Source organism: Magnolia sinica, chromosome 14 (genome assembly GCF_029962835.1).
Source record: "Magnolia sinica isolate HGM2019 chromosome 14, MsV1, whole genome shotgun sequence".
NCBI classification, from domain to species: Eukaryota; Viridiplantae; Streptophyta; class Magnoliopsida; order Magnoliales; family Magnoliaceae; genus Magnolia; species Magnolia sinica.
In genome coordinates, this window is record NC_080586.1 from 1,250,938 (window position 1) to 1,374,494 (window position 123,557).

General features: G+C 39.6%; 3 protein-coding genes across 3 annotated transcripts; 1 reads left to right on the top strand and 2 right to left on the bottom strand.

Annotated features, from left to right (window-relative positions):
• Window positions 1-5,759: 5,759 nt before the first annotated feature.
• Window positions 5,760-107,429, bottom strand: LOC131225932 (transcription factor HY5-like). Its single transcript, XM_058221544.1, has 6 exons — window positions 107,332-107,429; window positions 84,922-85,250; window positions 84,654-84,837; window positions 9,894-10,050; window positions 9,727-9,798; window positions 5,760-6,076 (listed from the first exon to the last, which is right to left on the bottom strand). The coding sequence occupies exons 1-5, from the start codon at window positions 107,427-107,429 to the stop codon at window positions 9,751-9,753; spliced, it is 816 nt and encodes a 271-aa protein (XP_058077527.1). The 3' UTR covers window positions 5,760-6,076; window positions 9,727-9,750.
• LOC131225181 (cyclin-dependent protein kinase inhibitor SMR4-like) lies at window positions 107,040-107,839 on the top strand. The gene has a single exon (XM_058220646.1). The coding sequence runs from the start codon at window positions 107,444-107,446 to the stop codon at window positions 107,753-107,755; it is 312 nt and encodes a 103-aa protein (XP_058076629.1). The 5' UTR covers window positions 107,040-107,443; the 3' UTR covers window positions 107,756-107,839.
• Window positions 107,840-113,667: 5,828 nt separating this feature from the next.
• Window positions 113,668-117,739, bottom strand: LOC131225934 (cytochrome P450 709B1-like). Its single transcript, XM_058221545.1, has 5 exons — window positions 117,433-117,739; window positions 116,434-116,678; window positions 114,931-115,284; window positions 114,419-114,470; window positions 113,668-114,127 (listed from the first exon to the last, which is right to left on the bottom strand). Exons 1-5 carry the CDS (start codon window positions 117,613-117,615, stop codon window positions 113,693-113,695), a joined length of 1,269 nt encoding a protein of 422 aa, XP_058077528.1. The 5' UTR covers window positions 117,616-117,739; the 3' UTR covers window positions 113,668-113,692.
• Window positions 117,740-123,557: the final 5,818 nt, after the last annotated feature.

Consider the following 123,557-nt stretch of genomic DNA (forward strand, 5'->3'; position numbering starts at 1 on the left):
ATGGGCCCACTGTTGATTGACCATGTAACAAAAAAGATGCCATCAATCTGCAGCCAGAAAATAGACGGCTGAGGAAGAAATACATCCACGGTCCACCGCATTCGATCAAAAAGGGCAAACATTTGATGGCCATGATCTTCCCATATCCATTGATGTTAGAAATCTTTGTGAAAATAGAAAATAAGGTTGACTTTGATGTCCTGTGGGACCCAAGACTCGAATCCCAAATCATCCAAATGGGATTCCCGCCCAAATGTCATTTGGCATTGCATTTGGATTGCCACCCGTGGACGGCTGTATATCATTGTAGAACAGGTGGGTCAGATCTTGGTACGGTATTCAATAGGTCTTTCTGACTCAACATGAGTAGCCCAATGTCCAATGACCCAAACCATTGATATTAGGGGGCCCATCTCAAAAATATATAAATAAAAATAAATGGACAACCGACAAATCAATACCAAGAAAATTTCCACTCAAGACCAATAAAAAGCTGAACATTCTCTAGCTAGGAAAAGCTAGCCTTTGACTCCCTCAAATCTTAAAAACGGTTGTGAATTTGTTTCCAAGAAATAGACTCTTGGCAAAAATATTTTATCTATGCTACTTTGGTAGGGGGAAAAGCTATTCTAAGGAATTTAATTTTTGTGTGTGGATATTTAAAAAAAAAAAAAGATAAGTCATTTTATTCTTTTTACAATATGATTGTTGGATGAGAATCTATTTTTCAAACATTTACAATATATCTTAAAGTTGATGATTGATTTTTTATTTATGTTTTTTCTTTTTTATGCATTGGATATAAACATTCTCTATGAAGTTGATTTAAGATTATATAAAAGACATTTTTGTAATTTTTCTTTTATTCTATAAAATTTTAAAGCTATAGGCATTATGTTTTATTTTTATTTATTTATTTATTTATTTTAAAAGATAGTGATTTCAATAGGGTCTCATCAGTAAACTAGGTATAACACATAACCATGTAAATTTATAGTGTTTTCTGTGTTGGTTTTCTTTATTGCATTGGAGTTGTTTTTCTTACAGATTTTTATAAGAATTCATTTCCTACCATTTCTTAGAACCCAAACTCAAATTCAGCCCTTCAATAATGGAACCATTTTCCAAGAGGTTAAACCCCATACTCAAACAACCCTTTTTCCCTTTGGGATTTTATGTGTATGGACCATCCATAGACTGGGACATCATATACATAGATTGATCATTAAACAAAGAGACCCCACTTGAAAATAGTGAAAAACAAACCTGTGTCCAAATAATGGATAATATATACCTCTCTATGGACACTTTCTGATTAGGGTTTTACATCTTGGTTTGATGGAGATCTGAACCTATTTCCTACCATTTTGACCTAGCTGATTAGTAAGTAAATATTATTAGACAATTTAGCATTACCATGCTAATTTTGTCTAAATCAAGGTTCAAAACATCATAATGCATCTAATCATATCCCTGAATGCATTGCCGCAAAATACAATACAAACATAAGTGCACTGCCACAAGGATAGTGTTGAAATGCGTAGTTTATATCAGTTGGCCCCAAATCACATGGATCGCCCACCCCAAGTGTATTCATGCATCCCACGGGCTACCCCCACTCGAACTCGGTATGAAATGCGCATTAAGCACTCTCGGTAAGGAGTTTCGAATACGAGACCTCCCCCGTGGGCCCTAAATCACATGGGTCACCCACCTCGAGTGTGTCCCCGCATTTCACGGGCTACCCCACTCGAGCCCAGTGTGAAAATACCCCTGCATTATAATTGTATGGATCATCCAAATTCATGCTCAAAATATGTTGTGGTGAACTCATATAATGATGTAATACGTCCAAGTGAGGATATCCAAGGAAATCCTCTAACATGATTTCTGTTCAACCTTGTTTTCATTATTAAAAAATGAAATTGCAAGATTTGAGTGGTCCATCACATGGACCCTTATGTGTGGATGCCCTTGTCTAAAAATAAAAAATAAAAAATTGGATCAACCCTCTTACCAGGTGGGCCATTTTATGAATTGAATGAATGTGTAGAGGACATTTCTTCAAGGTCCATTTGTGTTCTACAATGGTTCACAAGATTAGTGGACCAGCCTGATATTTTATGGGGGCATCTACCCAAAAAGGCCCACCTGATGAACAGCTTGGATGTCACCATATCCGACATCATGGCACATGTGCTGGGTTGCTGTAGAGGTTATTGGATATTTCTTTTTGAGAAGACAAATCCATATGTGTGGTCCCAAATTATCAAAGTAATAGAAGAAAGAAAAGAAAAGACACCCATGAATGGGTGTGTAGCATAATAGAGGTGATGGGATATATGTGAGGGAAATTCATGGGGATAAGGATTTTGAAGATTGTAATCAAATGGTTGTTTGAAATGTCAAGACCCATGATCAAACTGTCTTTGAATAAAAAGGTGTATCACTTCGCTATCCTTAACCATCTTTTCCTTAGCTCCATAGCAAGCATCAGCCCCTAAAGACGACAACTAATCGACAACAAATCGTAACAAAGCTCTCGATAATAGAGATTCGATCATGGATATCTTGCTTTATGTTTGAGTCCTCATCAGGGCCGTTAAACATCTCCGTTAATGGGTTCCAACGACTTCCCACTCCCAAGGGTGCCAAAAAGTTCAAACTTACCTCCAACGGAACCATTCTTTTTTGCCTACACGAATTTCGCCTAGGACGCTTAAAAAGTTTCACTCAGAACCTCGGGAATTTTAAGGGGACGAAAAGGGTCATCTTTAAACAATCCATAAAACAAATTTGCTTAGTTTACATCCATACAATTTTAGTACATGGGACTCATAGGACTATCATATTTGAAGCGCCATGACGCTTTCCATCATCTTAGTAGTTATGTAGTGAAATTGTGGCCAGGCCATGATCAGAAAAAAGAAAAAATTAAAAATTAAAAAAAAATTGTCCAAATCGGCGATTAGCTACTATCATGCATTACAATAATATGAAGTTTCTAGATATGATTAATGGGTTTTTTTACCCCTCATGAATTACTCCATACCATACCTTATCTAGCATGTAAAAAAGGGTGTAAGCTTTTGGCCGATGAAAAGTAAAAGCAGGTGTATAATTGCAATTGACTTTAACAAGAAGAAACACAACACTTGAAGAAGGGATTTTTTAGGGGCCTTTAACCTCCCCTCAATCAATAATCAAAAGCCTTGTCTGGTTGAATTGCTCCTTTGTCCCCTCTCTCTCTATGAATAATTACATTTCCCCCTTTTGTTTATAGTGGGAAATGATACTCACCCTTCATCACATATTACATCATTGACTTGATTTGGGGGGGAACTTAAACTCTAATTAAAACCATGTTATTTTTATTACTTAGAGATTCCTATAAAGATCTTTGGTCATGTAGATGAATGATTAAAAACAAAACAGGTGTCAAGCTCTCATTACATTCTCCTAATAAAATAAAAAATCCATAAAGTAAAGGTGTCTAATCAAAGAACAAGGAGAAATACAAGCCACAAAAAATAATTAGCAAAGTAGATTACTTTAATGGAGAAAACCACCTTGTCCCCTAGATTTTTTTAGCATGTATAACCCACTTCCCACTTCCAAAGTAAACTCCCTTCATTTACCTATATGCCTTTGGTTATGCAGTTTTTCTTTTCATTATTATTATTTTTTTTTCTTAACTTGCTGGGTTTATTAACTTGCTGGGTTTATTACTCTACTTGATTGGGTGAAGTTTTAGAAAAATGTTATGCAAGATCCAGGCCATTCATCAGGTGGGGCATGTGATTGATGTAATCTGCCCCAAAAGATGGTGATGGTCCACTCATTAGGTGTGCCAAACATGTACATGGAATATAGACGATTGGGTCATTGCTCTCTTCCTGTCCATTTCTAACATAAGTGTGGCCGAACTGATGAATGGACAGGCTTGATTTTTGGACCAGGAAGTACTCTTGGCATGACCCGCATGATGAATGGCTTGGATCTCAAACGCATGTGCCATGTTGGCCTGTCGGGGACGAATCAAGTCTTTTATCTTTTCGCGCTCAAACCTTCCTAAAATATTACAAGGTGGGTCTTATTTTGAATAAAATACTAATGGCATCATAAGTATGTAGCCGTAAATTTCGCTGTGGGGATCTGTCGGCAAATGCGAAACGCAGGAATTGCTGTGGACGATCACTGCAGGAAGATCTAAAGTTGCTTTTGTGTTATTGAACTGTTCCCAGCTCCAGAGAACTTCACTTCTTCTGGTTGCACACATGCTAGTAATTTAAGCATCCCAAAATGAAAATTTTGAGATTCTTTGGATTTTAGAAAAAAATTGTGAAAACGGTGTTTCTGAAAAATACCATGTCTGGCAAACAGTAAGAAAAGAAAAGTCTTTCCCTGACTGTTTTAAACAAGCCTCGTGAAAATTTTGGATTGTGGAAAATTTTGAGAAAATGGCATTTCTTGGAAAATACCATGTCTGGCAAACTGTAAGAGATGGAAAGTATATCCCCGTATTGTTTTAAACAAGACTCTTGAGATTTTTGGATTGTAGAAAATTTTGAGAAAATGGCATTTCTTGGAAAATACCATGTCTGGCAAACAGTGACTGTTTTAAACAAGACACTTGAAATTTTTGAAATGTGGAAAATTTTGAGAAACGGTGTTTCTGGGAAAATACTCTGGAAAACAGTAAAGAAATGAAAGCCTTTTCTCTTACTGTTTTAAACAAGACAAAACTTCTCTATATACAAGTCTGTTAGGAAAAAATAAAAGTTTTAAATTTTTTATACTGAAAGATAGAAAACAACACTTACATACATTAAAAAAGCATTAGTGCAAGCAGACTGCTTGAAGATGAATGACAATGCATGTTGCGCTTATAATATATATAGGCACATGTGATGCATGTGAAGTGCTTAAAGATGGATGATGGCACATATGGCACTAAGCTCAACATGACATGATATATGAGCATCAGGGGTGCTTGAAGAAGAGGGTGACGCATGCTATACACACATGGCACTGTCCATTGACACGTGGGCACGGCTGCAGCAAGTGGCACAGGGTGCACATGTGTGATTAGCACATGTATGGCACTTTTAGATTGATGATGGCATATTCACATGTGGGGCACTTAAAGATGGGCAGTGGCAAGTGGCACGTCATGCATATATAATTGGCACATGTATGCTGCTTTAAGATGGATGATCGCATGTGCACTTGAAGATGAACATTTGCACATAGGGCACTTTAAGGTCCTTGGCACCATGTCGCTCATTCGCACATGCGGTGTGCATGTAATGTTCTTAAAGATAGAGAGCAACCATGCAACACATGTGGCTCATGGCACACGACATAAAGACACATGCAGGGCGGCACATGGTGCATGCGACACATTGAAGTTTGTTGCACATTGATACCAGAGGGCACAAAAAGATGACATTTACACACGTGGCAAGTTAACACGACTATAGTGTTTTAAGATGGATGGTGGCAGGGTAAAGAAAATGAAAAAGGAGCATTCTTCATAAAATGAGAGGAACATGGAAATAGGTTTTTAGAAAATTTACAAAAACAAACATCAAAAATGTCATTCTCATGAAATGGGAAAAATAAACAAAACAATTGTTTTATCTTGGTAAATCTTTGTTGAAACCTATAATTTAAGTGCAGCAAACGATCCAGAAATAGCAAACTCTTTCTTGTAAGAAATAGACACTTACAATTATCTACGCAATGAAAGAGATAGAAATCCATAAAATATACACCATTTACGAGTCGAAGATGTGCAAAATAGACCAGGAGATGACACATCGACCATTCATAATCCAAAATTCACAAATGGTAAATGTGCTTCACATTTTTTTAATCATCAATTCGATAACCATTAATTGGATCATTTGCTCGATCAGTGTGGTTTTTGAGCTATGCCCCATCTGCAAGTTCCCCATTATTTGGATGGTCTGGATTGCACCAAATGTAAAGAGAATAAATCACCACCATCTATAAAATGGTGCAAACTGCCGCTAGAGTCCTTGCTTTCTGTAAAAAGACTATCAGCCCTGAACTGGACGATACAAAATTTTAATCAGTGCTTGTGCAACTATACTGTAAATACAAATTTGCAAAATATTTAAATTTAAAAAAAAAAAAAAAAAAAAAACAAAACAAAACAAAACAAAAGAAGAAGAAGAAGCAAATATGTAAAGGCTTTCAGAATGATAAAAAAAAACAAAATATATCAAATCAAATTTCATTCGGACATTTCTTGAGAGTTCTAACAGTTCAGCAACAGAAAAAGTAGAATTTTAAAAACAGTTCAGCAACAGAAAAAGATGACACTTAAATATAGTTCAGCAACAGAAAAAGGAAGACCCTTTGACAGGATCTGCGACAACAATCTCGGTAACCGATAACTAAAACAACTCGTTACGTAACCACATCGTGGCCAGTAATCACCATTCGCAAAAGATAGATCAATATAATACTTCTGCTTCATCGCATCATTCAAGTCCACTCAGAAAAACTCAATGCAGGCTAATCATAACCCTAAACTTCTCCTGTACCATAACAAGGAGTGCTAACCCGAGCCATGTGACAATGAAAACCTCCCCTAGTTGAACCACAACTAGTAAAACACCCACCTGTTGGGGTTCTCTCGAAATAAGGGAAAGTCGGGAATGGATCCCATGTGCGGGTACATGAGTCGGAGAGATTTAATTTTTTCAGCCGCCCCACCCAGCTTTGCATTCATCTTTCTTCGACATCTCGAAAACAGACTAGAAACAATAAACAAAGCGAAGAAAGATTCCCCTAAGCATCATAGTATAATTCTTTGAAATATTTTTAGGGCCATGTTATGAGCGCAATTCGCTTGTCCGTACTACAGGTGAGAGTATTATCATGAAGATCCGCGAAGAAAACAGCTCCTTCTTCAAGTACTCTAATTTTATAAGAAGATAAAATGATAGAATTCAAGCATTTGGGCAACATGAAAGGCGGCTTTAGCAGGATAAGGCTATCAAACCATCTCCACTCATGAATATATTCTATTTCAACTTGGGTGAAAAGGCAATGTGAAAATGAGAGGTGCGATTAAGACGGTTCACTATAATAACATACGATATCAATCTATCTACTTATTAACAGGCATGAGTGGTCCATTAATTATCTAACAGTTTCTCTGAGCAGTTCATCCCCAGTATTCATCTCAAACGCATAACCATATTACCATAATACTAATATCTAGGCCCGAGAAATATTGGTAATGGGATGGGTGTCCGCACATACCTGAGTTTTCTGGGTCCATGTGGCGATATTGGATCTGCGACCCCACAGTTGCAATCAGTCCCAATTGAGCTATGGGCTCAGCATGCTTTAAAACGCTAAGCTACTGGCTGGACATATTTTAAAGCACTAGTTCTTCGCTGGCACAATTGACAACATGGGACCTGGACCAGAACTAGCTCAAAATCTCAGACAGATGGCTATAATAAGCCCAAACCACTCAAGCATCATGGCTTGCTAGAGAGAGACACAAATCACAGCCTTAGCTTCTCGGCCACGATCAATTCATTTAAGATACACCTCCACATGCATACCCTAATTAAGACGAGTGACTTATCATTCAATCTCTAAAGCCAATCTATCAATGTGAGTGGCCTAAATTTGCATGCTTATCAAGGTAAACAAAGAAGACAAATCTTATGAAATGAGGTGACTTTGTGGTATGGAAGTCTTAAGGGAATTAGAAGCTAGAAATGACAAAGCATCAGTTGAACTCCATTCTAGGACCAGGAAAAACTAAAAACTCAATTTGGGGACCCCAAGAGAAGCCCTTTCATGTAAATAGGTAGCTACACATGAAACCATAACTATTATAAGAAACCGAGAGCGCATTTTGATGCACTATTGAATTGCATTGAACCGAAAGAGCATTACTCTAACAAAGTGGTAATAATCACATTGTAATTTCCTTGCAATCGGATTGAGTTCCAATAATGAGCTTGCTATCAAGCTGGACTGGTAAGAAATGAACCGCAATTTTAGTTCTACTTCCTCATTACGGATGCTAAAATATATTCACTTTGTCATCCTGCTTGATTATACTTGACATTCGCAATCCAACAAGGTGCCTCTAAGCAGCCACAGCTGATCTACCAAAGCCTCACATAGAACAAGGATGCAAGAACAGGAAATGGTAAAAGGCAATATATCATTTCCATATTGCTCATCAAGGAAGCCAAATAATAGAAAATACACACCCTCAGGAATAGATAGGCTACATATTTAAGGAACTCTCAAAGCTTTAAAAAGAGAGTTCTGAGCAAATGGGCAATCAAAGTCCTACAAAGATAGATCTAAGCAATGGGTATTCTAAAGGCTTTTGCAGTAGATGAAGGTCCGCATAATTCATACCTTGTGGTAACAGACTCATTCGTTAAGATTTTAGTTACACACATTGACATGCATTGCATTGATTTCTTTAAGCAGAACGGGGAAAAAAAAAAGTACAAAAGATGTAGATGTTATGGCTTTTTGGTGTTAGCACCAAGTGTCTTTACAAGGATATGGATCCTGTTTCAGGTGTCTCAAACTTCAATGTAAAAGAGGTTGATATACTCATATCCCATTAATGTTTTGTGCTTAAGGCCATCTTCGACATAATCCATTAATGGCACACTGACAATAGGGGTTTTGCTTGGCAGCCTATAATGAGATATAACCATGGAAAGCAGAAGGTTATCAAATAAGAAAAGGGTATATGAGGTAAATTTAGCACTTAAGGTAATGACACAGAATGAATGAATCTCTTCTTCATTGCCTGGACCATGCTGCACGGAGGGAACTGAGAATGCGCCTTTCCGAAAATAAAAAACAAAAGAAAAGCGAGGGAACTGAGAATGCAAAACATCCTATCTACATAATACATGTAGAATTCATGGCCAGAACATCCTCTGCAGTTCAATAATAGGCCTTATGCCAACCACGAAACAAAGAATCAAATAGATGCCCGCAACTCGATATCAAAAGGCTTGGCTGTTCCAGTAACAAGAATCACAAGACAATTGTGAGCAGGCGTTTGGGAAAGGTAGAAGAATCCCAAAGCTCATCAAATATCTGCCGACCTAAGAGAAAAACCATTCTCTGAGTACAACAAAGCCATCTCATGATATTTCCAGTTCTTGAGAATTTTCTCATTGAACCTAGGGCCTTAACATGACCAAATGAATACTTAGCTAGTATTCCAGAATCAACAGCTAATTATATGAAACTTTAACTTGGCATTGTATTGCAGGATCAGTTGATTCTTGAAAAGGAAATCACTGGCTGTGCAGAGGGCAGGTGATGGTTGTGACACTGGATTCTGCAGCAGGAAGCATAATACTTGCAGGATAAGAAATTACAAGAAAAACTCAAGCCTTGAGTTTAAGGGAACAGCTATTCGATTAAATTATTAACATATTTTCATTCCAACAGAACGGGGTCGTGAATACAACAGATATATAAGGCTCGAGTACAAACACATGGAACCTTAAAACATAAGCTCTCAAAGCAGCTTCACAGTGGCTTTTCTCTCAAATTGGTATAGATCTTCCATGATACCAGGGTAGAGACAGCAAAGAACTCAAAACACTGGAAGGCAATCTGCTATAAACATTTTCAAATGGTTCCCCGAGGGAGACCGTGCACAATAATCGGAACCATATTTCTTACTTGTCAGGTTTTGCCCAACTGATATCATGTCTCAGTACTTTCATCCACTTTAGGCCTTGTGTTCATAAGGACCTGTCAACCATGAGAAAATTTACTGAGTTCTCAAATCAAGTTTATAAACTATAACCAGCAATGGTCATGCAGAGGAAAGTACATCCATTACTAACCTTCCGAAGCATGGCATTTTCGTTGATCAAAGTAGAAATTTTCTCCTCTAATTTGGCATTCTTATCTTGCAGTTCTCGGGTTTTTGATTCAAGATCATTCACATAAACCTTCTTTCTTTCACGGGCTTGTTGTGCGGAGACTCTGTTTCTCAGCAACCTATTTATAGATGGAAACTTGATGAGGTAACAGTCACAGATTATTATTTGAAGGGGAATTGGGAATCACAATTTAAGCTTTTCAAGCCATCATACCAACTTGACATAAGGGAACTAGTACATTCACAATCATAGAGATATAAAAAAATAAAATACTTAAAAAGCATTGCAAGGGCCAGCTTGACATTCGAAATTCATTTCTTTGGGAAAACTGTCTCTCAAAACACGACCAAGGAGCAAAACAGGGTCCACAAGTTTGGAAGATGATGAAGTTATAGACCCTGCAGTAGTCAAAACTCATAAAGGCTTGGGAATTTGCCTCCAAGCTCCATCAACAATAAACTAAATTGGAAATCTCCTAGTTGAATGATATTTTAAAAAATCATACAGATACGATACTTTTTTCTTCCTAAAGATAGTTGGATATTCGTTTCTTAAATGTAAACCTCTACCAACAAAGATCTTTCCAGAAACCCTCTCTTATGTTCTTCCTTAAATATAAGTTCGTGAATATGAGATTTTCCTTAAATCAAAAATCTCTTTTTGGGATGGTGGAACAGGATTTGTGTAGCCGACCCCGAATAGTTGGGATAAGGCTTAGATGATGATGACGATGATGATGAAAGATGAGATTTTCCTTAAACTAATATTTCTAGTAATAACCTTTTTTTCCCTTTTGACGTCAAATCTTTTACAGCACATCCTAGAATCTCTCTTTTTGTCCAGACACTCATTGGGTCTATTAAAATATGGGGAGTTATATGATAATGTAGCAAAGTATGACACTTGATACGCAGGAACTCAGAAGTTGTATATCTGGCACATATTAACTCAAATTAAACCAAATAAATTATGAAACCTACTTCTGCTAAGTCACGTTCACAAAATCAGATCGGTTGAACAATCTGAACCTTTGATTTCTGCACACCTGTTTGGTGAAATAGGACTGCAGGATATTTTTTACTTTTAACCATGCAATAAGTGTCCAACATTCCAATAGTCAGATCATCAGATAAGCATATTATTTGGCCTGTGATACATCTAAACTGGGACCTATAATTTGGACATTTTAATTTGAATTTCTTGCATGCCCTGTCTGCAATTTTTAAGTGCCTGTGTATCATCCGCCATGATCTGCCAGAGCATCAAAAAGTTCCTCTTAAAATATTGGCAAGTAGATAGGTTTATTAAGAAATTGCCAAAAGGAGATCATTAGTCAACAATTTGGAGCATTGCCAAAAAAACCAGTCAATACAGTGAGTGACAAATCCAATTTCCAATTTGGGGAATAGGGTAGTAGCATAAGGCTTAGTCAACAGCTTGTCAATTATCACAAGGATTTTTTGGTTCGGTATCAAAGTTCCAAACTTTCCATTAACCATCACAAGTTTCTTAAGATCAGGAACTTCAAATCTGTGTGAGTTATCACAGTGCACTATGGTGATGGTATGCCTATCATACTTATACATACGTGGATGCAGACTTCCAAGGACGGAGTACAGATTTCCATAAAGTACAAAGGGGGCATATGGATCTGTGCCAGTCATAGGAATCCGCCAATGGTTTCGTAAGGGAAGAATAGACAGACAGGACAACTAGCACAGTTGTAGACTAAGAAAACTAAAATCTTCGGGCTTGTGGAGGTAGAGAGGTCTCCTCATCATCAATTTGCCCAAATACCAACAGATGAGTCAATACATCTCATAAGACAGTCAGCACATATTTGCATTGGCAAGTAAAGATATTCAGTTTAATCATGCACCTTCAGCGCCTACAAGTAATCAGCAGTCAAAACTGTATTGTCATAAGGAAGATTTTTGGTAATAGAGCTTTATTTCATTACATCATTTCAATCACCAATAAAACATTCATTGAAACAAGAGAGGATACTATCACCATTGATTCTGATACAGAGGGTTGCGAAGAGCAACAGGCAACCAGGGTCTGTATTAGAAGAAAGAAGTAGATCCAAGCTCCAGAGAAAATCTCTGTAGGAGTGGGGGAGGTGTTAGTGCGGGTGGTGAAGAAAGAGAGAGGAAGAGAGCAACATTAGCTGGAAGCCAGCAGGGGGTCTGAAGGTGCTCGGTGCTCCAGTGGAGGACAAGGCGGAGGTGTGGTGGAGAAGATGACAGAGCACAGATTCAATGCTCCAACGATCTACAAAGAAATGATTGGGTAACATGTAAAGAGGAGAGGGATGAGCAGGGATAGGTGGCAAGAAAATGGTGGAAAATCTGCCACGTATTCTGACAGCTGCCCAGCTTGACTTGGAAGCGATAGATCTCCTTACAAGTGTCCAGCCTTCTGTCAGGTGTATGTCATTGTGGAGGAAAGGCCGAGACACATACTGCTTGGTGTCAGGCCCGGCACAGTTTCAAAGACAGCTTGGAACCCCTGTGCTTAGGCATATGTCATTGCAGAGGAAAGGCTGATATGCATACTGCCTGTTGTCAGCTCCGGCACAGTTTTCAAAGACAGATTGGAATGCATGTGAAGTGATAAATGGTGAGCAGAATGTAGGTTGAGAGGCGCCGAAAGGAGACAGCCATGTGTCCGATTTGGGGAGGATGTGAAGGAGGTGCGGGATATGTGGAGCTGAGGGATAGGTGGAACACCAGTCTGAGTGGGGTGGAGCTAAGGGGGAAGGCGAACGCCAGTCCAAGAGGGGCTGCCACGTGCCTCTGATGGTGACCATTCTGAACACCTTGCATGTGTCTACATTCGCAGGTATGGGGTGCCCGAGTCACTGTGCTCCTGTGCCGCTTTCATCTCATGTGGAGGATCTCAGCTATGAAGCACTCGTGCCCGGGTTTTTTGAGTTGTGGCACATGCGAGATATCTCATATACTTGAAGGTAATGCTCCCTCTCCTCATTTCAAGGCCGCAGGGGCAGAGAAAAGCTCGAGGGAGGCTGAGGGATTGGCACTGGCCCTGTGACTGAGGAAAGCTGTAGGGAGTTTGAGGGAAGATCGGAGTAGGCCCTGGCGACAGTGTCTCCACAATCTCCTTCGGAAAATCCTCGAGGCAACCGACAACATGTGAAGGCTACAGGGAGGCAAGTGGATCGTGCAATGATACAAGATGGAGCTAAGGAAGAGCTGGCCTTGATTCCAGTGGTCCAAGAAGGTGAGACCTCCATTAAGGTAAAGAGGAGTGATGACATGTCCTTATGGGAAGAGCTTTCCTGTGATGGGCTGATGACAGAGGCTTTGGATATAATGCTGCTACAATCGGCTGCCAACATCAGTGCAGAGACTGGGGAAGGAAGAAGGATTCCTGCTCATGAGATCTACCCATCAGCTCAGGAAGAAGGGGGCCACATGTCAACGGCTCAAGGTATGTGATCGATAAAGGAGGTAATCAAGCATGTAGGAAAGATGGTCGAAGTGTCCTTTGGCGATTGCAATAAGGATTTTATTACTTTATTTCAGTTTGTGGAAGAGAATAGGAGCTCAGAAATCTCAGGCTAGTTGACAGACAGATTCAGAAATCTCCTAAGGTGCAGAAAATTGGCATGACTTGGGTTTTCTATCAAGTATGGAGCAGGAGCATCTTCCAAAGGTTATAAAAGATATAGGGGCAAGGATGGTACAACAATGAACTTAATTAGTTGGCATGTGCAGGGGTTGGGATCCATGCAGAAGTGATATTAGATCAGGAATTTTTGCAAATTTATAAGGCTCAGTTGGTCTTTTTTCAAGAAACCAAACTTTAGTCAATTGATCAAATAACTAGAGATTCCTTATGGGGAGGTAGGAACAAGGATTGGGTGGCCCATAGAAGCAGCAGAAGCTGTAGGAGGAATAGTAGTTATTTGTGTAGGTGTATGTGTGTGTGGGCCTCCTTATGGGGAGGTAGGAACAAGGATTGGGTGGCCCATAGAAGCAGCAGAAGCTGTAGGAGGAATAGTAGTTATTTGTGTAGGTGTATGTGTGTGTGGGCCTATGATTTTTTTTTTTGAGAGAGAACTAAAGCTTTATTAGAAAAAGAAGAAAGAGAACAAAAGGAGCAAGGATAGCTAATCCACTGAGAGAGCGGATCAACTAGTACCCAAAAAACAAAAATTATAACTCTGGAGATGAGCAGTGGAAGAACTCCAATCTGCTATGAAAGAAATCACCCTAAGCACAATATTCTCCATCGGATTGGAGATACCATTAAAACATCTTGCATTCCTTTCTTCCCACACTGCCCACCAAACTGCCAAGAGGGAAGTTCTCCAGAGAATAGATCTTTGCTTACCGCACCTAAGGCCATACCAAGCTTGAAGGAAGCTGCGGGTTGTGCTTGGAGATACCCAGGGGATGTTAAACTAGGAGAGGATGTGATTCCAGATCTGATTGGAAAGGGAGCAGTGGATAAAAAGATGATCCACTGTTTCTTCATCAACCATACAGTAGAGACAAGTTGATGCGGACACCAAGCCATTCAAAGTATATCAACGCAGGAGGCATGCGTTACCCGTGTCAATGTGGTTAGATGACGGATATGGGTCGGGTATATAGAGGTTGAAGGCCTTACACATGTGTTCGTGACATGTGTAAGTTGCTTAGAGGAGACAATGGGACCGTTGGATTGCGAGGATGGTATGATCGGACCGTTTGATCGTCATGGCCCACCTTCATTATGCCACCTTCACGGCACTATCATCGAGGCCCATTGGGCATCTTAAATTTGCATTTAGTCTATGAATATTTGATTTATTTAAGTTTTGAGACAGTTTGCGCACAATTTTGTACTAATTTCTTTTTTTTGTTGAAACTTTTTTCTTAGTAAGGGTATTTTGGTAATTGCATGTAATTACGAATTTATAAGGGTTGCCCTAAACCTATAGCATGTTATGTTATATTTATGAAAGAAAAAAAGAAAGCTTTTTGCTTCTAACGATTTCTTCTTCGACTTCCAGTGATTGGAAGAGGGCGTGAGGCCAAAGTAAACGATTTCTCATCCCCTACTTCTTTCTCCTTCTCTCTTTTCTCAAGGTACTCTTTTCTTTAACCTCATTCTCTTCCTTGTGTCCTAGAATCTTTAGATCTAGAAGCCAAATCTTGTTTCTTTTTATCTAAATCATTAGATCTCAAAAGATTTTCATCCCCACATAAAACCCATCACCTAAATCTAAATTTGAAGAATCACCAATTCTTTTCTGAATTTTGCAGATTTCCCAATCCAAGAAATTCCTATTTTTCTGGATTAGAAAATCTACTTGGATTGTTAGACGGACCTATTGCAAGACAAAAGTTCTATCTTTCGTCGAATCCAACTAACTTCAAATTTTAAGATTCAATACTTCGTGTTTGTGATGGATGGCCGTAATCAATGCTATATTAACCTTATTTCTTTCTTGTGCTTATGATGTATAAGGCCGGCTGATATTTTATTTGTTTGTTAAGATTGCATGAATCTGCCCCTTTCATATATCATGCTCATTTAAGGTTGGATTAGGCCATCCTACATCAATTTTTGGTATCATAGCCAGATTCTTGCATTGGGTCGTCTTAGATCGAGTTATCAAGAGTCTAGATTTTTATTTTTATTTATTATTATAATTATTCTAGGGTTTCATGCATAGCATATAGAGTTTAGATCTGAAATTTTCATATTTGCATAAAAAATAAAAATAAAATAAAAAAAGTATAGATCTGAGTTTTTCCACATTTGCATCATTCTAAAGGTTAGGATCATCGGTGTCCATAGTCTTGTGTCAAAACAATCTCCTAGAGTCGTGTTTTAGGAAACTTAAGTTGAGTCTTATTGTGTATGCCCACTCGGACTGGTAGAGGATTTGGTATACGCCCAATTTTCAATATGGAACAGTTGACTGAGATGATGAACACGATCAACCAACGTTTGGCCGCCATTGAGGCGCAATCTAGGAACACGAATACCCGTATGGATCAGATAGAAGCGTCCCTAAGAGAAATCTCCAACATTGGAGGGGATGAACAGTCTCACGTAAGGGGAGTAGTTGAGGAACGGGTATAAAATCGTAATAGAGGCTGTGGAGCATGTGGCCGAGGGGTAAGACGTGGAAGGGCACGAAATCCGCAGCCCGCTGTCGAGTATCAAGACCGTTATGGTGTCGATGAGAATGTCTTAAAGATTGTTAAAGTAGATGCTCCTAGTTTTGATGGGCGTCTTGACCCAAAATCATTCCTTGATTGGTTAGCGGACATGGACCATTATTTCGAATGGTATGAGATGTCTGAGAACCGACAGGTGTGGTTTGCGAAAATGAAACTTGTGAGTCAAGCTAAATTATTTTGGACAAATACAAAGCATAGGATCGAGAGATCAGGAGGTGTCCCAGTCGCGCATTGGGTAGAGATGAAGGAATTATTAAAGGAAAAATATTTTCCTCTCTTACCGTCAAAAGCTCCTAAATCAGTGGCAAGCATTACACCAAGGATCTATGTCGATTGCAGATTACATCGCAAAATTTGAGTATATGATGCGGTGTGATATTCAGGAGGATCCCTTAGTGACGCTGGTGCGTTTCAAGGTGGGTCTTCGCATGGATCTGCAGCGTGAGCTTATGGCCCATGCAGTGAGTGATTTGGATCAGGCTTACCAAATTGTACAGGAGTTAGAGCTTTACCTAAAGTCTCATGTCACAAGGCGCTTTAAGTCCCGAGACTCTACTGTTAAATCTGGTTTTCAGGGAACCAAACCTAACATTGGAAGTCAGCCTAGGGCGCAGGCTAGTGCGCACCACCTAAGCCTAAGGATGATAAGGGCAAAGGTGTCCTTGGTGCCAATCCTGGCAGTGGTAGTCACTTGAGATGTTATGAGTGCGGAGGTACAGGTCATTTCACATACTAGTGCACGGCAAAAACTCGTGGAAAAGCCTTAGTCATAAACGAGTCAAATGAAAATGCGAATGACATGGGTGATCATGAAGTTGAGGAATATCACCTAGAGATAGGTGCTAGTGATTATGAAGAAGAAAAACCAAAGACAGCACCACTAGCTGTAATTAGATGTGCTTTAACGCAGGCCAAAGAGAGTGATGATTGGCGCAAAAGCACAAATTTCTACACGTTTATCAAGAGCAGTGACACAAATTGCAAAGTCATCGTGGACAGTGGTAGTTGCACCAACGTGGTCTCAGCTAACACAATCACTCGTTTGGGTTTGAAGCCCATCTCTCACCCTCAACCCTACAAGGTTTCTTGGGTTGACACGTCTTCTATGCCTGTGTCCCAGCAGTGTTTAGTCCCCATCCAAATTGGTTCATATAAAGACATGTTGTAGTGTGATGTTTTACCTATGGATGCAAGTCACATCATTCTAGGGAGGCCGTAGTTATACGACAGAGATGTCACAATTTTTGGTCGCTTAAACATGTATACATTCATGCATGAGGGCAAGAAAATCAAGATTAATCCGTTGCCACCCAAGAGCCACATGGACAAGGCTAGGGATGTAAAAACAAGTGAGTCAAGGAAGGATGTGAGGAAATCTATTCCGAAGTCTCTACATATCATAAATGCAAAAGAATTTGAGAAAGAGACAGGATGATTCGACGGTGTACGCCTTAATGGCTAGGGAAGTTACACCCGAGGTTCATGTAGCGTTACCCCCTGAGGTGACTTCAGTTCTTGAGGAGTACAGTGATGTATTCCCTGAGGATTTATTGAATGAGCTTCCACTTATGCGGGACATCCAGCATGCCATTGATCTCGTCCCAGGGTCTACTTTACCAAACCTTCCTCATTACAGGACGAATCCTGCAGAGTATGCAGAGTTGCATAGACGGGTAAATGAGCTCCTGCAAAAAGGTTTCATCCATGACAGCATGAGTCCATGTGTCGTACCAGCACTATTGACGCATAAGAAAGATGGTACGTGGCGGATGTCTGTGGACAGTAAGGCCATTAATAAGATCACGATCAAGTATCGGTTTCCGGTACCGAGGCTTGATGATATGTTAGACATTATGGCCATTAATAAGATAGACCTCAAGAGTGGGTATCACCAGATACGCATACGCCCTGAAGATGAGTGAAAGACAGCCTTCAGGACGAATGATGGATTGTACGAGTAGTTGGTCATGCCCTTTGGCTTGACTAATGCTCCCAGTACTTTTATGCATGTGATGACCCAGGTTTTGAGACCCTTTATGGGGAAGTTCTTACTGGCTTATTTTGATGACATACTCATATATAGTACCACTAAAGAACTGCATCTCAACCACTTGAGGCGAGTTAGTGTCCTGAGGGCAGAGAAGTTATATGCGAACCTTACAAAATGTTCATTCCTGTCTGATAAGGTTGTCTTCTTAGGGTTCATCGTCTCGTCTGTAGGGATGCGAGCAGATCCAGAAAAAGTCAAGGCCTTAGTTGATTGGCCTGAACCGTGGAACATACATGAGGTGAGAAGCTTTTATGGCTTAGCCACATTTTATCGTCGGTTTATTCGAGGATTTAGCACTATTATGGCTCCTATTACTAATTGCATTAAAAATGGGGAGTTCATATGGTATAAGGCCGCAGCTAAGGCATTCAATGATATTAAGGGCAAGATGATAAAGGCTCCCGTCATGCATCTTCCAGATTTTTCTAAAGTCTTTGAAGTAGCGTGTAATGCTTCAGGCGTAGGTATAGGAGTACTAAGCCAATAGGGTCATCCAGTTGCCTATTTCAGTGAGAAACTGAATAAGGCAAAGCAAAAGTATTCCACCTATGACAAAGAATTTTATGCGGTTGTGCAGTCGCTACGTCATTGGCGTCATTATCTTCTACCGCAAGAATTTGTCTTGTTTTCTGATCATGAGGCTTTGAGGTATTTGAATTCCCAAAAGAAGCTTAACCCAAGGCATGCCAAGTGGGCAGCGTTTCTTCAGGAATATTCATTTGTCTTGAAACATAAAGCCGGGATCGAGAACAAACCAGCCGATGCCCTTAGTAGGAGAGTGACATTGCTCAACTCCTTGAGTGTAGAAGTTGTTGGGTTTGAGCAATTGAAATACGAGTATCCCATGTGTCCAGATTTTGAGGGAACATATGTGTCACTCTTAGGTGCCTAGCATAGTTCGGGTGAGTTCGTGCTGATAGATGGTTTCCTTTTCAGAGGAGACCGACTTTGTATTCCCCGCACTTCCCTCCGAGATTTCCTTGTTTGAGAGCTTCATGCTGGAGGTATTGCTGGCCATTTTGGTCGAGATAAGACCATTGCCCTAGTAGAGGATCAATTTTATTGGCCAAGTCTTAAGCGAGACGTAACTAAAATTTTAGGGCAATGTCAAACATGTCAACTAGCAAAACAGAAGAAGCAGAATACTGGATTTCGTATGGATTTCGTGCTTGGACTTCCTAAGACAATTAAAAAGCACGATTCCATTTTTGTGGTCGTGGACCGTTTCTCAAAAATGGCCCACTTTCTCCCTTGTTCTAAAACCTCAGATGCGTCCAACATAGCTAAGATTTTCTTTGAAAGAGTGGTTCGATCACATGGTTTGCCTAAGACCATAGTGTCTGACAGGGGTTTACTAGTTATTTTTGGAAGATATTATGGCATATGATGAGTACGAGACTCCAGTTCTCGTCTGCAAACCATCCTCAAATTGATGGCCAAACTGAGGTTATGAATCGAAGTCTCGGAAATCTACTACGATGTTTGGTGGGTGAACACATTAAAACTTGGGACTTAGTCCTGCCAGTCGCCGAGTTTGCATAAAACAGTTCAGTTAATAGGTCTACGGGTGTGAGTCCATTCGAGATTGTTAGTAGTTACAAACCTAGAATACCCATAGATTTGTTACCTATGTCAGTCACCTAGAGGACCTCAGAGTCAGCCGATGCATTTTCCCATCACATTCATGAGTTGCATGCAGAGATTAGGAGGCAGATAAATGTTAGTAATGAACAATACAAAATTTCAACTGACTTACATCGTCGAATTCAAGAATTTAATGAGGGTGATTATGTAATGGTTAGGATGAAGCCAGAACGGTTCCCACAAGGTACCGTTAAGAAGTTACAAGCACGCAGTGCTGGACCATTTAAGATTCTGAAAAAGATTGGGTCCAATGTGTATGTGATAGATCTTCCACCTCACATGGGGATTAGCTCAACATTCAATGTGCAGGATCTAATGCCTTGTTCAAGCCATCCCATAGACCCTAATTTTGTTCCAAACCATTGGCCAATTTTTAAATTTTCTTCCTAACCCACACCACCTATGCCTACTATACCTGAGAAAAGAGAAAAAATTGAAAGAATTGTGGATGAGCAAATTGTTTCAACTCGAGACGGTGGATTTCAGAGGTACTTGGTGAAGTGGAAGAATAGACCATCATCCAACTATACATGGTTGACAGAAGCGGAGTTGCAGTGACTAGATCTATATTTGTTAGAAAAGCACAAGAGTTTTATCTCGCCGGAGTCGAGACCTTCTCAGCCGAGGGGAGTTGATGCGGACACCAGGCCATTCAAAGTATATCAACGCAGGAGGCGTGTGTTACCCGTGTCATTGTAGTTAGATGACGGATACGAGTCGGGTCTCTAAAGGTTGAAGACCTTACACGTGTTCATGACATGTGTAAGTTGCTTAGAGGAGACATTTGGACCGTTGGATCGCGAGGATGGTGTGATCGGACCGTTGGATCGTCACAGCCCACCTTCATTACACCACCTTCACGGCGCTATCATCAAGGCCCCTTGGGCATCTTAAATTTGCATTTAGTTTATGAACATTTGATTTATTTAAGTTTTGAGACAGTTTACGCATAATTTTGTGCAGATTTCTTTTTTTTTTTAATCTTTTTTTTTAGTAAGGTTATTTTGGTAATTACATGTAATTACGAATTTATAAGGGTTGCCCTAAACCTATAGCATGTTATGTTATGTTTATGAAAGAAAAAAAGAGAGTTTTTTGCTTCTGACGATTTCTTCTTCGACTTCCAGTGATTGGAAGAGGGCGTGAGGCCCAAGTAAACGATTTCTCATCCCCTACTTCTTTCTCCTTCTCTCTTTTCTCAAGGTACTCTTTTCTTTAACCTCATTCTCTTCCTTTTCTCCTAGAATCTTTAGATCTAGAAGCCAAATCTTGTTTCTTTTTATCAAAATCATTAGATCTCAAAAGATTTTCGTCCCCACATAAAACTCATCACCCAAATCTAAATTTGAAGAACCACCAATTCTTTTCTGAATTTTCTAGATTTCCCAATCCAGGAAATTCCTATTTTTCTGGATTAGAAAATCCACTTGGATCGTTAGACAGACCTATTGCAAGGCGAAATTTCTATCTTTCGCCGGATCCAACTAACTTAAGATTTTAAGATTCAATACTTCATGTTTGTGATGGATGGCCCTAATCAATGCTATATTAACCTTATTTCTTTCTTGTGTTTATGATGTATAAGGCAGGCTGATATTTTATTTGTTTGTTAAGATTGCATGAATCTACCCCTTTCATTTATCATGCTCATTTAAGGTTAGATTAGGCTGTCCTACATCACAAATATCCGTGAGGTACATTCCCAGACAAATATTCGTGAGGTACATTCCCCTTTTCTTGAGGTTGTCAACTTTGAGAACCTTCTGTTTACCCACCAACCAACCGAAAGCAGCTATCTTGGGAGGGACTTGAATCTTCCAAACTTGCTCCGACGAGTCATATTCCGCTGTCTGCATATCGCTGGAGAGGATGTTGTATAACGATTTAACCGAAAATATACCTGTTTTTTCTGCCTACCAAAGAATCCTATCATCACTAAGAAGGTCCAATTTGCTGTTTTGAATACGATTGAGAAAAGCAACAAACTCTCCAATCTCCCCGTCTCGAAGATTTCTTCTACAATCCGAATTCCACACTTCTCCCCCAATGACTAAATAGCACCCCTCCACTGTGATGGCTTTGTTAACGGCAAGACTATAGATTTGCGGAAAAGCATTTCTAAGGGGCTCGTCCACCATCCAAATATCGTCCCAAAAGCGAGTGCGGTTGCCTTTACCAATTGCAAAGCGAATACTTTTTAGAACTTCTTCTTTCATCGATAAAATATCTTTCCAAAGGGCTGCATCTTTATAATTAGAGGAATCCTTTGTTCACAATCCCCCCCTGGAAGCACCGTATTTACTTTTGACAAGATTGTTCCAAAGAGCACCACTCTCCTTTCCAAGTCTCCACGTCCATTTGCCTAGGAAAGCCCAATTCATATTTTTGAGGTCTTTTATACATGCCCCTCCTTTTTCGATAAGAATGCAGAGCTCCTTCCAATTTACCAGATGAAATTTTTTCTTCTATTCCTTTCCATGCCACAAAAAATCCCGTCTAAGTTTTTCTAAAGTTGCCAAAATCGATGCCGGACATTTAAAGAGAGACATAAAGTAGAGGGGAAGATTTAATAGCGCTTCCTTGATGAGAGTTAACCGGCCACCCAAGGAAAGATATCTACACTTCCATCTAGCTAGAGACATTCCAAATTTTTCAATAACCTTATCCCGCATGAACTTTGGGGGCTTTCCTATGCATAAAGGAAGTCCAACAAGAGAAGTTGGTAGACGGCCCGCCGAACACCGAAAAAAATCAGCATAGTTCTTGATTTCTTCTTCCTCCATATTAATACCAAATAATTTAGATTTAGTCATATTCACTCTCAAACCCAAAACTGCTTCAAAGCATCTGATGATGGTCCGCAAATTACTCACTTTGGGTCTGGTTTGCCTCACAAAATGGAAGTGTGTCATCCGCTAACTGAATATGGGAAATCGGATTAACCATCCCTTTCACTTTCAACCCGCTAAATAGACCTTCATTTTGACCCTTAATCAACATCCTTGAAAGGGCCTCCCCAACTATAAGAAACAGAAAAGGGGATAGGGGATCTCCTTGACGTAATCCCCTAGAACTTTTGAAGAAACCTTTTGGGGATCCATTTACAAGGATTGAAAAAAACGCCGATCCTGTGGGCCTATGATTGTGCCCACAGGTACACACACCTGGGCCTTATATATTATGGACCTTAGTTATTGGTGATCTGGCTGAACTATTGCTGAATTTGAAGCCTCTTTGATATACAATCAAAGCCCTTGCTGATTTTTCTATTGTTTGGTTGAAGATTTTCCTCGAAATTCTTATGCAATTCCTTTTTTTGAAGAATTTTTTCCAAAGAATTTGCTATTTTTTGCTAAATGGTTGGAGGTGTTGTTGAACATTCAGGTTTGACAATATCACAGAACCTCAACTGTCTAATCATTCATATGGAGACTGGAAATCAAATAACTTGCTTGCCAGTCTTGACTTCCAAATTCGATAGAAACATAAGTTAGCAAGAGCCTTTTTTTAAATTATCTACTACTCGTGAGATCTGGCAAGCTGCCCAAGAACTGAATGCAAATAAAAATAATATGGCTCGGATTTATAATGTTCACTAGGAGATTCGAAATCTGAGACGGGGGGAGCAATCCATGTCTAGCTATTATGCCACAAAGCATGGTTTGTGGCAAGAATTATCCTTTTTGAATGATCTTCATTTATTGATGATGCATCTTGTATGACGGATTTATTTGATGAAATCTAGAGATGAGGTTAGCTCTATTTTCAAAGTATTTCATAGTTAGGTTAAAATCAATTTAATGTAAGTATTGGTAGTCTTTGTACAGATAATACAAATGAATACATTTCCCATACTATGACATGACATCTTATCTTCAGGAGCATATTACTAACTCTCAAACCACTTGTGTACATACCCTATAACAAAATGGCATGGCTAAAAGGAAGAATATGCATCTTTTAGAAGTCACTCAAGCTCTTCTAGTTGGAATGATTGTTCCTGAATCTTTTTTGTCAGATGTTCTTCTTACAGCCTGCTATCTAATCAATCGTCTTCCATTAAAGTTCTTGCCGGAAAGTCTCCCATTCGATATTTTCGGACTTTTATCCAATATCTGACATTCCCTTGCATGTCTTTGGGTGTATATGTTGTCTATAACACTGATCCTCCTAGACACAAATTGTCAAATAGAGTTTACAAATACATTTTCTTAGGATATTCGTCTTCATAAAAAGGGTATAGGTGTCTTGATTCTCTTGCCAAAAAACGTTGTCTTTATGGATGTTAAATTTGCAAAAGATACTCCATAATTCTTTGATAGACAAGGGGAGACACATTATATGGTTCTTCCTATTCTTGTTCTAAGTCTGATCAGATAATGCATGTCTTCTAAACCTAACAGTGCTAGAAATAAGGTTGTTACTGATTACACCAAGTCAAACTTGAAAGTATAGGAATTTTCGTAGCCCATTATTTCTCGAGACACCATGAAGCATGCTCCTTCAACAACAAGCACCGATAGTGTTCCTACTCGATTACCTATTTACGACAATCCTTATTCAGAACATGCCTTAAAATTACTGATTGCTGTCAAAAAAACAAAAAGGTTGTACTTCTCATCATATTCAGAGGTTTTCTCCTATCGTTCCTTGTCCCCTCAGGATCAATCCTTTGTTTTGACTAGTGAGTGTTCTTCTCTCACCATTCATAAAAATCTGAAGAAGGCCCTTATTTCTACTTTGTGGCGTCGAGCTATGGAGGAGATGATGGTTCTTGAAAAGATCATACATGGGAGATGACTGAGTTACCAGCTGGGAAAAATCTCGTTTGGCATACTTTCAAATATAATCCTAATGGAAGTATAGCTCACCATAAAGCCCGCGTTGTAGTGAAAGGTTTTACACAAACCTTTGTTCTTATTGCTAAAATGAACTCCATACAGATTATTTCTCTTGCTGTCAAATTGAATTGGCCATTGCATTAGTTAGATGTTAAGAATGCTTTTTTTAGATTTGACCAAGGAGATCTATATGCTTCCTCCTCCTGGATTTACTCAAAAGGGGGAAGAGAGCAAGGCATGTCATCTTAAAAAGGCAATATATGAGCTGAAGCATGCTCCTCACGCCTTGTTTGAAAAGTTTAGTGGGGCCTTGATTAGTATTTGGTTCACTCATATCTATTCTTATCATTCTGTGTTTGTAAGGTAGCATACAAAGAGAATTATTATTGTGAGTGTTTATGTGAATGGTATTCTTATTATAAGTGATGATGTTAATGGCATATCAAAATTGAAATTGTATATGAGCAAGTTTTTCTTTTCTTTTTTCTTTTTTTTTGAGAGAGAGAGAGATATCAAATAATATATTAAGAAATTCACGAAAGCGAGAAAAGAATACATACAGCTCTAAAGGGAAAAAAAAAAACATCAAGGACAGCCTTCTTGATTGCTTTACATATGGAGCCCATTCGAAAAGAAAGCCCTTGATATTTACAACCACCCTATGAACCGAAGCTACCTCATTCCTGAAGCACTGCCCATTCCGTTCTTTCCAAATTGCCCAGAAGATGGCCATCATGAGAAGTCTCCCAATTGCTTTCTCCTTTTTACTCCCAAGTCCCAACTACACCATCCCACATATCAAACGCAACACCATGACGGAAAAGATGTTCAATTGCCACTATTGCCTTCCACACAGCCGAGGCGCGATACAAAGAAGATGGCTTGACCGACCATCCTCGCTCCTACAAGCCATACTTGGAAACAATAATGTCTTTTCAAAGCCGCCTAAAGAGGATCCCATTTTCTAAAGCCATTTTCCCAAAAGAGTGATATTAGTAAGACCCAGATTCTTAATCCCCTCACCCCTTTTTGAAACTAGCTGACAAACCTTTCCCCATTTTAGAAGGTGGAAATTATTCATGTCCTTATCACCTTTCCAAAAGAAGTCTCTCCTCATTTTGTCAATTCCATCCAATACTGATTTAGGGCATTTGAAAAGGGAGAGGAAATAAACCACCATGTTGGAGAATGTTGTCTTAATGAGCAACAATCTACACCCCGTAAGAAAGACATTGACACTTCCACCTAGAGAGCTTCCTCTCAATTCTTTCGATGACCTTATCCCAGAGATGCTTCGCAAGTTTCCTTATGCAAAGAGGGAGACCCAAGTACGAGGGGAAGGAACCTGTTTTACAACTGAAAACTTCCGCAAGCTACATTAACTCTTCATCAGGAACGTAGATGCCTAGCAACTCACTTTTAGACCCATTAATCTTGAGCCCGGAAGTAGCTTCAAAACAAACCAATATTTTGCGCAAATTGTCCACAAAACCTGGGTCCACATCACAAAAGAGCAATGACATCTGCATATTGGAGATTACTGACTTGAATAACTAAACCTACCTAGATCGTCGTCATCATTTAATTCCTCCTCTTTCGATCGCTTGGCATATTTAACGTAGAGATCCACCCTTTTGTCTCTCTCCTCGGGATTCGACTCACCCTCTTCTTCTAACAGGTCCAAATCAAGAATTTCCATAGCCATAGAATCAAACTCCGCCTCCTAGAATCCGATAACTTCATTTTTCCACACCTTGATTTTCTCTTTTAACATTTTGAAATTAAAGCTCAGCCTGTATCCTGCATATCTTGAAACCTACAGCGAATTCCACCACTCGGAAATAAGCTCCTCGAAGCCTTCAATTTCTAGCCATGCCAACTAGAATCTCAATGGTTTGGGGCCCTAGTTCTCATTAGGAATCTCTAGAATTATTGGCCTGTGATCAGATACAGCACTGGACATTCCCCGTTGCCGCACCAACGGAAACTTCTCTAGCCAAGTTGTTGAAACTAGAAATCTATCCAACCTCGAAAGAATGGTCTCTGCTGACCATTAGACCATGTATATTTGGCACCTTCAAGAGGCAAATCCAGCATGTCGTGTTTAACAACCCAATCAGCAAACTTCAACATGATGCTGGTTATTCTGCCCCCATTCGATTTCTCATGCAAAAATCTAATGACATTGAAGTCTCACCCCACACACCAAGGGAAGTCTCATTTCTGTTGGGCAAGATCTAGCTCTGCCCATAGCTGCTCCCAATTGCTACTGGAGCAAGGACTGTATACAGCGGTGAACAACCACTGATGTCCTGAAGAAATTTTTCACCGAAGAATAGATAAGGAGAACGAGCCTAGAAAAGAAACAACACATTTCCACAAATCTACATTCCAAGGTATGAAAACCCCCCATAGTTGCTCCCAATTTCTATTGGAGCAACGACTATATACCGCAGTGAACAACCACTGATGTCCTGAGGAAATGTTTTGCAGAAGAATAGACAAGGAGAGAGCCTGAAAAAGAATTGATGCATTTCCACAAATCCACATTCCACAGGGGAAGGTGTGTTTGCCTTATAGGGAAGGGGGAGCAGGTATAAGGATGCTGGAGCGTATGAATTCCCCATGGCTTGGTAAGTGGTTGTATCGATTTGGCACAAAGTGATAGCTAGTAATTATGGAGAGGTTCAGGAAGGGGGTGGTGTATAAGAGATTCCCCATTGTATAGGGCCACAGCATTATAGAAGACAGATTTTTATTTATTATTATTATTTTTTTTAAGTTACTGATTAAATTGAAAGAAAAAGGAAAAACAGTACAGAGAATGGGAGGCTGATCCGCCGAGAGAGCGACTCAGCCTACGAGATACTAAGAAACAGCAAATTACAATTCCTTAATTTGTCAACATTGATCGCCCACTCAATAACTAAAAACCTGGCTCTAGAAGCGACACAATCCGACGAATTTGAAGTCCCCTTGAAGCATCTGCCATTTCTTTCTTCCCACACTGCCCACCACACAGCAAGAAGGCTCATTCTCCAGAGTTGAGTTCTTTTCTTCCCCAAAGATATACTATGCCAAGCCTTTAGGAAGCTTCCGGTCGAGTTAGGGATGGTCCAAGTCATACCAAAAGAACATAATATGTGAGACCAAATGCGGGAAATCGCAGTGGATGAATAGGTGATCCACCAATTCCTCGCTAGACATGCAGCATAAGCAAACATTAGTGATGATCATCCCTCTTTTTCTCAAGTTATGTATCGTGAGAACTCTTCTCTTGCCCACCAGCCAACCGAATCCTACAATCTTTGGGGGGGGAGGGGGGCTTGATACTTCCAAACCTTGTTGGTGAAGATCTCTTCTCCCTTTTCAGATGCATTGTCAGTATATCTGTGGAAAGATTTTACCGAGAATTGCTTTGATTTATGGTATTTCCACACAAGTTTGTCAGTGCTTTTCTGGTCTAATTTGACTTCTTGAATGCGATTCAGCAAGGCCAGAAATTCTTCAACCTCGTGGTCTAGCATTATAGAAGACAGTTACTAGGCTGGGGTCTAAGTGTAAGGAGGGAATTGGGTTCTCATTGGGAGATGGGAAGGAGGATGTCTGAATTGGAGAGAGGGCAATTAAAGATGAGCTCTTGAGATTAGTTAGGTTATCTCCAGATGTGAATATTAGTGAATATTAGCATAGCTCGGGTTTTGTTTTTTTGTCCAATGGTCTAGTGGTTCGAACCCCTCCATGTTGAAGAAACTTGTCGAATGAGAAGGTGGCCAACTTCATTCGACTTTTAGAGCGACTTCGATGCTATCATCCTTCCACTGGTGAGGGAGATCAAATGGTTTGGAACAAAAAGAGATTAGGCCAGTTTTTGTTCGTTTGTTCTGCAAACTGATGCATGGGTCTTTCTCCAAGGAGCATAGAGGGTACACTTCTTTTGTTTGGCACTACGGTACCCCACTAAGGTAGCAGCATTTGCTTGGTGTGAAGAAACAAAGTGCTAACAATCAACGATCTTCAGAAGAGAAAGATGGTGATTCCCAATATCTATGTTGAGAATGCAATCACTTGTGTAATCATTACCCCTTTGCTAGAGATATGGGAGATTTTTTTATTAGCGTGGCATGGGGGCAGAGTATGCATGAAAGGGAAGGTGATCTTGAGGTTAGATCTTTTAGCGGGTTAAATGGGCACTATGAGGGGAAAGAATAAATGATGTTTCCGAAATCGAAGTGGGTCGGTATTGGAGGTATTTAGAATGGCTAAACTAAATGTTAAAGGGTGAGCCTCATGTCTTAATCTTTCCCATTCGAATTGGGCTTTGCTATTGTAATTCACCTTAGATTTTTTCCTTAAAAGATCGTTACCTTTCAAAAAGAAAAATATTTGCAAGTCTAGAAACCCCCTCCTTGGCTGAAGTCTACAAGGAATTGGACTCCCTCAATAGTTGCTAAAATAAACTAGACAAGTGGAAATTCTAGCCTTTATTTTATCAGCAACAAACAAGAGTTTCTACCGTGCTTTATACTTATTGGCAGCCTAAACAATAGCATTCTTTGCCTTCGCACCTAAACAAATCCCAAAAGACTCTGCAATTCTCCTCACAAAATCCAAGAAGACTTGAGCAAATTCGTCGTCTTTTTCCATGCCACCTTCTCCAAAATTACTTGGGTTCCACATTGAATATTGAACTATCATCACTTCTCAAAAAAAGCATTGAACTACCATCTACATATAACTTCCACCAACCAAAGCAAGCCTGATGGGGACATCACACGCACTCACCCCCCCCCCCCCCCCTACGCACGTGCGCCAGAAAGAGGGCCCCACCGTCGATCTGGATCGATGACGACGTCCGGGGAGGGCCTCCTACCTAGAAGACGAAGTTTTGATTCAAAAGAGTGGGCCCATTAGTCAAGAAAAGCCCATCATGGGATCTCATGATCGTGGCCCACTGGTCAGATTGATTTCATATTTTAGGTTTTGCTTATTAATGTTATTTAGAACATCATGGACACTAGATTTCTTTGATTAGTTTTTATTTGGTTTTACTTCATCGCCAAGTAATAGATTGCGCACATGGCGCGAGTTTTGGGGTATAGGGTTTTCTTATAAATAGGCACCCCTTATAGCTTTTTTTTAATTGATTGAAGATTAATAAAAATTATGTGTTTTCCTACTCTCTGAGTTGTGAAGCCTAATTGGGTGCGAAGCCCTCCCTTCATCGAAGGGTTAACTACCGTGGTGCAAAGCCACATCTATCCCGATTCGCTCCCATCCATCGCCATCTCTACTACCCATCTTCTACCATCCCTTCTTTTCATCTCACCCCATCATCTACACTTCGAATCAATCATCTATTGCAGCAATTCTCCTCCCCACATCAGAATTTTAGAATCTAGCCTTACAGGAGGGCTGAAACTTCGGCGGAGCACCACGCACAAACCGTACATCGGATCGAGCTGAGATTTTGGGTTTTTGGAGTCCATCCCTGTCCAACCAGGGCCAAGGTGGCCTTTTTCCGAATAGTGGGCCCCACACACGTGCGGCCGGGATCATACGCACTTACGTTTGGGCCATTGTTGTTGTCCACGCGTGCGGTACTTCTCTGGTTCGTTTCTCTCCTCTCTTTCACTCCGCTTTCACCCAAAATCCTTAAACCTAACCCTAAATTACACAGATCTCTAATTTTATGCCCCCTTTTCTTACCCTAGGGTTCCCCGAATTGGAATTTCTGAATCCCTTGGATTAGGGACTGATTACTATGCATGTGTGAATGATTATTTCTTAACTTTGAGTATCGTTTGGTTCATAATTTTTATTGATCCAGCCCTATCATGTGTAGGCCTGGACCCGCATAAATTCCCCTTAATTGAATGTTTGGACTTTCATGTGAGATATGGAATTTGTGTAATTGTTTCTGAACTAACGTGATCTTAAACCTGAAATCTCACATATCATATTTAATTTTCATGTCCTGCATCAAATTTGGTATCAAAGCCTAGGGTTCTTGTAGGGGAATTCATTACATGTTTGGGGTTTGATTGTTTATGTCCATTACGCATCAATTCTCATCATATATGGCTATTTAAAGGTCCATAAACCCTGACATAAGCTGTTGAAATTTTTTGTTATCCCTTTATTTGAATTATTTTAGAAATTAACTTAGTTTTCTATTTCTAGGTTTAGAAACTTTCAGAAACTAATTTTTTAGAAACTTTCTTAATCTATTTTTAGAAACTAATTTCCTTTCCTTTTTCTTTTTTAGAAACTAACTTACTTTCTATTTTTAGAAACTTTCCTTTTTCTTTTTCTTTAGAAACTAGGTTGTTTTTTTTTTTAAACTTTTCTAATTTGTTTTTTTTTGTAGAAGCTTTCCTAATTTGTTTCTTTAAAAACTTTCCTAATTTGTTTTTAGAAACTTTCCTTTTTCGTTTTTAGAAACTAGGTTGCTTTTCTTTAGAAACTTCCCTAATTTATTTTTTTTAGAAACTTTCCTAATTTGTTTTTCTTAGAAACTTTCCTTTTTCGTTTTTAGAAACTAGGCTGCTTTTTTTTAGAAACTTTCCTAACTTGTTTTAAAAACTTTCCTTTTCCGTTTTTAGAAACTAGGTTGTTTCTTTTAAAAATTAAAATTTAAAAAAAAAAAAAAAAAATTCTTATATTTTAACAACTATATTGCTGAATTTTGGTTGGCACCCTACACTAAACATGAAACAATTGCAAGAGTCACTAAACAAGCTGTCCTAAAAGTTGGAGTTTATGATTAAGCGCTTGGATATGGACCAATACTTAGAACAACTTGATGTGCGCATTACCCGACTAAAGACCATCGCCAGGATAAACCCCACCATTGGGGTAGATGTCCTATCTCAAGCAGGTGGCCTGGTGGATAGACCAATGAATGGAGTTGGTGAAGAAATCAATTATGAGTGTGCACCCGTGCACCCACCCCATAAGAGACATCAAGACCACTATTTTGAGGGGTACGACATGTGTGGCCTTGTGGCTGGAGAGAGTGCACCAAACGCTAATGTAGAGTTACCCACTGAGGTCATTCCGATAATGGATGAGTTACGTGATGTCTTTCCTGATGATCTACCGGATGAGTCTCCCCCTAAGAGGGATATAGAGCACACCAGAACATGGGACACCGTAATACCTATAGCTGAGTTTGCGTTTAATAGCTTTGTCGATAGGTCCACAGGTCTCAGTCCTTGTGAAGTCGTTACTGTTTATAAACCTGGGAAACCTATTAATCTTGTCCCTATGTCACTGTCCCATAGGGTGTCAGAGCCTGCGGAGTCTTTTGCGCATCACATTCATTCATGGCATCAAGAAATCAGGCAGAAGATCACTAATAGTAATAAACATTACAAATTTTCTGCAAACCAACATAAAAGTTTCAAAGAATTCAATATTGGGGACTCTATGATAGTCCGCATCTGGCCCGAACGGTACCCTCTAGGGGCTGTTCGTAAGTTACACGCGCGTAACGCTAGACCCTTCAAAATTATAAAACGAAACGGTCTCAATGCGTATGAGGTAGATCTTTCACCTTCTATGGGAATTAGTTCTACATTCAACGTGGAGGATCTAGTTACTTTTCAGGGGACCACTAATACTCTGTCTGGCCCTTCGCCTACCCGTCCTCATTCCCCATATTTATCCCTTGAACAATGGCCCATTCCCGACCCATTTTCCAGTCTCTACCTCCCATACCTAACCTTCACACACCCAAAAAGGAAATAGGGGATATCCTAAACTATCAGATAGTTTCAACGTCGGACGGCGGGTTTCAGAAGTACCTGATTAAATGGAAGTCATGCCCAGCTTCAGACAGCACGTGGCTCACTGAGGAGGAACTTCAGAGACTTAATCCTGACATCCTGGAGCGGTTTAGGAGTTTTATTTCGCCAGTGGCGAAATCTTAACAGCCGGGGAGAATTGATGGGGAAATCACGCGCACTCACACCGCCCCCCTACGTACGTACCCCAGAAGGAGGGCCCCACCGTCGATCTGGATCGATGACGACGTCCAAGGAGGGCCTCCTACCTAGAAAACGAAGTTTTGATTCAAAAGAGTGGGCTCGTTAGTCAAGAAAAGCCCATCATGCGATCTCATGATCATGGCCCACTAGTCAAATTGATTTCATATTTTAGGTTTTGCTTATTAATGTTATTTAAAACATCATGGACGCTTTAAATTTCTTTGATTAATTTTTATTTTGGTCTACTTCATTGCCAAGTAATAGGTTGCGCACATGGCACGAGTTTTGGGGTATAGGATTTTCTTATAAATAGGAACCCCTTGTAGCTTTTTTTTAATTGATTGAAGATTAATAAAAATTCTGCGTTTTCCTACTCTCTGAGTTGTGAAGCCTAATTGGGTGCGAAGCCTTCCCTTTATCGAAGGGTAAACTACCGTGGTGCGAAGCCACATCTATCCCGATTCACCCCCACCATCGCCATCTCTGCTACCCATCTTCTACCATCCCTTCTTCTCATCTCACCCCATCATCTACAATTCGAATCAATCATCTATTGCAGCAATTCTCCTCCCCACAGCAGAATTTCAGAATCTGGCCCTACAGGAGGGCTAAAACTTCGGCGGAGCACCACGCACAAACCGTACATTGGATTGAGCTGAGATTTGGGGGTTTTGGAGTCCATCCCTGGCCGACCAGGGCCAAGGTGGCCTTTTTCTGGATAGTGGGCCCCACACACGTGCGGCCAAGATCACACACATGTGCGTCCGTGCCATTGTTGTTGTCCATGCGTGCGGTACTTCTCTGGTTCATCTCTCCTCTCTTTTACTCCGTTTTCACCCAAAATCCCTAGACCTAACCCTAAATTACTCAAATCTCCAATTTTATGCCCTTTTTTCTTACCCTAGGGTTCCTTGATTTGAAATTGGTGAATCCCTTAGATTAGGAACTGATTACTATGCATGTGTGGAAGATTATTTCTTATCTTTGAGTATCGTTTGGTTCACAATTTTTATTGATCCAGCCCTATCATGTGTAGGCCTGGACCCGCATAGATTCCCCTTAATTGAATGTTTGGACTTTCATGTGGGATATGAAATTTGTGTAATTGTTTCTGAAATAATGTGATCTTAAGCCTGAAATCTCGCATATCATATTTAATTTTCATGTCCTGCATCAAAGCCATTCCTAAACAAAAATTTTCTTGAGGATGTTCTTGGTAGTTGTTAGCAAATAACTAAACCCCAGTTTCTGTCCAAACCCAATGCCTTCACACCTTTGAACTCTTCACAGCAAACACCCAACTCATTATGAGCCACTGAATCATACCTTTGAGCTCTTCAGAGCGAGCACCCAACTCATTATCGGCTAGTTAACCATCTCCTCCACTCCTATCATGGGAGAGGTGAGATTATGCATGTTGGAGCATATCCAAAAGAATTTTACCTCTAGTTTTGGCAGGGGAAGTCGAGTGAGGTGACGAAGCTGCTATTGCTACTGCTCCTGCTCCTCCTGCTGCTACAAGTACTTCTACTACTGCTGCTACTTTTTTTTTTGGGAAGGATTGCTACTTTTTTAAAATGATTTCTTAAGGATTACTACTGCTACTATTACTACTGAGGTATTCAAAAACATTTACGTAACAGAAAAAATGGCCTGCAACGGCCATGTTCTTTTTTTTTTTTTTATCTTTTTACAAGATGAAAAAAGTAATTTACATGAATCACATCCGTTAAGGCCCATATGGTAATGGTAACAGTGGTGACCGTTACTGCCACCGTTACCATTATTGAATACGTTGATTACCACTACTACTATTACTAATCCTGCCGCTGCTACTGTAGTAGAAGCTCCTACTCCCACTACTAGTATTGTTGCTGCTGCAGTACTCCTATTTCTGCAGCATGTGGGCACACACACAATCTATTTAGAGCTTTTGAGCCTTTTTTAGGTGGGATCTGTAACAAAGAAAGATAACAAGTAGTAAAATCAGCCAACACTTATTTGATGAAGGTTGTGCACCCCCTTGAGAAAGAGGAGACCTTTTCCACATAGCGAGTGGATAGGACTCTTGGATCGGTACCCAACAGAGGACCAATATATCTCATTGGAAGAGACTTTGATTAGTAACTCATGACAACCCTAACTTCACCACTATCACCTCCATTGCTAAAACTACTAAACCATGACAACCACTTACACACTAATCCTCCTGAACCAAGTCATGGTGATTGTTGAAGACTTGAAGCACCTAAATGGCTCTGTCCATCTGCATAATTATCATTTTTTCTTATGAATGTAGAAACTGACAAGATTGGATGAAGAAACACATTTTTCATGACTAACTGGGCCAACTACCAAGACCTGCTAGCTGCAATAAATTAATTGATATGTTCATCTTAGAATAACAAATTTCAATACTGGTGCGAAGGTTCTAAATAATCTATCCCATAGATCAAATTTGAACTGCTTTCATACTAGCTTTCCTTAGACCTTGCGATAGTTTTATCCTCCTAGTGTATCAATTTATACACCATTTGAACAGACAACAACCGCTTTTTCATATTCCACCATGCATACTTGGATGTGTCAATTTTCTAGTAATTTCGTACCTTCAAAAGACTAAGGGTGTGTTTGGGCAGTGGGATTAGAAGGGATTAGGTGGGATGGGATTCATCTGATCCTGTGCCAATTCCACTCCATGTTTGGGAAGAATGGAAAAGCTTGGAATTAGAATAGATGGAATTGCATTGGGTCCTGTGCCAATTTCACTCAATTTTAGCAGGTTGTGTAGGTCCCACCATGATGTGTGGGCTATATCCACACCATCCACCCATTTTTTCGAGATTATTTTAGAGCATGGGCCAAAAAATCAGGTAAATCTAAAGCTCAAGCGGCCCCCACCACAGAAAGCAACGGGGAATGAATACTTACCGTTGAAAACTTCTTTGGGGCCACATAAGTTTTGGATCTATCTCATTTTTAGGCTCATGCCATAAAATGAGGTTACAAAACAAATGAACGGTTTAGATATAACACGTGTGTTATTCTTAGTAATTTCAAATGATGGTGGGTATATCCATTCAATGTACCACCACATTACCAACAAACCATGAAATTATTCTAATCCCATGGCAACAGGGGACAATCCCTGCCATGGGTAATAATGATGTTTTTTGAATCCCATCCCACCTAATCCCTTCTAATCCCACCGCCCAAACACGCCCTAAATGGATCCTCGCAAGTATCAAACGTGCTTTTGTTGGGTAGCCTAGTTCTCAAAAAGGTTATAAATGCTATCTTCCTCATAGCAAGATTATACTTACATTTATGGAAGTTACTTTTCATGAGATAACATCTTACTTTTCTAAAGAAATACAAGTGTAGTGATCTTAATGAAGAAACAACAGCAACTATAGATCAATTTGTCTTCCAATTATTTGGTCAGACACCTATAATCAAGAGTGATCCTCAGAACCCCCCTTCTGAAAATACAAAAAGACTTCAAGGTGCATGAAAGGAGGAACAAGTTCATATAGTCAACGGCAACTCAAAACTCCTAACCAGATGTCTTCCTAATCTACAGGCAGTTTCAAATTGAGCCTGTTCCTACTTCTGATCTTGATTTCCCAATTGCAGTCAAGTGCCAATGTTCTTGCACCCTTCGTCCTACTAACCAATTTGTTCTCCATGAGCATTTACAACAATCTTATAGGTCATTCATTGCTGATGTTGATAGTAATATGGTAACGAAAAACATCAAGGAAGCTCTTTGTCATCCCAAGTGGCGATGAGCAATGGAGGAAGAAATGGCAGCCTTAGGAAAAGAAAAATACACATGGGAATTAATTTCCTTAACTGAAGAAGGTTGTATGATACAAATTAGTACCTACTACATACTCTAAAGTTTAAACCTGTGTTCGAAATATCGATATCGTGTTACGTATCGCATCCTTGGGATATAGATACATATCTGTTATTGCACGGGATGTATCGTTTGTATCGGGTAATTTATTGCACTTTTTGGGAAACATGGGGAAACATTGGAAAAATGGTTGAATTTTTCAATAAAACTTCAAGATTGTTAAAAAAGACCTTAATACACACTTTTAAATCATAACATCTCAAAAAAGAAATGCGCATAATAGGTTTCCCTTGTATAGGGTTTTAAGCTCTATGTTGTCTAACTGAACTAATGCAACTATATTCAAATTGAATGCATAACATTTAGAGTGTATGTAATAATCATTTCATCAAACACTCCTAAATACTTAGAAATTTGTTTTAATTGACAGCTGGTTGAAGGGAAATTTAGGGAAAAAATTAATGTTTTAATATTTTTAAAATTAATTTTTAATTAAAATTTAATTTTTATTTTCCAAAAATTGACAAAGACTTAACAAATCAGTAGATCAGCCCTCATACATGCTTGATTTCATGTTTGGAATTTTCCCAAATCGGACCGCCTACACTCGAATTTCAAAATCATAGTGTATGTGATGATCATTTCATCAAATACTCCTAAACACTTCGAAATTAGTCTCAATTGACAGATAGTTGAAGGAAAATTTCGAAAAACAAAACAGAGAACATGAAGAACCAATGGATATCGAAATCAAAGCTCCAACTTCATGAATTGTTGTGCAAAACATGAAGAACCAATGGATTTGTAACCATTTGACACTGATTTAACATAATTTCAACAAAAAAAGGGATCGAAAATTGAAAATGCTCACTGGACAAAACATGTGGAATATATTGGCATTACCAGTGCGTTTCGTATCGCACAGGTGGGATACAAGATATATCTTGGGATATATCAGCCGATATCATTGATATATAAAACATTGGTTTAAACCAAGTTTAACCCCCCCCCCCCCCCAAAAAAAAAGCTTGCCTTGTAGGCAGAGGCTTCGCTAACACAAATCCGGATTGAGGATCTCAATGGAATCTAAAGGTAGCTTGGCTTGCAATGAGAAAACGGAAAGAGGAAGTTCGGAGAATGAGGGTTTTGGATTGTGATTTGACAACCAAACATCTCTAAAGTACTCTCAATGCCAAAGAATCCTCTCTCTCATCTCTCAAATTCATTACAAAGCCAAAAAGTAAGTACAAATAAAAAATTACATGGCTTTTATAATCTCAATGCAATTAATTCTAACAAGTTCTCAACTAACCCTATCTTAACCTAACTAACCATGATAGTTAGCGGCAAATCAGAACAAAAAACATCTCCAACAACCTTTGAAAATCCATAACCAACAACTAACAAGCAAAAGAAAATTGACCAAAATAGTCCTACAAACAAGAATTAAAAAAGAAACCCTCAACATAACCCTCTTCATGCTGCCATCATGTGGCCCTTAGCTCAAGCTCGACCTTCAATGTAACTGCGTTCCACCTAGCCTAAATCATTTACACAGTCAAATGAAGTAGAATACTCAAAGACTTTTGCTGGAAGAGAATTTCTACATGGAGACTTTGATTCATTAGCAAAATTGAATTCAATCAGACTTCTTATTACATTTTCCCAAACAAGGGGTAGCCACTACACCAACTTGATGTCAAAAATGCACTTCTCCAGACAACCACATGACAAAATTTTATGATGCCACCACCTGGCTTTTTACCTCAAGGGAAGAAGACCCAAGTGTGCAAGCTCAAAAAGACTATTTATGGTTTTAAACAATCGTCGAGAGCCTAGTTTGAATGATTAGGTGGAGTTTCAACAAAGCTAGGATGCAATAATTTTGTGCTTATTCAAAGACAAGGAGAAGGAACTACAATTGTGTTAGTGTATGTTGACGACATTGTGGTTGCAAGGGATGACGATCAAGGAATCGAAGACCTCAAGAAGAATCTCCGAATGGAATTTTAAATTAAAAGACTTGGGTTTTGCAAATATTTTATGGAGATTGAAGTAAACTAGATCAATGCACACAAAGTATACTCTGTCTCTTAAAGAGAGAGGCATTCTAGGATCCAAGCCAATTGACACCTCTAAAGTCGAACCATCATCTCAATGCAGAAGATGAGAACTCCTAAGTGATCTGGGTGTTTACCAGTGTCAAGTTGCAAAACTTATTTAGCTTTTACCAAGACAGATTTGTCCTATGCTATCTAAGTGATAATCCAATACACGCATGATCCTCAAAATGCTCATATGGATGTTGTCTGGGGAATTTTTTGTTATCTAAGTCCACCCTAGGATCAAAGGGCAAATGGGCAACTTTTCATTCAAGCCTTTTCTGATGTTGATTGGGCAAGATTGGCTTCTGATCAATGTTCAACTTCGGGATATTGTATCTCTGCCAGTGGCAACAGTATTGCATCAAAATGCAAAATAATAATAATAATAATAATAATAATAACAATAATAATAATTAATTAATTAATTAAAAAGGGTGGTAGCACATTCCAGTATTGAGGTAGACTTTTGATCTATGGCTCATGTAGTATGTGAGATCATTTTGTCAATGTCCCTGCTAAAGGAACTAGGTTTTATCTGTACAAAAACCATTCTTATGTACTATGAAAGCCAAGCTACAATACATATTGCAGCCAATCCAGTCATTAACAGCCAGAAAAAACACACTGACGTTGATTGCCATGTCATCCACAATAAAGTTTCAACTGGAGAGATCCCTACCATTGTTATCGAATCGCATATGCGATCATGTGCGATCGCATTTTTTATTTTTTTATTTTGAAAAATTTATATTTATATATATAATAGGAAAAATTCAAAAAATGTAAAAAAATATAAGAAACTGAGGAGAACTTTTCTAAGTTAATAGATAACTAATTTTACATATTAAAATACATTTGAGAGAGATAAAATCAATTAAACATCAAGTCATCCACATTTAACAATATGGTTAACAAGAAGTAACAACAAAATCAACAAGCTATTTATTTATTATGATAGAAAATCAACAAGCTATCTTCCTTGAAACTTAAAATTGCTTGAATTTTAATCTTCCAACTTCCAAGAGAGAGGGAATGTAAGAGAGAGAGAGAGAGAGAGAGAGAGAGAGAGAGAGAGAGAGACAGAGAGATTAAGATAACTTGGAAGTAGGAAATACAAGAGAGAGAGGGAGATTAAGACCACTTGTAATTAAGAAATGTAAGAGAAAAATAGAATAAGAGAGTTTTGGAGTGAGAATATTGCAAATGGAGGAGATTTGGAAGCCTTTTTATAGACAAAATGTTATTTTTTTCCAAATAAAAATTCAATGTGCCATGGCCAATATGCGATCTCATACATCGTAAATGCAACATATACAATCGCATATGTGCCAGATCGCATATGCGATCTGCATATGGATATGCGCATATGTGACAACAATGATCCATACACCATTTACTTCTAGCAGCAATCAACTTGCAGATATCTTCACAAAAGCCATAGGGAGAGTCCCAAGTCCCAACTCCTAGCAACTAAATCCAATATAGGTATATGACTGATGTTAGTGTTAGTGTCCACAAACTCCTACACCTACACCTTCACATTTTGAAACAGACTTCCTCGCTCATGCACCTGAAGTTGTTGCCACTTTGTTTCATGCTTCATGCAATATGGCATCTCTAATTGACATTTGAAATCGAGGTTGCTTAGGAGATAAAATTCTTGATTCCATATATCTATTATCTTCTATTGGATTGTTTAGGGTATTGGAATTGGTTCCCTTACTATTTTCCTCTAGAAATGTCATCTTGTTATTCGTTGTGCACGATTTGCCTCCATATTTGCCATCCAGACAATCAACTGACCAATTGATGTAGGCCCATAGCCCACTTAGGCCCATGACCCATCGCAGGGCCCAACACGTGCTGATTTTAGACCGGCTATTTATAGATTTGGGGCCTCAATATCAAGATTTGAAATTTACTATTCGTGGAAAATGTGGGGGCTGATTTAAAGACGTGATTGAAGATTTAGGGTATAATTTGAAGATCTGATCGAAGATTTCGAGGATTATTTCCTAGGTTTGCTTTTACTACTAGGGCCTGTTTGTTTTGCCAATTGCCCTGCTAATGTAAAGGAAAAGTGTCATAATTATGATTTTTTCATTGTCATACCAAACATGGGAATCGCCGGTCAAATGAAGATGTATTCAAGAGTAGTAAAGGAATTTGTAATCATTGCACTTTTTCATGACATTAATATGAAAATCTCGAATCCAAATAGCGACATCGGTGTATTTTGGTAATGATATGACATTAAAGTATCGTAAAAATGACATCACTACGATTTTACCGCCAATAAACCAAAAGTAGGTATCGGCGGTCAAAGGCAGGAGACAGGTTGATGCAAGACAATTAGCCACTTGCTCTAAAAGCTCAAACTGATATAGAGTGGCGAATCAATCTCTTTATCTCATAGCCCAGGCCACACATCCCATGGGTTAGGACGTCGGCCGAACCCTCCTCATGGGCCCCACTTCTCATGAGCTCGCCTCACACGAGCCACCCACCCCGAGTGTGTCCCCGCATCCCACAAGCTATCCCGCTCGAGCCCGGTGTGAAGCCCCTGCATTAATCACCCCCGGTAAGGAGTCTCGAACACGAGACCGCCCGCTCTAATACCACTTTGATGTATGACAATTAGCCACTTGCTCTAAAAGCTCAAACCGATAGAGAGTGGCGAATCAATCCCTTTATCTCATAGCCCGGGCCCCACATCCCATGTTTAGGACATCGGCCAAACCCTCATGAGCCCCACTTCACATGGGCCCGCCTCACACGGGCCACCCACCCCGAGTGTCCCCACATCCCACAAGTTACCCCACTCAAGCCCGATGTGAAAATGCCCTTGCATTACAGGTAAAGTAATTTGTAATCATTGCACATTTCCTTTATATTACCGTGGTAAGTGAAACAAACAGGCCCTTAATAGGTTTTTACCATCCTAGATTATATTGATTTGAAATTATCTTTCAAAAAAAAAAAAAAGATTAATTTGAAATCAGTTATGATTAATTTGAAACAAATCTCTTAGTTTTGGAATTCCCATTGAAGATTCATTTAGGGTCTATAAAAGGGGTGGTGGTGTAGGAGGTAAGCATTCTAAAATTTTCTAAGCATGAGTTTTTCATAAGTATTGCAACTTGCAAGAACTAGTTTGATATCAATAAAATATTTTTCCCTCTACTCAAATATTCTTGTTGGTGTACCCCTGTCCATTTCTTTGTGATTCAGGTGTCAATATCTCATTGACTGGATAACCGGGTTGCATCATTTTAGTATTAGAGCGGGTGATTGTTAGGGAACTGGCGACTCTATATCATCTCCTAATGGTTTCAAAGGGGGTGACATGAAAAGACTTTGTGCAAGTAATCCAATTGATCCACTCACTCACAGAGTATGTATATCAACTCATGCATACGGTAGGCAATCTCACTAATCAAGTGGGGGAGTTCCGACGTGGAGGGAATCCGAAGACCGAGTTGGAGCACTTGGAAATGTAGGAGGAAGTCCCCACTAAGGTTCTAATCAACAATGGTTTGCCTTGACTTATGAAGACACTAGTGTTGGAATCATGTTGTTGGAATCAGTGTTTTAAATAGCTATGCCATGTAGCATGTATCTTACACTACATAGTGTAGCTTAGCCTTAACACTATGTAGCTCATGAAAATAGCTTAAGTCACGTGTAGCCTATGCTACATGACAATTCGCATATGCTACACGTTACATAGACTACGCTACACGCTACGTGAATCAAATTACAAGTTATTTTTCACTAAAACATTAAAATCAATTAATGTTTTCAATGATTCGTGACATTTTCTATTGTGAATAAAAACTAGTCAATCTTTTCAATGATTTTTGTAAAATAATATAAATAACAATATTAAATCAGTTTTGTCGCTCTTTCTTTACCTTTATACTTAATCATTGCCCTTTCCAATTACTTTAGGTTGAGTTTGGTTGCACCAAATATCATGAAATTTTGTTAGATTTCATTACCAATTAGGCTACTTTGGTGCACATATCATGAAATTGGTGCAACCAAATGCAACTTTGATTAAAAATCTAGAATTAGCGCATAGATTACACCACATAGCTTATGCCTCACACTTCAAAGGGTGAACGCTATGCTACATATTGTCACTATTTAAAACACTGACCCGCAGTGCACCATACTTGTATTAGATTCCGGATTGGATTGTAATTAGAAAACAGTTAATAGGACAGCTAAGAGGCATTATCTCTTGTACTCATTTTAGTCCTTAAATATATGAAAATAAGAGAAATGGGAGATAGAAAAAACCCACTCCTCTCACAGGTTTTTCTCTCTATTGTTCTTTCCCCTTCTTCTCTTCTTCTTCTTCTTCTTCTGCTATTTTTTCAACTGATATGTGATATCCATACACTAGCTTGAGGGGGAAGGTAGAGATAATACAACAAAGAGTAGAGGAAAAGATGCACCTATGGAGCATATAATATAGTCTATTCGATTGTACTAGTTAGCGTGGCCATGTATTAGTTGTCAAATTGATTTGGGATGTCACTGAGTTGTACTTCCTACCTTTACCACAAGGATTATTAATAAATATAGAGAGCTACTGCAATGGTTAGTCATCTCTCTCATTCCCTTCTTCCATATGTATTTTCTCCTTCATATTTCTCATCTTCTTCTATTCTTCTCTTCCCCCCTTTACTCCTTCCATAAAAAGTGATCAAGATACTATTTTGTGTCTTAAATCACACCATAGCAGGAAAGAATTAGGCGCTAACCATTAATTACTTGAGAAAACAAAAAATCATACTCTATGCATGCAACTTATGCCTACAGGATGCTGAGTCAATGGACCACTTATTCTTGCATTATGAGTTTGCATCACCAATTTGGAGGTACTTCGATCCATTCAATGCTAAATGGAAGATGTCTCACTCAGTTATGTCATTCTTCATGGAGTGGCATGAAGGTTGCCATCAATCCAAGATTTGATGTATCGTCCATATAGTTAGGTATCAGATAAACACCTGTATCATCCATGAACGATGCAACTGTATCAGCCCAAAACAGCCCGATACAATTGCAAGACAGGCGATATGACCCTGTATTAGTGGTAATGATTCGATACGCAAAAACCAAATTGCAACACCTTGTCCTTGCCACTCTTCAAGATGTAGAAGACAATTGATTGACTATCCTAAAGCATAAGTGGCAACACCTGATCCTTGCCATCCTTCAAGATGCAGAAGACAAATTATAGAGGACATGAGTTGGATTTTATCATCTCAATATTGTGCCAATTATCACTGCTTTTTTTTCTTCTTCTTCTTTTTCCTTCTTTTTCTTTTTTTCCCTTTTTGCTGGTTTGAACCATAGATCTTTTTTCTTGTCAGTTCAGTACTGGAGAAATAAAAACCAAGTTGAGATTTGTGATATTGCAAAATGAGTTGAAGGTGCTCATCATCCTTTTTCCCTCATGGTTTTGGATCCACCTCATTTTTGGTCGCAGGTCCTAAAATTAGCTTTCAAAACAGATGGACGGGGTGAATTTATCACAAACATCTCGGTGGGCACCACCCAGCATCCTTGTGCAGGAACTTCCTGCGAAAGGCTTTCGCGGGAAATCCACGTCCAATCTTGAGGGCCTATAAGAAGCTACGATGAGAAGAACAAACAAGGAGAAGAAAGAGTAGAGAGAGAGAGGAGAGGGATAGCGAGAACATGAGATGCTTAGGGTGTGCTGATACCCTAGCCCTCTACTCTTATGTACAATAGTAAAAACATGAATGGGCCATATGGGCCTTATTACATGGACTTGTGAGTGGCCATATGGGCCTTATTACATGGACTTGGGCCCAACAGGCCTTATTCAACTATCAACCTTTCAACACTCCCCCTCAAGATAGAGCATCCTAATGAGGCCCAACTCGGAACAAGGGCTAACATAATCAAACCTAAGAAAGAAAGAAATTCTTCTCTAACAGTTGTAAATAAGAGTGGCTCATACGATAGCTTACCAATATGGGGAGTGGCTCATACGCAGGGAATGCATCTCTATGAGACTATGAATCAGCAAGTAATTGTTTATTTTTCTACAGGTAGCAGATTGAAAAGAGGGAGGTGGAATTATTTCAGTAGCAGATTGAGGGTAATTTTTTTTTCTTTTTCTTTTTCTTTTTTTAAAGATGAAGATGATTTCGTTGCTGAAAAAACTAATAATACAACAAAAACCACCATCTCCTATCCACAACAGAGATAAGTCAATACAAGTCCCGTTTTTAGCTAACCTGTCAGCATCCCTGTTACCCCTTGAGAAGACCACATGATGATGGTCTACTAGGTAAGCCAATTCCTCTATCTGGTTAGAAACTCTTGAAGGACGGTGCTCCAACATCGCCTACATTATTATATTAGAAGAGACTCCTTCCAGAATAATTGGGAAATTTTGAACTTGATGACAATCTTCATGGCCTGAAGCACACAAACTATCCCACCTACCCCTGCCAGCCTAGGATATTACCATTTGTCTCTCCCAGTCCCAGTGGAAGAGTGTTTAATTTTGTACCCTTTTTTTTTTTGGAAAGATAACGATTTATATTAAAAGGAAAAGAGGATACAAAAGAAGTGAGAGACTGCTGAGAAGGCAGAAACAACTGCACCTCAAGGAAAAGAAAACAAAATCCTTAAAAACATCGACTTGAGTGGCCCATTCAATCAACAAGCGTTTAGCTTTGAGGGTCACCACATCAGCGGGATTAGACAAATTCCTATAACATCTACTATTTCTTTCTTCCCAAACGGACCACCATATAGCAAGAATAGCCATCCTCCATAACCTAGTCTCTCTCTTTCCTATTCTGACCTCGTGCCATGCTTTTAGAAGAAGGTCCGTCGAACCCAAAAAACACCAACTGATTCTAAAGTGCACCAAAAAATCTGCCCAAACGGTAGCTATAAAAGGGCAATGAATCAGGAGATGGTCAACCAATTCTTCTTCCCCCATACAGCAAAGGCGTAAAACCATCCCCCTTTTTCTCAAATTGTCCACCATAAGAATTTTTCTTTTCCCAACGAGCCAACCAAAAACCAACGCTTTCGGGGAAGCCGAGTAGTACCAAACATGGTGAGAGATATGATCTCCTGGAGAGTTGTGTTTGAAGAGAAGCATCTTGTATAGATATTTGACTGTAAACTGAAGGGATTTTTCCGATCTCCGGATGATCCTGTTGACCTTTAATTGATTTGGACAAGATTCATACACGCAGGCAAGCAGATTCACATAATCCTCTATCTCTCAGTCTTCGAGATTCCTTCTACATTGCAGATTCCACACCATCTTGCCTTTCATAATCGAGTAACAATCAGCAACACAGATTTCCTGATTTGGAGCCAGTCGAAACATATTTGGAAACCTATCTTTAAGAGGAACCTCTCCCAACCACTTATCTTTCCACAAACGAATCATGTCTCCCTTACCTAGCTCAAAACTAATTCCTAGAATTGTCTTTTTTTTCATCTGAAGAATACCTTTCCATATAACGGAGGCCCTATATAAGGACAAATCTTTTGTCCACCAGTCCCCTACAGAACTGCCATACTTACACTTGATAATCTTGATAATCTTATTCCACAGGCTTTCACTTTCCGTTCCCAGTCTCCAAGACCATTTGCCAAGAAAAGCTTGATTCTTCATCTTTAAATCTTTAATGCCCACTCCACCATCTTTAAAGTGTTTGCACACTTGCTTCCATTCCACTAAATGAAACCTCCTTGTCCCCCTTTCCATTCCAGAGAAAATTGCGTCTAAGCTTGTCTATAGAAGCTAAAACAGAAGCCAGGCACCTATATAAGGACATGAAATATAGCAGCAAGTTAGAGAGGGCTGCCTTTATGAGAGTTAGACGACCTCCTATGGATAAGAATCGACATTTCCAAGCAGCCAGATATTTCTCAAACCTATAGATAACCTTCTCCCATAGAACTTTAGGAGGAGGACAGATACAAAGCGGGAGACCAACATATGATGTTGGGAAGAAACCTGAGGAGCAACCGAACAGATCTGCATATTCAGCAACTTCCTACTTCTCTGGATTAACCCCAAACATTTTAGATTTAGCCATATTGATTTTCAGGCCCGATACAACCTCAAAACAGCAAATGGTTGTGCGCAGATTCTGAACCATATCAGTATTAGCTTCCGAGAAGATGAGAATATCATCCGCAAACCGAACCTACGAGATGGGTCTGGGCATACCTCTTATAAATATACCGCCGACAATTCCTGCTAGTTGGCCTTTGTGTAACATTCTGGATAGGTCCTCTCCCGCAATAAGGAAGAGGAAAGGGGAGAGGGGATTGCCTTGCCGTAGGCCTCTCGAACTCTTAAAATAACCTTTCGGGAACCCGTTCAGAAGGATTGAGAAGTGAGCTGAGCCAATACATTCACCTATCCAATTTCTCCACTTGACTCCGAAACCCATCCTCTTCATCATGTACAGCAGAAAGTCCTAATCTACGTGATCATAAGCCTTCTCAATATCCAGACTGCAGAAAATGGATTTGAGACCTGATCTATGACTGGAATCCAAAACTTCATTTGCAATTAGTGCACCATCTATAATCTGCCTGCCTGGAACAAATGCGCATTGATAGGGAGAAATGATCAAGCCGATAACCTTCTCTAATCGGGAGGCCAGCACTTTCGCCAAAATTTTGTACGGGCTTCCAAGAAGACTAATCGGTTTGAATTCGTTGAAGGAAGCCGCACCCGAAAATTTGGGAATCAGTGCTATAAAAGACGCCCCCAGATTCTTAGAAAGCCTTCCTCTATGATAGAATTCCCTGAAGAAAGCCATAACATCGACTTGGATAATTTCCCAGAAATTTTGAAAGAATAGGATGGGATAACCATCAGGCCCAGGGGCCTTATCTCCGCCTAATGAACTCACTACCAACTTTACTTCTTCCGCAGTAAAAGGACTTTCAAGAAAGGCAGCGTCTTCACCCAAAATGCTATCGATATGCAGATAATCTAACCGAGGTCTATCCCATCCTTCATTGTAAAGCAAGCCGTTGATGTAGGATATAGCTTCATCTGAGATTCTATCTTTGTCTTCAATCCGAACCCCGTTGACAATAATACTGCTGATCTTGTTAGCACTTGCATGCATACTGGCAATGCTGTGAAAATATTTTGAATTCTTATCACTTTCCTTTATCCATTTCGCTCGAGATTTCTGCCTCCAAGATATTTCATCTTGCAAAACTCTGGCTGAAATAGGTTGAATAAGCTGGATTCTCTTAGCAAGGATATCAGTCATCACCGGACTGTCTTCTGCACGAACATCAATCTGTTGAAGATCTGAGAGGATGGTTACCATTTCTAACTCTCTGTTGCAAAGCTCCGATTTCTTCCACTACTTTAGCTTATCTTTCAGGAGTCTGAGTTTGTAGCTGAGCCTGTAGCCTGTGTAACCTTTAACCTGGAAACTTGCCCACCAATCAGAAATCATCTTGTGGAAACCTGAAATGAGGAACCAAGATTAAAGGGAAGATATTATCTTATTTTTGTGCACATTTTCTGCACATCTGCAGCAATCTGGTACGAGGATCCCCTCATCTGCAACTAATACTGTTTGTTATTGATCCCAGTTACATTGTTTTGGTAGCAAAGCAAGTTATCTGATTCTCTCTCATTTGAACCTCAACTGACCCTTAGATCCATACCTAAAACCCTGTTGCAGCATAGATTCCAACCATACCCTATTATTTTTACAACACCCAAACCCCTATAAGGCCTTAAACCCAAAGCCCATCAACTGTACCTCCTTTTCCACAGAAACCAGACCCTTTCCTGAATCTGCACAACCAGATTTATACAGCTTTCTGCATCTTGACACACAATCTAAATCTGACTTCCTGTTGTATCTGCTGATTTTCTGATACATTCCAGAGATTTTCTGGAGTTTCTGCAGATCTGTTGCAGGCTTCATACCAGAAACAGCCCATAAACCTACCCTAAACCTATGTTAAGGTAACCTTGCACGTAAACATTCCATTCCATCCAATCATACCTTATCAAAACCCTTAAACAGCCTCTTTTGAATCTTCTTCCAGCCTTATTTTTCAACATAGTTTCAACCAAAACCAGCTACAATTTATCCAGCAGCTTAATTCCTGAACCAATCCAGTTGCGCTTACACCTGTGCAATATTATCTACCTTGAACCATCCCTTCATCTCAACCTCTATTGTAGCCAAGTTTCAACCCAAACCTGCCAATCTATTGACCCTCCTCGATACCAATTGCTTGTGCCCACTAAGAGCAGGACTTCCTACCATCCTCTAATGGTGGAGGAAAACCAGAATCTTGTGCTCCAAGATATTCTAGAACAGTTGGTGGTGCAGCAGCCTGGTTATTGAGTCAATGAGATCTCGACACCTAAATCGCAAAGAAATGGACAAAAGTACACCCACAAGAATATTGAAGTAGAGGAAGAAATATTTTATTGATATCAAAGTTCTTCTAACAATACCTTCAGACAAACTCATATTAGAAAATTTTGGAGTTCTTAGCTTTTACACCACCACCCCTTTATAGACCCTTAATGAATCTTCAATGAGAATCTTCAAAACCAAGAGATTTGATTTCAAATTAACCATAATTGATTTCAAATCAATCTATTCTACCTAAGATGGTAAAAGCCTAATAATAGTAAAAACAAATATAAGAAACAATCCTCCAAGTCTTCAATCCCATGTTCAAATTAGCCCCCATATCTTCAATCACTCTCCCCATATCTTCAATCACATCTTTAAATCAGCCCCCATATTTTCCACAAATAGTAAATTGCAAATCTTGATATTTAAGCCCCAAATCTATAAATAAATAGCCTGAAATCAGCAAATATTGGGCCTTGTAGTGTGTTGTGGGCTTGTATCAATTCTCACTGGCTTTGAAAGAACTCGTCATTGAGTTGAAAACCAATCTTAACCTTTGGAATCATACTACCTCTACGATGAATCTTCTTCTTTGGTCAAAGTTGGTGGTGCAACCCTAAGATTGGCTCGACACAACCTTTGTTGGAGTCGACGGTAGATCATGCCAATTTCACTTGCGCCGCCAACTTGTTTGATGTAACTTTAAAGTTCATCATGGATCCTAAAACATTTGCCCCGTTTTTCATGTCACACATCTTTTACAAAGTTGCTTCAATTTGAGTGTTGAGACCTATATGCATGCCTATCAATATGACCGCCACTATCATCGGATCCATCAATTGATCCATTGGTGAATTCAACTATAGGTGCAGGTCTAAGATTAATGCATCGAACACTTCAGACAAACTTTTCCTTTGACTTTATGGATTTCTTCGTCATTTCTAGAATTTCTACTTCAATTCTGGATTCTTTGTCACAATCCAACAATTTAACCCAGGGCCACCCGTTGTTAGTTAGGACCTTGGTAGGGACTTTTCCCTACATGTTCACATGCTCCAACTCAGTCTCCGGATTCCCTCCACACCGGAACTCCCCCACTTGATTAGTGACATTGACTATCGCAGGCATGAGTTGATCTACACACTTTGTGAGAGAGAGGATCAATTAGATACTTGCACAAAGCTTTCTCATGTCATCCCCTTCAAAGCAATAAGGAGATGATATAGAATCAGCAATTCCTCAATGATCACCTACTCTGATACTAAAATGGTGCAATCCAATTATCAAGTCAATGAGATCTTGACACCCGAATCGCAAAGAAATGGACAAGAGTACACCAACAAGAATATTTGAGTAAAGGAGTGGTAATACTTTATTGATATCAAACTTCTTCTTACAATAATTTAGGGAAAACGCATATCTAGAAAATTTTGAAACGCATACCTCCTATACCACCATCCCTTTTATAGACCCTAAATGAATCTTCAATGAGAATCCCCAAAACTAATAGATTGATCTCAAATTAATCATAACTAATTTCAAATCAATCTAATGTACCTAAGATGGTAAAAGCCTAATAATAGTAAAAGAAAATCTAGGAAACAATCCTCCAGTCTTCAATCACGTCTTTAAATCAGCCCCCATATTTTCCACAAATAATACATTGAAATCTTAATGTTTAAGACCCAAATCTATAAATAAATAGCCTAAAACCAGCACATGTTGGGCCTTGTAGTGGGTCATGGGTCGTGAGTCTACATCAATTCTCTTCTCAACCTTCAAACTCGTACTTCCTCTACGACGAATCTTCTTCTTTGGTAGAAGTTGGTGGTGCAACCCTAAGTGTTAGCTCATGACAACCTTTGTTGGAGTTTGCGGTAGATGACGTCTCCTTTGCTTGCACTTTTGTGGGTACCACTTGTTTATAGTTCTTCCTGGATCTTGAAACATTTGCCCCATTTTTCATACCACAATCAGCTTTTACAAAGGCGTTTCAATTTGAGTGTGTGTGTGTGTGTGTGTGTGTGTAACAGTCTTTATTTGAATGCATATGTATATGTTTTTTGCATGCTCTATTGGAGCACCATATGTACATATATATGAATAATATGAGGGTTGTGTGTAAAGATAACACAACCATTGCCCTAGCCATTCTTTTCTCCTCTCTTTCTACACTTCCTCTTCCACTCCTACTACAGATTTCTTCCCCAATCTACTTCAACTGACATCAGAGCAAGGACTCATCTTGTCGTTTTGTTCGTAGCTCTGCCACATTTTGCTAACGCCGACTAACATATTGATGTAGGAAATGAAAATTAAATATGATATGCAAGATCTCAGGCTTAGATCATACTAATTCAGAACAATCACATAATAATTCCACATCCCACACAAAAGCTCAAACATTCAAACAAGGGGAATCTGCACGGGTCCAGGCCTACACAGGCTAGGGCTGGATCTGTTAAAATTATAAACCAAACGATACTCAAAGATAAGTAGTAACCATCCACACATGCACAGCAATCAATCCCTAATCCAAGGGATTCACCAATTTCAATTTAGGGAACCCTAGGGTGAGAAAAGGGGCAAATAAATTAAGGGTAATGCAATCTAGGGTTAGGGTTTATGAAAAAAACAGGTATGAGATGATAAAAGAAGGAGAAAACCTAATCTAGAAGATAGTTTCTGCGTGCGGACTGCGGATTGGGCCTGACGCACGTGCACTGTTGGCTGGCCGCATCTGTGTCGGGCCCACGAACCCAAAAATCGCCCTCTTGGGGCTGGTCGGCCAAGCCTGGGCTTCAACACTCCCAAGTTTCACGTTGATCCGAACTGCAGTCTGTGCGTGGTGCTCTTCCAAAGTTTCAGCCCTCCTGCAGGGCCAGATTCTGGAAACTGGCTGTAGGGAGAAGATCTGCTGCAAAAACTGATGAATTCGAGGCGCGGATGGTTGTATAAGGTGAGAAGAATGGATTATAGACGATAGGGGTGGATTTGGATAGGTGTGGTTTCGCACCATGGTAATTAGCCCTTCTATGAAGGGAGGGCTTCGCACCTAATTGAATTTATCCACAGCTCATAAACTCAGAGGAGTAGGAAAAACGCAGGAATTTTTTATTCAACTTCAATTAATCAAAAAACTACAAGGGGTGCCTATTTATAAGAAAAACCCTATACCCCAAACTCGCGCCATGTGCGCAACCTATTACTTGGCGATGAAATAAACCAAAATAAAAACTAATCAACGAAATCTAAACCGTCCGTGATATTCTAAATAACAATATTAAGCAAAACCTAAAATATGATATCAATCAGACTAGCGGGCCACGATCATGAGATCCCATGATGGGCTTTACTTGACTTTTGGGCCCACTCCAACGAACCAAAACTCTACCTTCTAACTAGGAGGCCCTCCCTGTACGTCGTCATTGAGCCAGATCGACAATGGGGCACTCCTCCTAGCATGCGTGCGTAGGGGAGGCAGCGAGTGTGTGCGCGTGCACGTGATGTCCTCATCAACTCTCCACGGCTGCGAAGATTTCTCCACTAGCGAAATAAAACTCCTAAACCGCTCCAAGATGTCAGGATCAAGTCTTTGAAGCTCCTCAGTGAGCCACGTGCTGTCTTTTTTTTTTCTTTTTTTTTTCTTTTTTTTTTCCAAAGAGACCACTTCATTGATAGTTGAGAAATACACACATTCGGGAGGAATCCCCACAAAATTCAGAGACCACCCCTATCATAAAAAGCAAAAGAAAACTATAGCTATTTTGTTTTCCTATCTTTTTTTTTTTTGACTTCATTTTACCGATCAAAGCGCACCTAGCCCCGTTCTATCCAAAAGAATCTGGCCTCTTATGAAACGCGGAAGAGAGGACATACTGGGGAAAAGACTATCCGTCTACTGAGAACTACCAAGCTTAGCAAGACTATCCGCCGAACCGTTGGCCTCCCGATTGACATGACATAGAGAAAAGGAGCCCGAGGCCAAAAGAGCCCTGATTCTAGAGAGCCAAGAGGTCCACTTCCAGGAGGGGGAGGAGTGATGCAGCAAACTATGGACAGCCCAAGCAGAGTCAGTTTCAACAACGATGTTTTGGAAACCATGATCGATACAGCATTTGATACCATCATGCAGCGCCCGCAGCTCTGCTAAGTTGTTGGAGGCTAGCCCATACCCATGCGAGAACGCGAAAATCAGCCCCCCGGAATGGTCTCGACAAATCCCACCACCTCCAGCCAAGCCAAGATTAGCCAGGGAGGACCCATCTACGTTAAGCTTAACAAAGCCTGCTTCCGATCTTAACCATTTGACTATAATGAATCTGCAGGAGGGCTAAGGAGATCTGCAATTGGAAGGAACACCGAGGTAGGCCTGAACCGATTCCGAAGAATGGGGAGAAATCGACGACAGCCACCAACGAACCTTAGAGCCTATGTCTAAAGCGGAGGGCGAATACCCATCATATCTGTGCCTATTCCTCACTTTCCAAACTTCCCATAAGATGAAAGCCGAGGCGAGGCGAAACTGAATAGAAGAGACCTTGGGCGGCAGGGGTCAGGTCCACCACCAAATGAGCCGCTGTCAAATCGAGATGTTGTGGAAAAGGGGGATTGCAAACAAACTAGCACAGTACTCCACACAGAAAAGGCCATCTCACCCTGCAGGAAGAGATGGGAACTCGTCTCCACCTGAGGCCCGTGGGGGGGAATAGACGAGTAACACATACACTTTGATGCCAGGTTGATGCCTTTTCCCTGGATGCAAGAATCTGTGGGAATCGCATGATTCAACAGTCTCCAAGTGAATAAGGAGATCTTGGGCGGTATAGCCGAGTACCACACGAACTTGAACCAGGGGAAAGAAAGGTCTAGTTGACGAGGGAGGTTCCAGGAAGACTAAGCTGAAAATCTGCCCGATGGCTCCAGGGGCCACGCGAACCTATCCTCACAATCTGAAGTGCAATAACCCCCCTGGGAGATGTGACGACTAAGCCAATCTGGGATCACCGAGGGCAGATTTTGCTTTAGGCCGTTATGGTCAATAAAGTCTGCCACCTGAGACGCACTCAAACCAGTCGGAATGACTATGGATGCTTAGGTGTGCAGCGGCCCGAGACCGGTCCAGTTAGAATGCCACATACTACAATCCCCCCGCCCGATGATGACTTGCGCATGCCGTTCCAAAACTGGGAACAACAGCAACAATGCTTTCCAGATAGGGGACGCGAGCTAAGGAGCAGTCGACTGCAAACCGGACCTGAGAATCTGGTATTTAGAGTGCATGAAAGTACCCCATAGGCTGTTGCTCCGCCCATGCATAACACCCCACGCCAACTTCAAATGGAGGGATCGCATCACCTCTTTGATTCTCCTAACCCCAAGTCCCCCTTCAAGAAACAGCCTAGAGATGGAATTCCAATTACACCAGTGACATTTCATCTTGCCATCAAAATAACCCCATAAAAAAATTTGAAAACATTCTCTCCATCGATTTGAAGACTTGATTCGGAACCATTGTGGCTGCGAGAGTGTGAATAATGATTCCACTGAGAACATGCTTGATTAAAATAAGACGACCAGCCTGGGAAAGGATCCCAGACCTCCATCCGCTGATTCTGGACGCTATTTTGGCTAGAAGCAGCACAAAAAAAGAGCATCTGCTCTTCCCGTTGAAGATGGGGACACCTAGGTAGGAAAGGTTGCCGCTGGCTTTGGCGATCCCAAGGATATCTTCAATCCTGTGAATCTTGGAAGTAGAGAGCTTTGAAGAGCAGTAAAATGCGCTCTTACAAAGGTTGATCCGCTGACCTGAGATGACATGGAACTGGGCGAGAAAAGCAGTGACTGCTTGCAGAGACTTCTTAGACCCATTTAGAAACAGGATCGAGTCGTCGGCGTAGAGAAGATGGGAAACCTGGTGACACCCCTGCTTCAATTTATAGGGAATGCAATGCCCGGACGAGACAAGATTTGCGAGGCCCCTACTGAGGACCTCCACAACAAGAATAAAGAGGGAAGGGGACAAGGGGTCCCCTTGGCGAAGACCCCTAGTTGAATGGAAGAAACCGCAACTCGAACCATTGATGAGGACAGAGAACCAGTTGTCACCCCAACAGGCTTCAAGGAGATGGATCCATCGCTCGCCAAATCCAAATCGCCTCAAAACCTGCTTGAGAAAATTCCAGTCAACCCTATCGTAAGCCTTTTCCATATCCAACTTGAAAACAATATTTCCCCCGCGAACCTTCTTTCCAATATCTCTAAAGACCTCCTAAGCCAACGCGATACTCTCAGCAATATAGCTGCCCTTGGCAAAGGCCCCCTGTTCCTGCGAAACTAGCTTGGGAAGAAGAGCATTCAATCTGTTAGTAAGAACATTTGCAAAAATCTTATACACCACATTACATAAACTAATGGGTCTATAATCGGAAAGAGAGACTGCCCCAGCACTCTTCGGGATCAGGCAAATCAGCGTGGCTGAGAAAGCTCTAAGAAGCACTGCACAGCAAAAGAAATCCACAACCGCAGCATGAACATCCGTGCCAATTATAGACCAACAACCCGAGAAACGCAGCGGAAAAACCATCTGGGTCGGGAGCGCCATCCTTGGGCATTTTGGAAACTGCAGCAAGGACCTCGTCCAAAGATGGGGAAGCAAGCAACGAAGCGTTATCGTCCTCCGAAACAAGCTCTAGGATAAGGTCGAACAGGGGGTTTGAACAGGGATCCGAGAGTGAGGCGGGGTCCGCCGAGAGAAGCGATTGAATGAAGGAAACCGCTTCCCTCTGAATGGAAGGCGGGTCCATTATGTAGCTACCATCATCTCGACGAAGCTCAGATATGCCCAGGAGGTGAACTTTAGCATTAGCGGCAAGGTGAAAAAACCTCATGTTCTTGTCACCTTCTTGCAACCAGGAGACTCGGGATTTTTGTTTCCAGAAGACCTCTTCTGCAAGCTCCATCTTCGAAAGCTTCAGCCTAGCTTCTGCAATAGCCGCTGCCAAAACCTGAGGGTCAACTTGGGCGCAGGATTCAATATAGGAAAGATCTTGTTCAGCTTGAAGAACATTATTGGAAACGTCCCCAAACACCTTGCGGTTCTAGATTCTAAGCGACTGTCTCACCTTCTTTAGCTTCAACATCAGATTAATCGAAGGCCGGGATGACAGCGTATTAGCCCAGGAAACTGCGACCGCTTGGTGGAAGGACTCGTGGAGAAGCCACATCCGCTGGAAGCGGAAAGGGTGAGGGGTCGAAGGTGTGGCTGCAGGGAACGACACAAGGATCGGGGCGTGGTCTGAATTCACCCTGGGCAAGTGCTTCACTGAAAACTGAGGAAAAGAGTTAATCCAGGCGCTGTTGTAAAGGAGGCGATCCAGACGCGCCCAAACCCGGGCGGACCCAGAACGATTATTGCACCAAGTGAATCTACTACCCACGAAACCTGCATCAATCAGCCCAGCGCTATCCACCGCTTCCCGAAATTCCCTAGAACTTTCCTAATTGTTGTTCCAGTATCCGAGCCTTTCTAAAGAACCAGGATCGCATTAAAGTCCCCGCAAACAGCCCATGGGCCTAAGGAGGACGCTGCAGTCTGGGACAGAGAAACCCAAAGATCTCTCCTAGCAGCAAGGGAGCACTTAGCATAAATAAAAGAAATCCTGGGAGAAAGAACATTACCGAGCGAAACGAGTTCAACGGATATGAGCTGGTTGGAAGATCCAATGACAGAAAGATTCACAAAATCTCTATAGAATAACTAGATTTCTCCCCCCTCAGAAGCATTCGAAAGAGAGGAATGAAAGCCAAGCTTAAGCCCTATGGCAATTCTGCAGCTATCTCTGGCCATAGGTTCGAGAATGGCAATGATGGATGGGTTATGGGATCTTATGAAACTTCTCAGAGACCGAATGGTGGCAGCATTGGCCAGATCCCGGGCGTTCCAAATCAAGATTTTATCCATCAGAAACGTTGCTCGAGTAGCCAGCCCTACATGCCAGCAAGGAACCTTTACTGAATCTGCCTTCCGATAGAGACAAGTTATGTGCAATAGAATCAATCTTGCAAGCCGACAACTTATATGGGGATAGATCCACAGCAAGATCAAGTTGCCTGTAGACAGACACACAGCCGTCTAATAATCCCTTGAGAGGGATAGAGTGTCTAGCAGAATTCCTGCCAGGCTGGGGGGTGAAAACAGGGGAACCCACCTCATCGAGTTCCCGCTCATCCAGCACAAGGGTGGGCGAGCAGTATGGAGAGTTGCCAGCAGAAATGGACAAGCAGGGAGGGGGGTGGACAGGAATGCCCTGAATGGGGAGAAGCTCTGAGGGCGCGTTCGTACAGGCCTGGCTCTGAGACAGGGTTGCAGCGGCTTCCAGCAGCAGAATGGGAAGCTGAGGAGCTCCCAATTGGCCTGAAGGAGGTCGATCAGTGTTGGTAGACTCACTTTCCTGCCTCCTCAAATGAGGTCCTGACGCTGGTTCAAGCAGGGGGGGTAATATCTAATCTGAATGCACAGCGGGATATGTTGGTGGGTCCTGCTCAGCAGACTCTGGCATAGGGGCTTTTCTTCGAGCAGGTGAAGAGTCCTGCTCCAGATCAGCTGACTCAAGCATAAGGACATTTCGACGAGCAGGTGAGGGTCCATCTTCAGATCAGCTGACGCCTCCCTGCAAACCTGGGATCCACTATCATCGCCCTCTAGCCGAGCGGAAATCTCGAAGAAATCGCCCATCACCTCCAACTGAACAGGGGAAAGATTGGCAAGAGGCTATGTGTGCCTAATTCGGACCCGAGCAAACATCTAAAATAGGCCAAATCTAGATAATGTGTCAATCTCCACAATCGTACCAAAACAGCCACCCAGGTCAACAATAACCTGCTCGCTCCACGCATGAGTCGAGATACCAGATAAACGTATCCAGGGTACGTTCTCCTTCTGCAAGACGTGAGGGCTCCAAGGAGACAATGTAACTATTCCCATCGATCTCCATAGCGAGTCATCAGCGGCAAAATCCAATACCTCATACTTCGATTTAAAGCAGATGAGGAAGCTGGTGGGGGGAGATTCGAACTACATCCGCAGTAGATGCAACGAAGCGAGAGGCTCTGATGCCATCTATAATGCAGAGGATGGAGATATCTTGCGAGTTGGTTGATCCCACAAGACTCAGATCCAGATCTGAAAGCTTCCTGGCAACTAGAGAGGGGTCGGCCGTGACCTTAGTCTTGCCCGGGGAAGACAGGGAGACACCAGGTCCCAGAGCTTCCCATCTTCGAGAGGAGGTGGTGGCCGAAGGAGTGGCCCGGGGATATTGAGGTGCAGAAGATGGGAGGATGTTGGGGCCTAAGTTGGTGTCGATGCTCGGGCCGATTTTGTGGCCGATGTTAGGGCCGATGGTAGTGCCGATGTCAGGGGGTTTCCGACGGGTGCTTCTCTTCGGATTTGCCACTCTAACAACCACCACCCTTCCATCAATCCGCTTCCCATTTAGAACCCATGTTGCTACTCTAGCATCATCTTCATAGCAGAACTTTAAAAAACCATATCCGCAAGGCTTGGACGAACCTGGGAAAAGGGGGAGATGAATCTCCGCGATACGGCCGTATCCCAGGAAGATTTGGTAGCAATCTTCAGAAGAGCATCTGAAGGGCAAGTTCCCCACAAACAGACACTTTGGATCCGGGGGGGAGATTCGCCGATCTTCTGCCCTAGATCGAGGCCTCCTGCAAGGGGAGAGACGGACTCCCGAGCGCCCCTTCATAATCAGTTCCGAGCCACGTGTTGTCTGAAGCCGAGCGTGACTTCCATTTAACCAGGTACTTCTGAAACCCGCCGTCCAACATTGAAACTATCTGATGGTCCAGGATATCCTCTATTTCCTCTCTGGGTGTGTGAAGATTGGGTATGGGAGGTAGAGGCTGGGAAGAAAAGTCGGGAAGAGGCCATGAATCAAGGGACAGATCTGGGGAATCAGGATGGGTGAGCGAAGGGCTGGACAAAGTATCAAGGGTCCCCTGAAAAGCAACTAGATCTTCCACATTAAATGTGGAACTAATTCCCATGGAAGGTGGAAGATCTACTACATATATATTGGAACCGTTTCGTTTTATAATTTTGAAGGGTCAACCGCTACACGCATGTAATTTACGAATGGCCCCCTAAGGATACCACTCGAGCCTAATGCGGACCATCACAGAATCCCCTACATTGAATTCCTTCAAACGTCTATGCTGGTTTGCAGAAAATTTGTAATGTTCATTACTAGTATTGATCTTTCGTCTGATTTCTTGATGCAATGCATGGATGTGATGCACAAAAGACTCTGCAAACTCTAATAGCCTATGAGACAATGACACGAGGACAAGATCAATAGGCTTCCTAGGCTTATAACCAGTAACGACTTCAAAAGGACTTAGACCTGTGGACCTATTGACAGAACTATTGAATGCAAACTCAGCTATGAGTAGTACGGCGTCCCATGTCCTGATATGCTCCCCTACTAAACATCTAAGCAAACTCCATAGGCTCCTATTAACCACCTCAGTCTGACCATCGGCCTGAGGGTGGTAGGCAAAAGAGAATTGGAGCCTAGTATTCATCATGTGCCATAGTGTATTCCAAAAGTAACTCAGGAAGCGCACATCATGGTCAGACACTGTGGTTTTTGATAACCCATGCAGTTTGACGACCTCACTAAAGAACAGCTTAGCAACATGAGATGCATCGGAGATCTTAGAACAAGGAATGAAGTGGGCCATTTTAGAAAAAGGGTCCACGACAACAAGTATGGAATCATGTTTTCAAATAGTCTTGGGAAGTCCAAGCACGAAGTCCATACTGATGTCTTGTCAAGAGATGAATGGAACTAGCAAAGGTGTACACAATCCCATGTTTTGTTTCCTTTGCTTTGCCAGTTGACAAGTACGACAATGCCCGATAATTTTGGCCACGTCTAGCTTGAGGCTTTGCCAATGAAACCTATCCTCCACTAGGGCAATGGTCTTGTCTCGACCGAAATGACCCGCGACCCCTCCTGAATGTAACTCCCATACAAGAAAATCGCGGAGGGAAGTGCATAGTATACACAAGCGGTCCCTCCTAAACAAATACCCGTAAAATCAAGTACTCACTGCTAGCTCCTGACGGACTCTCTAACAACGACGCATACACAACCCCAAAATCTGGACACTAAGAATACTCTTCTTTGATCCGCTCGAGGCCCGTGACTTCGACACTCATGGAATTAAGTAATGCAACTCGACGACTCAACACGTCGGCCTTGTGCTTAAGCACAAAAATGTACTATTGAAGGAATTGAATCCACTTGACATACCTAGGGTTTAATTTCTTCTGAGAGTTCAAGTATCTCAAGGCCTCGTGATCTGAGAATAAGACGAATTCTTGCGGCAATAGGTAATGATGCCAATGGCACAGTGATTGCACTACCGCATAGAATTCCTTGTCATAGGTGGAATATCTGTCTCACCTCATTCAGTTTCTCACTAAAAAAGGCGACAGGGTGCCCTTCCTGACTAAGTACTCCTGTGCCGACTCCTGACGCGTCACATGCGACTTCAAAAGCTTTTGAAAAATCTGAAAGTCACGTGACTGAAGCTTCGGTCATCTTAACCATTATCTCCTTGAAGGCCTTCGAGGCTGCCTTTGTCCATTGAAACTTTATCTTTTTTATACAATCCGTGATAGGAGCCATAATGGAACTGAAACCTCGAATGAACCGCCTATAAAAGGTGGCTAAGCCGTGAAAGCTGCGCACCTCATGAATATTGTGGGGTTCAGACCAATTGACGATGGTCTTGACCTTCTCGGGATCCGCTGATACACCCTCAGTTGACACAATAAAACCTAAGAAAATCACACTATTAGACAAAAACACACACTTTTTTAGGTTGTCGTACAACTTCTCGGCCCTAAGGATCCCACAAACCTGCCTCAAGTGGTTGAGATGTTGCCCCTTAGTCATGCTATAAATCAAGATATCATCAAAGTATACGACCAGGAACTTCCCCATGAAGGGCTTCAACACTTGGGTCATCATACGCATGAAAGTGCATGGGGCGTTAGTTAACCCAAATGGCATAACTAGCCACTCGTATAACCTATCCTTCGTCTTGAAGGCCGTCTTCCACTCATCTCCAAGGCGTATACGGATTTGGTGATAACCACTTTTGAGGTCAATTTTTGAGAATATAGTAGCATTGGCCATCATATCCAGCATACCATCAAGATGCGGTATGGGAAACCGATACTTGACTGTGATTTTGTCGATGGCCTTACTATTAACACACATCCTTCATGTGTCATCCTTCTTTGAAGTGAGGGCGGGCACCGCACACGGGCTCATGCTCTCTCGAATGAAACCCTTCTCTAGGAGCTCATCAATCTGCTTCTTCAACTCAGCATGCTCCTTTCGGTTCATTCTGTAATGCGGGAGGTTTGGTAGAGTCGCCCCAAGGATCATCAATGGCATGCTGTATATCCCTCATAGGGGGAAGCTCATTCGGTAGATCATCAGGAAAGACATTACGAAACTCATGTACTACCTGAATGGCCTCAGTGGGTAACTCTACGCTAGCCTTTGGTACACCCTCCCTAGCCACAAAGGCATATACTATCGAATCCGCCTCCATTTCTCGCTCACAGTCCTTAGCATTTAGAATATGGAGTGGTTTGGACTTGGACTTCAATTCTTTTAATTCTTTTAAGCCATTCACACCACTCTGTGTGGTGGACTGCTTTCCAGTCGTGTTCTTGGGTGGCAGTGGATTTAGCTTGACCTTCTTGCCCTCGAACCAGAATGTACACACATTCGAACGACCAAATATGGTAAGATCCCTGTCATAGAGTCACGATCTACCCAGAATGATATGGCCAACATCCATGGGAACATCACACCAAATTTTGTCTTTATATGATCCAAACTGAATAGGAACAAGACAACAATGCGAGACCGGAATGGATGTTTCATCAAGTCAGGATACTCTATAGGGTTGAGGATGGGCTTCCAGCTTCAAGACCAAACGGCTTACATTGTTAATCGATGCCACGTTGGCACAACTACCACTATCCATGATCATCTTACAGCTCTTTTCCCCACATTTTGCATAAGTATAGAAGATCGTGTTGTGGCGCCAATCATCAGTGTTTTTGGCCTGAGCCAAGGCGCAACGCACAATCGCGAAGGTCGCAGACTCTTGCGTTCCCTCTTCCTCATCACTAGGGGTTTCCACTGACTCATATTCTTCCTCTTCACCGTCACTCTCTAAGGGCACTACTTCTACTTGTCCATCAATGAGGAATACTTTGGTGCCCTCTTTCGTGCCGCACTGGTAGGCAAAGTGACCAAACCCCTGACACCTAAAACACCTAGTGGCCCCACTTCTGCGTGAACTAGACCCGGCAATCTCTTTACCCTTATCATCCTTGGTCCTGGGCTAAAAATTGTTAGAACATTTGTTTTGGTACCTAGTGTTAAGTCTAGACCCAGAGGGGTTGGCCTTAGCACTGGACTCGCGAAAGTCAAACCGCCTTTCTACAAACGCTTTGAGATATTGCTCGACGTCTAACACTACTTGATACATCTGTTCAATAGTGTTTATGTCTTTGGCAGGCAACTCTCTCCTAATGTCAGGACGGAGCCCCATTTTAGAACGAGCAAGGGTAAGTACGGGGTCCTCATCCACCTCACAACGGGTCAAGTACTCTTCGAACTTCTCAATATAATCAGCAACACTCATGGAACCTTATCAAAGAGATTGCCATTCCTCAATCAACCGCAAGCGGTAAGAGAAATGGTTGTACTTCTCTTTAAGCGTTTCTTTCATCTCTCCCCAATGGACTATTGGGAGTTCTCTCGCTCTTTCTTTCTTTCGCTCTACTGTTTCCAAAACCTCTTTGCTTGGCCCACAAGCTTCATCTTAGCGAATTAAACTCAACGAGCATCCGACAAGTCATACCACTCAAAATAGTAGTCCATATCCGCCAACCAATCTAAAAAGGCTTTAGGGTCTAAGTGGCCATCAAACGTAGAGGCATCTACTCTAACTTCCTTGAGGAGTTGCACGTTTGGGCCATATTAGTCATGATATCCCTCGGGGGGGGGGGGGGTGCACAGGTGCGTGCCCACGACCGACTCCTATCCTTGGTCTAACCTCCTGTCCAATTGCCTGAGATTGGGCATCTTCCCCAATGGTGGGGTTTGCCCCGAGGGAGGCCTCTAGTTGGGCAACACGATCATTAAATTGGTCAAAGCGTTGATCTATGTGTTGCTCCAAGCGCTTAGTCAAGGAATCAAACTATTGGGTTAATTTGTCCACTGATTCTTGTAGTTGCTCCATGTTTAATGTAAGGTGTAAACCAAAACCACGACCCGTACGCGTGGGCATACAACTACTAACTCAACCTAAGGACCTTATACTACGACTATATGCAACTAGACGGGGCTAAATGATCCTATGAGACTCTATATGAGAGAAACTACGCAGTGCTACTAAAATCCAGCAATATATTTGTCAAAATAAGGGAATAACAGAAAGTTACAGCAATGTGAATTGCTGGCTTCCTGATAACAGAAATTTCAGCAACTAATATCAGGATTTATGGATCTCTAAACATCTATATGTGATGAGACTTGTTGTATGATGGACATAAACAAACTAAAACCTAAACATGTGATGCATTCCCCTATAAGAACCCTAGGCCCTAATACCAAATTTGATGTAGGACATGAAAATTAAATATGACATGCAAGATCTCAAGCTTAGATCATACTAATATTCTAAATAACAATATTAAGCAAAACCTAAAATATGAGATCAATCAGACTAGTGGGCCACGATCATGAGATCCCATGACGGGCTTTACTTGACTTTCGGGCTCACTCCAACAAACCAAAACTCTGCCTTTTAACTAAGAGGCCCTCCCTGGACGTCGTCATCGGGCCAGATCGATGGTGGGGCCCTCCTAGCATACGTGCATAGGGGAGGCGGCGAGCGTGTGCGTGTGCGCGTGATGTCCTCATCACATATGGCTAATGTCAACATTTATACCATCCATATGGCCGTGTAGCAAATGAAGCAGATGGTTTGATAGATCTTGATGTTAGACGGTTTATGGTGATTTTTGTGATAAAATTTTAGCAAGATTAGGGTGAGTTTCAAGGCCCCCAATGTATCTTTCAGAAATTGTTTATTTTGAGTTTTATTCCAATTTGATGAGTTTTTTTGAGGAAGGTCTGATGGCGGTTGGTTGGTTTGACCATTATTGATTAACCCTAGGAGTTTTTTACATGGAGAATGGATTTTACTTGGTTTTGGGGGGAGATTGTCGTGCGGTTCCAACATTTCTACCCCTTTTCCCTTCTTTTCGTGTGAACCAAGCTAGAGGCTAGTGTCCAGCATCCTTTTAGGCAAGTTTCTGACTTTTTCTCTAAGGTTTTGAGTTTGTTATGTGGAATTTCTTATGTTCAAGCTATGTGGGTTGTTGGTTGTACACTGAAAGTTGGGTGTATTTGCCATTTTGGTGTGATTTGGATAATTGTTGTGTTTTATACATATCAGGTCATTCTCAGCCTTCTCTTGCAACCTAATATGGAAGATAAGCTCCTTACTGGAGATTTTATAGGGCCTCCCGATGCTCACCTTGTTGATTACAACTGTCAAGTTAAATGGGAACAATTGCTTGCAATGGGCCGAATCCGTCAAGCTCTTTTTGGCAAGGAGTGACTACCTTATCTTGGATGATCCTCCAAATTTAACCGATGAAGAATTTAAAACTTGGACTAAGGAAATTTACGAGGTTATGGCTTGGCTTCTAAACAGTATGGAGAGCACCATTAGCAATTCAGTTATGTTTTTAACATCGGCTAAGAAGATATGGGTTACTATTCGAGATATGTATTCTGAAGATCGCAACATATCCGGGTTATACATGTTGATTTTGGATATATGCAAGTTCCAACAAGAATCTAGAAGCCTAAAGTAGTACTTCACCATCTTACATGGTATGTAGGATGGGCTGGATATGTACCTTCTCTCCCATCTCATTGTACTCAAGATCATGAACTCATCCACCAACAACATGAAGAGACTTAGATCATGCAATTTCTCTCTGGACTCAATTCAGAATATCCGAGTGTTCGTCGTCAAATCATAGCTATGGAGCCCTTCCCCTCTTTGCCAAATGTCTACTCTCTTGTTCAAAGAGTCACTATCCCTTCTTTTGTTATGCCTATTACTAATGATAAATCCACATTCATAGCTGGTAATTGCCTTTCTAGTTCTAGTTCTCAAGCTACAAGCTAGAGCACCCCAAGTACCAGTCGTGCTCCTAGTTATGGTAGTAGATCTAGAGGTCATGATGCAGGACATGAAATTTTAAACATGATATGCGAGATTCCAAGCTTTAAATCATACTAGTTCAAAACAATCGCACAAAATTCAACATCCCACATAAAATCAAGCACTCAATCAAGGGGAATCTATGCGGGTCCAAGCCTACACATGCTAGGGCTGGATCAATTAAAGTTATAAATCAAACGATGCTCAAAGGATAGTATATTCATCCAAACATGCATAGGAATATTTCCCCAATCCAACGAATTCACATGTTTCAATTCGGGAAACCCTAGGGTCGAAAAAATGGAATAGAACTTTGGGATTTGAAATGATCTAGGGTAAGGGTTTTAGAAACGGAGCGAGAGAGGAGTGAAATAGAGACGAGAAGAAACCTGTGATCAGCCCGCACGTGTGGACAGCAAACGTGCCTGACGCACGTGCGTGGATGGTGGCCTACACGTGTGTGGGGCCCACGATTCTGGAATCGGTCAACTAGGGCCTAGTCGGCCAGAGTTGGGCCACCTTCCCTCCAAATTTTAGGCCAAACGGATGATCGATTTGAACACAGTGATCCGCCGAAGTTTCAACCCTCATGCAGGGCCAGATTCTGAAAATCTATTGTACGGGAAAGATTAGCTGCAAACGTGGGTAGATTTGATGAGAGGATGGTTGTAGGAGATGAGAAATATGAAAGGTAGGAGATGGGGGCGATTAGGAATGGATGTGGCTTCGCACCACGGTAGTTAGCCCTTCGAAGGAGGATTTCAAACCAAATTAGGTTTTCACAACTCAGAGAAAGCAGGAAAACGCAGAAATTTTATTTCAATCATCAATGAGAAAAAAGACTACAAGGGGTGCCTATTTACAATAAAATCATATACCCCAAAATCCGCGCCATGTGCGCAACCTATTACTTAGAGACAAAGTAACGACAAATAACAACTAATCAAAGCAATCTAAACCGTCCATGATGTTCCTAATAGCAATTATAACCAAAACTCAAAATACTGGATCGTTTAGAATAGTGGGCCGCGGTCATGAGAACCCATGGTGGGGGATTCACATGACGATCAGGTCCACTCCGAGAAACCAAAACGCAATCCTCTAACTAGGAGGCCCTCCCTGGATGTTGTCATCGATCCAGATCGATGGTGGGGCCCTCTTCGCGTACGTGTGTAGGGGGGCGTGCATGTACGCGTGATGTCCCTCTCAACTCTCCCTGGCTGCGATGTTTCGCCACTAGCGAAACAAAACTCTTGAACTGCTCCAAGATGTCAGGATCAAGTCTCTGAAGCTCCTCCTCAGTGAGCCACGTACTGTCTGAAGCTGGGCGTGACTTCAACTTAACCAGGTACTTCTGAAACCCGCCGTCCGACGTTGATACTATTTGATGGTCCAGAATATCTTCTATCTCCTCTCTAGGTGTGGGAAGGGTAGGTATGGGAGGTAGAGGCTGGGAAGAAGGGTCAGGAAGAGGCCATAGATCAAGGGACAGGTCTGAGGAATCGGGATAGTTGGGCGAAAGGTCGGACAATGTATCAGTGGTTCCCTGAAAAGCAACTAGATCCTCCACATTGAATATGAAACTATTTCCCATGGAAGGTGGAAGATCTACCACATACGCATTAAGACCGTTTCGTTTTATAATTTTAAATGGTCCAGCGCTACGCGCGTGTAATTTACGAACGGCTCCCTGAGGGTACCGCTTGGGCCTGATGCAGATCATCACAAAGTCTCCTACATTGAATTCCTTAAAACGTTTATGTTGGTCTGCAGAAAATTCATAATGTTCATTACTAGTAGTGATCTTTCACCTGGTTTCTTAATGCAATGAATGAATGTGATGCGCAAAAGACTTTGCAAACTCCGATGGCCTATGGGACAGTGACGTAGGGACAAAATCAATAGGCTTCCTAGGTTTATAACCAGTAACGACTTCAAAAGGACTTAGACCTGTGGACCTACTGACAGAGCTATTAAATGTAAACTCGGCTATAGGTAGTACGGTGTCTCATGTCCTGGTGTGCTCCCCCACTAAACATCTAAGCAAACTCCCTAGGTTCTTATTAACCACCTCAATCTGACCATCAGTTTGAGGGTGGTAGGCAGAAGAAAATTGGAGCCTAGTATTCATCATGTGTCATAGTGTCTTCCAAAAGTAACTCATGAATTGCACGTTACGGTTAGACACTATAGTTTTTCGTAACCCATGCAGTTTGACGACCTCACTAAAGAACAGCTTGGCAACATGAGATGCTTCGGAGGTCTTAGAACAAGGAATGAAGTGGGCCATTTTAGAAAAAAGGTCCACGACAACAAATATGGAATCGTGTTTCCGAATAGTCTTGGGGAGCCCAAGAACGAAGTCCATACTGATGTTCTGCCAAGGGATGAATGGAACTGGCAAAGGTGTGTATAATCCTGTATTTTGCTTTTTCTGCTTTGCCAGTCGACAGGTGCCACGTCTCGCTTGAGGCTTGGCCAATAAAACCTATCCTCCAGTAGGGCAATGGTCTTGTCTTGACCAAAATGACCCATAACCCCTCCTGAATGTAACTCCCAGACAAGAAAATCGTGGAGGGATGTGCGAGGTATGCACAAGCAGTCACTCCTAAACAAATATCCGTCCAAAATCAAGTACTTACTGCTAGCTCCTGACGGACTCTCTAACAACGACGCGTACACAACTCCGAAATCTGGGCACTCAGAATAATCCTCTGCACACTCGAGGCCCGTGACTTCAACACTCATAGAATTGAGTAACACGACTCGACGACTCAACGCATCAGCAGGCTTATTCTCTACGCCGATCTTGTACTTAAGCACAAAAGTGTACTCTTGAAGGAATTGAACCCACTTGGCGTGCCTAGGGTTTAATTTCTTCTGAGATTTCAGATATCTCAAGGCCTCATGATCTGAGAACAAGACGAATTCTTGCGGCAATAGATAATGACGCCAGTGGTGCAGTGATTGCATTATCGCAAAGAATTCTGTCATAAGTAGAATATTTTTGCTTCGCCTCATTCAATTTCTCGCTAAAAAAGGCAACAGGGTGCCCCTCCTGACTAAGTGCTCTTATGCCGACTCCTGACGCGTCACATGTGACTTCAAAAGCTTTCGAAAAATCCGGAAGTCGCGTGACTGGAGTTTCTATCATCCTGACCTTTATATCCTTAAAGGCTTTCAAGGCTGCCTTCGTACATTAAAACTCTCCTTTTTTTATGCAATCCGTGATGGGAACCATAATGGAACTGAAACCTCGAATGAACCGCCTATAAAAGGTGGCCAAGCCGTGAAAGTTGCGCACCTCGTGAATATTGTGGGGTTCAGGCCAATTGACAATGGCTTTGACCTTCTCGGGATCCACCGACACACCTCAATTGGCACAACAAAACCTAAGAAGATAACACTACTAGACATAAACACACACTTCTTTAGGTTGGCGTGCAATTTTCCAGCTCTAAGAATCCCACAAACTTGCCTCAAATGGTTGAGGTGTTGTTCCTTAGTTATGCTATAAATCAAGATATCGTCAAATAAACGACCAGGAACTTCCCCATGAAGGGCCTCAACACTTGGGTCATCACACGCATGAAAGTACTTGGGGCATTAGTCAACCCAAAAGGCATGACTAGCCACTCATATAGCCCATCCTTCATCTTGAAGGCTATTTTCCACTCATCACTAGGGCGTACACAAATTTGGTGATAAACACTTTTGAGGTCAATTTTTAAGACGATAGTAGCGTTGGCCATCATATCCAACACGTCATCAAGACGCGGAATGGGAAACCGATACTTGACTATAATTTTGTTGATGGCCCTACTATCAACACGCATTCTCCATATGTCATCCTTCTTAGGTGTAAGAAGGGCAGGTACAACACACGGGCTCATGCTCTCTCGAATGAAACCCTTTTCGAAGAGCTTATCAATCTTTCTTTTCAACTCTGCATGCTCCTTTGGGTTCATTCTGTAATGAGGGAGGTTTGGTAGAGTCGCCACAGGGACTAAATCAATGGCATGTTATATATCCCTCATAGGGGGAAGCTCATTCAGTAGATCCTCAGGAAAGACATCACGGAACTCATCCACTACCGAAATGGCTTCAGTGGGTAACTTTACACTGGCCTCTGGTGCACTCTCCCTATCCACAAAGGTGTACACCACCGAGTCCGACTCGATCTCTCGCTCAAAGTCTTTGGCATTTAGAATATGGAGAGGCTTAGACTTACACTTCAACTCCTTCAATTCCTTCGAACCGCTCACACCACTCTTTGTGGTGGATTCTTTTCCAGTTGTGTTCTTGGGTGGAAGTGGATTTATCTAGACTTTCTTGCCCTCAAACCAAAATGTACACACATTTGAACGACCAAATATGGTGACATCTCTGTCATAGAGCCAAGACCTACCCAAAACAATATAGCCAACATCCATGGGAACAACATCACACCAAAGTGCATCTTTATATGATCCGAACTAAATAAGAACAAGACAACGGTGCAAGATTGGAATGGAGGTCTCATCAACCCAAGACACTATAGGGTTGAGGATGGGCTTCGAGCTTCAAGCCCAAACAACTCACAGTGCCAGTTGATGCCACATTGGCACAACTGCTACTATCCACAATCATCTCACAACTCTTATCACCACACTTTGCATAGGTATAGAAGATCGTGTTACTACACCAATCGTCAGTATTCTTTGTTTGGGCAAAGGCGCAACGCACAACTGTCAAGGTCGCAGACTCTCGCGCTCCATCTTCCTCATCACTAGGGGTCTCTGCTAGCTCATACTCTTCCTCCTCGCCATCACTTTCTGGAGGCACTACTACTTGCCCATCAATAAGGAGCACCTTGGTGCCCTCTTTCGTGACGCACTGGTGGGCAAAGTGACCAAACCCTTGACATCTAAAACACCTAGTTGCATCACTTCTGCGCGAGCTAGACCCTACAATTCCTTTACCCTTATCATCCTTGGGCCTAGACTGAGAACTACTGGAAGGTTTGTTTTGGTATCCAGTGCTAGGCTTAGCCCTAGAAGGGTTGGCCTTAGTGCCAGAATTGCAAAACTCAAACCGCCTTCCCACAGATGCCTTGAGGTATTGCTTAACCTCCAACACTACTTTGATGCAAAACAATTAACCACTTGCTCTAAAAGCTCGAACTGTTAGAGTATGGCGAAGTCATCCCTTTATCTCATAGCCTAGGCCCCATATCTCATGGGTTAGGACCTCGGCCGAACTCCCCTCGTGGGCCCCAAATCACATGGGCCGCCCACCCCGAGTGTGTCCCCACATCCCACGGGCTACCCCACTCGAGCCGTATGAAATGCTCATTAATCACCCCCGGTGAGGAGTCTCAAACACGAGACGTCCCCCGTGGGCCCCAAATCACATGGGTCACCCACCCCGAGTGTGTCCCCACATCTCACGGGCTACCCCACTCGAGCTCGGTGTGAAAATGCCCCTGCATTAATATGGCGAATTAATCCATTTTATCTCATAGCACAGGCCCCACATCTCATGGGTTAGGACCTCGGCCGAACCCCCTTCGTGGGCCCCAAATCACATGGGTACCGCCTCACACGGACCGCCCACCCCGAGTGTCCCCGCATCCTAAAGGCTACCCCACTCGAGCCTAGTGTGAAAATGCCCCTGCATTAATCACCCCCGATGAGGAATCTCAAACACAAGACCTTCCGCTCTGATACCAATTTGATGCAGGACAATTAACCACTTGCTCTAAAAGCTCGAACTGTTAGAGCATGGCGAATTAATCCCTTTATCTCCATAGCCCAAGCCCCACATCTCATGGGTAAGGACCCCGGCCGAACCCCCTTTGTGGGCCCCAAATCACATGGGTACCGCCTCACACGGGCCGCCCACCCAGAGTATGTCCCCGCACCCCACAGGCTACCCCACTCGAACTGTTCAAGAGTGTCTATGTCCTTGGTGACTAACTCTCCTAATGTCAAAACGGAGGCCCGTCTTAAATCGATTAAGAGTGAGTACGGGATCATCATCAACTTCACACCTACTCAAGTACTCTTCTAACTTTTCAATGTATTCCGCCACACTCATGGAACCTTGTCGAAGAGATTGTCATTCCTCAACTAACCTTAAGTGATAAGAGAAAGGGAGGTACTTCTCCTTAAAAGTTTCTTTCATTTCTTCCCAATGGACTATTGGGAGCTCCCTCGACCTTTCTTTCTTTCGCTCAACAGTAGCGCAAAACCTCTTTGCTTGGCCCACAAACTTCATCTTGGCGAATCGGACCCGACGAGCATCCGACATGTCATACCACTCAAAATAGTGGTTCATATCCACCAACCAATCTAAAAAAGCTTTAGGGTCCAAGTGACCATCAAACGTAGGGGCATCTACTCTAACTCCCTTGAGGAGTTGCACATCTGGGTCATAATGATCATGATGTACCTCGCGGGGTGGGTGCAGGGTGCGCACCCATACCCGTTTCTTGACCACCTGCTTGCGATTGGACATCTACCTCAATGGTGGTTTCTAGTTGGATAATGCGCACATTAAGCTGATTCAAGCGTCGGTCAATATGTTCTTCCAAGCGTCGGTCAATACGTTCTTCCAAGCGTCTACCCAGAGACTCAAACTGTTGGGTTAGGTCGTTCACAGACTCTTACAATTGCTCCATGTTTAGTGTAAGGTGCAAACCAAAACTATGACTGGTATGTGTGGCCATACAACCACTCACTCAAAGATCCTCTAATGCAACTATATGCGTCTAAATGAGACTAAATGATCCTATATGACACTATATGAGGGAAACTACACAACACTAATAAAATTCCAGCAACATGGCTACCTAAAGAGTTTTTAACAGAAAATTCAGCCATGAAAATTGGGGATTTTTTGACAAAAAAAAATTCACCAATCCATGTTGTGAATGATGGGTCCGAAACAGCCCTATATGATGAAATTTGCTGCAAAATAAACGTGAAAAGACTAAACCCTAAACATGCAATGCATTCCCCAATGAAAACCCTAAGCTCTGATACCAAATTTGATGCAGGACATGAGATTTTAAACATGATATGTGAGATTACAAGCTTTAGATTATACTAGTTCAAAACAATCACACAAAATTCCACATCCCACATAAAGTCAAGCACTCAATCAAGGGGAATCTATGCAGGTCCAGGCCTACACATGTTAGGGCTAGATCAATTAAAGTTATAGACCAAACAATGCTCAAAGGATAATAAATTCATCCACACATGCATAGGAATATTTTCCCAATCCAAGGGATTCACATGTTTCAATTCGGGAAACTCTAAGGTTGAAAAAGTGGAATAAAACTTGGGGATTTGAGATGATATAGGGTTAGAGTTTTAGAAACAAGGCAAGAGAGGAGTGAAATAGAAACGAGAGGGAACTTGTGATCAGCCCGCGCGTGTGGACAGCAAACCGACCTGACACACGTGCGTGGATGGCGACCTGCACATGTGGGGCCCACGATTCTAGAATCGGTCAGCTAGGGCCTGGTCGGCCAGGGTTGGGCCACCTTCCCTTCAAATTTCAGGCCAAACAGATGATTGGTTTGAACGTCGTGCTCCGCCGAAGTTTCAACTCTCCTGCAGGGCCAAATTCTGGAAATCTGCTATAGGGGAAAGATTAGCTGCAAACGTGGGTGGATTTGATGAGGGGATGGCTGTAGGAGATGAGAAATATGGAGAGTAGGAGATGGGGACGATTTGGGATGGATGTGGCTTCGCACCACGGTAGTTAGCCCTTCGAAGAAGGGAGGGTTTTGCACCCAATTAGATTTTCACAACTCAGAGAAAGCAGGAAAAAGCAGAAATTTTATTCTAATCATAAATGAGAAAAAAGACTACAAAGGGTGCCTATTTATAATAAAATCATATACCCCAAAACTCGCGCTATGTGCGTAACCTATTACTTAAAGACGACGTAACCACAAATAACAACTAATCAAAGCAATTTAAACCATCAATGATGTTCCTAATAACAATAATAACTAAAACTCAAAGTACTAGATCGTTTAAAATAGTGGGCCACGATCATGAGAACCCATAGTGGGATTTACATGATGATTGGGTCCACTCCAATGAACCAAAATGCAGTCCTCTACTTAGGAGGCCCTCCCTGGATGTCGTCATCGATCCAGATCGATGTTGGGGCCCTCCTTGCGAACGTGCGTGGGGGGGCGTGCGTGTGCGCGTGATGTCCCCATCAAGTCAAGCTCTTGACAGAGGCGGTCGTGGTAACTGCATTTTTAATGGATGCTGACGTGGCAGCGATGGATATCCCCGTACTTGCTCTCATTGTGGTGGTACTAATCATACAATTAATCAATACTGGAATAATGTTGGTCACCCTTCGTGGGTAGGTGCTTATATGGCTAGCATCACATCATCTTATACTGAGAAATCTCGTAAATACCTTCAGCATTGCCTGATGAGATGTCGGCTTTAGGTGATTCAGTTACCATCCCTCGAGAAGCATATGATGCCTTAATGCACCGCCGCTTTTTGACCTAATCCCTTCTTTTAGTGCTAGTTTAGCCCAACCGCATACTACACTCCATGCTTCATCATCTCCCTCCTAGGTCATCGACTATGGAGCCACGTCTCATATGACTGTAAGCTTCATCTTTTCCAATCTTATGAACCTACTACTTGGTCTAGTTTTGTTAGAGTTGTCGATGGTAATCACTCTCCCGTCTCTGGGATTGGATCCATTACTCTTTCTCCTACCATGTAGCTATCTTTTATTCTTCATGTTCCTTCCTTTCCATTGAATATGTTGCATGTTAGTTCCCTTACTAAATCATTACACTATTCTATCATATTCTTTCCCTCTCATTGAGTATTTCAGGATCTCCAGACAGAGCGGATAATTGGTGGGGGCAGTGAACGTGGCGAGATTTACTTCCTCAATGATACCCTTAATGGAATTTTGGATATATAAATCCATAATTTTGGAATTTCGAAATAATAAACCGTAAAAGAAAAGGGTAACGAAAAAAATGAAAATTCGAGTAAGAGAAATTAAGAAGACTTATTGGAATTGAGGCGTGATGAAAATCACTCGGCTTGAAGTTGATTTGCCCTCCTTTAGATGTTATCTGTAGCGCAACAAGAACATTGGACAATCAACCTCCACGATACCCTTGATTATTGTCTCACCACACTAGTGCACTTGATGTACAAAGACCCGAACCACCACTGTACATATATCCCAAAGACAAAAGCAAGACTTCAATTTTAGAAAACTGAAGGCAGAGCGATTTGAATGCATATTAAAAAAATGAACCAAAGAAGTCATTTTAGACTTCAATGGTTGCCATGAAAGCGGGTATAAGCACCCTCTTACCATATTGGGTTTTTCAATAAAAGAGATGCTTGGTCGAAATTTCGACCTATCTGGCCAATGGTTGCAAAAACATATTTAAAAATGCAACAAAACAGTTAAGGCTTTTGGCAAGTGTACTCAAGCACAAGCACACGCGTACCACACCGCGTCCCCTGCCAGGCACGCAAGTGGTTCATGGCATGGATTGGGGCAGGAGACCAATGTTCGAGTCTCCTAACCAGTGTGAGCGGAGTATGCAAGTGCATTTGCACACTGGGGTGGGATGGGCCACGAGGTGGGGTCTGTGAGATGCAGAATGGCCACAGGGTGGGGCCCATTGTGGAACCTGTGAGATGCGGGGTAGCCCACAAGCAGGTTTCAGTTGGTTTGCCTGAGAGGGAGAAGATAAAGGGAAATTTCGATGCTTCCCCAACAGCTCTAGAACTTTTGGTGCATTGGTCAGTACTCCCTGCATCAAGTGGTATCAGAGCGGGAGACCAGTGTTCGAGTCTCCTTACCGATGTGGGTGGATGATGCGAGTGCATCTCCATACTGGGGTGGGGTCTGTAAGATACAAAATGGCCACAGGGTGGGTCCCACCGTGGGACCTGTGAGATGCGAGATAGTCCACGGGGAGGTTTCGGTCAATTTTCCTGGGAGGGCCAGGATAAAGGGATATGTCGGTGCTTCCCCAACAGCTCTAGAACTTTTGGTGTATTGGTCGATGCTCCCTGCATCAAGTGGTATCAGAGGGGGAGACCAATGTTTGAGTCTCCTTACCGATATGGGTGGATGATGTAGGTGCATCTCCAGACTGGAGTGGGGTGAACTACAAGGTGGGGTCTATGAGATGCAGAATGGCCACGGGGTGGGTCCCACTGTGGGACCTGTGAGATGCGAGGTAACCCACGAGGAGGTTTCAGTCGGTTTGCCTGGGAGGGCCTGGATAAAGGGATATGTCGATGCTTCCCCAACAACTCTGGAGCTTTTGGTGCATTAGCAGGTACTTCCTGCATCACCTTTATTCTCTCTTAATCTCTTTTATAATCTCTCTTAGGGCCTGTTTGATTTTCTGGCTCAACTGTAATTACCTTGTAAATGAGTAATCATTATTTACCAAGGTAATTACTGCATCTTTCTCAATGCTGACCTGACCGGTTACTTTTTAAACACTTAAATCGAGAAATTTGCAAAATAAATACGGGGCCCACCGTAATGTGTGTGGCTTATCCACACCGTCCATTCATTATGCCAACTGAATTTAAGGCATGAGCCCAAAAATTAGGCAGATCCAAAGCTCAAGTGGACCACACCACACAAAATTGTGAGAATCGAATGCCTACCATTAAAAACTTCTTGGGGCCCTTAGAAGCTTTAGATCAAGCTTATATTTCTGTTTTTCACTTATCCATGTCTATGTGACCCTATGAACGGGTTAGATGGTGAATAAACCTCAATGTGGGCCCAGTAAAAGAATCAACTTTCAACAATAGACAAATTAAGTCCATTGTTTCCTTTCATGTGGGCCAATTGAGCATTGGATCTTCCTCTTTTTTCGGCTCATGCCCTAAATTATTTTAATGAAACAGATGGATGACACGGATATATCATATACATCACGGTGGAGGCCACGGATTTAAGTCGAACATTTTGGACCAGTTTTCTAGGTGGAATTACTCACTCATCTTCAAACAAGTGAAAAAGTAATAATTACTTATTTACCAAGAATTTACGAGCATCATGGAAAATCAAACAGGCCCTTAGTCTTAGACTCCTAGTTTTTACTATTTCAATTGAAGGCAAGAAGAAGAATCACTCGAGAAGCAAAAGAAAAGAAGAAGACTACCCTCTCTCTCTCTCTCTCTCTCTCTCTCTCTCTCTCTCTCTCTCTCTCTCTCTCTCATCTATTATCTAATTCTCTAATCTATCTCTCTCTATTCCCTTATTCTAATCTCTGTAGTCTATTCTAATACCTATTCTATCATTCTAAGTTTCTAACTTGTGTTGTGTGATCTATTCTTTCATTAGAATTATCATTTATCAAGACTCAAGTCACTCAACTACTCAACTCAAGAGTCAAGTAACAAGCACACTCAATAGTCAAGTCACCCAACATTCTCTTTTATTTCGTTTCACTGTAATTTGTAAATTGTAATTGTATAAGTGTTTGTGTTTGTGGCTCATTCATTCATGCTTAGCTTCTAGTTTCTAGTTTTTACTTTCTAGTTTCTTGTTTGTTTCTAGTTTCTTGTTAGTTTCTACGCATTCATTTTATCAAGCATCAAGAGTGAAGACATTTACATCAAGATTCAAGACTCAAGACTTCAAGAGATGTTCAACTTTCAAGACTTCCAAGTTCAGGATTCAAAAGTTAAGAGACTTAAAGACTCCAAACCTCATTTCAAGAGATTTTAAGATTGTAATTTGTAACTCACCAACAATCCTCTCTCTCTCTCTCTCTCTCTCTCTCTCTCTCTCTCTCTCTCTCTCAATTGTAACTCCACAACTATAGTGACACTCTCCCTCTCTCTCTCTACATTAGTACTATACTAGCATTTAATATTTAGTATTTATTAATTAGTATTTACTATTTACTTTATTAACTAATTTAATTTTTACTATTTAGTAGTTACTACTTATTACATATATCTTATTTGTTTGTTTCATACTTTTATTTTTTGTCTAAGATTCTAAGACTCTAATACACAATTACTCACACACTAGAGCACAACAGTCGCTACTTACTACCTAGTCTCATCATGTTTTCTTCGCAATCTTCTACTTTGAAGCCAAAGTCAAATGACTGGGCACAATCGAAGTGCCAGTGAAAAATCCCAAGTAGTGTGTGATCTATATGGATTCATAGGTTACGGTGGTATTGGTCGACATAAACAACACCTTGGGCACGCATCAGAAGCAAATGCAAAAGCATGTCCCAATGTCACTCCAGAGATCCGTAGAGAAATCATGGAGTACATAGAGAAGCATGCTCGAAAAAGACATGACAAGGGCTATACAAGAAGAATTTATGAAGAGAAGTTTATGAGGACACTGATGTAGTGGATTTGAATTAATCTACTAAAGGTGGGCACCAGATGACTTGATCCGGCTAACTCAACTTGTCCGACTCGACCCGAACCGAATGGGTGAGTCGGTCCGAACCGAGTAGGCTTCGCCCAATCCGAACTCAAACTGAGTCGAGTTCGAGTTACCTAGCAACTCGACCCGAAACTCGATCTGATTAGACCCGACTCGATCCGAAACCCGACTCCCTAACCCTACCCGCCGCACCCTACCCCGACCCTATCCCAAAATCTCTCTCCCTCCCTCATCCTCCTCATCTTCCAAGCCTGGCAACCACCCGCCACCATCGCCCTCCTCCTCCTCCTCCTCCTCCTCCTCTCTCTCCTCTCCACTCTCTCGGTCTCTCCCTCCATCATCTCTCAATCCGACTCGGTGCCAACTCGACCCAACTCAGTACTTCTGACCGGATCGGACTCGGTCTGAATCAGTCCAAGCCAGACCAAACTCGGATCGAGTCAAGCATGCTGAACTAGGTATCGAGTTGGATCGGGTTCAGGTTAGGCCTATATCAAAACCGGATCAAGTCGAGTCAGCCCTAACTCGATCCGACTCAACTCGATGACCAGCTCTATAATCTACACCACCTATATCCACAAGACGATCTAGATTTGGAATTGTTCTATTGCAGTGAAAAAATGCTCTCGATCTTCTGTCTGAGACTAGCATGCTTGGGTGTCAACCTGTTGCCACTCTTATAGATGTTGCTCAAAAACTTAGTTTTGATGATAGCAACCCTTTATTTGATCCAGGTACGTAATCATCGCTTGGTTGGTCGTCTCACCTATTTGACTATTACACTGCCTGATTTGTCATTTGTAATAGGTGTCATCGGTCAGTTTATGCATACTCCTCGTACTACCCATCTTTTTGTTGTGTATCAAATCCTCCGTTATTTCAAATTGGCTCCTAGTCGATAATTGGATTTCAACACAAAGGTCATCTTCATATCTCTGGTTACTGTGATGTTGATTGTGCCAGCAGTCTTCATGATTGGTGATCTACATCTGGTTATTACACCTTCGTGGGTGGCAAGCTAGTCACCTGGAAGAGTAAAAAGCAATACGTGGTTGCGCGGTCCACTGCAGAAGCTGAATATAGAGCAACGGCACATGCAACGTGTGAACTTATGTGGCGTCGCACTTTGTTACAAGTGCTTGGTTGCCCCCCCTTTGGAGTCGTTCCTTTGTGCTGCAACAATCAAGCTGCCATTCATATTGCTAGCAACCTTGTGTTTCATGAGCACACCAAACATATTGAGATAGAATGCCACTTCATCCATGAAAAGGCGGCCACTTAAAAAATTGCCACTCCATTCATTCGTTCCGAGGAGCAGTTTGTTGATATGTTCATTAAATCCCTTACTAGGGACCCCTTGCATCATCTGGTTGACAGGTTGGGCATGATTGATATATATGCTTCAACTTGGGGGGGAGTATTGATATATAGAAGTAACGTTGTCTTTATTTAAGTGCCTATCTAGATGTTTTTTGTATGATCTGCTGGAGCACCATATGTACATATGTATATGAATAATATGAGAGTTGTGCGTAAAGATAACACAACCATTCCCCTAGCCATCCTTTTCTCTTCTCTCTTTCTACACTTCCTCGTCCACTCCTACTACGGACAATCTACTTCAACTAAGACCTATTTACATGTCTATTGATGTGACTACCACTATATTGGATGCATCAATTGATCCATTGGTGAACTCAAGTATAGGTCTAACATTAATGCATCGATGATGCGGACATTAGTGGTGCATCCTTTAGAGTGTACCAGAGGAGGAGGCGTCGCCGACAGAGTACCAGAGTGGAGGAGTTGATGTAGATGAACGTTGGGTCCATCGGACGCATTTTCTGACATGCTACGAGTGCAGGAGCGGCATGACCGCACCCTGACCATAGATCCATGGGTTGGATTTTACACCCTACCACACGGGTGTTTTAGTTATAGGCATTTTTGTTCTTTTTTCTTATTTTAGGGGCTTTATTGTACTTTCTTTATTTTTTCATCTTTTTTGTTATTTTTCTTGTTTTCGGGAGCTTTAGTGCACTTTTACCTTTTCCATAGCTTATACATACATTATGAGAAACCCTATTTTGATTATTATTGAATGAATAGAAATTCGTCTCTTTTCTTCCTCTTTATTCAAGAGATTATGGTTTCAAGATTGTCCCTTGGGTGTTAAGGATTCCACCCCGATTTCAGGTTTCCTTCTTTCAAAATCTTCGAGGTGCAGGAAAAGGTAAGAATCATTCTCATTTTCTTTTGATGACAAAAGGACCTGTACTTTCTTCATCTCGAACCCTTCATTCTTCACCCCTTTTGTTCCTCTCTAAATATCACCTTTCTAGTTTGAACGGAAAAGAAAGATGGTTAGTCAGTAGAATCAGATCCAAACTTGACTGTGGACTGACTTATGCTAGATCTAGGATATCTTCATATCCCTAGGTCATCCCTTTTTTACTGTTTACGCGATTTTATGCTAAGGAGCATGATCCTAACGGAATGACCTCATCTTTGTTTTGAAATTTACCTAATCCCTTTGACTGGAAAGGGTTAGTTAATTGGTATATTTATTTGAACATTCTTTAACCTGATTATACATGCATTTAGGATTAGGTCATCACATGTCCATGCATCAATCGAACACTTCAAACGTCAACTTTTCCTTTCACTCCGTGGATCCCTTTGTCGTTTCTAGAATTTCTATTTCAATTTTGGATTCTTTATAACATTCCAAACAGTGTTTTAAATAGCTTACACTACGCAATGTAGCTTAGTCTTCGCGCTACATAGGTCATGAAAATATCTTAAGTCACGTGTAGGCTGTAGCCTACATTACACACTAAGTAACTTACACTACATGCTAAATTTTACTAAACCTTAAATTTTATTTTTGAAAGATAACATCAATCTTTTTTTTGTTTTTGTTTTTTCTTAAAAGGCCAAAGCAAAACTAACGTGGGGAGAACTCACAACCCAAACTCAGAAAAAATATTACAAGCATACAAAGCTTTTACGTCCAACACCCAACCTACTTTCAACCTAGGCCGCATTTATTATGGAAACAAGTACCTACCTTCAATCGAGCCACACTTATTATGGAAATAACCCACCCTCAGGACTAACTGCCTTTCCTTCCTTCTCGACTTCTCCACTATGCCAAGCCAAGAGGAGACTTTCTGTGGTCTCCGATATCACCCAAGCATCGTTGAAGAGGCTGAGGAAACTAACCCACACCCTTCGAGCAAAAGCACAATGGATAAAGAGGCGGTTAATCAACTCCGTGTCTTCCATGCACATTGCACAAACGTTAGAGAGCAACATGGACCTTCTATGGAAGTTCTCAATAGTGACTAGTGAGCACCCTCTTCCTTCCCACCAGCAAAACAAAAGCTGCAACCTCGGAAGGCTCCATAAAACCAAGAGAAGGATGTATGGGCTGTTTGCTCTTCCAAAGCAACTTAAAAAAGGATCAGACCGAGAAGGCACCGATTTATCTATTTGCCACACCATCATATCCCTATCCCCCGAGGATGGATGATAACCGCGCAAGTGGCCTAGGAGCTTGACGAAGCCGTCCAATTCCACATCTAAGAGGTCCCTTCAAACCACAACATCCCCCCTAATGGAAAAACAGCAAGCTACTGTAATATATGATATTCATTATTTAAAACATTGATGTAAATAAGTAGAAATAGGTAGGATGCAAGAGCAGAAGCAAGAGTTGCAAGCGTGATTCGAGGAGGGAGAGGCTTCTAGTTAGAAGAATCCTACAACTAAGGAGATGACACTGCTTTTGGGTAATGAGCAAAAGACTTACTATGGGCACCAACAACCCTGATAGCCGGAACAAGGACCTACTGTAACTACTTCCCCCGTCATGATTATGCTCATCTTCCTCATACAAAAGACCCAACTAGGCGTGTTAAGGTTGAAGTTGAAGAATATGACAGCAACCTTGATCCGAATGCTTCCATGATTAACTACAATTGTTGGGAATTTATTTGAAGCAGTGCCAAATGATTGGTGATGCCAAGCTACAATTTGCAGCTCTGAAGCTTTCTGCTTGATGGACTTCTGTCGAAGCCGATTTGAGATATAATGGACTTCCCTTTTCACGTTTCAAGATCTTTTCTCATTGTGACAAGAGATCATGACCGCTGAAGAATATACACTGTGAATATACATGTGGTTCAATGTTAGTTATCTAAGACAGCATTACAATGAGTTGCCTGATACTGCAACAAATTCAAAACTGGAGGTTTAGGAGGTGGCAACCATAAAGCCAAATAGCACGGACGAGGCTTATCAGATTGCACCACAAGCCTATGAGCTCAACAGTATCAAAGGAAGGTGGCAGCCAAACACAACACAGGGTGAGGGGGATCAATCATCCCGCGCAACCTCGAGTAGCACACCACATGTTGAGGAAAAACCAAGTATAACTAATAGCGATAACCAAAAGGTCATATCAGCTCTGAGTCCTAAGGCAATGTTAGAAACGGAAGAGGCAACAAAAGAGAGTGCAAAACTGTTATGTGGTTTTTAAGTGCGGAGGTAAATGCCATATCTAAGTTGTATGTCCAGCTAAGTTCATTAGTTATTGTAACAAGATCATTAAGAAAGAAAAGCCAGAGGATGAGGATGTAGATTGTATTGATGGCAACAAGATTATGTTGGAGGGATTGAATGAAGAACCTATTGCATTAGTGTTTCAACAAGTTGAAAATAAAAAATCCTAAAGAAGAAACAAAAGAAGATTGGTTCCAGAATGGTATTTTCTATACACATCTTGTGAAGAGAAGACTATCAACATTATCATTGATAATGGGCACAACGTAAAATCGTAAATATAGTGTCACAAGAACGGGTGATTAATTGTAGCTTCAAATGGAAAGGTACCTCATCCTTCACAAGTTTCTTGGTTGAATGGGGTATCCATGCCAATCAGCCACATGCTTTTGGTGATTTATTCATTACGGCCGCGTTACATGAAAGCTGTTTGGGTTGAAGATGCTCCAATGCAGGTTTGTCATGTGTTGTTGGGGTGTCCAAGGTTGTACATACATCACATGCAATATTGTGAGTTCATCAACACCTACACATTTTTGCAGAAGAGAAGAGAAAGATCTTCTTCAAGCCAAGGACGGAGGATTTGCTGTGAGAAGTTGAAAGGACGCAGCATAGGAAAGGAGATGATGCCACGACTATGGTATTCAATACCAGTAACGGTGGCCATAACAACCTCCGTAATTACCATTTTGATACTAATCGTAACGGCCACTGCAGCCCCCACAACGGCCGTTACAGTCCCATAACGTGTGACGCTTCCTACCATTATTGTTACAGCCATTACGTGATCCTTTTTTAATACCTTGGCCACAACTATCTAGAAATGGAGGCAACCATGCAAGTCACACAATCCATACTGGTAGAATTGAAGAAAAGGGAAGTGTTCCTGGATGTTATACATACCCAAGCACACAAGAGGAAGAGACCATTTGTTTCAGTCAAGAAACTAGGGCAACCTGGAGGTCTTCATCAAAGTCCCACAAGGCAACAAAGACGTGCTACAATGATGCTCCAGATTGAGAGACCTATGCCAGTTTCAAATTCGCAGATGAGTTTTCTGAAGCCAGGGGTAACTGATGTAATCAAGTCATAGACCACAAGGATTAGCTGGGCCCCAATTGATCACATGTACGACACATACGCATGACATGCTTTGAAGTCTATCCACCATTGTCCTTTTAGTCGTTTAGTATTGGGAGGACTCTCTTGTTAGTTGTTTGTTGTTCAATTTTCAAAAAGTATTTGCATTACAGTTGGAAAGTAGACTTCAATTTGAGAGAGGAAACTCTGAAAATAGAGTGGCCCAAAGAGAACGTAGGTAATATGCTATTTCTATGAAGCTTTGAATTGAAAAGCAATTGTTTCCTTTTCTTCTTTGGCAGCAATTTGTGTGTGGGGAATACTTCTGGTTGTTATAGTAAATTTCTGCGGCAATCTGGTACGTGGATCTGCTCATCTGCAACTATTTTTCTTTATTATGAATCCTACTTCCATAACTTCCTTAACATTCATATTGAGGGTCTGGGATCCAACGTACAATTATGTAACTTTCATGTCGGACTTAAAATAAACAAAACTGCTCTTTGGGGGGGCTATTTTTACATTATCAATGCCGGTAAACATCGCCATTTTTGTCGTTCCGTTCTAACAAAACTGAATGTTCAGAAATACAATTCACTTGTGCATCTAAATACAGGCCGCATAAGAACAATCACCATAGGCAATTCAATGATAACTGATCACAATTACAGCTGGAAGTACAGAAACTGGTCCTCCAGCCACATCTTTCCTGCCAGCATTCCACTTTTTACAGACAACCATACCATGCAAATAATAGGATCCACCACTGAGATCACCTCACACAAAAATCAGGTCGGTCTGCTCATCAGGTGGGCCGCACGGTTCGAGAGTCATAGGACAACTAACGATCTGGCTCAACACACAAGTGTCACCCACCTGACAAGCAGATCAGCCTATGTTTCTACAACATAATCAAAATGGCAGGGCCTGCAAGATGCATGGTATGGATGCCCTACACAAGCGGCACAATGGTGGAAAAGACAGGGATGGACAACATGTTGCCGTACTAATCAATTCCATTTCCCACCTCCCTTTGACATTGAAAGCATCTAACCTCTAACCAATTATCAATACGGTCAAGTTCACACACCAATGCATCATCCTTAATCTAGTAAGAAATGTATGAATTTGACTAGTCACTACCTCTTCAGCCTTCTGTGTTCCTTATCCGCCGGATTCCGTACCCTCCTACGCTTCCCTGCAACGCCACCGCTGCTGCTATGAACCTGTTGAACATCCGATGCCGCCGCAGCAGCCACCTTCATCGTTGAATCGCACGGTCCAGATTCCATGTCGGGGACCGTGAACAAATCCTCATCGCTCTCCTCTACGGTAGAAGAGAATTCCAAAAATAAGAACACCAACTCAGAAAACCCTAACCCTAACTAAGAGAAGGACGGAGGTGACGGACCTACTGCTTTGTCTTTCAATCGCGACGGAGGGAGCGGGGTCAGCCACCAAGAAGTCGACGTGGAGGCGTCGGGAAGTGACATACCTAGCCGGGTAACTGACGTACGGCGGAGGGGAGGCGGCGAGAAGGTTCTGTAAGAGGAGGAGAATTTGGGGATTTCAGGGTTTTGGTGGGGGTAATTTGGGAGAGTGGTGAAGGAAAAATGAGAGACGTGGCGGCTCGCATTCTCGCCTTTTGCTGGTGAGAGGGGCGGGAGAGAGAAGAACACGTCGCTGATTAGAGAACCGCCACTTTCCAGAGCGCCAAAAAAATAAACATTTTGGAATTGTCTACAGCACCCGTTTTACACTCTTCGTAGAATACTCAAGTCCGGTGGGGCTCACCATGCTGTATATGTTAAATCCACTCCGTCCATTAGATGAAAAAAATTATTTTAACAGTAAATAAATAAAATCATCTTGTTTAAAAACTTTATAGTTTAAAATAATTTGAATAATGTAAAATTTATTACGAAACCCATAAGCTCATATGTTGTGGTCCAATGAATTTTTTATCAAGATTATTTTTTGTATGTTTTCTTTATAATTATGATTTACATATGATTAACGGGTTTGATGAAATACAATCTCCATGATAGAGCTACAGATTAGCATGTGGTTGGTATCCCATTCACATTTTTACAGGTGGTGTGGGCCATCTGAGTTATGGATATAAATAATTTTTTTCTTAGATTCTAACACTGAGTGTAGAACCCGATAGACCGAGTGGATTCCACTTATACGATATGTTCTTACGCAATGCTTTAAAGAGGTGTGGAGAGATTCTGTCCGCTATTCGGTACTGTGGCAGTGTAATTGTTCATACGCACGCAACCAAAATTATACACGTGTCATGTCTTAAAATCATATTAAAGCGTACAAGTTTTCGAACCCGCTGTATATAAATGGATTATAACTCGAACATAAAATCAATTTCAGGAATTTAATATATGGTTTGTGGAAATTCTCCCGTCCATTCGCTATTATCGAATTTTTTTAATCTGAACCGTTCAATGTGGGTGGACCAATCCGACAGTTATTCATCACTTATAAATTGGGCCAAAATACTTTAAACGGTTTAATTTTTGGTTTTATTGAATTCCACGTAATGAAATTACGAGTGCATGAGTACAAATTATCAAACTCTGCCAAGTGCCGAAGATTATTCTTTGGAAAATATTTTGTTACTTTGAGAATTTTGGGATTGGTTGTATGTTATGTATGGGATCTGCTGATTCTGTTCGCACCGGAATTGTTACTGTAGAGCCGGTAGAACTGGACCGGTATAGCCGTTTCTCCACCGTACACGTGGCAGGCATGTGTATGAATCGGCACCGCCCATCTAGTGCATTCTGTGAATGATGGAAAATTGTTCAAATCGAGAATGTCCAATCAGTGACCTTTAAATCGAGGATATAAAATAAGATTGGCTAGTGGTGGAAATTCATCGGTGGAAAGTTAAAAGGATTGATGCTTCCAATCATCCAATAAATATGGTTTTTGTGGGGTCTACCATCGACAATAAGGTGAACTAGATTGACGGTCCGGATTGGTACCTCGCGATTAGACACAAGAACGGTATACAACACTTTCTTTTCAACCATTAGTGTTAACTGCATGTAACATCCGAGCCGTTAAAGAAGCCAGCTGCAGCCAGGATAGTCCACTCATCAGGTGGGGTACACCGTCCATCTTTGATCGGGACACCCTCTAGCTGCGATTTTTTCTTTTTTCTTTTTTAAACCGATCACCTACAACCGATGCATAACAACTTGCCATGCATTTCTATCTTTCCCGCCAACATGAAATTCTGTACATTTCATCAGTACCATGAAATCGGTAGGCCCCATCATGAAGAACATTAATCTTGATAATCAAGCTGGTCCACTGATTAGATGGGCCTGATCTGTACGTCGAGTCATATCCTTGATCGGCCGATCTAACGGTGTGGCCCACCTGATGAACGCACTGGCCTGAATTTTGTGACCGTTGTCTTCATGGTTGGGCCTCCGATTGTACGGTGTGGATGTCTTAGATGATCAAGTTCTGTTTTTTAGGGAACCTTTAGTTCTGGACTCGTGACTCGTCATCCAGATCCTTGGTTGGTGGGTCCCACTGTTTTGATCGATGCCCCAAAGATGAAACGGATCGTAATATCCTTGCCATTCAATCCTGGCCTTTCTTTACGTTGCATGTGGACCATCGTCTCTTCTCTTCTAAACATTATTCAAGCTCCAATCCTGGAAGGGTTAGGATTAGTTGTGGACGAGATCCATGGGCCATGGACTATCCATGTGAATCTCATCAGAGCTGGACTAAGATATCAAAATAACATTCCCAGGTACACATAATTTCAGTACACCTCTGGATTATAATTATTTATTTTTTATTTTTATTTTTTTGCAAGGAACGTAGATGCACGAGAAACATATAAAAATAAATTTTTAAAAAAAAGGAAAATACTGGGGTAACTCGCGCATCTACCGGGATTGCTTTTACCAACGCAGAGAAACGATCTGACGTGCATGGAATTCACTCCGTCCATCGCATTCACCAACCCTTGTTGGGTTTGATCTCAAAATTCATGAAGATCAAATAAACAATCAGGTGGGCCATTCCAATTGAATTATACCTGAAACTTTTAAATTCATATGGTATGGGCCACCTGAGTTTTTTAAAAATGTTATTTTTGGGTAGGAACATTAGATGAATGGGTTGGATGGCATATAATCACTACAGTGGATCTAGACAAAATGATGGTAGGCATTCCATCCCAACTGATTCCTTTTATGTGACTTATTGGAATTTTGAAAATTCATTTTGTATAGTTTCAGCGGTTAGAATGAGGTATCATACCTGATGAATGGAGTAGATCTGATGACAGTAGGACGTAATTGGCTGTTCGTCTGTGAAAGTAACCCCGATACGTACCAAGCAGCGGCTCTAAAAAATGATAGCAGATTAGTCGTTACCCGGGTCACACCCTTAGTGGGTGTTACCCTTAACGTGGGGCCCACCTTAATGATATAATTCTATATCCACTCCGTCCATCCGTTTTTGCATCCCATTTTAGAATGTAGTTAAAAAAATAACACAGATCCAAATCTAAGGTAGACCACACCATAAGAATAAGTGATGATTGAACAATCCATAATTAAAAACCACCCAGAGCCCTAAATTTTATTTTTCATCCAACCTTTTGATAAGGTCAAACAGACCTAGATGAAGTTAAAATACAAATACTAAATTAATTCAAAAGTTTAATGGCCCACAAAAAAGTTTTTAAATGTCATTCACCATCGTTTCCAGTGATTTAGATCTTCTTAAGATTAGAGATCACATCCTAAAATGAGATGTAAAATGCACGGCGTTGATATACAATAAATTCATCAAGGTGGGCCCCACATGATAAGAGCAGCGCCCATTAATGTGTTACCCGTATAACACCTAATCCGGCCCCTAAAAATATAACCCAAGCGCGCATGCTGATTGGTCCACCAAAGTGTAAATATAAAATGCTACTTTGCTTAGTGGATTATAACCATGTATGCATGGACCATCTTTTCTCGTTGGATCACAGTAATAAGACGCAACCCTCGCACTGTACCGTTGTGACAGCGTCTCCCTCAATCAAGCCATCCATCTAGTGGGCCTCACTGCTGATTTCTTGCAGCCCAAATGCCATTCTGACGATATTAGACTAAGAATCAGAACGGTAACCCTTTCTCTCCCTTTTTTTTCTTATGTAGTGTGGTCCACGTAATCTTTGGATCTGTTTTATTCTTATGGTCAACTTTTACAATGATCTTGAAAAATGTATGGACGGTTTGGATATAACACTTACCTCATAATGGGACCCACATAACTTGGTGAGGCCAGTACCACACGGCCAGGTTGGTGGTGTATGATACACCAGCCAATCCGCTTCCAGACAGATGACTTTTCCCACACTCCACGTGGCATAGATGTACGAGAGGATGACAGCCACCACCTTATTTTGGCCGTTGAATTTGGATCCCTCACTATTCTACCTTCTCTCATCCATTTAAAAGCCATTAATTTGTGGCCAAGATTGCTTGAAGCTATGCACTATCCACACAAAGGACGGCATGGACAGCCATTACCAAACTGTGATAGAGAATGTTGATGCTAAGTACTTAGAAATTGCACCACCATCATAAAAATAATCTCTACAAAATTGTAAGATTGTAGGCTTTTGATACATGTCCCAAAAAATAATAAGTTGATGACCCTTCTTCAAATGGAAATCAATTAAGTAGATGGTTAAAATGTTCCAATACGAGGGTTCTTTAATACTTACATTTCCAGGCGATGGGTTATTTGAGGCTTTGGTGGCAGTGCAGCATGCTAGACGCATATGCAATAAGAATTATAAATGTGGCATACATTAAGTTAAATTACATTAAGTTGTGAAGTCCACTCTTCTCAAATCATCATCTCAAAATTAAATTTGTTGAACAAACATAACATCTTTTACTCAACACATTTTTTGTTAAAATAGAATAGCTCGATAAATGTACACCAAAATGTTACTCGTATGATCAAATAAGGGTTAATTTTTTACATGAGCAATACATATAAATTGGGATTATGAAATCAGAAAGGAAAGGACTTGTTTGGATTAGTAGAAAATACAAGAAATCAAATATCATTTTCTTATGAAATGAATTTTTTGCCGTTTAATATTACTTTCCTTGTGCAAAGTTTGTGAGAAACACCATTTTCCACCTTCACTTTTAATTGGAAAATTAACAAATTTATTTTCCAATCTCCAATTTTAAAAAAGATATCTTTCTATGATGGAAAAAAAAAAAAAGGAAGTCTTCGTAAGAGTTAAACTCATCTATGCCATCATCATCTTAAACCTCCTTGCATGTGCTGTCCACGTGAGTTACCTATCTATCTTCAAATGCCCCACGACTGCCCAATGTGCCATATGAAGTGCTAATGTTCCTTGTGTGTCATCATCTATCTTTACTTGCGCTTAACATATATACAAAGCATCCCACATGTTCCAATGTGCTACATGTATCATTGTCCATATTCAATTATGACTTCATTTATTCTTGTTGCTAATGTGAACACATGCAAGTCCATCTACCATCAAGTACCCATGCATGTCAAATATGCCAATGTGTCACTTATGCCACATGTCCTTGTATAACTTCAAGCACCTCATGTATAGCATGTACTTCCGTTAAGCTTTAAATGCTCCACATGTGCCGCATGTGCCTCACGTGCCACTGCCCCAAAATTTCTAAGAAAATATCAATATTGTAAAACAAGTGAGGAAAACATGCCTCTTCCAACAATCTTTTCAACAACTGGTTTCTAATATAACATTCTTTCATTTTTCATACTTTTCATTAATCCAAAAATGTCTTAAAGATACTTCTAGGATGTGTGTATGCTTTGAAAATGATAAATTATAACATGAAGGATAGACATATTCATATTTGGATGGAGATATAAACCCTAGAAAGCCTATCTCAACCAATGTTTTCACATTTGTAGGGAGGGCGGTTTTATGGTAGTGTAAGTTGCAAAATATTGCAATCGTAAGAATATGCAAGGAGATGTTGTGGATGAAAAATATCATAATTAATTTAGGTATAAACAGAAAGATTTTGTAGTTAACTGTGATGGTTAGAGTATTAAATATCTAGTTAAGAATTAAGCATATTGACTTGCGATATCGTTTGATATGGGATGTTTTAGATTCATGTTTGTTAAAGACTTAGAACTAAAGAAAGCTCTCACAAAAAGGAATCTATCAGATACAATGACAAAGACCTTACTAGAGGACAAATTGGTGCTTTGTTGAGTCTTAATGGGACTTGATGTCAGATGCATAATGATTTTTTTTCTTAGGTTAATTGCTATGCTAGATGGAGACTCCCTCATGAGTCTATAGAGGAAAATTAGATATATATGTGGTCTATCCTTATATGTGTGGCCCACTTTATTTTGTAGGGTGGTGTCTTGAGTAGTGTTCACACATGTGTCTTTACTTTTGTGTATGGAAAAATATTTGTCCCTTATATACCATTCTTTATTATATTCTTCTTTTATGGGAGATGTGTTGAGAGAAAATGTATTGAAAAAGAAAGAACCCTCAAAGATAAAAAAATCAAAATTAAATAGTTCATCATTTTCTTTGAAAATGTGATAAATCTTGTTTTTTCTTTTTTAGAAAGTGAAATTTTTTACATGCTTGAAAGTGTGATTCTCAAGCAAGTGTCGGCATGAGAAGAAACATTTTAATCCAATTTTTAATAATAGATTTTATCAGCAGTCTTGTAGTTTTTCCATCTTAAATTGTGAAGATTTTCTATGTAAATTGATGTGTTCTTTTCTTACCTTTATTTCTTTATTTTTTTCATTTGATTTATTGGATGTGGATATGGAAATTAACTTGCATGTTTTTATTAGCATTACTTATATTTGGAAAATTTTTAAGTGATTCACATAGAGGGGAGAATTTCATATCTGTCCATCAACATTTTCTACACACATACTACTTATTGTCTGATAAGAAGTACTTGGTAACCTTTGATGGCGTTTCTTCCTCAGTTCAGAGGAGAGATAGTGCATCTAGTTGAAAATCGAAGTGTTTCACCGTGTTGCTCGACCAGTCAAGTAAATAGTGCTCGACTAGTCGAGGGTCACTCGACTCAAAGTCCAACGAGCTCAGTGAACAGTACTCGACCAGTCGAGAGCCTGGCTCGACCGGTCAAGTGAATAGTGCTCGACCAGTCGAGGACTCTGCTCGACTAGTCGAGGCTATGCAGATTTAGTCCGAATTTTGTGCTGACTGCAGAAATCTGAGACAGTTTCGCAATAGGTGCGAAAGGGAGTTGCCTAAACTATAAATAGGGGTTCCTACGGCTTTTCTAGGGAATGCAAGAGGGTTTCCTAAAATTTTGCAAGGGTTTGCTAAAGGGTTTAGGGTTATCAAAGGTGTGTGTGTGTGAGAGAGAGAGAGGAAGCTTGTAGAAGGGAGGTTATGTTCGTGGAGGTGATCCACTGTGCAATCAACATCTCAGCGCTTCTACGTCCTCATAATCGGTGAGATCTCTCTGTTTTTCTTTATTCTTTTATTGTTTATCCACTCCTGCGTAAGTGAAGAAGGTTTGATCCAAGCGGTGTGTGCTTGTGATCAGTTGTAAGGTTCTACTTTATAGTAGATTGTTGATCTACACGAGGTCCCGTAGTTTTTACCTCTTTGAGGTTTTCCACGTAAAAACCTCTTGTGTCGTGTGGTTTGTACATTGATTTATTTCATTGCTTTATTATCCCATAATTCTAGTGTTTTGGGGAGGCTAAATCCTAATGTTTTGTGCAACGGGCCCCAACAATCTTTTGATATATTGGTGTGTAGGATTGACAATTTTCGATTAATCTACTTAAAATTCCCCTGACATCTTATGAATGTGAGTTTTTTCTTCTTTTTACGATTACCATTCACATGTGAAATTTATGAGGAGACATTGCTTATAAATAGCAACCAAACGTATAGTTGTATTCGACATGGTTCAGTTTTCTTTCACAATGATAGGAAAAGTGACCAGTAGTTCTTGGTAGCCTCAAACATGCCTATTAACAAGAAATTTAAAACTACATTTTATATTGAGACATGCACATATTATTTCATTAGGTCTTTTATTTGTTGTACTAATATAATATTATAAAATAATGCCTAAGAATAAAACGTAATATTGGGTGGACCTTTCTTGGAAATGATGTGGTAATTGGAATGACCGAAAAGCCACCTTCAAACATAAATAGAAAAAAGATCCTACTTGCTTATTTCTTATTCTACATTAGTCTGTCATGATTATAATAATATATTTTATATTATTTTACCTACTTTAGAGTACTTTATTAAGGTTTGTTTGGATAGACATTTACATCGGTAAGTTAAAGAAAATGAATCATCATTATTCACACCTGATACTAACAATGAATGTCGGTGAACTTTGACTACGCTGTCTGCAAATTTGAATGATGAGTAAATACTATGCATTTTGATAAGATAGATCATGCATTTTAGTGACATTTGCATTCAATAATACAAAAAAGTGTCATATCAAGAAAAAAAATAAACTATCATTCTCTCATACACTATAAATTCATTGTTTTGATGCCTACCCGTTGAAAGTTATAACTGGTTGCGAATTACATGAAAAAGATACATGTAACCTAAGTCATGCATCATAACAGATACTGCTGCAACATCTTCTTTCTGAAGTCTTATAGCATAAGAGATGTATTATAGCCAATTGTCAATAACATACATTGAGAAACATCAGAAAAAAAGAAATAATACCGCAGTTAAAGAACATTATCAATATGAACATTATTTGTAACCTTATATGTAGATATTGGACAAGAAGTATACTCGACCTATCATAGTTTTTTTAGGTTCATGAGAAAGAAACAGAAAATTGTATAGAGAAGTTATAGTTGGAATAAGAGAAAATATGGGGAGAAGACTGTTTATTAGGATAAAAAGTTGTAATTACATTTTTTAATAGAAGGGTTACTTTGAGAGTACCATTTTATATGCATAAGTGCAGCATCATAAAATCGGGACATTATTTCACTCGCCTTGAAAGCATATCAATTTATTTTCGACGGAGTTTCCTAGATACGTTATCAGCCTATTAGACAAAATACAACAATTTTGAATTTTATCTTCCTTACTTATCCAAATACGCATGTGAAGAACTTAATCTAAATTTTACAGATAATTACGTTATGGTAATTTAATCTAAATATGTCATTAAATTATTTAAGAATCCACTTCACTATAGCCCAATATTATTTGTCAGGATTAGCAATAAATCTACTCATAGTGTTAATTGCATGTGCTAATTTTAGTCATCATGTTACCCACGACTAAAACATGAGGAGTTTTCTTTATATTTTCTTGTAATTTTCATCTGAATGGCTTTAACTATAAGTCAATTTGAAATATACTGCAAGCAATATTACAGTCTTAATAATAAATTGATCTAATAACGTCTTAATATACTTCTCTTGTGACAACCGCAACTTTCTAACAGCTTTATCTTAAGAGATTTAGATCCCAAGATATACTTGGTAATCTCAAGTCTTTTGTAGTAAAAAACTTCTTTATATCATTTTCTTAAAATTTCAATCACACGTATGTATTACTAAATATGTGAATAGTAATTTATTATATAAAAAATCTTAATATATACATAATGGTATGTCAATGATTTATGATAGTCATGATTTACTTCAATTTGTACCACCATACGTTTATTAATTTTAACATTAAAATCATCAACTTACTCTATATAAATCTCCTAATTCAACTTACTATGCAGGAATGTCGTATTGACATTTAGTAGTTCTAACTATATATTCAAACTTGCTACATGGACCAGTACTCTCTGAATTGAAGACATTTATTACACCATTTTTTTTCTTGCAGCTTTTTAAAAGCAATCCTTTCGTATAATACGTTTGACTATTTTCATAATGTTTTAACTTATATGCTCATTTTATTTTAAATAAGGTTTTACACTTTGATCTTTTCATCAACTTAGAGGTATCATCCTTATGCAAGAAATTTATTTTCTATTTCATAACTGTCATCCACTCATATTAGTGAATGTCAATCTAAGCTTCTTCGCAAGTTTTTAATTTACAACAATTTGTTAACATTTTATTTCAGAACTATAATACTCATTTTAAAGTTTTTGTACCATTGAATTTCTGATTAGCTAAAATGTGACAGTTTTTTTTTTATGTGATTACTGTCTGTCATTAATATAATCTTCATTTTCATTGACGCTCTTGAAATCATCATCACTATGTGGTTATACCAATTCTGCATGTTAATCATAGTCATCATCACATCATCACATTAATATTGTGAATTGCTTGCACTATTATCATCATAATACTCTTGGAAATGACTACTGATCATTCTACTCACTCATTCACAACTTTTTTTGTAATAAACTTATCAAAGTTTTCAATAAATTAATTTTCTCAAAGGTCATATATTGGCTTCTATAAACATATTTATCATCCGAATTTCACAACCTCTAATCAAAATTTTCATCTGTATAACTCGTGAAAATATAAAGTACGGAGTTGTCATCAAACTCCGATTTTGACTTGTTAGATACATGCATAAAGGATTTACATCGAAAAACTCACATGAAGGTATCGATCCCTAGTGCGGGTGGCTAACATGGAGTGTGTGTACTGACATGGGTGTGTACTAACAAGCTAACTAAAAAAAAAAGACATTTTTCCCTCAAATTTATTCTAGAATTTTCTTACAATATTCTTTCTAGCATTTTTCTTACAATGGTATTGATGGAAATGAATTGACCAGGTAATACATGGTTCTTATTGCCTCATACCATAATAAATTATGCAATCTTGAAAAAACAATAAACATTGAATTCTTTATACAATGGTCCAATTAATGTATTCAATAATAATATTTTGTTGAGGGGTGCGTGGAGTGTCTTTTCACATTATCCCGTATTTCACACAATAATTTTCAAACAACACAAGTTTTGTATAGTTGTCCTATAAAGCAAATTCATTAATATTAACGGCCCCGATCATTAGAAGACACCTAACATGCATATGACCGTATGAGATGGCAATATATACTTGTTTCTAAGCTGTGAGGAATGAAAAAAAGACCGGTGTTTTATTAGTTCCATAGAATGTCTAGTCAAAACCATGATAAGAGTGTCTTTTATAAGTATTGTAAGAAGTGTGTTCAACAATATAACAAAATATCTATGAGACTAATAAACAGTGTGTGTAGATTATAATTCATCATTCAAATATGCTATAACATATACTGACAAAAATAAATTTAATATCTAGTGTGTGGATTGTAAAATCACTCTAAAAATCTATAAATTCACTTGGTGGGATCTACCTAACTTTTTTAATGTATTTATTTTTTAGGTGAGGATTTGAACGTGATGTGTAATAATTAATAGGAGTAGATGTCATACATTTGTGCTGTAGTGGACCCATGGAGATTAGGTGTTGTACATTATAGTTGTGCACTCGTGACATTATGAAAGTGGGTGGAGGCTCCACAATCATCAAATTCGTAGGGAATTTGAACCATGTAAAATGTGCTCCCAGCAATGAAAATCATGTATCTCAACTCGTTGGATGGGTCAAACCTATGTGTGATCAAGTCGTGAATTGACCATAAATGGTGTGGTATACTAAATGGATAAATTGTCCTTATTTTTACACTAGATAATCCTTATGGTGTGGCTTACTATTTTCATGGGTTGGATGACATCTTTATGATGGGGTCCGCATTTGTACTAACAAAGAGAACCACGAGCATTTGAGTTTCAACCCTAATTTTTTTAACTTTGGATTTAGGCCTTACTGATTGAGATATGATGATGATTTTTCACTACTCACAATAACTTGACTTAATAACCCAACGATCTTTAGAGAAGTGGTTTACCTAGTGATTAAACGTGGAGGAATTTGATTAGGCCATATGCTGCTTTCAGAAATAGACCCTGATCTGTTGGAGGTCCCTCCTTATGTGGAATTGGGACTGACATGTGCGGCTTAAATAAGCATTTAGTGCCACATGCGTGTCTGTGTGTGTATAGGTATTTTTAGTCTTTTGGCCAAGCAAAGTAAAATGACAGAAAATGAGTCTTTTACATAGTAAAATTTTTAGCAATTTTTTGAGATTTAATTTTCTTTCTTAAAGAAAAAGAAGAGAAAAGAAGAGAAAATTGAGTTTTGTAAAAAAAGAGGAATAAGAGCCATCTACCACAAAAATCTTCGCATTTGATTTCGTGAAGCTTCATTCACACCATTGATTTCTTAGATTGTTTTCTCCAAGAGTTTTGTTGGAGATTTTCTACAATTCCTAGTTGGTAAGAAATTTATTTCTTTTCATATTGTTTGTAATTCACTTTTGGTTTATGTAATTTGAGTATCCATGAGAGGTCTATTGATGATTATACTTTCATTATTTTTATTATAGTGGATTTGTGTTGGAATAGGTATTGTGGTTTTTTCCTTCACATTAGAGAGTTTTCCAGTAAAACAAAAATCTTGCTGTCACATACATCTTATGTATTTGATGATTTGGTTGTTTGTGTTATAAGTGATTTTCATCCATTAAATTTCTTATGTTATTAATCTCATTGATTTGCACATAGAAGGGAAATGTGTATGATTTTCCAACACGATTGTCTACTGAACAACTTTCAAACATTTTTTTTTTGTATGGGGCTCATATTTGATAGTTGAACGTGGTATAATCAAATTCCACCACATTAAATCACTAGGGATATTCCCGGTGATTCTGTCACCTCGCGATCAACTTTTGAGCATTGGACCAAAGATCCGGTTTTATTTAGGGAAAATAAGAATCGGAAGGTGGTGGTTCTTCAACCTAAATGAACCTAACAATACAAATCCCAACCCTTTATTTGCGACATTGATCTATTGCTAGCTATTGACAGTACAACCCATGGTTAAAAGATGATTGAGTTGTTTGGTCTCAACTCAATTCAACTCAGACAAGTTGAGTCCAACCTGAATGAGTCAGGCTGAGTTGCCAACTTTGACCTATGTAAAACATCCATGCTTAGTGGGCTTAGCATGTTGTCTATGTCACATCCACTTCACACATCAAGTGTGCATTCCTCGATGACAAGACCTTAGGGGAAAATATCAGCCATATGGACAACTTAGGTGAGCCACACTATAGGCAGCAACGGGGATATCCCACCAACCATAGATTTTTATTTACGCCACAATGGAATATATTTTTCATCAAAACCATCGATAAAGGGTGACTCACAAGGATGAGTAAGATATAAAATCAAATCCAATCCAAAACTCGAATATGTCACTATATGAATGTAAATGGACTAATTTGAGGTGTTCCCATTGTTGTGGCATTTTTTTGGGGCTAATCTTTTTTAATATACCATCAATATAAAGGTTTTCACCCTATGGAAATAGTGAATTTCACGTGACACATGTAGGTCCTGATTGGATACCACAAAATAAGTTACTTTTTCTACCTACAACAATAGATAAGTAATTTATTTGAGATAAGTTTGGTCTATGATCAATTAGTAGAGTTTTATCCCTTAAAAAAAAGATAGATATAAAACTAAAGTGGACCACACCATTCAAAAGAAGGGAATTTAAACGCTTACCATTAAAAGTTAAAATGAACCTATAACCCATAAGGACATGTACTTATCATCCAACTCATTCATAAGGTCACGCGGACATGGATGATGAGAAAACACCAATATCAACCTGATCTAAAACTTTTGTGGCCCAAAGAAGAAATGAACAGTAAGCATTCAATTCCTCTTATTTCTTGTGGTGTGGTCCACTTGACTTTGAAATTGACCTATTTTTTAGCTCATGTCCTAAAATTAATGGGAAAAAAAAATGAATGACACAGACCAAACACATCCATATCAATGGACCCCACAAATTTTAGTAGAAAAGGTTCCTTTCATTTTCTATCATCAAGAGCTTGCTCAAGGGAGGCATATAATAATTACTTATTTACACTTTTTTAGTTTAAAAATTATGAAATAAATAGATATCTAATTACTGATGGTCTTGAGATCAGAGCAGTGCCTCTTAGTCACTCCGATGCGTTGGGCCAACGAGTCTTTGAAACCATGTATACTTCAAAAAGTGATTTGTGTGTGTTTTCCGGGGCCACACGTAGACCACGGGAAGAACTACCAGATGACTCGAACAGACCAGAGCGGGCATTTAGATCAGGGTGTTTTAAATGAGAAGAAATCCACACGTAGACCACGGGATTGTTGATCTGGATAAGGTCCTGTGCTTTTTACCTCTTTAAGGGTTTTCCATGTAAAAATCTCCTGTGTCATGTGGTTTGTGCATTGATTTATTTCATTGCTTTATTATCTCAAAATTCTGGTGTTTTTGGGAGGCTAGATCCTAAGGTTTTGTGCAACGGCCCCCAACAACCTTTTGAGATACTGGTGTGTAGGATTGACAATTTTCAATTAATTTACTTAAAATTCTTGTAACATCTTATGAATGTGAGTTTTTTTCTTCTTCTTATGATTACCATTCACGTGTAAATTTTATGAGGGGACATTGCTTATAAATAACAACTAAACGTATACTTGTAGTCGATATGGTCCAGTTTTCTTTCACAATGATAGGAAAAGTGACCAGTAGTTGTTGGTAGCCTCAAACATGTCTATTGACAAGAAATTTAAAACTACATTTTATACTGAGACATGCACATGTTATTTCATTGGGTCTTTTATTTGTTGTACTAATATAGTGTTATAAAATCATGCCTAAGAATAAAAAGTAAGATTGGGTGAACCTTTCTTGGAAATGAGGTGGTAATTGAAATGATCGAAAAGTCACCTTCAAACATAAATTAAAAAAAGATCCTACTTGCTTATCTCTTATTCTACATTAGTCTGTCATAATTATAATAATATATTTTATATTATTTTACCTACTTTAGAGTACTTTATTAAGGCTCGTTTGGATAAACATTTACATCGGTAAGTTAAAGAAAATGAATCATCATTATTTACACTTGACACTGATAATGAATGTCAGTGAACTTTGACTACGCTGTCTGTAAATTTAGATGATGAGTAAATACCATGCCTTTTGATAAGATAGATTATTCATTTTAGTAACATTTGCATTCAACAATACAAAAAAGTGTCATATCAAGTAAAAAATGAACTATCATTCTCCCATACACTATAAATTCATTATTTTGATGCCTATCCGTTGAAAGTTATAACTATGGCTGCGAATTATACGAAAAAGATACTTGTAACCTAAGTCATGCATCATAACAGATACTGCTACAATATCTTTTCTCTGAAGTCTTATAGCATAAGAGATGTATTAGAGCCAATTGTCAATAACATACATTGAGAAACATCAGAGAAAATGAAAAAATACCGCAGTAAAAGAACATTATCAATATAAACATCAATTGTAACCTTATATGTAGATGTTGGACAAAAAGTATGCTCAACCTATCATAGTTTTTTTTAGGTTCATGAGAAAGAAACAAAAAATTGTATGGAGGAGTTATAGTTGGAATAAGAGAAAATATTGGGAGAAGACTGTTTGTTAGGATAAAAAGTTGCAATTACATTTTTTTTAATAGAAGGGTTACTGTGAGAGTACCATTTTATATGCGTAAGCGCACCATCATAAAATCGGGACATTATTTCACTTGCCTTGAAAGCGTATCAATGTATTTTCGATGGAGTTTCCTAAGTACGTTATCAGCCTATTAGACAAATACAATAATTTTAAATTTTATCTTCCTTACTTATCCAAATATGCATATGAAGAACTTAATCTAAAATTTACAGATAATTACGTTATGGTAATCTAATCTAAATACGTCGTTAAATATATTTAAGAATCCACTTCACTATACCTTAATATTATTTGTCAGGATTAGCAATAAATCTACTCATAGTGTTAATTGCATGTACTAATTTTAGCCATTATGTTACCCATAACTAAAACATGACGAGTTTTTTTCATATTTTTTTGTAATTTTCATCTGAATGGCTTTAACTATAACTCAATTTGAAATATACTACAAGCACTGTTCTAACCGATTTTACAATTTTAATAATAAATTGATCCAATAACATCTTAATATACTTCTCTTGTGACAACCGCAACTTTCTAACAACTCTATCTTAAGAAATTTAGATCCCAAGATATACTTGATAATTTTAAGTCTATTGTAGTAAAAGACTTCTTTATATCATTTTTTTAAAATTTCAATCATACATATGTATTACCAAATATGTGAATAGTAAATTTATTATATAAAAAATCTTAATATACACACAATGATATGTCAGTGATTTATGATAGTCATGATTTACTTCAATTTGCACCACCATTTATTTATTAATTTTAACATTAAAATCATCAACTTACTCTATGTAAATCTCCTAATTCAACTTACTATGCAGGAATGTCGTATTGACATTTAGTTGTTCTAACTATATATTCAAACTTGCTACCGGGACCAGTACTCTATGAATTGAAGACATTTATTACACCATTTTTTTCTTGCAGCTTTTTAAAAGCAACTTTTTTGTATAGTACTTTTAATTATTTTCATTATGTTTTAACTTATAGGCTTATTTGATTTTAAATAAGGTTTTACACTTTGATCTTTTCGTTAACTTAGAGGAATCATCCTTATGCAAGAAATTTATTTTCTATTTCATAACTGTCATCCACTCATGTTAATGAATGTCAATCTAAGCTTTTTCGTAAGTTTTTAATTTATAACAATTTGTTAACATTTTATTTCAGAACTATAATATCTATTTTAAGGTTTTGGTACCCTTGAATTTCTTATTGGCTAAAATGTGACAGTTTTTCATTATGTGATTACTGTTTGTCATTAATATGATCTTCATTTTCATTGACGCTCTTGAAATCATCACCACTATATGGTTTTACCAATTCTACATGTTAATCATAGTCATCATCACATCATCACATTAATATTGTGAATTGCTTGTACTATTATCATCATAATACTCTTGGAAATGACTAATGATCATTCTACTCACTCATCCACTACTTTTCTTGTGATAGACTTATCAAAGTTTTTAATAAATTGATTTTCTCAAAAGTCATATATTGGCTTCTATAAACATTTTTATTATCCGAATTTCACAACCTCTAATCAAAATTTTCATCTGTATAACTCATGAAAATATAAAGCACGGAGTTGTCATCTAAATTCGATTTTGACTTGTTGGGTACATGCATGAAGGATTTACATCGAAAAACTCACAATTACTTATACGTGACATCTTTCTCTCAAATTTATTCTAGAATTTTCTTACGATATTCTTTTTAGAATTTTTCTTACAATAGTATTGATGGAAATGAATTGATCAGGTAATACATGGTTCTTATTGTCTTATACCATAATAATTTATGCAATTTTGAAAAAACAACAAATATTGAATTTTTATACAATGGTCCAATTAATGCATTCAAAAATAATATTTTGTTGAGGTATGCGTGGAGTGTCTTTTCACATTATCCCGTATTTCACACAATAGTTTTCAAACAACATAAGTTTTGTATAGTTGTCCTATAAAGTAAATTCATTAATATTAATGGCCAAGATCATTAGAAGATACCTAACATGCATATGGTCGTATTAGATGACAATATACACTTGCTCCTAAGCCACGAGGAAAGAAAAAAAGACCAGTGTTTTATTAGTTCCATATAATGTCTAGTCAAAACTATAATAGGACTATCTTTTATAAGTATTGTAAGAAGTGTGTTCAACAATATAACAAAATATCCATGAGGCTAATAAACAGTGTGTGTCGATTATAATTCATCATTTAAATATGCTATAACATATATTGACAAAAATAAATTTAGTATTCAGCGTGCAGATTGTAAAATCACTCTTAAAATCTATAAATTCACTTGGTGGGCTCTACCTGACTTTTTTTTATGTATTTATTTTTTAGGCGAGGATTTGAACATGATGTGTAATAATTAATAGGAGTAGATGTCATACATTTGCGCTGTAGTGGACCCAAGGAGATTAGGTGTTGTATATTATAGTTGTGCACTCGTGACATTATGAAGGTGGGTGGAGGCTCCACAATCATCAAATTCGTAGGGAATTTGAACTATATAAAATGTACTCCCAGTAATAAAAATCATGTATCTTGCAAATTTGCTTAATCAACTCGTTGGATGGGTTAAACCTATGTGTGATCAAGTCGTGAATTGACCATAAATGGTATGGTATACTAAATGGATAAATTGTCCTTATTTTTATACTAGATAATCCTTATGGTGTGGCTTACTGTTTTCATGGGTTGGATGACATCTTTATGATGGAGTCCACATTTGTACTAACATAGAGAACCACGAGCATTTGAGTTTCAATCCTAATTTTTTAAGTTTGGATTTAGGCCTTGCTGACTAAGATATGATGATGATTTTTCACTACTCACAATAACTTGAATTAATAACCCAACGATCTTTAAAGAAGTGGTTTAACTAGTGATTAAATGTGGAAGAATTTGATTAGATCATATGCCGCTTTCAGAAATAGGCCCTGATCTGTTAGAGGTCCCTCTTTATGTGGAAGTGAGACCGACATGTGTGACTTAAATAAGCATTTATTGCCACATGCGTGTGTGTGTGTGTATATATGTATTTTTAGTCTTTTGGCCAAGCAAAGTAAAATGACAGAAAATGAGTTTTTTACATAGTAAAATTTTTAGTAATATTTTGAAATTTAATTTTCTTTCTTGAAGAAAAAGAAGGGAAAGAAGAAGCGAAAATTGAGTTTTGTAAGAAAAGAGGAATAAGAGTCATCTACCACCAAAATCTTCGCATTTGATTTCGTGAAGCTTCATCTACAACGTTGATTTCTTAGATTGTCTTCTCCAAGGGTTCTGTTGGAGATTTTCTATAATCCCTAGTTAGTAAGAAATTTATTTCTTTTCATGTTGTTTGTAATTCACTTTTGGTTTATATAATTTGAGTATCCATGAGAGGTCTATTGATGATTGTACTTCCATTATTTTTATTATAGTGGATTTGTGTTGGAATAAGTATTGTGGTTTTTCCATTCACATTAGAGGATTTCCCAGTAAAACAAAAATCTTGCTGTCACTTACATCTTATGTGTTTGATGATTTAGTTGTTTGTGTTATGAGTGATTTTCATCTATTAAATTTCTTATGTTATTAATCTCATTGATTTACACATAGAAGAGAAATGTGTGTGATTTTTCAACACGATTGTCTACTAAACAACTTTCAAACATTTTTTTTTTGTATGGGGCCCATATTTGATAGTTGAACGTGTCATAATCAAATTCCGCCATATTAAATCATTAGGGATATTCCTGATGATTCTGTCCCCTCGCGATCAACTTTCGAGCATTGGACCAAAGATCCAGTTTTGTTTAGGGAAAATAAAAATCGAAAGGTGGTGATTTTTCAACCTAAATGAACCTAACAATATAAATCCCAACCCTTTATTTGCGACATCGATCTATTGCTAGCCATTGACAATACAGTCCATGGTTAAAAGATGATTGAGTTGTTTGGTCTCAACTCAATTCAACTCAGACAAGTTGAGTCCAACTTCAATGAGTCAGGCTGAGTTGCTAACTTTGACTTATGTAAAACATCCGTGATGCTTAGTGGGCTTAGCATGTTGTCTATGTCACATCCACTTCACACATCAAGTGTGCATTCCTCGGTGAAAAGACCTTAGGGGAAAATATCAGCCATATGGACAACTTAGGTGAGCCACACTGTAGGTAGCAATGGGTATGTCCCACCAACCATAGATTTTCATTTAGGCCACAATGAAATATATTTTTCATCAAAACCGTCGATAAAGGATGACTCACAAGGATGAGTAAGATATAAAATCAAATCCAGTCTAAAACTCGAATATGTCATTGTATGAATATAAATGGACTAATTTGAGGTCTTCCCAGCGTTGTGGCATTTTTTTAGGGCTAATTTTTTTAATATACCATCAATATAAAGGCTTTCACCCTATGAAAAGAGTGAATTTCACATGACACATGTAGTTCCTGATTGGATACTTTTTCTACCTACAACAATAGATAAGTAATTTATTTGAGATATGTTTGGTTTATGATCAATGAGTAGCCTTTTATCCCTTTTAAAAAAAAGGTAGATATAAAACTAAAGTGGACCACACCATTCAAAAGAAGGGGATTTAAACGCTTACCATTAAAAGTTAAAATAAACTTATAACCCATAGGGACATGTACTTATCATCCAACTCATTCATAAGGTCACGCGGACATGGATGATGAGAAAACACCAATATCAACCTGGTTTAAAACTTTTGTGGCCCAAAGAAGAAATGAACAATAAACATTCAATTCCTCTTATTTCTTGTGGTGTGGTCCACTTGACTTTGAAATTGACCCATTTTTTAGCTCATGTCCAAAATTAATGGGAAAAAAAAAAATGAATGACACAGATCAAACACATCCATATCAATGGACCCCACAAATTTTAGTAGAAAAGGCTCCTTTCATTTTCTATTATCAAGAGCTTGCTCAAGGGAGGTATATAATAATTACTTATTTACACTTTATATATTTAGTTTAAAAATTATGAAAGAAATAGATATCTAATTACTGATGGTCTTGAGATCAGAGCAGTGCCTCTTAGTCGACTCCGATGCGTTGGGCCAAGGAGTCTTTGAAACTATGCATACTTCAAAAAGTGATTTGTCTGTGTTTTCCGGGGCCACATGTAGATCACGGGAGGAACTGCCAGATGACTCGAACAGACAAGAGCGGGCATTTAGATCAGGGTGTTTTAAATGAGCAGAAATCCAATGCCTCAGTGGCATGGAATTTTGGTACTTCCATGTCACGTGCCATAAGCATGAGGCATGAATACGAAGATCCAAACCATGCATCGCACGATTTCCATCATTGATTGGCAACTATCCAAAACTTGGCTTGATGAGACTATCTTAAGCATCTAATAAATGGACTTTCTATCATGAGAATAAGTAAATGGTTAAGATCATTCAATCTGAGTAATTTTTGGATGGTCTCAAATTCACTGTCTGACCTATTGAATGAACGGTTTAGATCTAGTCAATGTACGGAATGGGTACGATAACACATGCGTCACATGGCAGTGGCTTAGCTGCCCTTAAATGCATGGTTGTTGGTCAAGTCGCCGACGTTGACTGATTCAACTACATTGACCAATTCTAGAACATTTGACTTTGACCAAAGAGTTTCTGGTCCAACACGCATCGTCCAAACGTGCGGTTACACGTGTGCCTTTGACGTTGTTGATAGTTGACCGGATCTTACAAAGAGTCGCTGTCCTGAATCTGTGGCCCACTTGTTGAGTTGAGTGACCTGATGCACGGCTGGATGTCACGCAGGTGTGCCAGTTAGCACATGCGACGCGTGTAGAGCGTGTGGGCTGTTTCACATGGGTATAGACGTGTAGTCCAAGGAATTTTGCATAAGAACGGATCACTGCAGCTGTCCACACGATAACTTGTGGCCGTACCCTTCCTCACCAGCATGTGACTTATGCAGGACATCCATACCGTTCAAACGCTGGGCCCCGTGATGAAGGTCATCCATATCTAAAAGCAAGCTAATCTAGCCATTAGGTGGTCGGTTACACCTATATGTTAAGTCAGACCATCGTTGTCCATTGGTTCCAACGGTGTGGCCCACCTGACAAGCGGACCTATCTGATTTTTGTACCAACTGATCATCTTTGAGGCCTACCATTCACGGTACAGTGTCTTGCTCAAGTGGTCCCAGGTTGATTTCAATGGCCTACGTCCCATCACTACTTTTCCCTATGGCATGGCCCACTTGAATTTTGAATTGGCCTGATTTTGTGGCTAGAATCCTAAGCATGAGCTGGCACAAATGATGGACGGAATGGATGTCATTTAAATATTAAGTTGATCACCTGATCAGCTTGTTGGAGTAAAACTCTGGGAAATTGAAATATACTTATCCCCTTTTAACTAGGGGAACATCAAGACCACCCAGGGCGAGATCGTGGGGCCTACGTTGACGTGATTTTTGTATATCCACGCCGTCCATCCGTTTTTTCTGTTCATTTAAGAGCATGTTACAAAAAATGAACTGTATAAAAATCTCAGGTGGACCACACTACAGGAAACAATGGTAATTAAACACCAACCTTTAAAATATTCCAAGGGCCCACCGTAACTTTATTTTCCATCCAATCCGTTGATAAGGTCTAAAATACATGGATAACTATAAAACATAAATATCATAATGATCCAAAAGCCACAAGAAGTTTTTAATGGTCATTCACCATTGTTTCTCATAATGTGGTCAAAAAGAGATTTTGATTTATTTAATTTTTTGGTTTACATCCTGAAAATATCTTTTAAAAACTGATGGACGGCGTGGATATACAAAATAAACATCAAGATGGGCCCACTATAACGGTCTAACCGAAGTCGGTATTATCCCGACTTGATCGAATCCACTCCCTTTTAAATAAAAGCAAATTCAAAAAGAGGAAAGCGTGTGGAATTTAAAGACATCGAAGTCAAGAACGCGAGTTTAAAACTCGCCAGCATTCCATGCAGCAGAATGCTTGAATTTCTTCCTTCCTTCTAAGAAATACATCTCCCCCTTCCTTTTCTTCGTTGAGACTCCCAAAAATCCCTCATTTTCTTCAAAGATCTTCGCCAAGGAATTCATCTGAACCTCTTCCAATCATCAAGAATCGAATTCTCTTCTCCGTGATTCGAAGATTTCTTCCATCCCCTTCTGGAATTCGCGCTCAAAACATAAGATTCGATCATTACAGCGACGGCGGATGGCGAGCATTTATATAACGGACGGTCAGCCTTCGTCGGGAACGTTCTCGAAGCATGTAGAGAGTCCCAAAGAGAGGCGGGAAGGAGAGAGTTTCTCAACTGACGGAGAGAAAACGGAAATGGACATGTGGAGTGATGAGAGCTGTAGGACGCCGACGGCGAAGGAGAGCAGGATACCGGAGGTTTTGACGTGTCCTCCTGCGCCGAGGAAACGAAGGAGCGATCGTTTTACGCGGATTCCGTCGGTGAAGGAGTATTTCTTGCCGCCGAACCTCGATGCGGTTTTCGCTGAGGTCTCGAAGGTGAACTAAGAGGGCATTTTCGGCAATGAGGGCAGTTTGGGAAAATGTTTGGATGAAGAACGCCTGCTTAGGAAGGGTATTCTAGTCTTTGTGCCTTTTCTACCGTTCGTGTTCGTAACAAAAAAATTCCGAGTGAGCGGACAGGATCAGGCCGGCACCGAATTCCATTAGAGTTTGACGTGATGCCATTTCATTAGGGTAAAATATTTAGAAGAGGAGATAATTTTTTGAAAGTTAGTGAGCCTCTTTGAAACAAGTTAGTTTGACGGAAGTGAATGTTACTCTGGGTGGACCAAATCTACTCTTAATTTGCAGTTGTTAAATGTGGCTTTAGCTGATTGCCTTGCATGTGAGACTGTCATTCTTATTGTATTTTGATGAGGGCACTTATGGAATAAAAGAAGGAATGAGGCCATTTTTACTTTTTTTTTTTTTTTTTTTTCGGATTTACTAGCAAATAAAAAGATAAAAAACCCCTGTATGTTTGTTGAGAATCATGACTGACTCCTGATTTAAGTCGAATTATGATAGTGGGTGGTTAATAAACTTCAATAGTGTTAGTAGAATTGTAAAAATAACATACACACATACTTACACCTGTGCACCTTCTTACATGAGCACCCATGGACACCTTTGCCCACTTATCATGGGCACAAAATTTAAAGGGTCTACGTGATGCGGCACCCCTTGAAACTTTATGAGCCCAATTTTTAGCCTAATCCAAAACTCTAGTGGGCCATAGCAAAGAGAAATGCAAATCAAACTGATGGAGTATTCTATCACTTTGATAGATTATTACTTGCAAGCTTGGATATGTATATCTAATGAAAAGAAAACCATAAGTGCCTTGAATTAACTTAGTTGAAAAACAATTAAGTAAAAAAATATGAAAATCTTAAGAAAGGACTGAGGAGGCAAATACACCTAAGAGATCTTCCAAAATACTACAATGAGCATGGGTTTATACACCAAGTAACAATGAATTAAACACCTTGGGTGATATAAAGAGGAAATAGAACACTTTATATATATATATTATCTAGCTTTTCTCAATTTTAACTAGGAACCCAAACTTGGGCCTATGTTCCCCAAATTTTTAAATGGCCGAGGTCCAATTTTCTACTTATCCATAATTCATGTGGTATGGTGCCTTTCATTGCTTTAGACGGATTCAATATATATATATATATATATATATATATATATATATATATATATATATATATATATATATATATATATATATATATATATATATATAATGTACCTTTATAATATATGGCAACAATTTTAAAGGCTATAAATTTATTATGCATTATAGTGATGGTGGTGAAATGCACTTAAAGGTAGAAATGCTAGATTCTTAGAAGAATATATAGATTCAAGAAATCCTAAAAAGCCAATAGAGCTATTTGAAATTGGAAAAAAAAGAAAATTAATTCAAAAGATAACAAAATTGAAAGAATTAGAGGCAATATATTAAATCGAATTCTAACTAAAAGAACAAAAGGCATACCATATGAATTATGGATAAGTAAAATATTGGACAATAGTCATTTAAAAATTTGGGGACCATCGGCCCAGGTTTGGGTTCCTAATTAAAATTGAGAAAAAACCTAGATAATAAATTTATAAAATGTGCCTTTATAAGATATGACAAATTTTTTAAAAAAGACTATAGGTTTATTATGCATCATATTGATGGTGGCAAAATACTCTTGAAGCTAGAGATGTCAGATTCTTAGAAGAACAAATAGATATAAGAAATCCTAAAAAGACATAGCTACTTGAAATTAAAAATAAAAAATAAAAAAATATAAAGGATAGCAAAATTGAAAAAATTAGAAAAAGATCTTTATGGGACATTTAACCATTTACTAGGGTGAGGCCTTATCCACAACTTCCTATATATTAAATCAAATTCCAACTAAAACAATGAAAGACATACCATACGAATTATGGACAGACAGAAAACTTGACCTTAGTCATCTAAATTTTGAGGACCATCAAGTTTGAGTTCCGACGTAAAATAAAGAAAAGCTAGATAATAAAGTTATAAAATGTACTTTTATAGGATATGATGAAAATTCTAAAGACTACTGGTTTATTGTGCATCATAGTGAGGGTGGTAGAAATGCACTTGAAGGTAGAGATGCCAGAACTTAAAAGAATAAATAGATACAAGAATTCCTGAAAAACTAGTAGAAATATTTGAAATTGAAAAAGAATAAGAAATTAATATAAAATGTAACAAAGTTGAAAGAATTAGAGAAACATGTCTGCCTTCGTATTCAAAGTATTATTTTGCATTAATAAATGATAACACCATGTAAAAGATTTATTATGCACTACTTGATGAATATGAAGAATTGTATATCCACTTAATTGTTATGAAGCTATGTCACCGATAGATGCAAATAAGTGAAAAACTTTAATTGAAGAAGAAATTAAATTAATTATAAAAATATAGGAATTAGTATAACTATCAAAATATTAAAAGCTTATTGGATATGGATGAGTTCTTAAAAAAAAATAAATCAAATATGATGACACAATTGAAGATGTATTCTATTATGGCCAAATTCATATTAATTAGAATTATAATGACAATTGTTGTCCACTTTAACTTGGAACTTTATTAAATAATGTTAAAACCACATTTTTAAAATAGAGAACTAAAAGAGACAAACTATATTAGTTAACTTGAAGAAAAATGTATATAAATTAAAGAAATTAATCTTATACTGTCTAAAACAATATTCTTGTTAATGGTACTTGACTTTTTATAATTTGATCTTTGAGTTACAATATATTGTAAATTGATTAGCGATTGTGCATATGCTATGAGCAGGAGTGGCTTTGTGGTCATGTCTTTGTATGTGTGTGACATATACTTCCAGTTGGGTATGACATCCAAATGATACAAAAAAAATAAAATCAAAATATGGATTAGTTTTAAGTTTAAGATGAAAAACATGGGAGAATCATCCTAGTTTTGGGAAATAGAAATATATAGGGATAGAAAATCTCAATCATTATATTTAGGCCACAAAAGGTACATTGATGATATACTTAAAATTTTCAAAATGAATAATGATCAACTTGTGTCTACTCCAGTTGGAAAAATGTATTAAATTCAGTAGATAATATTATCTAGGAAATGGACAAGAGATATGAGATGTTCCTTATGCTCAGGCGGTTAGTAGTCTTTTTTTAATGTGTATATATGACTTGAGCGTATCCATATGACTTGAGCGTATCCATATTGTGGGCCTCGTGAGTCGTTTTTAATGCAATTCTGGTATATTTCACTAGTAAACAATTAAAAATACTAAGATATCTAAAGGGAACAAAGCATCTTAAATTAATTTTCCAAGCAAAGAATTTGAGGCATAAGATATTCATGCTGATTTGTGGGAGCCTTAGATCATATTTCTCTCTCTAGAGGGGTTGCTATTGCTTGGTCTAGCAAGAAGCACAATTTTCCTGCCTAGTATTCTTAAGAAGCTAAGTACATTACGCATAACATAGCATGTACTTTTGCCATATGGATAAAATACTTCATTAAGAATATAAAATTTGATATAATCGATGAGTTGGTTTGCATATTTTGTGATAATTAAGTTGTAACTAAACTAAAACGTTAACAAAGTAGAGCTAATAGTTTAAAGGACAAATACATTGAAATGTAATGTCGTTGTGTTCAAAATATTGTTAAAAGGATGAGGTAACAGTCAGGTATTACCTTAGAGAATATGATAGCTATTCCTTTAACAAAAGGTGGGGTTGTGTAAATAGTTTCAAAGCATATATGCTTAATTAATGAGATTTACAGACACTTATGTTGTGGAATTTTATGCACTTAGGAATGTAGGAATCATGGAATTCTAATGAACTCAGTTATTTTTATCACGAGTACTAAGTCCACAAAAGCATGAAAAACTTTATAGCTAGTAAGTTATATGGTTATAAAGGATATATATAGAAATACAACAGTTTAGTTGGAGCAAATCTTATGATATTAATTAGTAATGTGAATTGTAATGGCCAAGTTAGGCCAAGTTAGAGATATTGGTACGCATGTATACATGTGTGGTTAATATGGACTCAATTATTTTTTCATGAGTGGTAAGTCCTCGAAAGTATGAAAAACCTTATAGTAAGTTACATGGTCATAAAGATAAATTCGACAATTTAGTTGGAGTAAACCTTATGACATATTAGAAATGTTGGTCATAATATCTAAGTGAGAGTTGTTGGTACATATGTATACATGTGTGGTTAAAAGGCCTTCGAAATTTCTTACGCTTAATTCTCTTTATCCCTGAATTATCCTATATAATAAAATGCAACTTAGCATCATGCAAAACCAATTATCAGAATGAGAGTGAGGTTTCTCTCATTGCAATTTGGATCAGATCCGAATGTAAATAATGCAAGAACATTACAGGAAACAACACAAGAAATATATATATATATATATATATATATATATATATATATATATATATATATATATATATATATATATATATATATATAAAATCTTTTATCCATTTATAAAAATCCATCGTAACCAGCTATCCATAGCTCTTCGGCACTTCTTGTCTTCATAGCAATTTGTTGAATGAGCATTGTGCATGTTTATTCTTCATATATATATTTTTTTGGTATAAACTCAACCTTTTATTATATCATATTTTCTGTTTATTATCTTGTCAGTTTAAGCCTATGATCGATATATGTCGGAGAGTATGTTGTGGCTCCTATCTATATAAATGGGCTTAAGCCATCTAAGCTTTTGTATGGAGTGTGTAAGCAATGTAGCACCAGTGCACTTGAGAATTCTAATTAATATGATAAAAGTGTTCTAGCATTTCTTTTAATATAAATTTCTTGTAATTTTTTATTCTCTTTACTTAGTTTGTTTAACACTTAGATGACCTAATTAGATGTAGTCAGTATTGTTCAAATCACATTTTTATGCCATTGAACAGATTAGCCCATTAGTTAGTGGTATTAGGATCCACGGGTGATCCGAAACGCATGCTCTCTCACTCTCTCATGTTCTAACTTTCAAGTAGTAACATGCAAGAAACAAGGAAAGTTGTATTCTCTCTATTTCATACATGTAGTAATAATATTTCAAGCACTTGAGTATTAGAGAAATTTACTTAAGTTAGAAGTGTCAGAAATTTGCTTAAGATAGAAGTGTCATTTACACATGTAGAGGCTTTAGAAATATAGTCCAAAGACTCTCTACATTAAAAGCTAAAGTGTGACTTGCCTGACTTGACTCAACTACTGACATGAGCTGAGTGACTATAACTACTTTCCAAACAAAACGTTCTGACTTGATGTTTTTCTTTTTAAAATTAGTGAAATATGTTTGGAATATTACCATTTTCCTCTTTTTTCTCCTACAATACTACGTGATATGAATAGTCTAATTAGTCGATCTTAACTTTTATATGGTGCAACCTACATTTTCTGAATAGAATAATCCTATCCATTCGAAAATTGGTCTCTCTTATTGACATTCATATTTTCAAGCCAAGGATGAGATGGTTCGGATCATCTGATGAAAGTGATTTTTCAGAGCTACAAGTAATCTGTGATGGGTCCACCAAACTTTTTATTCCCTAATATTTATTAAATTTGTATTTATGCTTGTGTATCCATTCACTAATTTTCTGTCACCAGAATCGATTCCTTGAGGTCCAAGCCAACCGACAGGTTTCACAATATCACAACAATCCACTTCTTAAATAGTGTAAATCACATTAATTTAAGAAAGGCAAAAACAATAATTAAATAGATGAATTGAAGAAGTACATATCACTTCATAATTCGTTATTAAACTTCAACGTACCAAAACATGTGTGGAAAATGCACTTAAATAACCCTAACAAAGTCTAACCCAATGAGTTCATCCCGAGTCAGGACTCAATGAGCCATGCTGAGAAGAATGGGAAGGCCAAACTGTGGCTGTAGAGTAAGCTCATTCATGGGCGCATGCTTAAACTCATGAGAGAGAGAGAGAGAGAGGGAGAACCTTTGAAGGATCATGGCAACGACTGTCTTAGCTTCTAGCATCGTGAAATTTTGCCCGATACATGCTCTTGGACCTGTCGAGAATGCCAAGAAAGCATTTGGATGGCTTGCTGCTCTGGAGACCCCGTCCGCCAATCTCAATGGATTCAACTCATCTGCATCCTTGCCCCAATACTTCTTGTTCCGGTGAATCATGACCATTGGAATCACCACCGTTGTGTTCTTCGGTATCATCAAATCACCCAACTTGGTATCTTTGGTAGTCGTCCTGTACAATTCGATTGCTGGGCAGTAGAGCCTCAAAGCTTCTAAGAGAAACATATTCACCTGCAAAACATGCATCATTAGCTCTTGAATGCAGAAGAACCCATTGTTTAAAAACCCAAAAGCTCGACTCAATATGTAGCTAGGTTGGGTTGACTCAATGGCTCCATTCAAATCCACTCAGATTAAGTCAATATTCAATAATTAATTTAAGATGTGATTGGACAGTTCTGACCTAGCTACCACAAAATATACATATTCTGAGATTAATACAATAAGCAATGTTTCTTTCAAATGTTTGTTTCCAATATCTAATTGACATATATCTATGGGGGGCATGCACAGAACACATACTTCACAGGCAATGCCTTTATCAAATTCAATGTTCATTAGACAGAAAAACACCCTGAGATAGAATTAATAGAGGTAGAATAGAAATAAAAATGTGGGTATATAGCAGGCTGCAAACTAAGAATAGATATTAAAGTTAATATAAGTAATTAAAAAAAGTCAAATTAATCAAAATCAAGAGACATGGTTCGTTAGTACTTATAACAACTTCACTTGAATCCCTAGCATTCATTTTTTATGTACTGGAAAGCCCACCAACAAATGAGTGACTTGGTTTGAGTCATGTCGAGTTAATCAAATAGGTGGGTCAAAGCACGAAGTTTCACTGAGTCAGAAGCAATTTGGGCTCTCCAGCAAGTTCCATAGTGACTCGGCTCAAGATCTTGTAGAGTTGAGTTGAATTGGTTGAGTTTCTAGTCTGAGTGACTGAGTTTTAGAATTGTAGGGAAAAAAAACACTACTCAAGCTTTGTAATTCATGGGTCTTACCAGTTTTAGCTTGTTTAGGTAGTCGGCGGGATTTCCATCCCACATTCCTTCATCACTGCTTCTCTAAGCCTCTCTTGCCATTCCTTGTATAAACTCAGTAAGTACATTGTCCATGTTAGTAAATTGGCAGTGGTCTCATGGCCTGCGAAGAAGAATGTCTTGCATTCATCCATGATCTCATCCATACTCAGCTTCAGGTCCTCTTGCTTCTTGCTTGATTCAGATATTCCCAACATAATCCCAAGCAGATCTTCACCATAGCCAGAATCAGAGCCATTTCGATCCTTGGAATTCAACCTCTCTTCAATGATGCTCTTGAGCCTATTTCTCAATTTTCTTTCGAGTTTCCATGTATCTAAATTCCACCTTGTAGGAAGATATCTGCAAAGGGAAGTACATGAACAAACAAAGAAAATGTTTCCTTACCTATTTCACCATCCAAGAAATGGTGGTAACTCTTCAAACATACACATGGCATAGTTTAAGGTAATCTAGACCATCCAAATTGCGGGCCCAACTCTGGATGCAGCATAACCGCAAAGAAGATATCTTTACCATCCGATTCTTCTCTTCAAAATTTAATCACTCACTATTTTCCTTTTAACCATCCATTTGATAGCTAGTAGATTGATGGTTAAGATTTCTTGATTAGTGCGATTGTAGAGACGTGCTGCATCTATAATGGGAGCCACACTTTGGATGATCTGGATAACTGTACATTGTTGGGACAGTCATGAGGACGAGTCACCACCACTTTTTGAATGGTGCAAAACTAACATGGGCGTCTAGGCCCATATGCATATGCACGTTATGCACACACACACACAACATGGCAAAAGAGAGCAAATCAAGAGAGGAAATTGTTTCGTTTTGCCATGGCTTAGTAAAATTTTGAATCAAAATAAAAGTTGGGCTCTAGGGGTTTCATGAGGTGCTGCATCACATGAATGGTTCAAATCTTGCACTCACAAAATAGGAGATGAGTTCTCAAAAAATTCTCATGAGTTCTCATGAGAACTGGTGCCCATGAGAGTATTCGTCATATATGTGTGTGTGTGTGTGCGCGCGCGCGCGCGCATGTGTGTGTGCACATACAGGAGCGATTATCTGTATTTCGATAAATAGAAGTAGAAAAAAGGGTGCATCTATTAAATACTATGGGTGTAATAATCAATTTCATGTCTATATATACATACATTCATGTATTACATGAATATGTAATGTATTCATGTATGTTGAGGCCCAATCAACTACAACCGATTGTATGCCACAACCCATTTTCTTATTGCAGAAGAACTTTGCTCTTCAAGAGCGAAATTCTTGTAAATGGGGTTGCAGGTTAATAACCAACATTCACTTGTAGGTGATCTTTTATCATGTTGGTGTATTTGTATGTAAATGACCCAATGCAATTAGTTACATTTTACTCTACAATGCAACTAGTTGCATCTACACATCCAAAAATCAACCTGTGGTGCAATTAGAGAGAGAGAGAGAGAGAGAGAGAGAGAGAGAGAGAGAGGTAATTACTGGCCACCAGGGATGACAAAATCAATCATAGCAGTTCTCTGGAAAAGCTCCTTCTGTGCTTCAAAGATTTCCTTCCCAACAGAGGAACTAGCACTGAAAGCAGTACTTGCAATGATATCTGCAGCCAGCGCTTGAAATTCTCTTTTCATTTCTATTTCTTTAGACTGCCCATTGGCTTGAACCACCTGATCTTTCCACCCATCAACCATGGACTGAGTGCATGCTCCCATTCTCTTTGCCATCACCTTTCAAGCCCAAAAGCTTATACAGTTAGAAGCAGGAGTATTAATGGTACCTAACCCGCTTCTAAGGCGGGTTTGGCCCAAGCTAAATGGGTAGTAGGTCAGTTTCGGTTTAAAAAATGTGGCCCATTAAGTTGACCGACAGGTTTGGACTGAACCCACCTAATTAACCTGGTCCACCCATATGTTTATTAATGGTCTAGGCCAGCTGACCCTACCTGACCCAACCCAAGTGTGGCTATGCTGGGTTTGGTCGGGTTTGTGCGACCAACCCAGTTACAATAAATGGGTCAGGTTTGGTCAGGATTGGGTTTGATGAATTTTAAGTGGGTTGGTCAGTCCACATGGTAATGGCTCATGGGTCGGGTTCAGGCTGGAATGAGTGCATTTAGTAAATGGGTTGGGCTTAAGTGCTCGAGCCTAACCTAATAATCATTCACGAAAAGTAGCCACGTGGGCTCCATCATGGAAATGGGCCATTCCCCAATATCTCACTGGTTAGATGATTTTAGCAATCTGGTCAGTTACTTGGAAATTAATAATTTGCAGCCAACGGTTCAGATCAACAGAGTCCAATCAGAGGTCATCATAGTAATCCAATTTCAAAGATTATTGGAGTTATTAAGAGTTCGCGATTGGACCCACCATCTAAACGGTTGGATCACCAGAAAGTGGGCCTTCTGTGTGCACTTTGTAGATAGAATCAATTGGACGGTCCAAAATTCGAGATTTCCTAATGTAGGAGTAAGATACTAACCTTGAGCTTGTCAAGGTTGAAGGCAGGGCTAACCACCTTCCTATGCCTTTGCCAATCTGAGCCTTCGGTCAGAAGAATCCCTTGCCGAACAAGGCCATGATCGAAGGGTCCATATATCTTCTGTTTGACGTATAAACCAGTCCTGTTTGAGAAGAGGTCTTTGGCTATCTCGGGTTCGATCATGAATAACCTTGGCTCGGTCCCTAGCCAGTACAAAAACACTTCTCCTGTTTGGGCAGGTGGGGCCACCCAACAATCAATCCATCAAATGTCAATCAGTCGCTAAAAATTTAGAGATATTTCACCACATAGTGGGTGTGATGGCCCATCCAAATGTGGGGTCCAGTAGATCAACGGTTTAGATCGTCCATCAAAGGTGGGACCACTTGGGTTTTCCATGTGTTCAGTTATCCAGGTGTACACATACTGGCCCCAGAGCGGGTTGACCATGACCCAAATCTCTCCCTGATTGAAAGATCCTAACCATTCTTTACCAAATTTCTACCAGATCCTTCGGTTGGATGTGGGCTGTTTTGGTAACTGTCTAGTTCTGACAACAATTTGTTGGGATAGGATTGTCCAATTTAGGATTTCTTTTGGGGCACTGACGTCCATCCGTTGTGGATCCCATCGGATGAACGATCAGGATCATCAAATCATGGGCCCTTCTTGTGTAAACTTAGGACTAGAGTTGGGCACGTGACGAGTCGACTCGGCAAACTTGACTGGTCTGACTTATGCATATCTTACTTGATCTGAACCGAGTGGATGAGTTGATCCGAATTGAGTTTACTTCATCCAATCCGAACTCAAATCGAGTTGAATTCCAGTCACCCAGTAACTCAACTCAACTTGAAACAAAACTCGATTCATATATAAATATATAATAAAAAAAATAAAAAAAATGAGATACTATGTTTCAAATATAAGATGCCTTGTAGCTGATGTGGAGGCTGCAGTTTGGCAAGTGAATATAGGTTTTGAGTTGTAATTTCATTTCGTGGATACCTGTTGCATCTGGCTCAACTTGGGGCCAATTCCACCAGACTTGGTACCAGTGATTGGGTCAGACTCGTTCCTTATTAGTCCAATCTAGACTTGGACTTGGATTGGGTCAGGCATGCTGGACCCAGTAGCGAGTTAGGTCAAGTTCAAGTTAGGTATATTTCAAAGCCGAATCAAGTTAGGTCGGCCCTAACTTGGTTTGACTCGATGCCGCTCTAGTTATAACCCACGTGGACAGGTCAACTAGTCCTCGGACTACTGAGGTGAAATCATAGTCTATCAGCTGGGCCTTGTGGGTCAGCGTAAGACCCACTTCAGGAGGTAGGCCCTACCATTAGGGTTGAAACTTGGGCGGGTTCAACCCGACCAACCCGTGACCGACCCGACATTGCATTGGGCTCGGACAGGATATATCGTGTCCGATCTCAAGCTTGGGCTATACAAACACCAACCCGATAAAACTTGGGTTGGGCTCGGGTTGAGGTCTCGGGTTGCCCGACCCAACCCGAACCCGAACCCAATCAATATATAAGTTACTTATAAATTATAATTGAGTGTGGATCATTTTCGTCGAAAGCACACTAGTGATGTCGGGTCTCATTTGTCCGTGTCATTTCCAAGGATGCAAGCTGACAAGATATGCCAGATTTCTCTCTCCCAAATAGATTGCGTGCTATGCTACATGACTTTTAATGGAGTAGTTGTCTTATATTTTAGCTTGTTTTTTTAAGAAAAAAAATGAAGTTCTTTATGATGAATAATCACATATATGATTAATAAAATCTTAAATACAAAAAATAAGTCCTCTATTGAAATATAATAAACTAATGTAATAACGAAAATATTAACACATATATACCCGACCAACCCGATCAACCCGACCGAGCCCACTTGGGTTGGGCTTGGGTTGAGAATTCTAAACCTGAAATTGGGTTGGGTTGGGTTAGGGTCGAGGTATAGGAACCTTGGGTTGGGTTAGGGTTGAGCACCAACCCGACCCGACTTTCAGCCTTACCAACCATGGGTAGGCCATGGACGGAAGTGGATTGGGTGTTGACCCGAACTCCACCACCTAGTTAGGTGGTATTGGGAGCTGTGTGGCCCATTGTGATGTATGCGTTTTATCCATGCTATGCATCCGTTTTTCCAGCTAATTTTAGTGAATGAGCCCAAAAATAAAACAGATCTAAAGCTCAAGTAGACCACACCACGGAAAACAGTGGTGATTAAATGCCCGCTAATAAAAACTTCTCGAGGGCCACAAAGGTTTTGGATCAAGCTTATATTTGCGTTTTCCCTTAATCCAGTTGTACGTGACCTTATCAACAGGTTGGATGGAAAATCAACGTTACGGTGGGCCCTAGGAAGGCTTCAACGGTAGGTGTCATCATGTCCACTGTTTCCTGTGGTGTAGTTGACTTAAGCTTAACATCTGCTTTATTTTTCGGCTCATGTCCTAAAATGAGCTGGCAAAACGGATGGACGGCATGGATAAAACACATACATCACAGCGGGCCCCACAGTTCCTAACACCACCTAGCTGGGTCGTGTTGGGGTCGCCCCAATCCGATTCCGCATGACGGCCCTCTTTCTCGGAAAAAATAATCCTAATCAATATAAAAAAGATAGGAGTTGAAGATAGGCCATTGATCATTCTACAATCTACAGATCAAACGGATAGGATCAAATATGGAAACTCATACTTTTCTCATGGCCTTTTCACGGTGTGACCCACCTATTGAACGGCTCGATCATCCGTATACAGAGCCAATGAATTAAATCTACATGCGGAGTAGAAAAAAAGGAGGGGAAGTAGAGAGTGACCATATTGCCACTTGTGATGGTGGGGCAGGATCCGAGGGATGATGTCATGTGAGTGTTTATCCAAGACAGTGTTGGAAGCCTGCATCCTGAGGGTCTTCATTTCATGGAGGGAACCTGATATGAATGAATAGGGAGGTCCCCTTATGCCTTGTTTGGCAAACCATTTCCTAATTGCATAAGGTCTCCACACCAGCATGTTGAAGAGATTCCATATCTTTTAGATCAGGAGCACTCCTAAAGCCACCCAAACGGTACCAAGGTAGCCCATGTACTCTGACTCTGAGAGAGAGAGAGAGAGAGAGGTCGTCTACTCAAACGTAAGCCAACAAATAGGAATATCAATAACTCAAGTGGGCCATGCCATAGGAGATAATAGAGATAGAAACTCCATGGACTACCTACCTAATCCAAACTTTGTTTTTTTGTTTTTTTTGTTTTTTAATATTTTTAATTCATAGCTGTAAGTTCCTACGACGTAATAAGTTGGTGACCTGGCGTTTGTAAAAGAATTAAACCTCTATTTACTCACCAATAATTCGATGAATTCTATTAGCAAAACAAGGGATAAAGGTTATTTTATTGTCACTAGTGATATTAATGATGCCCTTGATTTGGAGGTGTTAACTATGAAAAATGTACTAACTATGTACATTACACCTGCTGTTTGAATGTCTTTAAGTTGTGTAGAAATAGGGGATTTTAATGGATTGAATAAGTTGCTCGATTAATTGAGAGAACTCTAGATTAAATAGATTGGTTGTTGGATTGTTTTGGACAGGTTTGATCAATTGACCTTGAAGGTTCGAACGATCGACATAATTTGAAAAATGCATGTTAACTCTTTGAACATTTTTAAGCATGTTCGATTGATTGAACATAGGGTCGATCGATTGATGGTTACTTAATTGATGTTGATCGATCGATGATTAAATATATGATTATGGGGTGTTGCATAATTGTGCAATTTACTTCTTTTTTCGGGTGTAACACTATATATATTGGTGTAATACGAGATTAAGATACGACAAGGAGAGCTAAATTGTTTTTAGGGTTTTGAAGGAAGGAAACTAGGATTTTCATACCTATAAGTTCATCTATTCTCTTGTGCTTTCATTTTCACGATGGATTATTTGTCGCTTTGTGTCGTGATTTTTTTCACAAGAATTTTTCCATGTAAAATCATATATTCTTTGATTTGTTTTATTTATATATTTTTTTTCGTTTGTGTGATTTGGCTCAGGGTCTACTTCGGTGGTGCCCAATAACACTAATGTAAACGGCATATTTTATATAGGTTTTATCAAAAATGAATTGAGTTATTTCGATAAATACATTCAACCAACAATTATTTTACCACTTTTGTAGCCCCTAAAAAGGTTTAAACGGTGGGCATGCATTTCATTCCACTATTTCCTATGGAGTGGCTCACTTAAGTTTTGGATCTCTCTCATTTTTTTGGAATCACATTATAAAGCCATCTTTTGAAACTGATAATCAGGCCGGTGCTGGTCACGCTGTCCTTAGGCCCCACATTAGAGTGGAAGGAAGACAAGTTGGGAGAGACAAGGTTGGCCAAAGTCAAAAGATATTTGCCTTGTACGCAACCGATCCGTATAAAACATCGACATTTTTATGATGAATTTAGTAGAGATAATTGACAATATTACATACTCTTGTAGAGTATCATGCTTGATACGCAGGCACTCCCAAATTTTACATATGGCATACTAACTCTAATAGAACAGGCACAACAAAATTTTACATATGCCTTGGGAAGTTTTTAATGGTGGGAATTCAATCACTGCTGTTTTCACCATTGTTTTTTGTTGTGGTGTGGTCCACCTGGAATTTAGATCTGGCTCATTTTTGGGACAGATTTGGCAAATGGATAGATGACTTGAATATGCAACACACATAAGCTAGCTCACATAATCGGTAGGAAGAGCCGGGCGGATTGAATGCCTACTGTTTAAAACTTATTGGGACCACAAAAAAACAGTTTTGTTTTTTTTTTTTTTTTTTTGTCTTTCTCGCTCCTTTTTGTATTTTTTATTTTACACACGCCCACACTTTATGGGAAGCGGATCGGCTGGTGGACGACACACCACCGACCTTGGTGTTGTGTTGATGTCACCAAGTTCTGTGGGCCCCACCATAAGTTATCTGTTATATTTAACGGGCTAGTTGTAATGCTTGAGCTAAAAAATGAGACCGATGCAAAGATAAAGTTGACTACATTGCATAATGCAGCGAGGCTTAAGCGTCTATCATTGGAATTTTCTGGGATGGATAATAAATATTATTAATGTTTTATCATCTAGAATCATTGTCCCAACTGCTATTTGTAGTGTGGCATGAGAGTGAGATTATAAACGGCATGGATGGCATATAAACATCAGGTGGACTCCAAGTGTTGTGTTTTTTAGAATAAAAATAAATTTAAAAAATAAAAATTATTTTTAGAAAGTAAATAAATATATTAATTATTTAAATTTTTCATAAATAGTATGTATACCCAGTCGGTAAGAGAAGAGGTTTTTGCTTATCCAACCAGGGTTCAAATCTCTTTAAGGACGGTGGACGGTGCTCTCGCGGTGTGGGCTGTAGGGCTGCTTGGGCGTTTTTTGGCACTTTGTTAGGTGCACTTAGCACTAAGAGAGCCTTAGTCTTTTTGGCGCTTTATTAAGCGCACTAAGAGAGCCTTAGTCTTTTTGACACTCGGTTCAAATTTTTTGAGCCATGGTACCCTAATGTTTTATTACCTTTTTTGTTAATTGAGAGTAATTATGACATGATTATATATGTGGCACCTATGCCATGTGTTGCATATGTGGATACGGTTTTTCCTGTTAGGTAACTACTTCTGTCTGAATGTGTATAGAAATAACTGTCATAGGATAAAGAGTCATGTCCTTTCATATAAGGCAATTATTTGCTATAAATGAGTATGAATTTCTTGAAGAGGCACTTTAGCACCTCTTTAAGAAGAAATCCATAATTTTTTAATTGATATAAATCCTGGATACTATAATCTAGAAGATAATACTTTTAATCCTTAAGATTATATCATCTTCTGTGCAATTACTCTCGATCTGATCTCTTGCTGAGTTTTTTCTGAACGTCTTAAGGCATATCGGCGTTAAAACTAGACACCTGTTCAACACTTAAATGTGCAAATTTTCGTATTGAAAATCGGATTGAGAGTTCATTATATCCTGAAGACAATTTGTAGATTTCATTCGTTTACACTTGCTGGAACTTACAGAAAAAGGGCAGCAAATCTGTCTTGAGAAATT

What these genes read in the sequence shown, in the direction of transcription:
- LOC131225932 (XM_058221544.1), bottom strand. Translation starts at nt 107,429, where the DNA reads ATGATCGAATCTTATGTTTTGAGCGCGAATTCCAGAAGGGGATGGAAG. An exon ending in ATTCTTGATGATTGGAAGAG is followed by an intron (nt 85,251 to 107,331) that starts GTTCAGATGAAT and finishes CGGGTGCTGTAG; the next exon opens with ACAATTCCAAAATGTTTATT. An exon ending in AAAATGCCATGCTTCGGAAG is followed by an intron (nt 9,799 to 9,893) that starts GTTAGTAATGGA and finishes CATGGTTGACAG; the next exon opens with GTCCTTATGAACACAAGGCC.
- LOC131225181 (XM_058220646.1), top strand. Translation starts at nt 107,444, where the DNA reads ATGGCGAGCATTTATATAACGGACGGTCAGCCTTCGTCGGGAACGTTC.
- LOC131225934 (XM_058221545.1), bottom strand. Translation starts at nt 117,615, where the DNA reads ATGATCGAACCCGAGATAGCCAAAGACCTCTTCTCAAACAGGACTGGT. An exon ending in TTTGTCATCCCTGGTGGCCA is followed by an intron (nt 115,285 to 116,433) that starts GTAATTACCTCT and finishes TTCCCTTTGCAG; the next exon opens with ATATCTTCCTACAAGGTGGA. An exon ending in GAATGTGGGATGGAAATCCC is followed by an intron (nt 114,471 to 114,930) that starts GCCGACTACCTA and finishes ATTCTATCTCAG; the next exon opens with GGTGTTTTTCTGTCTAATGA.